This window comes from Nipponia nippon, unplaced genomic scaffold (genome assembly GCF_047370975.1).
Source record: "Nipponia nippon isolate SJK-2023a ecotype South Korea unplaced genomic scaffold, ASM4737097v1 scaffold_2, whole genome shotgun sequence".
NCBI classification, from domain to species: domain Eukaryota; kingdom Metazoa; phylum Chordata; class Aves; order Pelecaniformes; family Threskiornithidae; genus Nipponia; species Nipponia nippon.
This window is the reverse complement of record NW_028262336.1, coordinates 27,295,636-27,402,165: the sequence shown is the minus strand read 5'-3', so window position 1 is coordinate 27,402,165 and position 106,530 is coordinate 27,295,636. Positions and strand designations below refer to the sequence as shown.

General features: G+C 42.1%; 3 protein-coding genes across 34 annotated transcripts; 1 reads left to right on the top strand and 2 right to left on the bottom strand.

Annotated features, from left to right (window-relative positions):
• Positions 1 to 11,828: 11,828 nt before the first annotated feature.
• Positions 11,829 to 54,444, bottom strand: GABPA (GA binding protein transcription factor subunit alpha). Of its 17 annotated transcripts, none has more exons than XM_087759204.1 (14): positions 54,245 to 54,444; positions 51,790 to 51,912; positions 49,629 to 49,729; positions 47,857 to 48,001; positions 46,863 to 46,947; positions 41,333 to 41,578; positions 36,640 to 36,834; positions 35,775 to 35,831; positions 34,591 to 34,731; positions 33,034 to 33,226; positions 28,033 to 28,077; positions 23,412 to 23,457; positions 22,481 to 22,552; positions 11,829 to 13,780 (listed from the first exon to the last, which is right to left on the bottom strand). In XM_087759204.1, exons 3-14 carry the CDS (start codon positions 49,703 to 49,705, stop codon positions 13,544 to 13,546), a joined length of 1,539 nt encoding a protein of 512 aa, XP_087615330.1. In that variant the 5' UTR covers positions 49,706 to 49,729; positions 51,790 to 51,912; positions 54,245 to 54,444; the 3' UTR covers positions 11,829 to 13,543. The 17 variants fall into 17 exon arrangements, 16 of the variants coding, with proteins under 16 accessions (XP_087615330.1, XP_087615327.1, XP_087615325.1 ...); XM_087759201.1 differs by having other exon boundaries at positions 51,740 to 51,912; positions 54,245 to 54,443; XM_087759199.1 differs by lacking the exon at positions 51,790 to 51,912 and having other exon boundaries at positions 54,245 to 54,443.
• Positions 54,445 to 54,457: 13 nt separating this feature from the next.
• Positions 54,458 to 59,138, top strand: ATP5PF (ATP synthase peripheral stalk subunit F6). Of its 8 annotated transcripts, none has more exons than XM_087759231.1 (4): positions 54,458 to 54,583; positions 55,320 to 55,508; positions 56,752 to 56,876; positions 59,015 to 59,138. In XM_087759231.1, the coding sequence occupies exons 2-4, from the start codon at positions 55,339 to 55,341 to the stop codon at positions 59,041 to 59,043; spliced, it is 324 nt and encodes a 107-aa protein (XP_087615357.1). In that variant the 5' UTR covers positions 54,458 to 54,583; positions 55,320 to 55,338; the 3' UTR covers positions 59,044 to 59,138. The 8 variants fall into 8 exon arrangements, with proteins under 8 accessions (XP_087615357.1, XP_087615352.1, XP_087615350.1 ...); XM_087759226.1 differs by lacking the exon at positions 54,458 to 54,583 and adding an exon at positions 54,590 to 54,754; XM_087759224.1 differs by lacking the exon at positions 54,458 to 54,583 and adding an exon at positions 54,590 to 54,811.
• Positions 59,139 to 60,155: 1,017 nt separating this feature from the next.
• Positions 60,156 to 98,011, bottom strand: JAM2 (junctional adhesion molecule 2). Of its 9 annotated transcripts, none has more exons than XM_087759222.1 (12): positions 97,869 to 97,985; positions 79,130 to 79,242; positions 78,503 to 78,602; positions 74,620 to 74,685; positions 70,055 to 70,168; positions 68,677 to 68,829; positions 66,656 to 66,861; positions 65,090 to 65,192; positions 63,294 to 63,401; positions 62,461 to 62,476; positions 61,500 to 61,533; positions 60,156 to 60,332 (listed from the first exon to the last, which is right to left on the bottom strand). In XM_087759222.1, the coding sequence occupies exons 5-12, from the start codon at positions 70,128 to 70,130 to the stop codon at positions 60,300 to 60,302; spliced, it is 729 nt and encodes a 242-aa protein (XP_087615348.1). In that variant the 5' UTR covers positions 70,131 to 70,168; positions 74,620 to 74,685; positions 78,503 to 78,602; positions 79,130 to 79,242; positions 97,869 to 97,985; the 3' UTR covers positions 60,156 to 60,299. The 9 variants fall into 9 exon arrangements, 8 of the variants coding, with proteins under 8 accessions (XP_087615348.1, XP_087615342.1, XP_087615345.1 ...); XM_087759216.1 differs by lacking the exon at positions 78,503 to 78,602 and adding an exon at positions 96,652 to 97,441 and having other exon boundaries at positions 97,869 to 97,950; XM_087759219.1 differs by lacking the exon at positions 78,503 to 78,602.
• Between the last annotated feature and the right edge of the window lie 8,519 nt (positions 98,012 to 106,530).

Sequence of the window (106,530 nt, the reverse complement as noted above, 5' to 3'; positions counted from 1 at the left end):
GCCTGGCAAACAATTACAGATTTTTTTACCCTTTGGACTGCCCTGAGTTTGCCTATGATAAATACTTTCCCCATCTAACAAGCATACGGGGCCAACCTTTGAATTTACCAGATAGATACACCACCAAAAAGCAAAAGCTGTATTAGGTCTTCTTACTGCTATCCCAGCCACGTGAGTCCAGGCCATGCAGTCTGTCGATGCTTTAATGCTTTACACTATGCATTATAGGCAGTGGAGAGACAGGCAGTGGAGTCAAGCAAATGACTCATCTCAACCCAAAATTTACACATATGGCCACAGGAATCACATGCTAAACTAGATCACCATTGACTGAAATGAGAGAGGAGACAGCTAGCATGGTAGGATGTTACAGGGTTGTAGTTGTTACAAACACCTCTCATGGCAGTACCAATGACAAAAATCCCATCAGGGAACAGTAACCTTGGCCTGAATTGGAGACAATTATCTCTCTGGACTCTGGGTTCCTCCTGCTTCCTTTTATCTGTCTACAGCGTAGGCATCCACTTCTCAGTGGCGTCTCCATTGACCGTCATGGGTCTCAGGGACCCACTCTGTAAGTCCTACCCACAGCTACATGACAGAGATTTAAAATGAGGCAGGACAAAGTGGAGTAATTAAGGATGCTAACCGAAGGGGTCACTAGCTCTACAACGAGGACTCTGGTTCAAAACTGGAAGCAAGAGAACCAAATTAGAGTGAAGTAGCTAGCAAAAACAGAGGCTGTGTAAAACAATGATAAATGTATTATGCATTCCTTAGTTGGTCAAAAAGGAACCCCACTAGGTAAACTTACTGACAGGGCAGTCCAGTTCCAGGGTAGAAAGAAGCAGGAATTCCTACAGGCACCAGTTTAAGGCTTTTGCTCAAAACACCCGGACAGTGAGGACATTTTTTTAAAGCTTTTGATGACTGCCTCAGAAAGCTTCACTCGACAATAAGTGTTTATTGATGCAAAGCTGCAACATTTTCCTCTTTTCCATTCTGACTGTAAGACACCACCTTCACCTCGATGCCTACAAACAATTAATTAGACAGCTGGTGTGTGGATGCTGCTTATCGCACCAGAGGAGAAACGGTAGCACACAAGGTTAGGGGCGCGAGTTAAGAGGCCAGCTGTCCTACGCTCGCTCTGTGGGCGAGGAGACAGAGCTGCTGGGGTGAGTCAGGGAAGGAAGACTCGAATAGGCCCCCCTGCTCGTTCAGGGCTGGGTGCCGCAGAGGAGATTAGCTCTGAAACTTTCCCAGGCAGGCAGAGTCTCTGTGCCAGCTATCTGCAGGCACGGTGCATCACAGGCTCTGGCTCGCTCAGAAATAACTCAGTGGTAACTAAATAGCAGCTGCATTTTAGAAATGCAGAAAGAGAAGTGCCGGCTTTTGCAGACTAGGTGCGAAGTGGTGTGAAGGTATAAAATGTTAAGGCAGGAGGAAGGTGCAATCAAAACAAAACCTGAGGGTTCAAGCTGACTATCAGCGTCCTGCTGGAAGTGCCAGGAAAGGTCTTCCTCCTTCCCAGGGAACCCTGATTGTAGGGTTGTAGGGAGAAACAGAAGTGGAGAAGAAACTACTGAGATTGACTTGCAGCTCCCAAGACATCCCTGCTAGCTGATGATCCACAACAATTTTGCCTTATAATACAAAATGATTTTGCCTACTGGTACTGGTCCTTGAATGAGCCACAAGCAAACCCCACACCCAACAGTGTGATGCACAGGTGGGGAGAGGGATGGGGAGAAGTTCTTGTTTCATTTGAGCAGATCAAAACACAGCTGGAAAATAAAGTCTGTCTAAAACATCCACATTCTGCTGCCCAGTTCATTAGAGGAAGAGTTTCAGACTAATGTACCCTTACTCAACATTAATATGGAACTAAACCAGAAATAGTCACATGTGACAACTTATGGAAACCTCTATAAGGAGACAGACAAAAAAAAAAAAAAAGTGGTAATATGCACAACTTAAGATATCATCATTTCAGGTTCCTATTTTTAACCTCCTAAAAAATGCATTTACACATCCCACACATTGGCTACATAATCTCTTCCTAATACTAACAAGCCAACAACCTTCCCCATCATATGGAATATAAAGAGCTCATCAACCGCTTGGAAAAAGCAAAGAAAGCACCATTTGGAGAGGCCGTGGGGTGGGGGGGTGTGACCCAAGGTTTACAAAGTCGTGATGCTGGATCCAGAACCATTATCCACCACTCGTGCACAGCCAGAGTTTGAGGGCACCTGCTGAACCTCATGGGCCATCAGTCCCAGACAGGGAAAAGCAAGTGCATCTTTACACTGCAGGCAGTCAGCTTGCACTCACCGCCTCAGGAGCGTGGGGGGACAGACAGGATCATCAGGTCCAAAAAGGGGCTAGAAAAATTCATCAACGACATGTCCATAAATAAATACCAAAGGGACTGGCTGAGGTTGTATCCCCTACCAGACCAAATACAGTGTCTGGGAACGTGGGGAGAGCAAGGAGGAAGGACTGCCACTGGTAGCTGGGCTCACATGCTCACCTCAAATGGCATCTCCTGCTGGCACTGTCAGAGTTAAGATGCTGGGCGGCCGAAATGGCCCATTAATCTGATTCAGGAGGGCATTTGTCATGTTACAAATAACCTTCAGGGGAAAGGAAAAAAAAAAAAAAGCTCTTCCATGTGACTGCAGAAAGTGAGAGAGGCATAGAGAGCATTTACACTCCTGGGAGCTTCGGCAGAGCTGGCCACCTCAGGAGCTGCTTAATTACACTGTTAAGCCCATTGCCCCGCAGGGCTCTCTGCAGCCAGCTAGCACTGGAGAAGCACTGGGGGTGATATTTCAGATGGACTGACAGCAGAGATCATTGGCAGAGTCATTTTGCTGCTCTTTTCTCCTGCTCTATGTGCATTAGAAAATTAATATGAAAATTCAAATGATGGCAGATCTGGAGTAGGAGGGGGTACTGAAACAGAATACCACCACCACAGTGCTGACATGGAATAAACTCTGACCAGGGAGAGGTTAGGGGATGCATGGTCAGTGTTCCCTTCAGTGATCAAATCTAAAGCAAGCGGTGCGGAGAGTGAGGGAAGTACAGGAGCATACCTAACACTGCCACAGGGGTGCAATGCCTCGGACATTGCTGAGCTAATGGTTTGCTTTTTCCCTCTATGCAGATCCAGTCCATGCCACGCTGTCTCGGTCCGTCGCTGCAGCAGACAAGATGTGTATCATCGGGGACAGTGATACAGAGCCGGGGAGGAGGACGGGTGAGCTGCCACGGCCTGGATCACCTGGCCACCACACGGTGGCAAGGAGGGCTGATCTCTATCAGCGCTGAGGTGGATGGGTGCAAGGTGGAGATCTCTGGGAGGGTGCAAGCAAGCTTACATCACGCAGTAGCACTGAAGGTTGGAGGCCAGCTGCTGAACACAGCCATTGCAGATGGGTTTTGTGATGCTACAGTTTAGACCAGAGATTAACAAACCTGTCTTATAGAATCATCAAGGTTGGAAAAGACCCTTAAGATCATCGAGTCCAACCGTTAACCTATCACTGCCAAGTCCATCACTAAACCATGTCCTCAAGCACCACGTCTACCCGTCTTTTAAATACATCCAGGGATGGAGACTCAACCACTTCCCTGGGCAGCCTGTTCCAGTGCCTGACTACCCTTTCAGTGAAGAAGTTTTTCCTAATATCCAACCTAAACTTCCCCTGGCACAGCTTGAGGCCGTTTCCTCTCGTCCTATCGCTTGCTACTTGGGAAAAGAGACCGACCCCCACCTCGCTACAACCTCCTTTCAGGTAGTTGTAGAGAGCAATAAGGTCTCCCCTCAGCCTCCTCTTCTCCAAGCTAAACAACCCCAGCTCCCTCAGCCGCTCCTCGTAAGACTTGTGCTCCAGACCCTTCACCAACTTCATTGCCCTTCTCTGGACACGCTCCAGCACCTCGATGTCCTTCTTGTAGTGAGGGGCCCAAAACTGAACACAGTGCTCAAGGCGCGGCCTCACCAGTGCTGAGTACAGGGGGACGATCACCTTCCTGGTCCTGCTGGCCACACTATTCCTGATACAAGCCAGGATGCCATTGGCCCTCTTGGCCACCTGGGCACACTGCTGGCTCATGTTCAGGTGGCTGTCAACCAACACCCACAGCTCCTTTTCTGCCAGGCAGCTTTCCAGCCACTCCTCCCCAAGCCTGTAGCGTTGCATGGGGTTGTTGTGACTGAAGTGCGGGACCCGGCACTGAGCCTTGTTGAACCTCATACAGTTGGCCCCGGCCCAACGATCCAGCCTGTCCAGGTCCCTCTGTAGGGCCTTCCGACCCTCCAGCAGATCAACACTTCCACCCAACTTGGTGTCATCTGCAAACTTACTGAGGGTGCACTCAATGCCCTCATCCAGATCATCAGTGAAGATATTGAACAGGACTGGCTCCAACACTGAGCCCTGGGGAACACCACTCGTGACCAGCCACCAACTGGATTTGACTCCATTCACCACCACTCTCTGGGCTCGGCCATCCAGCTAGTTTTTAATCCAGTGCAGAGTGCACTTATCCAAGCCATGAGCAGCCAGCTTCTCCAGGAGAATGCTGTGGGAGACAGTGTCAAAGGCCTTACTAAAGTCCAAGTAGACAACATCCACAGCTTTCCTCTCATCCACTAAATGGCTCACCTTGTCATAGGAGACCAGGTTAGTGAAGCAGGACCTCCCTTTCATAAACCCATGCTGGCTGAGCCTGATCCCCCGGTTGTCCCACACGTGCCGCGTAATGGCGCTCAAGATGATCTGCCTTCAAGATGATCTTTCTTCAAGTAGCCATTAGGGATGTGGCAGGTTAGACCTTGTTTCTTTGCTTGCACCCCTCTTGTTGAGCACCTACCTGTGCGATGTGGCCACCTGTACTGTCACTTTTGACTCATACCTGTGTTTGTGTGTGGACTTGCTCTCTCCCTACCAACAAGTGCTTTCTCACACTAAAGGGCCTTTGAACATGGGGTTACTGTTTTTACACCATCATTAAGTTACTGTGGCATTCAAATCCCAGTTAGGCCCCCCCGTGCTCTAATAGGATTTGTAGTCAACAGGACTAAGGCAGCTTTCCAAAAAGAACATGAAGAAGATAACTTGCTCTTTTTGACAGCCACAGGTCTTTTTGCTGGTGCTACCTAAAGTGAGTGGGATGCTACACCTGCAGTTACCAGGCAACAGCCAGGAGTTATCTTCTCTTTTTGGGCTTTAGCCAGTGGAGTTGTCAGCTGAGGCTTTTTGGCTCTGAGAGGAAATGGGGAGGCTGGAAGGCTCAGGGAAGGAGGAGCAGGCTCAAGAAGCCTGCAGATGATTAATTCCTCACTAGCCTCTCAGATTTCACTCCCTTTCTTGTCTCCAGAAGAAGACATGAAGTGGTCCATTGTTAAGGATGCTGGAGCTGTGGGCTCAGACACCACTGTGTTAGTCAGAGGTGGGCATCAAAACTGGCTTGTTGGACTCTCTGAAATATCTTTCTCTCTCTCTCTCTCTGGGGAAAAAAAAAGTTAATACTTGATCATTACTGAGAAACTCACTTTGAAATCCTGTAACCAAATCCTATAACTTAACACAGTAAATTTTCTCTGAGCTCTCCTGGGAGGAAGGAGGCAGAGGCTAAGCTGGACTGTTCTCCCTTCTCCTTTGTCCTGCACTTTCTCCTCACCTCCCTCTGCCCTGGGCGCCACCGCCATGCAGCCAGCACCCACTTCTCCCCTGCTTACAGGGAGAGCCTGACCTCCCCGGGGGTTTAATTTATTTCTTTTGTGGCTTTTATGATGCTGATATAAAACCCTGGGAAAAAGTGACAGCTATCGTTAGTGTAATGCTGGAATGAAGTGATGAAGTGTGTGCAAAAAAGAAAAAAAAAAAGGGGCAAGGAAAGAAACAAAAAAGCCAACTTAGCCTTACACTCTGTCTCCAGAGACTGCTTGCCTTGCCTGGAACAGACCGTGCTGTAAGGATACGCATCAGGGAACTTACCACAATGTCGGTGCTGTACAGTCTCTCTACTTCAAACTAGGATCCAGTCACTCCTTTTGCCCAGCCCCTGGAGGTGTGAACTTCTCCAGCGTGCAGGCGGCCGCCTGTGCAGTTACAGCTCCATCTCACAGGGAGCCAGAGTCCCTGCTGCGATTGCCTAGGAGAGGCAGGCGACATTTGTGCATGCCTTTTCTCTCAGCACCTTTCATAACACTCCCTTAAGAATTGCTGTATCAGCACTTCACAGTGTGTTATAAAAACCCTCCACATCTGGGGCAGGGAGGGAGGAGGCGGGTGACAGAGTATCATGTCCTGTGTGGAGAGGTGAAGCTCTACCATTACTGCTCATACAAGGACCATGGTTTGCTACGACTAGTTAAAAACATCATGGTAGCTCCCACGCTTTTTTGAAAGAAGATCCTCCAGAGCAGCCTGTAGCCTTGCAGGCTCTGCCTCAGGCTGCCCCATGGTTGCCTTAAAGCCAGCCTCTGTGGGCACAGCTCACCCGAACTCACAGCCCCGGACAGCTGGGTCTGCAGGCTCTCGTGGCCTCTGGCACTTGCAGCTTTGCTGCACCCAAGACCATGACAGCTGGCTTGGAGTAGAAAAGGCAGGCTGCTCGGTGTGGAGGGCACTTGCTGGGCTGCCCTTAACAGAAAGTACTGGCACAGTAAATTAGTCTGCATGCATTATGCAGTAAGGGGAGATCTGGGGTCAGGTGAACATTACTGTCTCTGTTGTAGCTGGCAGGCTAGGTGCCTGGGTGCACTAGCAACGTCCAGGCAGCATCACGCCATCTGAGCTACCCTTACAGGGAGCCTACAGGAACCTCTGCCTTCAAAAAAAAGGTCAAGGGGAATTTCCTTTCCACAAGGCAAGAGTGTTTTCCCTCTCTTGAGTCTTCTCTGCAGGACCACCCATGGCAGGCAGGGTGGCTGGTGGTGTACCTGCCATCCTGTTACTCTAATCTGTAAGGGGATAGCACAGTACCCTCAAGCAAATAGACCCCTTTAACATGGTGTGGTTTTAGTTTTTAAAAAATGGAACTGAGTAGCAATAAGCTCAGGCTGTTGTCCCAGGAGCAGCAGGTAATTCTCTGACTAAAGAAAGGCAGCACGTCAAGGAAAATGTGTGGGCTGCAATGCATGATAGCTTTCACTGATCAGCATCATTTTCATCAGCATCAGGATGACTCACTATGAGATGGTGTGAGGACAGACCTGTGGAGGGCTAATAAATCTGTTAGGCAAGCAGGGAGCACTTCAAAGTGGAGTTCTCACTGAACTGCTTAAGAGAGACAACATACCTCCACGGATTGCTTGCAAAAAACCAGAGACACAGAGGAGCGACAAGAAGCAGCTGTGAGCCCTCCCAGGCAGCCACAGCATGGGGAGACCAGGCAGGGAATAGCAATTTACGGGCTGGGTGAAAAGGAGCAGTGACCCTCCTGTTCTTTAAAGGCCTGCATGTGCTCCTTCCTGGCAAGTGGTTGCCAGCAGTGCTGCCAGACTGGTTCACTCTCCAAAGAACTGACAGGTCCACCAAAAAAGAAAAAAAGGAGAAGGAATGTGGTGGACCTTGGCTGGCTGTCAGACACCCACCCAGCTGCTCTCTAATTCCCCTCCTCAAGAGGACGGGGGAGAAAATAAGACAGAAAAACTTGTGGGACATGGTAAAAACAGGGAGATCACTTACCATCATGGGCAAACATTAAATTTAATTTATTGCCAATTAAAATACAGTTGGATGGTGAGAAACAAAGACAAAAATTAAAACACCTTCCCCTTACCCCTCTTTCTTCCCAGGCTCAACTTCATTCCTTCAAACCCAACTCTTCTGCCTTCTCCCTGCACCCTGATGGGGGGTTATGGTCACGTTGTAACAGTTCCTCTCTGCTGCTCCTTTCTCTGCACACTCTTCCTCTGCTCCAGTGTGAGCTCTCCATGTACTGCAGCCCTTCAGGAAATATCCACCTACTCCACCATGGGGTCCTCCATGATTGCAGTGTGCATAACTGCTCCATCTTGGTCTCTCCAGGGAATCCCTTCTCAGGCACCTGGAGCATCTTCTACCCTGCCTCCTCCTCTCACCTCACTGCTCGCAGGACTGCCCAGCTCCCTGGGCACAGCAGACACCCCCCTCCCCACCAAGGGATGCACCCTGGACTCACTGGGAAAATGGCCCCTGCATGGTGGCACGGGCAGTGGTTTTCCTTGTTTTATGTTGCACATCCCAATTTCACCCCCATCTCTGGGATATTTCCCTGTGCAATACTCCCTCCTTTGTCTTGGCAGTGTCTCCTGGGGCAGTGAAAACATTTCAAAGATCAGCTTCCAGTCAACTGGGACCTCTCCAGATTCCCAAGAGCATTGAAAAATCATTGAGAGAGGCCTTGCTATGACATCAGCCAGCTCTTTAAGCACCCTCAGATGAATCCCATCAGGCCCCATTGACTTATAGGGATCCAGCTGGAGCAGCAAATCCTGTACAAGTTCGGAGTTGGTTGGGAGTTTGTCGTTCTCACAGTCATGATTCTCTAGCCCACCATCACCGGCGTTGAAGACCGAGGTGAAGAAAGCATTAAATGTCTCTGCTTTGTCTACATCCCTGTTTGTGAGGTGACTATGCTCATCAAGGAACAGGCCAATGTTATTTCTGGCCTGCCTTTTGCTATTTACATATTTTAAAAAAGCCCTTTTTATTGTCCTTCACAGTACTGGCCAGCTTCAGCTCTAGTTGAGCTTTGGCCACGCGTATTTCCTCCCTACAGTGGTGAACAACCACTCTGTAATCCTCTCATGTTGCCTGCCCTTGCTTCCACTGGTCATACATTTTCTTTTTTCATCTTAGTTCTAGAAGATCCCTAGTCAGCCAAGCCAGCCTTCTACCTTGCCTGCTTGACTTCCGACATTTTGGAATTGCCTGCTCCTGTGCTCTTAGGAGGTGGTATTTAAAAAGTGACCAGCACTGATGGACCCCAGCACCTTCAAAAGCTTTTTCCCGGGGGATCTTACTAACTAGTTCCCTGAGCAGCCTGAAGTCAGCTCCCCTCATATCCAGAGTTGAGTTCTTGCTGGCATTTTTCCTTCTGTTACCATAGATTTCAAACTTGACTGCTTCGTGGTCACTGTGGCCAAGGCAGCCACCAATCGCCACTTCACCCACGAGACCCTCTCTGTTACTAAGCAGCAAATTGAGGAAGACACCTTTCCTGGTTGGTTCTCTTAGTACTTGTACCAAGAAGTTATCAACCGGGTGGTTTAGGAATCTTCTGGACATGATTGTACTAGCTGTGTGGTATTCCCAGTTGACATCTGGCAAGTTGAAGTCCCCCATAAGGACAAGGGCAGATGACTTGGAAGCATCCCTTAGTTCCTTAAAGAATAACTCATCTATGTCATCATCCTGGCTGGGTGGCCTGTAGTAGACTCCCACAACGACATCCGCTTTATTTGTCCATTCCTTAATCCTTACCCAGAGGGTCTCAACTGTGCCATGGGCAACTGCTAGCTCCGTGCATTCCAGCCCCTCCACTACATACAATGCCACACCCCTGCCTCGCCTGCCCTGCCTGTCCCTCCTGAAGAGCCTGTAGCCATCCATCATAGCACACCAGTCACAGGACTCATCCCACCAGGTTTCGCTTATGCCTATGATGTCATATCTCTGGGACCAGGCCAAGGCATCTAGCTCCTCTTGCTTGTTCCTCAGGCTGTGTGCATTTGTAAAAACACTTCAAGTGTGGTTCATTGTGCCCATTACCTCGTGGAGCAGTCTGAGGAATCTCACTAGCACGCAGCTCCTCGAACTTTGGCATGCCATCCCATTGCTCATCGCTGACTATCCTGGTATTGTCCCTTTCCCCCTTCCAATCTAGTTTAAAGCTCCATCAATCAGCCCTGCTAGCTCCTGAGCAAAAACCCTTTTCCCCTTCTAAGAAGGGTGCATCCCACCGGATGTCAGTAGACCTAGGGATGAACAGATCATCCCATGATCTAAAAACCCGAAGTTCCGCCAATGACACCAGCCTCGGAGCCATGTGTTGATCAGCTGGGTCTGCCTGCTCCATTCAATGTTCTTCCCTGCTACCGGACAGATCAAAGAAAAGACCATCTAAACACCTGATCCTTCAACTAACCACCCCAAGGCTCTGAAATCCCTTTTGATTGACTTAGGACTTCTCTTGGTTATCTCTTCGCTGCCAACATGAAGAACTAAGAGCGGGTAGCAGTCTGAGGACCTCACCAGACTGGGGAGCTTTCTAGTGACATCTCTTATCCTTGCCCTGTGGATTGGGTCTGGTTGGCATATGGGACCCTCCGTTCCCCTCAGAAGGGAGTCACCTATAACAACTACCCTTCTTTTGCTCTTGACATGGTGGTTGTGATGTGGGGGGAGGCTGCCTGGACGACCCCTCCATCCCAGAAGGACCTGCCTCCATATCATCGCTTGCCTGCCCATCCAAGCCCAGGGCCTCATACCTGTTGCGCAGGGGCATCTGGGAAGGTGAGGCAGGCTGAGAGCAGACTCACCTGCCACCCCGAGCAGTAACCTGCTTCCCTTCATGCCCGTCTCCTGGCTCTCCCCCTCCTGCCCGGTGGGGCGAGGGCAGGCGGCCCTTTGCCTCCCGTGCTGCGGCCGGCTGGTGCGTCTGCCTCGGGGATGGCAGAGCGCCATTCCACCAGCCAGCCTCCGTCTCTGGCTCCCTGATACGTCTCACCTCCTCGCGAAGCTCCGTCACCAGGCTGAGCAGCTCCTTTACCTGGGCACATCTCCCGCAGGTGAGCTCACTGCTGCCGCCAGACGCTGACCTGGAACCGGGCACTCCCTGCAGCCCGGGACCCGGCCGGCTGCGCGTCCTCCAAGGCGCTGTTCGGGCGGCCGCGGCCGCTCTTGCAGCTGGAGGGGCTGCGAGGGACCCTGAGAGCGCAGCTTTCTGCCGGGCGGACACCACGGCTCCCGCCGTTCCCAGCTCCTTACAGGCGGGCTGCAGCCCCCGCTTGCAGCGGCAGCGCCCTGCCTGCGCCCGCCGCCGCGGCCCGGCCCGCCCCGCCCCGCCGCGCTGCCGGGGGCCCTTTAAATCTCCCGCGGTTGCTCCTGGCAACGCCTCCGCCGCGTCACCCCGCTGGCGAGAGCGGCCGGCGGCCTCTCCTCAGGGCGGCGGTTCCCCGGCTCCCCGGCGCCGCCCGCTCTGCCCGTTCAGACCGCGTACGCGCTGAGAGCCCCGCAGAGGAGCCCGGCAGGCCCGGCCGTCGGCGCAGGCGGAGCCGCGAGCCGCTGCAGCCCAGGTCCCACGGAGCGGTGCTGCTGCCGGCACCGGGCCTTCCCGCTCCTCCTCGGCGCCGCCACGTTCGGCTGCGGCCGCGCTTCGAACTGCCTCTGCGCCCCGCATCGGCGGCGGCCTTCCCACCCTGGCTGCCGCAGCGTGGGCTGAGGCACAGGAGAGGTGGGCCCAAGGGAGCTCCCCCCCTCCGGCGACGACTCAGGTGGCTGGGAGATGCCTTTTTCCCCGTTGAGAGGTTTTTCAGGCGAAATATTTCCATTTTTGGAGAACAAAAGAAAGTCTGGCCCGCAGAGATGTCAGTGGGAGAGACAGAGAACGCCAAACCCATGTGTTTTCTTCAGAGAATAAAATTTTTGTTAGCGAAAACCTAAATCTGAAGGAGAGCTCTGCCAGCATTGATGCTGACATGGAAAAGTTTCTTCTTTCCTTTTTGGTCACGTCCTTTTGTCCTCTAACTCAGAAAAATGGGGGACAGGATGTCTCTTGCTCTATAAAGGCCTGAATAAATTCAACCAGACAGATGTATAATGAGGTTTATTTAACGGACCCTTTTACACTTCAGATGTTTCCACAGACAAGCATGCGTGTGGAATCCATCTGTTTCGCAGGGAGCCCATAATACCCACTTGAATTTAAAATACACACTTAAGAAAAAATTGCACTGCATCTTAATAACTGCAGGGGACTTTGGAGGTCATGAACACGGGGAGACAAGTGGATGTATTAGCATCAGGCATTAATTCCCTTTTGTAAGGTCTAGCAGCACATGGCAGTCCTTGACCTGTCACAGTGCAGCGTTGATTTTCCGATCTTGAGTGGGCCTTTTCCGACCAAAAATCAGCAATTGTAACAAACCGTATTGCAGTTTCATTAATCAAACAAACACCCACTGGAGACTGCTATTTTCACTAACAGCTCGCTAATACCTTTGGTCAAATCCCACGCATAGTGCCAGCAGGGGTTTAAATGATAATTCAAAGTTCAAGGCAAGGCTCGTTTGTGCGCCATCAGGGTCACCCGAGTAGCTGCCAAATTTCCTCAGAGAGAGGAAAAGAGAGAAAAGAAATAGCCAGCATAAGCCAAGTCATCTGTGAATTGCTTTGGTGAGAGATTCCTGATGGCACCCCTTTGTTTACAAAACCACTGATTTTCTTTCCTCGATGCTGGTAACGAAAGCTAGACATGAAAAAGCACTCCTGACATCTTCCATATGTCCACGTGCCTTCCAGTGCGTCTGGGAGATACATGCGAACAATTCCTTATGGCAGGACACAGCTTTTGCAGAGATCCCAGTCATGAAAGCAGCCCAAGGGCATCCACGTCACCCAGATGCAGGGTCCCTCCTTGGGCCGAGGGTCGCTTCATCCATTTGTCTCGGCACTGGCTGAAAACCTACTCTGTTTGCAGCCTGCAGAAATGTTCCCCGGCCACACGTTTCCAGGCTGCTGCCTGACAGCATTGCAGGGCTCTCTTATTTCAGTTGCAGGAAATGCTTTCAGGAGCAATCTCTCTGGCAACCTGTATTTATCGTCCATGATTTACACAGTCTTTTCAGCATTATCCAGTCAATGTTCAATTAATCTTGGTTACAAACCTTTATATCTAAACCATTTGTATCTTTCTTTTCAATAATATAAACAAATTTCATAGCAGGTATCTCAGCGTAGTAAGTATTACACGGACAGCTCGTGTGTGTAAAAGAATATTTCATTATGCCTTTAGTTTCTTTATACTCTCCAGGCAAAAGATGAAGGGATCAGGCTATACCAATGTCCTTTAAGAGGTATCAGGAGCAAAGACTTTGCTGGGCAGCCCCTTCTCAGGCATATGGTAGCAGATTGCTAAGACAAAATATTTGGGTTTCCCTTTCTAGCATATGCAGGCAATGGTCTTGGAAGGCTCAGAAAGGCTTGGGGGGGGGGCTTACTGACTTTCATCCATGCATCGAACTTGTCGGAAAGAATAGACTTGTAGGAAAACAGGATAACCTTGACTGGATATTGCCTCCTATTTTAGGGTTGAGTATGCTAGTGATACATACCTGCACGTCACCACATGCAAAAATCTGCCTGAACCCAAAAGATATCAGCAGGATCTGTTAGCTCCCCGTGACTATGAGGCCAGCGTTTCACACCTCTTTGCTGCCGTAGTGGCTGCCTCTACCCAGTCAGAGTTGAAGCGGAACAAGCTTCCCTTTGACGCAAGCAGCCCGAACCTACAGACGTTGTGAGAACTTGCCTGAGTATCAGTTTTTCTGCACCATGCTGCCTTCACGCATGGCCTCAGTCTGTTGATGTTGCTTGACATTGGAGCCTGGAGTAGACTGCTGACACCAGCCGAACAGAAAGCAGCGGTGTAAGTAACGCACGCAGTCATCTATTTCAGTTTGTTGGCCTTGCTTGTCTCGAGCGAGAGGATTCTTGAAAATCCATGATGTGCTGTCTTGGGGTTCAGCGTGATTGCAGGCACCGGTAGGAAGCCTCTGAAAATGAAAAATATCATAGTTTTAACAGAAAAGAAGACTAATATGGTGGTTGAAGGAAGGGGGGGGACCTTCTAGCTCCTTAAACCATAATGGTTACAAAATGTGAGACTCCCGTGTCTCTAAATTACTGCTTACTGAGGCACTTCAGTGAATCAATCTCTGCAAATAGCTATCCCATTTTAACTTCTCTCTAGGCATCCACTAACCCAGCCTCCGGCTCCAACTCTGAATGCGAGAAGTGGCTGCCACTGGCTACTGAATTATAGGCTCTGGCATCATCACAGTGACATTTCATAACAACAAAAATTAGCCTGGGCTTAAAATGGAAAAAAAAAAAAAAAAAAGGAGAAAGCATCTGAGGGGAGAAGGATGTTTTTTCCTTCCAGTCGCTGTACATGCGGCAGCATGGCACTCTGTAAGACAACGTGAGCAGGACTCAGTGCCAACACACTGAGACGAGCCGCCTACCACTTCTCATGAAACCAGAGGTGAGAAGGATCCCCTCCAATTGTCTAGCAACATCACTAGGCCAGTTACTGGAGCCCAAGTGTAATTTTAGCAGCTGCCGGCATTCGGGAGATGTGGGCAGTTGTATATCGCGCATGCTAATGACACATAGCGGTGTTAGCTGATCCTTCATGTGTCTCTACAAATTGCAGTTCCAGTAAACTGATAAAGGAAAGCTTTAGGGATCAGGGCTAAGAGGGGAGAGTGCCTCACAGCACCAGCCCTGTGCTAGCTCTCAGGGGCTGCTCCCAAAGACATTGCTGCCGTGGCAAAGCCAAGCTGAGCAGGGCCTGGCCCTTGTCACATGCAGGTATACGTTTCTATCCCCATGCAGTCTTCTCCACTGAGTCCATACAACAGCTCACGGGGACACATCATTAACAGGATTGCAGAACTGATCCAGCTGAAAAATAACCCCAACAAAACATACTGTGAGGGTTATTTTAAATAATTTATCTGTTCTATGCAAATATTAGGTATACGTAGTCATATATTATGTCATATATAATTGCTATATATGTTTTCATACATGTAAATTTATATTTTTTTACTATATCTGCCCAAACATCAAAACTTGTCATTTTTAACCTGGATGAGTTTATTGCTGTGGCTTACCTTCATGCGAAGAATAGCATTTTTATCAAAATACTATTTCACAAAGCGTCCACCATGCCCTGTTGCTACCTCTGATTGGCCTCTTGTACCGCTTTCCAGCGGGGACTGTAGGTCGGATCCTGTTGCCTCATGAGCCTGGCTACAGGCTGTAGCCAGGACACATCGCTGATTTAGCACAGCAAGCATAAAATCCAGGTGGTGACAGCGACGGCCACCCAAACGATTACCCGTTTGAAGCAGCGCTCTCCTCGGTCGCTTGTGATGGGGAGAAACAAGGCAGGGGGATGCTCCCCATGAAAGCCAGAGGCACCCGTGCTTCTGCTCACCTCCGCGGCTGCGGGCCGGCTGGCTGCTTGCAAAAGGGCAGAGCAGGGAGCCGGCAGCGGTTCCGCCTCAGCCCCCACCTCCCCAAAAAGGCTGCTGGAGGCTGAAGGGCTGCGCCCGCGCACTTTGCAAGGGCTTCGCCTCGCTCAGGAGAAGAGGTTCAGCCAGCGGAGCGGCTGGCCACCAGGCCAGGGCCTCTCTTCTGCTCTGCGAGCGGCAGCCCTAGAGTAACCCCCCTGCTTCCCATGCCTCGGCGCTAAACCACCAAGTTGTGCGATGGCGTAACGGAAATGATTTTTTAATAAAAAAGGCCCTGCTTTTGAAGCCAGAGGTAAAAAAATCATAAATCTTTAGAAACAGCTCATTAGGAAGCTGGAATTAAGCACAAGTGAGTAGGAATTTTAAAGATGACATTCTAATTTTTTAATTCAAATTATTGATACTGCAATCTTCTGTTAATTTCCCTATAATTTGTACATGCACATAAGAGAACATATACCCACCATCCATCTTGTCAGGCACATACACCCAGGATTTTACCAGCAAGAGACTGAGAGAACAACCCAAGGTTAGCAGAGAGAAAGTTGCAGCCACACTCCCTGTCACAGGGAAATCTGAGTGCCTCTCCAGCAAATACATGGGAGCAGAGTTTTGTAACACAGCAGGCACATAGACCCTATGGCCTCACAGCTTTTTTTTTTTCCTCTGCGTTACTTCAGTTGAAGTGCTTCAAGCACACCATTGAAAATGTCAGAGAAAAATCAATATCATCGCGAGGAGAGTGTTGTTGATGCACCACCGTATCATATGTGAAGAGAGGGACTCCGTCTGCAGTGGTTTTGCTGGTATGAATGCTACCGCCTGACACTTTCCCCCTGGGGAGGAGAGAAGCGTTGGGATTTTAATCTTACTTCAGCTAACCATCCTCACTGTAATTCAGCTCAAAGCTCAGAAACCATGACAAACCATCTCTGGGGTGCGTCATAGCAGACAACCAAAGTGCTTGTTTAGAAAGGACGGGAGTCATTTTCATATACTTGGAAAAAGCCTGGGTTGAAAATAACCATTTTCAGCTGATTCATTGCATCCACTACCTGCTGCCCCGGAAGACATGTCTGGCCTGCAGTGAGGAAGGCAAAAGCTGTTTGCCCACAGCCAGCAGCTGCAGGTGGTGGGGAGGAGGAGGAGGAGGGACGTGCATCCCCCCCGGGGAGGTGCAACCCAACCAGGCAGCTTCAGAAAGGCGAAGGTGCAGCAGCAGCAAATGGGAAGCTCTCTGCTGGACTTTGTGACAAAATGCTCTGAAGCAGCATTAAAAAAAAAAATCCAATACAGACAAGTGAGTGGTTCATGCTCTTCAGTGCAGTCGTGCCAGGCTCCCTGCAAATTCAGAGCGGGGGCCCTGAGAGTGCTTTGTCACCGTGGTCCCCGCCTCCTTGGTGCTTTGTAGACACCCAGCTAAGTCATTAACCAACACAAACCTCTTTCTCACAGGAAAAAAAAAAAGAGGCTGTCTTCAACAGGGAACTTTGCCATGTGTCATGGTCTTATTTTGGCAACATAAGAGGGAGTTTTGACAACAATTATAGAAGATTAATTTTTTTCCCTCTTTTTCAACATCCTGCTACTTGCCATTACTTGGTAATCTTGTGTTACGTTACACGTCTCACTTGCTAAGCTTACCCATTTTTAGTTACTTCCTTGCTTTTGACTTTATCAATCTTTTTCACTTGCTTTCCAGGTTTTTTTATGCTCCTTTCTGCATTTACACATTATCATCTTAGATTTTTCCAGTCTTTGTTCTGATGTGAAATACAACCAAGTTACATGCAAAGCCTTGGAGCATATTCACTATTACCTCTTTTCTGGATTTAATATTCTCCACACCCTTGACAGTATCATTCACGTGTTTCTTGGCTGGCACTGGTGTACTTGGGATACGAATGCCTGATGACTCTACTGAGATCTGGACAAGAAGAAACTTCCCCTGCCGAGCTGCCAAATACCCGTAGCAATCACAGGCCGCCTCTCCTATTTCCTGCAGAGAGGCCACGGGCTACCAACCAGGCTGCCGGGCGATGGCCTCCACCCAGCCCCAGCCCCGCAGCGGTGGAGGCCAGGCTGCAGCAGAGGCCTCTGCCGCATGGCACCGCGAGCCAGGGGGCCAGCGAGGGCAGAGCCCCAAGGGCAGCAGGTGGCCGTGGTCAGTGGTCCCGTCATCACGCCGTTTCTGCTGGCCAAGCTGCAGCAGCAGCCGAGCCGGTGCCCACGCTGAGCCTTCAGCTCCGCCATATGTGTTAATACATCTCCTTCCTACGCCCCCAGGATGAGTGTCCTCTCTGTTCAGGAGCATCATTAGATTTTATAGAGAGTGCTGCTTTTCTGTCTGGTGTGCTTGAATTCATTGCCAGAGTGACATCAGCTGGGAAAAGCTGGTACTGGAGCAGAACTTCATTTTAAAGAAGTTTCTTTCCACCCAAAAGCAAGTTCCCCCCACGCTGCACAGAAGAACACCTCAGTTCTTCTGAAATCCAAAAATCCCAGGCAAATTATAACTTTCCATAATCTGAAAGCAACCAATGACCCCCCTCTTCAAGAGCATTACCCAGATTAATACCAAATGAAGTTGTACTTTAATTATTCATTTTAACTGTAAATTCTTCATACATGAAATGAGCAAGAGAAAACCAGAGCACGACAGTGCAGCCAGCCTCGTCGAAGGACAGAGTTGAGCGCATTGGGGTTTTCTCTTTCAGTCACGGAGGAATGAAGCTGCAGCATCAGCTCCCATGGGGGCTGGAGGTGGCAATTATCATACTGAAGGGCTGGCTGCTTGATAGGATTTTTTTTTTTCAGTCCTTCTGGTGGTAGTAATTGTATTTTAACGTTATATTAAGACTACAGGCTTCTCATTAAAAGGCAAGGCAGTTGCAACACAATGCTAAGTGATTCAACACATGTTTATAATAATTTCTGCTTCTGGCAACACATATTACTACGCAAGAACCTAATGTGTTTCATATAGTCTGGGCATAAATCAGGCCTATATTTCTTTCTGAAAGATATCAACAATTGCTGTAAAATAAAGTACCTTGGACAATTCTGGCATACACAGATGAACAGGAAATATATCAAGATTTTTTCTTTGGCAAGAAAGCAGGCATACTTTATTTCTGCATATGTGATAGGTGAAGTTGGAGAAATCCTTCTCAAAGAGGAAGATAGGTAAAGAAATCCTCAGAGACTCAGATCAGCATTGAAAAAAGGTTTCTTTTTCTTGGGGCAGGAGACTAATGTTTACGGAATTTTTTCAGCCAAAAATCACCATAGGTGCAGCTGAGCTCGTCTTTTGGGAAAAGAAGCTGTATGAGCTCTTACTCAGTAACACCTATGATGTTTGCTACTCTCAAATCTATTACTGATTTGCTGAACCACCTCAACCTTGACAGCAGGGCTTCTGATTAGGATTTTGTTTAGTGACCAAAGGTTTGTAGTTCCAGCAAGTGACAGGCATTTTTCATTGCCTAAGGTAAGCCTTGCAAAGGGAAATTGCCCCTTTTTCCTATAGAAAACTGATTGCCCTGAAGGTCACAGGAAAACATACTTTCTAGACACAAGCTAATTTAAGAGACAATGGAAATATTCCGTGAAAACCAGTTTGCACACAGCACGCCTTTTGGGAGAGGGGAAAAAGCTGAGCTTCCCTGGAGAACATCACTCCTGGACTTGTTTTGGCACCAATGCCCTTTGGTAAAAAGACAGGTGCTGAGCTAGCACGCTCCCTGTCAGGAAAAAGGAGTATTTTTGCCTTTAGTTCTTCCATTTCATTGAAGAGCTTCCAAGGTGATATAAGGAAAGGGAAGGAGCAAAGCACTTATTGGAGTAAATAGCTGCAGTAATTCCAAAATGACTTATGAAAGTCAGATTGAGTTGGTATGAAGCTTGTGAATTTCGCTGCAGCGAACAGCATCTGGCCAAACGTTAATTTTGCTGCTGGTTGAAAGGAAATTGTGATCAGTAGCTCAAGCAGTGGAAAAGTGTAGAGCGTTACATCATGCTTCTCTGTAGCAAGAGGACCTCTACAGTCACAATACACCCCTAAGCGACTGCAGTCTGTGGAGGAGTCCAAGCTGGAGCAGGGGCAAGGGGAGGAGTTCATTGCAATGTTAAACCCTATGGTGTGGCCCAAAGGGGCCAGGGTTGGAGATTGTAATGGAGATCGTAATGTAACCTTTAAATCATTGTAACCCGGGATTTGAGTTGCATGTTATGGGAATTACTATATCAGGAACCATCTGGACCAATGGAGGAGAACGGTGCAGCAGTGACCTGACCTGAGCTGGCTTTGGTGCCCAGTAACTCCACGCAACACACCACCTCTCCTGTCCTCAGGAACCACCATCACAGATGGAGCCCAAAGTCATGGGCTAAATGAACTCAGTGGGCATTTTGTGGGGTGGTGGCTAATGAGGATGTATGGGATAGTGTGGGACCTGAGCATGACATAAATGGTATGAAATAAGGGGTGGAGAGTGTGTTGGTTTTGGCTGGGGTAGAGGTCATTTTCTTCACAGTAGCTAGTATGGGGCTACGTTTTGGATTTGTGCTGGACACAGCGTTGATAATACAGGGATGGTTTAGTTACTGCTGAGCAGAGCTTACACAGAGTCAAGGCCTTTTCTCCTTCTCACCCCACCCCACCAGCGAGCAGGCTGGGGGTGCAAAAGAAGTTGGGAGGGGACGCAGCTGGGACAGCTGACCCCAACTGACCAAAGGGCTATTCCACACCACATGACATCATGCTCAGCATGTAAAGCTGGGGGAAGAAGAAGGAAGGGGGGACGTTTGGAGTGATGGCATTTGTCTTCCCAAGTAACCGTTACGCGTGACGGAGCCCTGCTTTTCTGGAGATGGCTGAACACCTGCCTGCCGATGGGAAGTAGTGAATGAATTCCTTGCTTTGCTTTGCTTGCATGCATGGCTTTTGCTTTACCTATTAAACTGTCTTTATCTCAACCCATGACTTTTCTCACCTTTACTGTTCTGATTCTCCCCCCCCATCCCACCGGGGTGGAGTGAGTGAGCGGCTGTGTGGTGCTCAGTTGCCGGCTGGGGTTAAACCATGACACATTGTAATATAACAGTCTGTTGGAAGCTGTCTGCTCCCCAGGATCACCGTTCACCAGACATATCTGTTAGCCAATACTGAAAATAATTCTGCACAGGATGCCCAAAGTTTCATCAGAGCAGGTTTTTCAAAACCCTTCACTGAAACCCAGATAACGAGAGAAGAAACGTTTCTAGGTGTACACTGTTGAAAATGAAAGAGGAAAAACTGTGTTTATCTGCTTACTCTTCCTGGCCCAAGGGGATAATCAGTGTCGGTTGCTTTGGTCAGCAGCTAGCAAGGATATAATCAAGAACTACCCTAATACCATCTGGTTTAGTTACAGAGGCTCTCTGAGATATGGAGCCAACAGGAGAGAGTCCCTTGGCGTACAGTACTGGGCTGCTCCCAGCCAGCAAGCAGCAGCGACGGCTCTCGCTGTGTTTTTCTCAGAGCTGCTTTGGCCGAGTCAGGCGTTTCTTTGCTTCCCTGTATTTTTGTTTTTCAGTGATGGCTCTGTTTCCCTCCCCTCTGGCTTGCCTGCACCTTCAGCCAACATCAATGCTCTACCTGCATTTATATTCAGTCTATTAAAGAACATGTCCAGCCTCACAGTCGACATTTCTGAGCAGCTTTGCACCTCTAAGAAAGAAGTTTTTATTTCTTCCCTCAGTTTGTTCTCTTCAGCCAGGTCTGTCTTAAAAAGAAAAAAATAAAAGCACTCCTCTGTTTCAGCTTTGTCTACCAGACAGTGAAGTCCAAAGGGCCCAATACTCTCTGGCCCAGCAAAGCTAAGGGAACACCCCCCTCCCCAGCACTTCTCTGTGAGGACATGTTCAGTCCCTCAACGCAAGCCAGTTGTACTCCAGTCCCTTCGATTCCCCTGGCAGAGGGCCCAGGCCAAGGCCGTCTGTCCTCTTTGTACCTTCCAGCCTGGTCTAGCTCACCTTCTAGTCCAGGGAAAAACTCCTCTCTGTTGCTAGCTGTCTTGTTTTATAAGCTTTTTACAACTGTTTTCAGAAATTAATATTGCTGTTTTCAGTTTAGTGTCATAAATCAGCTATCGGTATGGTACTGCGCTCTAGCTGGTTACTGGCCATCCTCGAAGAACTGTCCTCCTTTTGACAGACTATTTCAGGAGCAACGATGAAACTAATGAAAACCTGTTGAAACCTGTTTTCCAAAATAAGAGAGTCCTTTCCATCCCAACACACGCGTGCCCATCAATTGCAGCTCTCTTCTGTTTTTTCCTGCGTCTCCAGCTGAACAAAATTCAGCAAGTGGCCAGTCCACAAAAGCATACTGTTGATTGCAAAAAGGCTGAATTATGCTTTATTTCCCTACCCAGGCACACCAATTTGAGCATGATCGCACTTTCTCAGCCCTTCAGTTTCACAGAACTCCTGAACATTTGTTGCTTGTAACTCCTTATATGTAACTGGCCCATGGGCTGAAAAGTTGGTAGAGCAGGAAAGATAGACACAACTCTTCTCCGTAAAAAACCCTCTACACTAGAAGTACTCCTCAGCTGATTTTTTTTTTTTTCCTCTTCATTCTCATAGAGCTCACTTTAGGCCTGGTGAATTATTCCTGAGGACAAGTTCAAGCTCCTGTTACAGCTTCTGGTTCCTTGTTGGGTACAGTTCAGGTCATCTTATTAATTTATGGTTGTTAGCCAAACTGCTACCCCATCAGTTCTGCCTCCCTCAGCTCTTTTTGGTGGACGAGAGCCAGTAGAGATTCCAGTTACACAGTGAGTTTTGCATCCTCACCAACTGTCTCTAAGCTCTCTTCACCGATCTCAGTTGGGAAATCAAAGTCCTGAGGCGGGTATTAGGGATTCCTGCATGGGGCAGTTTCTGTGAAGCCCAACACGCTGGCGTGCCTTAGGAGGCAGGGAGCATGCTTTGTTTGGGCAATAATGCCGCTTTGAGTTTCTGGACTAAAACATTGCTTTAATGGGGAAAAAAAAAATAATCTCTTTTCTGTCCTAACCCTGAAGCTTAAAGAACTGCACCCTGCGGGTGTCTTTCCCCCTAGTTAATCTCATTAAATCTCCTCTTGCATTCTCACTCTTCCAGACTCATTTTTTCCATGCACGCTGTTTGCAGCTTTCACTCTTACAAGATTTTTTTTAAACTTACCAGTTTCTCATTGTCTTCTGCAGCTGAAGCTTTTTGCAAACCCAGTTCCCATGAAGCAGTTCCTGCAGAGTCCTTGAAAATGAGAATATTGGAAAAAGCTTAGCTTACTGGGGTGAAGGGGGAAATGGCTAACTAACATTTTTTCATCCCAAAATACCTTTCCCTAAGTGGGAGGAATTTCAAATAAACAACAAATCTTCTAATTTCTGAGAAACAGTTTATTTAGTGTCATCCATGCTTGCTTCAATTATAATCGATAATTTATATATATTACATATTCTATTACAATAGATATAATTTATATAATTTATATAATTTGCTTTTTGTCTACTGAGATGGGGGTATTCTACTTTGATTGGTGAATTCTGGCACATAGCCCACATAGGACTAGAAATACAGCTCCTAAATGCTAATTTCTTCCATTTAGGTTACAAGGCAGGTTGTAAAGGTAAGAAAAAAAATGTGTCTTCAGATATCAGATCTTGTTACGGACAATGGATATTGTAATACGAAAGACTCCCAGCTCATTTAGATCATTAGTAGCAAATACCTGAAGCAATTCAACGGACAAAATCAAATTTTGCCCCAAGTTTTCACACTCACCAAAGCTGTGCTAAAATAAACAAGCACCGTTCCTGCTGTTTCTGAACAATCATTTCAATGCCAGCAACCTGAGAAGGACTATAAAGAACAAACTGAAATTTGATTACTATCTGCTGTCCAGCAGTTGTTTTATAAGTCAAGAACTGTTGGGCAATTAAAAACCAGCGCACTGCAAGTAGTTTCAGCTTTCTAGTAATGAGACAACTATTTGCGGGAGGATTTCAGCTGTTTCTGACACAGTTATCTCTTCTTTTAAACTGCCTTTATTTTTATTAAGTAACTGCGTAAGTAAGTAAGTTGCTTACAACTATGACCGATGACTGATTACCTTTGGATTCTTTCTTTCCCACCGTAGCCAGTCCCGGTGACACCACCTGCAAAAAGACCCAAGTTGGACGTTGTGTGTCACGAACCACAAACGCAACAACCGATTCGCCCGGTTCTTCAGGCAAATGAGAACTGTTTCGTGGGTTACAGATACCTCTTCTGATACCACTGCCATTAGCACCATTTAATTTCGGTTTCCAGACCAGTTCCACAAGTAAAGAACAATTTGAAATAAAGGCAGACACTCAATATTTGTTTCTCCCTCCTCAGCATTTTTTAACATTAGTTTCGAACTATTAATGGCTAGGATGTCAATACTCTAAAATTACAAGATGATAAAATTTCAGTTTGGTGCCTGATCAGATGCTGTGGGCTCTAATCCTGAAATGATGATGCAAAATGTAATTCAGTCACAATATGTCTAATGTATTGGGTCCCACATTACGATTCTCAAAACCAGTCAATCATTCCTCTCCTTTAATTATTAAGTAATCTGTTTAGCATCATCCATATTAAGAATTACTTTTCCAAAAGAAAAAACTTATATAGTATATATCAACCCAAATATATTGTAGAAGTCCTGATATAGCTATATCAAAACCGCAACCTTTAAGAATATGTACGATCTTGAAAAACAAACCCCACCAGTCTAGTCAGTAAAAATATTCCCTGTAGACCTGTGCAAATGCATCTCATATCATGCTGCTTTAAAAAAAAAAAAAAAAAAAAAGAAAAATTCCCATAAACCTATGTCAATGGACCTCATATCATCCTTCTTTCACTGTGAGGCAATGGAGCCCCACGTCAGCTTATTTTGCCCAAGACTGATAACTGCAAACTGTAAGTTTGTAATTCCTTATATTGTTCCAATAAAAATTTCAGTCTGAGAATGGGAATCCCAAAACAAACTCACTGGCATAAAGGTACTAATAACTATAAACACAAAGAAAAGGTCCTCAATTAGTAAGATACTGAACACCTGTAAGTGTACTTTAAAAGAAGGCCAACAAATTACTGAAATGTTCTGAAAAATTATTTTCAGTCCATTACATGCTGTTGCTGCTGAGCTAAACATAAACATTTTGAAAACAAGTGATCTGGTAGGTTTAAAGATGACAAAATATTTCAGTCTTGAATTTGGCAGTCCAGATGGAGGAGCTCAGAGGTATAGTGAGAATATTTCTATCGAGACATGATTTAAAAATAAGATAATAACAGTATAATCAGAATTTTATCTTCTTTTTAACAAGGACAGTACTAACAATTGAGTTAGCGGGTCACATGAAGTAAGCGGGGCTATTGCAAGAATGAAACGATGTCCAAAGATTACACATCAACATGAACCTTTCCAATTTAAATACTCCTAAAGGCATAAAACTATTTTACAGGGCTCCATTTTGTCCTACTGTTAGGTTTCCTTCATTATTTTTATCAAAGCACTGTTTTGAGACTTACAATTAAGATGTTAAGAAAGCTGTTACAGTAATGAAGGACACCGAGTTCCAGATTAAAAGTAGAAACACGTAGCCAAGTATTGAACCAAAGAGGATGCATCTTCAGAAAAATAAGACAGTCTGCCTTCTTCCTGTAATGAGCTTGTGATCTTAAGAGGAATGAGAATAAAGTGCATGTATTCATCTTTAAACCGGCTGCACCTGAATGACATTGCAATTGAATTCCTGAAAAATTAAGAAGTCAACAGGCATTAGCTGTATAACATTTTTATTTTACTATATTGACATTTTATGCACAAATATTTTATCAAGAGTAAAAATAGAAAATAATTGTTTCATGTAAAATTACCAAAAAAAATGCAAAACACAAAAGAAATACATAATTATTAGCAGAGTATAAGTGTCTTTATTTAAAGAGTAAAAAGTATGCAAAAAACCTTCCGTTTTACAAAAAATTGGGAATATTCTTTCTATGTTCTCCTTCTGGCAGCAACAGAACAACCTTTGACAATATATTCTACATCTTTTATTTTATTGAAGACATCAAGTTAGTCACAGATTTCTCCCCTCAGCTACAGCAAATGTGACAGTAATTTTATACTGTTTGAAAGATTCCTTCTTTACTAATTAGAACACAGCGGAAAAGCAGATGATCCCACAACAAAGAACCCAAAGGACTACCATACCTACTGAAAAGCTGCAAAATAATCATCGGAGGTATTTACAAAGAAAGTGTGATATCAGATCTCCCCTAGAGGGCTTATCATGTAACAAGAACATTCAGGGGGATCAAGTATTGAAACCACGTTTTGATTTTGCTGTTAGTTTATCCTCCCACAGCCCAGTGTGATCTAGAAAGCCGGTATTTTAAGCTTCTCTTCTTTTTATACTGTATTTTAACTAAAAAGGCCTCTCATGAACTCTGCTAAATAAAACTAGTGACTTGTATTGGACTTCTGTTTAGTAATGGCGCAGTGCATAGTTGCTGCCACTGAACTATCAGCTTCATCTTATCTTTAGCAAGCAAACCTGCATCTATTTGCACAAGTCACCTCAAACACTTGCCAACGGCTGGAACCAGACTACTGTAACACTAATAAATGGATTGATGGTCGACCTCTCGTGACAGATGCATTTACATATTTTGCTCAGGGCTTCAGATTTTTAAAAAAAAAAAACAATAAAAACAGCATGCTGAGTAGATGGAGTGCTTTAAGAGCTCAAGAATGAAAATGATATTAAGAGTTACTGAAAGAACATGTCAAAAAAAAATTTATAATCGCGGTGATGTTGAAAAAAGTAGGCTAGAACCACACGCAAGATTTCTAGTTAAGCAAAAACTATCTGCAGATGAACATCCAGCTATAAACAAAAAGCTTTGTCCTCAATGCATCTTTAAAATAAAGAGGAGTCTTCTGTGTTCTTTGCCCTCTGCCTGCGAGTAAGGCCACTCCTTTTCAGATCAAGAGCAACAGTCCAGTGCTCTCGCTACTCAGTATAAGTACATTTTATGTTTAGAACCTCACTGCACAAGCACTTTTGATTTAAGGTTTAAGAGTAGCTCGATCCCTCACAGAATAAAAGGTTTTCCCTTATACACTTGCATTTTAATTGTGAAGTGTTACCAGAGGGGGTTTCACCTGTAAAAATTTGGAAAATATGCATGGTGACATAATATTTATACTGTTTAATAACATGAAGGGGCAAAAGCAAACCCAAAATTGCACCATTTTCAGCCATCAAAAGAAACAGTCTAATAGGCATCAGTACAGAAGCTCAAAAGTTGCAGCCTACTTTTTACTGCAAGTATAAGTTTGCATGAAGCACTCTCCATAGCTCAGAATTCAGGATACATTCCAGCTACTTCTATTCATCATCCAGACTTCAAATTGCACCCAGCTCTGGAGCATGCATTTGGCTTATGAAGCTTCAAAAACATCCCTTGAAGTTCAAAAAGAAATTAATTTTAAATAAAAAATACATCTTTGTATTTTAATATATGTCAGACTGTACAATAATTTGGAAATCAAACTTCAGTTCTCTGTAAAACTATTTTCAACTTGCATTTTGTTTCTAAACAGGGACTACTGACTGTGATTAACTTAAGTCTTCAGTTACTAAGGTTGACTACCGTGCAGGTATAAGCACCTGGCAGAACAGAGCATTAAAAACCCCCACCAAAACAAACTACTCTTTGGGTGAGGGCTATTTTTTCCAAGTTTTCAAATGACCTGATGGGGGGTGGTAGTGGGGGAAGAAGTTTGTCTTCGCTTTTTGCTAAGTGGCTAGCGTTAACAATGTCTTTCGAAACAGGTAAGTACTTGCCCTCATATATGCATATTATCTACATGTTACAATGAAATACTCATAATTGGCTTTTCACCTAAGCCAGAGCTAAACCTGGATCTCCTTCTTCAGCACTGATCTTCAGTTCAGTCTAGTCTTAGTTTCCTTTGCTTATAAACACAGAAGCTATTTTAAGAACCTGATACTTTGTAATGTTTAATGTGTCTTTCGGCTCTGCTTGATTAAATGAGGATAATGAACATATTTAACTTTGAAAGCATCAAATGCCATTTGGTAGTTCAGCAGAGAACAAAAGACTGGAAAGGACTGAGTTCAGACAACTGATCAGCCTGCTTGCTGTAGGTACTTCATTTTTGTTAAAAGCCTTGCAAAAATTACTTTGTACGGCTCTGGACACAGAGCGCTGACCAGTTCAACCCTTCTCACCAATTTCAGATTGCATACCATAGAGGCCCTGACGCAAAGCTGCAGAAGTTGTGGTGATCCCTTAACTTATATTGAAATATATGCTGTTAAAAGATCCAAATTTATGCGAGTCCCAGTTCTTTATAGAAAATCATGCTCTATATTGTACTGTCAAGAAACAAAAGAAGTTTCCAATTCTGATAAAGGTAAGAGCAGCAACTGCTCTGGTTATATAGGAGAGGCCTCAGGCTCCCACTTTCAGGTCCTAGTGCTTAATTATCTTTCTCTGTTTGCAGGGATGCTGTAGCGAGCGCCACTGCTGTAACTGGCTGTGCAATGCCATGGAGCTGCATCTTGGCTAGTTTCTTCTGCTCACATTCTGTAACCAACCGATTCAACTCTGCTGCACTGTATCCAATGAGAGTTTTCAAGTCGCAGACAAATTTGTACACAAACCTCTTGCCTTGCACTTTGCAGATCATGTCTCCATCATAGTAATACCTGTAAAAAGAAAAAAAAAAAAAAAAGAAAAAAAAGAAAAAAGTCAATGTAAATTTTCAGCATCTGTAATTTCTATATGCATCGGTTATTTACTTAAGGTCACTTGGAGGCCAAAATATGAACCTTTTTCTCATCAAGATTCTCATATAATTGCACATACCAAGATACCTTTTAAGCATTTTCTTGTATGAGAAAAGGGAAGAGGATTGAAAATTGTCCCTGCACCTTGATACATTAAGGAGAAACAAAACATAGTAATTATTTTTAGGCAGTTGGAAGCAGCAGTTCAGAAATTAAAGTCTTGGAGCAGTTTAGAAACAGCCTGGGGTGGGGGTGGGGGGGCAGGGAATAAGTTTTATATAGTGCTTTGCCTTAAAAAGAAAATGTTGTCTCCCCCCTCATTATTGTCCTTTGCTTTCTTTACTCTTGTCTCTGCTTTTCTGAGGAAAAAAATCATGTTGGAAACATCGTGAAAATTAGCATTGTAGTTTCTACGATACTAAAGCAGCCATTCTCTCCCTATTGTTTTCAAAGATGGAAGTAAAACTATAAAAGCATTTTTTGTTTGTTTTTGGTTTTTTTTTTTAAATAGTTCACGTGCTAGTAAAACTACATCCTTTGCCTTTACTTACGACTAAAAGTGACTTCTCTAACTATGAATACTTTTTACATTGTGTCACAAAAGAATTATCAGACTGGGCAGAAATGCAGTAAAGATAACAAAGTCTATACGACCCACTGTATTCCAGAGACCATCGTAGAACTTTAGATGATAAAATAAAACAAAAGTTAGACTTTTACAGTTTTGCTGCTGACCTTGTCTCACTGCAGCCATTAATAGAACGCATGTCACATTTCTCATTAAGAAAACCTAAGTGGCTGGGACATAACTTGGACTTGATGAGCTTAAAAAGCTTGAAAAACATCAAAACCAAAACCAACCAACCAAATAAACAAAGAATCACACAATTTCATTTCCTCAAAACCGTCATCCAAATGTAGTACAAATGAGCCCAGATTTCATGACTGTCTATAAGTCAATCCTTTTTGTGACATGCTTGTAAAGCAAAGATGATTCTCATTCACCAGAAAAACTAAGTCAATTAAAAGACTAATTTCTGTCTCCCAACTCTAGTGGAAAAGAGGTAAGTTAGTAAGAATCCAACCAAATTTCTTTAGACACCTCAAATTCTGAAAAAAAGCCTTTTAATTTCTTACTTTTGAGGGACAGGGTCTAAGCAACAGGACCAAAGCATGACAGGATGAGAGCTAGGCTATGTAGAAAAAATGCTGGCAAGCCTGCTGGTTACTGATATCATGCAAGAAGCCAGAGGTCTGTTATGGAGTACAAGAATGGTCAAAATAGCTTGCTATTGCTCTGTGGGTAAAGAAAGTTTGGTCCGTTTGCCAAAGCTCTCCTTCACCTTTCTCCTGAATGACATATAGTTATAGAAAAGCTTCCTCTTCAGTCCTTCTCCTCACTCCACCCCCCAAGCTAACACCTGTGCCTTCCTCAACTCCTCTCTGCTTTCTTCTCCACATCATCATGCTTGTTCTTAACTGCTACTCCACTGCTACTCAGCACTTCTCCACGCCAGCCTTATCCTCCAAAGCATCTTCTTGGCACCAGCTGAAGGATCTGTTGTTGTATGGTGTCCATCACATTCAGCCTCCTAGTGAGGCAATGAGGGTCAGTTATAATAGGTTAGATGAACCCTGTAGCCTGGAGGGTGAGATGGTAATTTATGTTCAGCTTTGAAGTACAGTCTTGCAGTACTGGGCAAAATTGGGGATGGATGAGAGATATCCTGGTGTATCCCTCGCATGTGAAATACAGTATAGTTTGGAGTGTGGGAACACTGGGCAGGCATTCATGTTGAATGTGACAGGATACTGGACATAGAGAAATTGGGGAACTGGGAGCTCTGCTCACCTGGGTCAATACGAAGCACCTGCAGAAAGCCAGAGTTTGTAAAATGTGGCCATGTCATATGTCAAGTGCCACTGGCCAAAATTTTTTTTTTTTAAGTTATTTAACTCTGTACAAGCATTTACTTTAATTGTACAATCCTGTATGATAATGCCTGTCTCAAAATAATGCTGTAGAAAAATGCTTTACAAAGCTGAATAAATTTCTTCAAATGATTTAGTCCACATTACTGATATGATCAGAAAGGAAAAGGACCACGAGAAATTAGTCCGCATTTATGCAAAGGCCCGACACCATGCAAGATTCCCAAATCTCATGCTAGAAACACTCAAGTTAAAATTGATGCAATGTGGCAAGAGGATTTTTTCAATATTAGGTTGAACGCATTTCTGGTTACAGCATTTGCTTATTCAAAAAATATAGAAAACTAAAAATAAATACCCATGCAAGTTTACAAAGCCTTAGTTACTGGAACGTTCCTAGTCACATGAAAACTTCGTTTCAGAATAACACAGGAGATTAATTATTTTTCTTCAAGTCTCACTTTCCTACTGGATAACTAAACAGATGTTGATTTTAGAAAATTTACCAAGGTGTATGTAACAAAAAAAGCTGCTCTTCTGTTTTTCACCCGGCTCTAGTTTCTATACTGCCTGGTTTTCCTACAGCTAGGCAGAAGACCTAGCACATTTCTCAATAATATCAACATCGTTTTCTGTATTAACCAACAACTGACACACTAATTTCAGTACATTAGTAAACAAAACATATCAAGATTTAATAAAACTTCAGCTTGGCAACAGTCTTTTTCATGGGGGTAGCAAGAGGCATTAAATATCCCTTCAGACATTCAAGTGTTAGAAAACATGTCAATATTGATGCAGCTGCCAAAATGGCAACATTTTGAGGAATGCGATTTCTGTAATTCTGTGACTAAAATATAAATGCAAAACTTCTCTAATAGCGATTCATCCAAATTACTATGCAGACATCTGTTTAACGTCCCAGTGATAAGAACATTATTCTGAAGTTCTTCAGCTGCCTTTGAGATCTTCTGCGGAGTTTGTTGACAAAACCCAAAAACCATTAGCATCATTTACATAATTTTCATATTGCAGAAAGTTTTCACATATACCTTCCATACACAAACGCAGAGGTTCACAAAAACAGGTTGGAAATATGGGAATGGTATTGCAACAACACAGGCTGGGGAGCAGCTCTGCTGGAAAGGCCTTGCTTTGGGCAGGAGATTAGACCAGAGACCTCCTGAGGCCCTTCCCACCCAAGGGATTCTGTGATCCTACCAAAAAAGCAACGTTCTAATTTAGTATATAAATAATGCAAGAACAGCCATACAAGACCAGACTAAAGATCTATCTAGAACAGGATATAGACTTCAACAGACCAAAAGAGAATGCCTAAGAAAAAGCATGGAAGTAGAGTAAGCATGTGTCGATGCTCTTCCTTGCTTTCAGTGCTCTGGGGCTCAGAAACATCTAGAAGTTGTATCTTTCCACACTTAATATCATCCAAATATTTCTTTTTCACTGATTTGTCCACTTTCCTCTCAAACTCATAAAATAATTCTGGCGTCCACAATACCGTGCCTAAATAAGTTACAAGAGAAACGAAAGGGTATAGTTAAGCTGTGTATCTGGTGTCTGCCAGTTTCTTCTGATGCCTCCTGTTCATGTAAACAAGATATTGAGCAATCATTCTTTACTGACTCTATGCCATTCATGGTCTTCTAGACTTCGATTTCCCCCAGTGAAAGTACTCATTCAGCATTATGCATATTGATGTTATTTAAATCCTCCCTAAAAGACTAAAAAAAGCCAGAATATGGTAACTTTACCATCACTTCTCATAGCAGTATTTTTAAATAGAAGTTGATTTTTTAAAAAAAAATGCTAGATTAGTTTACTTCCTTTTAAGAAAAATAATGTAGCCAAAAGTGGAAATGCTGAAAAGTAAATCTTAGATCTCAGACTTCAACTAATATGCAAACTCACGCATATAAAAAGAGTTCCTAAATCTGCTTAAACAACTTGCAGGGTTAGGTAATAAATACCTTTCTTGAAAACTAATCAAGAGAAATAGATTTAACCATATCAGAATAAGAAATCAGCAGTTCAATCTTAATGATTGAGAATGTGGATGAATCTTCAAATGATTCCAGAGGCCAAAATAATCAGGGAAAGAAAGACTAAAATTCAGGTACTTGCATTCTTCCCCCTCCTCAAGTACATCACCTACAGTGATTCAATAATACAAGTCCCTTTTAACAATGTCAAACTACAAAATCAGGATGGAATGAAGACAGCCCGAAACGCTTCCGTTTCTTGAGTGATAAAAGTTCACTATGTTGGAATCACAACTGTTGAAACTTACCTGTCAACTGTATTTTTCAATTTAACATCCCTACCATAAGAACAATCAAATGGATCAATGAATATTTGAACTTAGAAAAAGTTTTGCTACATACAAAAAAAATTGTTACATATAGAAAACTACTAATGATTATGTAACTACAGGAAAGTATCTGCTTTATACCATAAGAGCAAGAGGAACACGAACAAGTAAACTGTAAAAATATAAAAATAAGTCAGTAATTCACAGTATTCACATATTTCTGTATCTTTTGCCAATAATCAGTATTGTCTGGCACACTACTGAAAGCATAAATGCTGAAGATAACATCTGGAAGAAATATATTTCCGAAAGTAAGCGACCTAAATTAACCATCGTGTCAGTGTTCAATAATTTTGAAAAAAGAAAAATATATTTTCAGGAAATTATTGTACTAGCTTCTTTTAAAAGAAAAAAAAAAGAAAAAAAAAAAGAAAAAACCCCAACAAATATTTTGCTCCTAAGACTAGTACGATCTGATGGGAAGGAGTAGCTTCAGAGGATCTGTTTATTCCTTTATTAAAAAAGCCGCAAGTCTTGCATTATGATAGTTAAAAATAAAGTAGCCACAGGGAAGCACATCACTTCATACCTGATCAGCTCCTAAAGTTTCTTACCTCAAAGCCCGACTAAGCTTCTCATAGTTCATCGTGGGTTTGTTTTTGCGCTGTCCCCATTTTTGCGCAACCAGTTCAGGTTGATTCAATTTAAACTCTCCTTCATCACCAACCCAAGAAATACAGTCCCGAGCATCTTTGTCCGTGAGAAGTTCTAATAAAAACTGCCACAACTGGATCTGGCCATTGTTTCCTGTGGAAATAGGAATAACAAGATCCATTTCAATTAGTCCTTTTTATGTTCCCCTCATAGCTAAAAATTTTCAACCAACATATTAAAGCAGACCAACATAGAATATGTGATGGAAGGAAAATTTGCACTTAATTTCTTCTAATTATTCTTTTGTAAACATTTTCCTGCAAAGTCATCGGTATTAATCTATTAAAAAAGAAACTGACGAACACAGAAAAAACACAATCAAGATCTCTCATAGATCTGTCCCTAGAACTTAGGGAAAAAAAAAAAAATACATAACACTACCCATAGTCATTTAGACACATATCTATCCCTAAAATAGAACAGATTTAGCAAGAGCTGCTTATTCTTCTTCAGGTATGCACACACGCACACATACATAATAGAAGTTGTTTTTTTAAAAAACAGTTTAATCTCCAATTTTCAACATGAAATATTAGAAATACAAAAAGACCTCCCAAACTTCAGCTTACAACAGTGTAACATCTTTCAAGTCCAATCATTAAGATTTTTTTTTAACTCAAGTACCTGCAGTTAAATTCCCACATTCTCAATGAGATACAGATAGCAGACCTAATGTCTAAAGGGAGAAACACAGAGTATTCCCCACCAATGTCAGCCAATAAAATCTTGGCCTAAGAATCCTGAATGACATCATAATAGACTTCTATGGAGAGTTTAAAACAAATAAAAATTCGAGGGGAAGGAGAGGAAAGGATTTAACAAAAAAATTCACAACAGTGGAGAGAATCAAAGAAAAAATGACAGCAAGAAAATATAAGATAAAGAAATTAGGATGAGTTATTAATAATCAAAGAGTACGTACGAATAACAGTAATTCCAAAAATAAACTGCAGATTTAGAGTGCAGTTTTCCAGAAGGTACATTCATTTAACAAAACAAGAAATCTGAAACTTGCTAAATTCTAAAGTCACCACATTGCAGGGAGGAGGAGGAGGGGTACAAGTAGAGCAAGTAGTAGCTAGGCTAGGATTCTACAACATACAGTTTATTTTCTACCCTTTCTGCAAACGGAAAGAGGAAAGAAGTCAACAGCTTGAATAAATGCTATGCAGTGGTTTGAGAGCACAGACTGTTAAGTGATAGGAAGAGAAACAATTTCCTGCATTTACCGCAGGACTCAAAAGCTGTAGCACCACATTAACATAGTGCCTGTGTGAGCTAACCAACCTGCCAGGTCTGCATGGGCTTGTGATATATTTTGTAGCTACAGTTCGCTTCATACCACATGGACTTCTATGGACTTCACATTTAGAGTGACAAAGAGGTGTTCTACAAAACTGTAATTCAAATTAATGAGTGTTTACTGCATTTGCATTTAAAAATCATGGAGACAATACCTGTTCTGTTCCCAGGGGAACTTCTGTCTTCCCCAGAGATCCTTGGAGCTCTCTGTACTTTAGCTGCCTTTGCACTGCTGTTTATTACTTTAATGGTGGTTGGGGTAGCAGGCTGTACAGATGCTGGAATAATCTGCACAGCTGTAAAGCAGAGAACGTTGCAGAACATCAATTATAAATTGCTGGCACAGAAATAGGCATATATCATTTATTACCTGTATTATCGCAACATCTAGGAGCTAATTTTTTTCATTTGCTAAAAAGACACACTGCATAAGTCACAATGCTACAAATAATTTAAAGACTTTTTACCTCTTACAGTGGAAATTGTGGTTTTAGACTCATAATAGAGATGCCACGTTACAGTTAAAACATCAGCTTCAGTTTACTATGTGGATTACATGTTTCCATAAAAAAAACCCTCTCATGCCTTTTTTTTCATCTTTATGCTGTTCCCATATGATCTACCCTAATGCACTTTTCTCTGTAGTCACTGTACAACCCTGCATACCTGCTATTCAAACAGCAATTAAATACCCTTCTATTGCAATGGTTAAGAGGACGCAAATGCCCCATTCTAGGTTGTTTTAACTAGACACAAACCCAGGATGTAACACACTGTCTACCTATTTAACATATAAGCTGCTTACAAGTCTTCTGGAAATGGATTCATTTTAATAATTCATGACACGGCTTCAGCTGGAAGAATGAGTTTCAAATAACCAGAAAGTTACTTCAACGTATTTTTTCTAGTATTGCTTTCCAAGCAAGTCCTCTCTTCCACACTCCCTTTCAGTTTTTGGATACGCTTTCTTTTGAAATCGTAACATTTTAATATATCTATTCATTAATGCAATACATAACCTAAAAAACCAAAACAACTCAAGATCTCAACTATGTATCCTAGACAGCTTATTTCAAGAGAGCGGAAAACCCACCATCCAAAATAAAGGTTAGAAACTTTCATAGTTCAGGTCATACACGACCTTTCAGCCAAGAACAAAACATTGAGAAACCCAACATTCTGCTTTGAAGTTTAAAGTATGCCCTCCTCCCCTCACCAAGGAAAACTACTCTCTCGATTGATTTTCTAGATGTTGTACTATTATAGCGCTGAACCGAAGCAGAGTGCTAAACTTGCACACAGTTAATTGTGTGAATTAACTGCTGGCAGAAGCACTTACGCTGATCAATAGTAACAGTTGCTATTTCTCCAGAGTGTTCCTGGCTAGCCAACACATCTGCAAATTAGAAAAAAAAAAAAAATAGTCAGTTTTTATTCAACCCACAAATTTCAAGTCACCTGAAGATCAAAAACTTTCATATTGCATAGAGGAAAAAAGCCAAAATTTGGTATCAGTTTGCAAGACACATGCATAGCTCATGGTCTTATAAGTAGAGACATTTAATGTCTGTCATTCAATTTTTAGAAGTAAGGATGTACAGGGTGAATTTCAAGGTATCTTATGCATTCTCCATGCCCTAAAACCTTTAGCTACATCATGTAAACAAAGATGGAAATAGTTTTTAGTCTGCCAAGTTACATCCAAGCACGGTAAATGTGAAATGCACATATAAATTATTGTATTATACACATACAGTGCATCACTTATCAGTCGTGTGGTGTACAATCTAAGGATTTCACTGCCTACGCTTAATAATCTTCATTTCTGTATGACACAGAGATGTACATTAAATAACTCACAATCAATATTTAATTATAAAACTGTCAAATTCAGGAGATGCACAAACTAAAAATCTTTATTAAAACAAAGGAGGAATCATCAGTCACTACTTCCTCCCTATTAGTTATGAAGTTTGATGAAAGGCAGGCAAACAGCGTTTAGTATGCAGACATGTTTCATAACTGCAGACATTCTCACTAATACCTCCTGTTATCTCGTATTGATGCCCTCATTTTTACTGCCAATATTAAATAGAGGAAAAACAACTGCTCGCAATTGTTTCATCTTTAAAGAAGGGGAAAAAAAAAAAAAAAAGGAGAAGGAGGGAATAAGTAAAATCAGTTACAGAAAAAATCTCCCATACACTTTCGAAGAAGCTCCAAATGGCTCCAGAGGATTTCTCCCCGCGGGACGCGCTGGAAGAAGTCTTCTTGACTGAGGCTGCAGAGCTCCCGCCCGGGAATGCTGAGCGCATTGAGCTCAATGTCAGTCATGCTGAACTCCTTCATCACCCACACCACCCAGTGGAGCACCTGGTCTGTCGACCACTGCACCGGGTCTGGGAAAAGAGAGACAAAACTGCAAATCATCCCATTATATACTGCAAGGTTCCTCCTCACTGAGGGTACAGAGCTAGTCCTCACTGTAACTGACAACAAGAATGAAATACAAGGGGCTACTAATCCATAGCATTCAAATAAGCGTAACCCAGAGTTCATTTTTTGGTGACCTTTTCTGAAGGCCTTTTAAAAAACTTTATTTAGGGGGTTCTTGTTATCTAATTATTGATTTATTTTTTAAAGAGGGCCTGCTTCTAGGCCAGTCTATGCTGCTATTCAGTTAAAGTCCAGTGATGGTATGTTTTCAATTATATAATAACTTCCATACAAGAAAATACTTAACATCAATAAGTATAGTTATCGTGACCAAATCTGACTGGATGGAAAGTTGACTCCTCTTAAAATGCTGATGGAGTGGTGTTGCTTGGTGGAGAGATGAAAGGGCAAAAAAGGGATTTTCTTTAGCAAAAACTTTTACATCAGAACTACGCCTGACACTTCTCAAACACAGAAAATAATTATTTTTCTTTTTCCATAGGTCTTTAGTTTCAAAAAAGAGTAGTCTCTCTCACACCAGGATGCTCTTCCTCAAATATGTTGATCAGCACGTGATTATGATGAAATATTACATTCTAAACTCATTCACATTATCCCAGTTTCTAAACTATTTAAAATCACCCTCATACTGGGTTTGGCTAGGATGGAGTTAATTTTCTTTATAGCAGCCCTTATGGCTCTGTGTTTTAGGTTGGTGACCAAAGCAGTGCTGGTAACACACTGATGTTTTAGCTACTGCTGAGCAGTGCTTGCAGAGTCAAGGTGTGACTGACTGAAGCCCGAGGGGTGGAACGTGACTCCCCTACAATGGAAGAGGGCTCAGAGGAGATGGGCAAGGATGAAGTGTCCATGCAGCTCAGAGAATAATGCAAAGAAGCTGACTTTATCTCAACAAAAAGGAGACAGAGGGTGGCTTTTGTTTTAGAAAAACAACTATCAACAGCTGAGTGGATCAACTGGTGGCATAAAAGTCTCCCTGAGTCAGCCAGACCAGCATGTGGGGAGTGAATATATTGCTCAGCCCAACACAGAGTACACAAACTAGACAACTAGCAAAAGAATTCTGAAGAGAGCAACGGGCTTGGCCTGGGTTCAACCCATGTATTCCTTCCCAGCAACTGGGGACACCCAGCATCATGATGGTGAGCATAATATAGAGACCGGTAATGGGAATCACGCTGGTATTGTGATTGAACAGTGTATTGCAATTACTGTATTTTTCTAAGTGTAACTTCCCTTTGTATTGTGTTTTTAGTATAATTTGTATCACTCTGCTAAATCAGAAATCCCATGTAACATCAGCCATCTTCAAGTAAATTTGATATTAACCATTACACCCTCCACGCATGGAATATCTAAAAGAACCTGGTCAGACAGTATTGGACTCCGACACAAGGCCTTCTCTGTTTCTCACTCGGCCACCCCAGCGAGTAGGCTGGGGGCACGCAAGAAACTTGGAGGGGATGCAGCCAGGAAAGCTTATTAAATTGTCTTTATCTAGACCCATGATTTTTTCTTTCTAACTCGCTTTGGCCCTTTTGATTCTTTCCCCCACACCTCTGGAGGGGAAGTGAGCAAGTGACTGGGTAGAGGCTCACCTGCCAGCTGGGATCAACCCACCACATAGGTGGGCTAATGAAAATGAACTATATATATATAAAAAAATATAAAACAGTAAGTGTAATACACCGCATCTAGAAAGACCTCATTAAATAAACCATTAAAACAAGATTTGATACAATAGGACCCAATGTATGCCTGCATTTGAATCGAACAAGCCACAGCATCAAGTTTTGGGATGCCTGTTTGACATTTCAACAGAACACAACATGCACATCTTTTAAATGCCAGTGCCAAACACACAAAAGTATAGGCAACTCACACAGTAGAGGAACATATAGAAATGGTAATAAATAATCAACTGAAGATATGTGCAATACATGATTTGTTGATTCAAGACATTTTAACATAAAAAGTCTGTTGTTTCAAGCAGTATCAGTGTGAATAAGCTAAAAAGAGGATGGGTAAATCTAAGTATCATCTTCAAAACTTTGTTAATGTTGTATGAAATACATTAAAACATATCAATGCGTACAAACTGGAAACAGACACTGAAGCAGGGATATTTACTTTCCCTGTTTCAAGGGCAAAAACAGGAGCAGAACAATTACACATTTTTAAATTATGATACCCCAAACAGATGTCACCTTGACAAGCTTTTATTTTAAGAATTAAAGAAAGCAAAGCTTTCTAAGTCTATAAACATTATCTAGGAGCCACAAATTCCATTTTGCTTCATAAAGGACAGTAACATTGCATCATTTTTCACTGATGCTACCAAAAACCATGCAACATAACTCTTTGGGAAAAGCCACACCAAAAGGGTTTTGGTCTTCAAAACGTTATCAGCAGTCAATTTTCATCAAAAAGCTGGTAATTTGTTCTCATTGAGAGAATATAATCTGCAAGGTAACATGAATCATTGCTTTCTCTAACCAGTTCCATGGTTTCCAAGCTTTCTGCTGCTCCCTTTTCTGGCTTTATTTCTCATACAATATCTGCCTTCTTCCTAGGGACCTTTGCAATGGTACAAAATTTTTGGATTCTGTTAGCAGAAATACCTTTAACAGCTGAGAATTTGTAATCTCTAGTAAAACTCACCAAAACATAACACATAGGGAAAGCCACAACATTTTAAAGACCTGCTAAAAGCTAATTTCCCATTTGCAGCAAAACAGAGAAACCTGTAAGGATGAAGATACTGAACCACTACATTTCTGGATGATGATTATTAACTGACTGGACTTGACTTTTAATATCAACATACCCTGCCTTTTGAAAAGATTCAAAGAATAATTTCAGATGCATAATTTCAGAGAACTTCACAGAACCAAGCCTCACAACTCTTTGAAGGAAACTGGCCTCTTTTTCTATTTTTTAAGAGGTATATTTATAAATGTTGGGGGGGGGGGAAAGGCTTTTTTTGGGGACTACATAAGAACCTTAAGAACATTCTTTATTCTCAGAAAGTTACAACAGCATCCTAACATAGAACTTCATGGTGCCTTATTTCAACCCAAGTCACTGCAACATCAACTCAGATAACATTTTAAATGTTATTATTTCTAGGGAGGCAGTTTAGAACATTTTTCTGATATCAAGAGAACATTATTATTCTTAATACAGAGATCTCTGCCATAATGAACCAGTATGATTTTCCTGGAAAATCTGCACTCCCATGACACAAAAGACATTAAACCTTAAAAGTCACAGTTGTGGGTTATAGGGTTTTCTTAAAGCAGCAACATTATTAAAGTTTATTAACAACATTATTCAACATAACAACAACATGGTTTTAAGTAATTTTTTTCTTATATTAATGGGAGAGCATGCTCAAAAATATCAGTCTGCTCCTGATAACGCCTCACTTTTTTTTTTTTTTCAAATACGTTGCGTCAAATCCCTGATTATCAACAGACATAGCATGATGAAAACTATTTTGGAAGTGCTTGCCAATGAGAACAACAAAAAGGCATGAAAAAGCCATTGCTTTAGTTATCAAAAATACACTCAAAATATTGGCAAGCTACATGTCCTGCAAAGACCTGTGACTTCAACTGGAATTCTTAAACACTTCCAAATATCCCACTTGCCAAATATATTCCAGGTCTACTTAGATACTACAGCTTCATGTGCTGATTATGCCTTGACAGTACGTTTCTGCAAGTCACAACAAGCAACTCAGTTGGATAATCTCCTGAACATGATGTAGGTCTAAAACCCACAGTTTCAGTTGAATCCCAAGCAGGCATTCAGAGATGATGCTTCTAAGCTAACATTAAATTAGCAGCCTGCTAAGTAACAACATTAATTCAAAAGAGATGACGACCTACCAGAATACTTATATTCAGGTCTGAATCATCTTTTTCCAGTATGTTAAAGTCAAGTATGGCTTTCTATGCAAAATCTGATTTAACACCATACTTGGCACCCTACAACCCATGAACAATTTGTTTCAGTATCTTTAGAGGCAACCCCCACCAAGTACTGAGTCTAGTTCAAATTCAGACACACATGAAAAAGAGCTTTACCACGAACATACACATTTTTAAGAAGGGGAGGAAAAAGAGAACTGCTTTCTAAAAACTGCAATGACACGAAGGTTATGGAGCAAAAAGCACTATTTTAATAAAACTCTTACAAGCATTGATTCTACTTCTCTTTAGCCTTTTCTTATGCAGATATTTGCATTGTACTTACCCATACCATGAGAAGCCTTCTCTGAGGTATTGGAGCACTTTAATTATATAACCAAAATGAATTATCATTTATGAAAAAACACCAATCGAACAAAAGAAACACCAAACGAACAAAAGAACCCAGCCCCTACCTGAACACACACGCGCGCACACACACACACACAGAGTGATATGTTCTTACCATAGGGTATTCCAAGGCGCTCCTGCTCCTTTCGGTAGCCTTCCAACGCTGCAGCCCATCGCGTCACTTGTTCAGAGGTTTCATCTGAAATTGTTGTAATATGTTTTGTTCCATCCAAGGTTATCACTTGAGCTTCCTCAACAAGGTGAGCTTCAGCCTCTGCATGATGAGCATCTGGATCAATCACTACCTCCACAGTCTCCACAGGCTTCACGATTTCAAGGATGTTTAACTTGGGCTCTATCCCTAGGTATAGAAAGAATGCACACAAAACTTAAAAGACAGCAATGCAAATATGACAAAAACATTGCTTTAAAGCTTTCTGATTAATAGGTGTTAGCATACTTAGGAAAGAAGCATGACACAAAAGCATCATCAAATTTCTGCAAGTGTCCTAAATTAGAACGACATATTCTATTATACAGTATATACTTTAATAAGGCAAATACAAAGCTGTCCCTCTTTCCTCCCCCAGTATTACAGCTTCTTGTTCTATTTAGGTGATCCATTTCACATATCTTGAACAGAATGTTCAGCATATGGGCATAAAGAACGAGTACTTTGGTCCATAAGAAATATACTGAACCAAAGAAAAAGAAAGCAAACCCCAGAAAAACAGAACAAGCATCCACCTCTTTCCCCCAACCAAGAGGCATTTCTTTCAGCTTTTACAGTGTTTCCCTGATATCTCTGCAGTCTACACACAGGAGTTAACATTTTCTTTCGGTACCCTGCAAGAGGCAGTGTGTTCAACAGCAAGTTAAAAGAAAACTAGAAAATTCTTCGTGTTTTAAGCTTCATCAGCTATTTTGGTTTTATGTCTGTCATTTAAGATATTACAACACGGAGTTGGAAGATATGTCTGTATCTATTCTGCAGCAATAAAGAACACATTCACTAATGCTACTCCGTCATCTTCTGAGAAGGTATTTTGTCCAACTGGTGCCTCACCAAATTTCTGACATCGTATAGAAGATGGTTCTTGTTATTATAATATGCTAAACAGAAAGAAATGCTTTCAGTTTTTGTGACATATAAATTCCATTATAATAACAACTAACAACCACACTTCTTTAAGACATTTTTATCAAACATATTTGCACATAAAAAAAAAAAAATCTGTAAAATTCCCTTTTATTATGACTTGGAAAACCTTGACTAGTGTTAGGCAGTTGAAAGTAGGATGCACAGAACATCACATGGCCAGAATAACTTCAGTATCTTGTGCCATAAGATATTACCTTGAGTCCCTCCTGTCTAATCTATGTTACAGCTTATTGTGAGATGGTAGGTTCTGTAGGTGACGGTCTTAAAAGCTAAAACCACAAGCCATTCACAGTTTATAAGGGAAAACAAATGGAGTACTTACCTGTAGTACAAGTAAGAACAAACCAAGTCTTTTTCAGACAAGTATTCCTCTAGACTTTAAAAGGAATTCAGCTTGAGAAAAATATTAGAAAGGGAACACTATAAAGACTGTAAGTACAACATGCAGCAATACGAAATTAAGGAAGTAACAATACATGTAAACAACCAGTAAGTGGTTGATTAGATGAAGAAGCAAACATGAAGAAAAAGCAAATAAGTCCCTTACTTAGGAGAGTAAGTGTTTTAGCTAGGCCATCTAAGATTAACATGTACAGAACAGGCTTGTTTTAAAGTCAGATAGAAATGGGTAAGGGAAAACACTAAGGGTTAAGATTCTATTTCTGATCTTCAAAAAAGAAAGTAAAGAAAAAAGCTTCTAGAGAGGATCAGTTCACTATTGCTCAACAAAATAATTCACGATCTGTCAAATAATGACATGTCAGAAGAACTGTGAATCTACTGCTTTATCCATAGTGCAAACATGGAGATCAAAGCGATGAGTCTCTGTAGAGGAATCAGCTTATAAGTAAAAATGTTGTGAAGTAACAGTCTGCCACCTGACCTACTGCAACGTTAGATCAATATTAATTCACTGGGTTTGTCTGCATCTCTTCTCACATCTCTCCTTTTACCTACTGCATAAGAAAACAGATGTCCAGTCTTCCTTGGACAGCACGTAAGTTGTGGAACACAATGTGACAACGTCACACACCCCAGAAGTATAAACTGGTACAAAAAGTACAAAAATTCAAGGATATTAGCTATTGGGACATGTCCAGATGTTGCCAGTATAAGCTCCTTTACTGCTAATTGTCTGAAGCCAGAGAATATACTAGGGTTAAGACTGACCTACAGGCTGACCTGTTGGTTGTTTTTTTTTTTTTTTCCTTGAAATGTCAAGTATTAACCACAGCCAGAGACAGGGCATTAGTCAAACTGCACCTTTAATCTAAATCAATATGTTTCATTACACTTACGAATTGTTCCTTTACACACTAAAAATAGTTATTGCAAAAAACTGTTTAGAAACCACAGTCAAACGACGAGTTACACACTTAAAACAGGACTCAGACTTCAGCTACCTAAATCCAAAGAACCTTTTGTGCTTAACCACCACTTAGTCCAAAATCCGTGTAAGTATCTATATAGCACAGCTACATACACATGCTCAGAAATTCTCAAAGCAGCTAGACACTAACCTCTTATATCAGTCAAGCATTTAAAAGTAGGTGGAACAGCATCTGTTTGGGAAAATGCTAATCTTGCAGGTGTGTTTTGGGTGTGCGTAACAGACAGAACTGAGCTCAACACAAACAGCAGCCACAGACACTTTCATTCACAAACACAGCCTTGACTCCTTTAAGTTTGTGTACGCAGTATGTGAATGACTTGAATGGCAGGTTAACTGGACTATCTGTTTGTATACTTCGCAAACAAGAAATAGAAAGCAAAACTACATTGTCCACCTCCATAATATAGGTCTCTCTCCTCCTATTGCTCAAATCCGACTGTCAAGAGATTGCTGCTCTCATACTAGTATCTCTGTCTCCAACAGTTCATCTTCCATTCAAGCTTGCCTCTACTCCGTTGATTAAGGAAGTAGAAAAAGCAAGAAAACATTCCTTCAGGTGACAGACTGCCAGCCAGATCTTCCACCCCTGAAGTTTTCCCAAAAAAGATTTCAACCTATGCCACACACCCAGCACTGGAATTTACAACCTGAAAAGTTTATCTTCCCTCCACCCCTACCCGTTTCTTTTTTTTTTTTTTTTAAAAAAAAAAAAAAGGCAAGCAACTAAAGATAGGGTCAGAATCCATTGTATCATACCTCAAGAAAAATAAACTCATTGCTCAACCTTAACAGCTTAAGGATGGCAAAACGTTAACCTGATATTATCTATAGTCAGACAGGCAGGAGAAAGCCTTGATCAGATGTAACTTGTGTCTGGATTAAAAAAAAACAAAACCAAAACCAACAAAATACCACCAAAATATTTGCTATGGAGGTCTTCAAAATTAAAGCTTTTTTCCAATTCTTTGACATATGATGCAACGCAGTTACTCAGATCTCCATAGACTTGCGAGAGGCTTAGTTCAGAGCAGTACAGAACCGGGCTGCACTCAAAATTACTGTTCTCACAATGGCAGGAAAACATATACATCTCCATTCTTCAAACCAGGAGAAAGGAGTTAAGGCAAGGTGGAGTGACAGAATCATCTTTCTAGTAAAAAGAATAAACAGGACTGATATTTTATCTGTTGTAACTTATATTAAGATATCTTTGTATGAAATGCTATAAAAGAACTACAATGGACTATATTTCAGCTGGTGTTTACTCCTTTGAATTTCAGATGGCTAATCAAAATTTGATAGAACACTTGAACTGACATAACAGCTTTTCTCTTAAGAAATAAGGGAGTCCAATCCATCACAAGGATTAGCATCACTGATTACCGCTAGCTATATTCTATATATTATACAATTCTATGTATTATACACCCTGGGAAAAAATAAAAATAAGTAAATTAAGAATCTTTCAATACCTCTTCCATACAAGAAAAATATGTGGATGGCATAAGAAACTGTTTTTTCCCTCTGGCTCAAAGGGAAACTACAGTCAGAGTAACAAGTCCATTTCCGTGTTAGTGATCCAAATATCTTCCTTTTATTATTTATATCCATGCTGTTTGTTTTCTGATATTCTGTCCTGCCATATTTTACTTGTCTTCAACAGACAGATTTCTTATGAGTTGCTTAAGTGTCAAGTATCATGGTCTGAAAAACAACACTGAGGATCGTTCCGAACTTATACAAAAGTACTTAATACTCAGGTGTTTCTTTTAAGGGCGGGGGGGTGGGGAAAGGGGAAGGCAGCTCCTTGTGCTATATGGTCATGCACCTCAGTTTTACATTACTGAAGAAAAAAAAAACCACAGGAAGAAAACAGAAGATAATAGTGAAGATACTTATCACTTGCATCCTTTTGAAAATGGAAGTCTGAGCACTGCATACTACAAGTTAGGGGGCATGAATTAAGACCAGTTATTCTAGTTCCCTGAAGGATATTTCTACCCTATTTTTAAAACCAGAAAGGTAGTTCAATCCCCATTACATACAGGGAGCTGAGGATTCAACCTAGCACTAGTCACCTGATACTCAGCATTAAATGCAAATCATCAGTCTCAACACTGTTAATACAAAACAGAAAGGCTTTCTTCTGTGTAATCTACACTGAAGCCACAAGAAAACAAAACGTGCTCCCCAAATTTTGCTAATCTGCTTTGTTGACATAACTCAAAACTGATAATCAAAGATACCCTACTCCAGTAGAAACGTGTTGTCACTGTTTGAAAATATGGCAACAAACATCTGTAGCTGTGCCTAGAGCCCAACACGAACATTGTCTTCAGTGAGTGGTGGCAGTCCTTCCACTCAAGACATATGGAGGGGGCGAAGGAGAACAACAGGACAAAAAGCAAAACAATGAAGCTACTAATTCCTGAGGACTCAACAAGGGGAAATCCTGTCATACCTGATACTGCAAGCAAATAAAAACTATGCATCAACAAATCCCTACCCACCTGGTTAATGCTCCTCTGTCACAATGGTTTACTCTGACTTCTCATCCGAAGAAAACAGACAATAGATAGTGATCCCAGCCTTTCATACCAATTTTCAGTTAGCTACATATACTCTCATAATCTAATTGTTCGCAGAGCATACAAGCTCACTCACCTCACAAAGATGAAATTGTCACCGATTTAGACAAAAATCTTTTGTCTGCTTAGATACTTGGTCTGGCATGAGTAACTACTCACCCTTAATGAATTAAACCTCATACTGTAACTGTCACTATTTGACTGAGATTTGTTTGGGGTTTGGTTTTGTTGTGGTTTTTTTTGTTGTTGTTGTTCATTTTTTTTACTTAGAAATTGATATGAAATTACTATAAAAAACATGTCAAATAGCATCAATCCGTGACATTTATTTTAATTACTACTACTTATAACCACAGTACACAATGAAAGAGACATTCTTAAGCTATGTGACCATTCAGTGTTTTCTCAATTTTACAGCTAGAAACACTAGGGGATTAGGTTTGCTCACAAGCACTCCTACAATATTAATTTGTCTGTACAACAGACAAACATATCTGCTTACCTTGCCTAGATATTACTTGCACACTGAGTTGCACTGTTCCATCTGTTTTTACTCCTTGATCAAAAAGGCTTCGATCTGGGTCCAGCTTGATAAAAGAAAAAAAAAAAAATTAAAAATATGTATTAGTCTCACAGTTATAAGAAACTTATTCTCCTTTAAACTTCAGAAACACTTAGTGTCTGCAGCAAATTTTCTGAAGAAGCGTGGAAATGTTTTTAGTACTACGTAGACAGAGTACATGACACAAAGAATTTGATCGGAATTTGAAACTCGCCACCCTGTCCCGTTTAAGGTAGTTTCACTTACAGGGACATTTTTTAACCTAAAAAAAGCAATGCAATACCTGGAAGTACCTTCAATTTGTGAAAAGTATCTACAGTTCCTTTTCTCAGTTTTTAACACCTTCATAAAAATTCTTGTCTTTAAAGCAGTATTCTCCCTGTTGTTTCTGGAGAAGCCACAGATGTCTGATTATAACTACAAATAAAACATGCACCCAAAACACAATGCGAAACAGTTACACTGTCTAACATGTGGTGATGCCCATAAAAATAGTGTGTGTGTGTGTGTGTGTGTAATTTCTTGAGTAATATTTTGCTACCTATGCATCTGAATAGTATAAATACCTACTCGCTTTATTCAGATTCAAAACAAGATTAGTCACAGAAGTTCAGGCAGCAACAAATGATGCAGGCTACCTCAAGAGAAGATAGTATTGTTGTTGCCCTCATTTTTCTTTCACTTGCAAGGTAGTAAATTTTTGCTTTCTTACCCTCACCCCAGGAACCCTGAAATATTTTTATTTTATTCACACTGCATTAGTGTGTAAATATTAAATAGTCTGATGATAATGAACCGGACATAAAATTAAACTCTTAATTGTAATTAACATACCAAATGAAGCATGAATTCCACGAACAATGGAAGAAAGGGACAAAGTATGTAAAACGCTTCTCCATTAAGAGGTTAAATCTTTCATAGCCTTTCAATTTACCTGGATATCTTGCAGGCAAATTTCATGTGCATCCAAGGAACACTGCAGTCTGGGTTCCAGCAACTTCTTAAGATTTCCAATTGGTTCATTGATGTCAATAGCTTGACTCACAAATTCTGCTGTGGTGTAGGTTTGCTCAACGATGCTTAAATACCAAATTAATACAACAAATCATTACCTACATGTTAACACAGTAGGTATAGGAAAACTTAAAAAAATTAGAAGTAAACTACGTAAAAGGTAATACTGACTCTGAAATCTTAATACCACACAGAAGAACTCTTAGCTTGAGTAGAAAGTGAATAACTAAATCTGGTCCCATTGATTTTACGGTTGTGTAACTCTTCTTTTACCCTGTCACCATTAAAAAGCTAGGTTAAATACCAAGATTATTTTCAGATCACTGTTTTCAAGAGATTAAGTCATGATTAGTATATTATACATTATTAACTTGCACGTAGAGTAAACTAATTCTATTAGCCTTGCCTAGACTGTATTTAAAAGACATTCCAGTTAAAAACAAACACAGAAATTTAACAGACAGGGAAAAAAGAAGGAAAAAACATCCACTCTCATACAGAGTAATTGTCCATGTCTTTTCACCAGTCAGCACAAGGATAAGCTTAACGCTTACAAGAGAGAACCAGAAGGAACTACAGTAACATGGAGCCTTGAAGGAAACATTAGTCACGTATCATGGTTGTCCTGCACTAAAACGATGACAGTATTGGCGTAGGCATTCATAAACATCAATGTCATGGGACTCGTGTCTTAACAATGACCTTAGACAGTTGGTCTCTCTGCATTTACACAGAAGGAAATCACAAAGTATACAGACATAGTCGGTTTGTAAGCAGCAAAGATATACAAGGAGCTCAGAATAAAAAGAAATTAATAAGTGGTTTTTAATCAGTTCTCCAAAACAGGTACTTAAGGAGCAGGTCACCTACCAGCCTCAGCTATTTCTATCCAACACATTAACTGCCTCTCTGTGCTTTCAAAAGCAGTTGTAAAAATTAGGAGGGAAGCATTAGGAAGAAAAAAACAGGTTGAGGTAATTAAGTCAAAGGATATCAGACTTTGGTATTTGCAGTTTCAATGGCCCTAACAACAATATAGTCAATAGATACAGAACATCATTTCTGCTCTGTTAAAAACAAATGACCCTGTATAACTGTTAAGCAACGGACTGAAGAAACTGAAAAGTTCATCTCAATTACAGAAGGATACACTGAAGCTGAAAGGTTTGCAGCATGTACACATAGACATATTCCTACAGACATGAAAGTAGGGGAAGACAACTACTAAGAACATAGCAAGAGATAAACAAAACAGTTTCGGATTTAAGCGATTAAGACTGAAGAACATGATAGCACTATACTGGTTTCCTATAGCAGCTACAGCTCCACCTCAAGAAAACCACCATTTAATTAGATAAGAAACAGAAAAACTGAAGAGACCACAAGCAAAACTAAGAACTTCTTATCCAGCAAGAAAGCTGAAAAACTGTGGAAACAATCAACAGCAGGATTACAGAGATCATACTGAGCCAGTTAGTTCTGCCACTTTAAAGCTACTTCTTTCGCCTAGCTAGAAAATACTTGTGCTTATTTCATAACCATGGCCATCTCTGAATCATTACACAATACCCAATAATAAATCTGAATAACCAAACTTAGTGTGTGCAGCCACAAATCTGAAACCAATTAAAGAAAGCAAATAAATAAATGAATTGCAGCCTAAGGACCCCAAAAAGCAAAGACAGTACATACCTTTCTTCAGTGCATTCCTGTTTCTCAGTTCCATCAATTTCTATTTCTATCAGCTCCTCTGCCTCTCTCTTAGTCATGGCTACAATGCCTTAAGAACAGAGCTATGAACAGAAAAGAATTTTTTTTGTAAGTCACAGACCAACAAAACTATACGATGGGTTGTGTCATATCGAACTTTTTTAAACCAAATACCAGGATAGCTTTTTAAAGACAAGAATTCATATAAAAAATAAAGCCAAATGCTAATACAGATTTCACAGAATAGATCATAGAATCATAGAATGCTTTGGGATGGAAGGCACCTTTAAAGGTCATCTAGTCCATCCCCCCTGCAATTGGCAGGGACATCTACAACTACATCAGGTTGCTCAGAGCCCCATCCAGCCTGGCCTTGAATGTTTCCAAGGATGGGACATCTACCACCTCTCTGGGCAACCTGTTCCAGTGTTTCACTACCTTCATTGTAAAAAATTTCTTCCTTATATCCAGTCTGAATCTACCCTCTTTTAGTTTAAAACCATTACCCCTTGTCCTATCGCAACAGGCCCTGCTAAAAAGTCTGTCCCCATCTTTCTTATAAGCCCCCTTTAAGTACTAGAGGGCTGCAATAAGGTTTCCGCGCAGCCTTTTCTTCTCCAGGCTGAACAACCCCAGCTCTTTCAGCCTTTCCTCATAAGAGAGGTGCTCCACCCTCTGATCATTTTTGTGGCCCTCCTCTGGACCCGCTCCAACAGGTCCATGTCCTTCTTGTACTGAGGACCCCAGAGCTGGATGCAACACTCCAGGTGGGGTCTCACCAGAGCAGAGTAGAGGGACAGAATCACCTCCCCCAACCTGCTGGCCAGGCTTCTTTTGATGCAGCCCAGGATACAGTTGGCCGTCTGGGCTGCGAGAGCACGTTGCCGGCTCATGTCCAGCTTTTCGTCTGTCAGTACCCCAAGTCCTTCTCGGCAGGGCTGCACACAATCCTTTCATCCCCCAGCCTGTACTGATACCGGGTATTACCCCAACCCAATGATGACAATACCTGTTTCTCAAACAAATGCTCTAGGGGCAAATCCAGGACTATAAATGGATATTAGCACAGAGCCCAAAGCCTGATTTTCTTGGAGGCATCCAAATTTACTGAATGTTTTTTTTGTTATGGGCCAGCTACAGCTTTTAGTGGCTCGTTGCAAAGAACTTCTGAAAATTCTTTGAAAAAGTTATGCGCATTTTGCCGTCTAGATTCAGCTACATACTACCTTCCTAGCAAGGCTGAAAAGCTATACAAAATGCTATACAAAATAGGAAGCCAGACAGAAGATCCATGATTTTCTCATAGGTAAATAAACTCAACAATAAAGTGTTTATTGACCGTCCCATCTTGCCACCCATCCCTCTCATGGGTGATCACTTGATGATACATGCATAATAAATGCACCTTATTAAGTCCCAAACTAATGCAGTATGTTAGCAATTAAAAGGAAAGCTATTCTGTGACGATACTCTCATTGACGCTGCAGATTTTCACGCCCTGTAGAACACCGGCATCTCTTGGAACTTAAGGGGGAAAGAAAGAATGACAGCCTTTGGTCTGTAAAGACATAGTTTGTATAATATTATCATGCTTCGCTAACCATCCCGTACATCGTAAGTATGAAATACATATAATAAAGAACTGGGCCAAACTATATTAACAGTTTACAATAAATAACACCACCAACTCATAGGAAAAGTAGTAGGAAGTAGCAGTACAGAGGAAAAAAATCACAGTAGAAAAAGCAAATGATACTACTATTTAAATATCCACAATAGAAGAGATTAGCAAGGTTTCCGTCCTGGAATCATTCTTTCCCAGGGACTACTCTATCCCAAACCCAACTGTTAGCAAGAGAATTTATTAAAGGCAAGTTAATAAGGGAACTTATTAAACTTTAGAACTTCTGAAAGGGAATACTAACCAACTAATTTGTACAGTTATTACAGAAAAGGTTTAAAGAAATTCAAACTACTCATCTTATTATCTCCTTCAAAAACTATTATGTAAAATTAGTTTTGAAGAAATCAAGTGCTGCATGTGATATCAATCTGTAAGAAGCTACCAGGGCTGGACAGGAAGTCAACAGCACCTCATTAATACCTCACCACCAGAAGCAAAACCAGAATCTGTTCTGCTCACAGATCTGGCTCCATGAAAATCTGTGGTAGCATCCACTGAACAGAATCCTGGGAGTCCCATTTCTGCATCACTTTATCTTGTATATCACCTTCATGATAAACGAGGAAGAATGAAACACCGCTTCTGAAGAATGAAGACAAGCTTAATTAAATATCTGAAAGAACTGATACCTGCATGGTTACAGCTGATCTGGCTGACTGTTAAAACATTTTTTGAAATTAAGGTTTGAGCAAAGTCCCTTACTGAAAACTCCCAAAGAAGCTAAGTGGTACCATAAAACGGGGAAATTCTTTCCTATGTTAGCAATCAGATTAAAAACCCAAAACAACAAGAATAAGTTATCATTTTTTTTGTGAGGAAGGGAGTTTACCAGTAAGGTCACAAAAGGGGTTAGGCTAAGATTTCTTTTCCTTGACGTATTTGTAAGTTATTTATTGAGAAAACTGCACAGACCTACAGAAAGAACTTACCATCTTGTATGATTTCTGGCAGAAAATATTCAATATTGGTAAATGCAAGGTGATGCACAGTGAGTAAATATTATAACAGCACAGTAACTGTATAGAATGAGGTTAGACGTTTTGAAGTCCTTATGGATTGGACTCCAAATTGGCAGCTGGACTAGTAACTATTCACTCACTCTTCAAAGGTGGTTTGTGGTTGCATCTTGCAGGCTCTACTACATTTCTGGTTGCCCTGGGGAGGTAGGAAAGGGGAACACAGGCACAGACAGCAGGTACAGAAAGAGGAAGAAAGACGGTTCCATTGAGCACAGATGCAAGCAAGGGAGATGACCGGTGGAAAGAGGTAGAATAACATTATGAAAACATGTAAAGTCATTAACAGTTCAGAGAAACCTAATGGGGAAAATTATTCACTCTTTCCTATGCTAGAATAGAGAGACTCCTGATGATACAAACATTTCCCACCAAGTCTAGCAAAATTTGTTGCTACAGGATGATGCAGAGATGGAAAGCATACATAGGTTCAGATGGGACTAAGCTTCCTGAGCCTTCCCTGAAGGATGCTGAGAAACAAGAGAACTCAAACAGCCTGGTTTGCTAGGAGGGTCAGTGTGGTAAGAATACCACAACAGCAGCATTTGTTTGGAGGAACATATAAAACTGTGCTTGATTTGTGGAAGTTACAGCCTACTAATTTTTGTTTGTTTTTATTTTTCCTTCAACCTAAAAAGCCCTAAGACTTACCTGTTATCCAAGGACTCTAACCATAATGCCTGACACAGACCTTCACTAACGTAAGAGAAGGCACCTGTTAACAGAGCCTTTTTTTCCCTGCACAACAGCCCAGTGCAACGCCAGTATCTTTCACAGTTTGGCATTTGCAGGCAGAGGAGAAACCCCATTGTTCTGTTCAGATCTATCTTTTCCTTTCCCTGGAACACAAGGAAGTAAGCAAGTAACAAGCCCATCATGATAGGGGCACAAACTCTACTACTAAAATTAGCATTTGTTATCCTACCAGGCAGTTGTGAAGTGGGGGCAACTACTGGAGCCCATATGCATCATCAAGTAATACTGAAGCCCAATCACTGGCGATATTTGTGCTCCCGAGATGCTCTGGTGGGTTCAGTTGTTCGTGGCACATTTGGTACCACCCATCCCTCTTATGATTCAAACTGGTAAATACCAACACAGACAACCTATCAACAACAGATCAGCTTTTGCAAGTTATCAGCCAGTTGGGATGCAAGAAAAAGGCAGTGGGCCACTAAATGGGGTGGAGTCATGCCAGATTTCAAGTGTTTTTCTTCCTTATCAACAGTCAGAAGTTAGAAAATAAATCCGAACTGGGAGCAGTGGTTGTGCAGCACGTACCTGGCCGGACGCCAGGAAGCAAGCGATGGAAGATGCCAAATACCCTCTTACGCTTTCATCTAAAATGAGTTTTTACAGGCGGAGATAAGTTCTGACGCCCCGGAGAGGACTCACGGAGCTCGGTCCGGGCTGCCTGACTCGCCCCCGGCCGCGACCGCGGGACCTGCGGCGGGAGGCCTTCACCCTCCTCCCGCCTCCGCCGCGCCAGCTCCGCCGCGGTGCCCGAGGGGCCCTTCCCCGCGCCCCGTCGCAGCCGGTGGCCGCCAGCTCCATCTCCCGCTGGCGGCGGGCGGCGACCTGAGCCGGAGGCGCCGAGGCCCCTCGGGACGGGGCGCCCCAGCCCGCTCCTCCGGCCGCGGGGCCGCCGCCACACGGGCCCTCCCGCGGGCGGGCAGGCGGCGCCGCAGCCGGGCCGGCGCAGCCCCGCGGCCGGGCGAGGCCGCTCCTCCCCGCAGGCCCCGGTTCTCCCCCCGCCACCCCGCCCGCTCCCCCCCCTCCTCCTCCCCGCGGCGCCTCGTCGTTGTTTGAACCCGAAACGGAAATGAGACTCGCGGCGCCGGGGAGAAACGGAAACAAAACACGGGCCGGGCCGACAGGCCAGGCCGCGCTGCGCTCACCCGCTGCCGCCGCCGCCCGCCGCCGCCCCGGCCCCGAGCGGAGCGGCCGCACGACACCTCCCGCCGGCCGCGGCCCTCGCAGCTCCAGCGGGTCCCGCCGCCGCCGCCGCCGCCCTGAGGAGGCTGTCGCGCGCTCGGGATTGGGCAGCGCGGCCCAGCGCGGGCCCGGGCGGGGAGGGCGCGCCGAGACCGCCACCCCCCGCGCAGGGGCGGGAACTACAGCTCCCGGCGGCCCCCGCGCGCCGCCAATCCGCGGGCGGGGGGCGGGGCCGGCGGCGCCTCTCACGCCCAACCCTTTCCCCTCACCCGGAAGCGCCTCGCCTACTTCCGGCAGTAACGGTTGGTGGGGGGGGGGGTTTCCGCGCTCCCTCTCCACCCCCTCCACTTGGCCGCTGAGCGGGGCCGTGCGGTGGGGCGGGCGCTGCCGCCCCGGGGGACCCGTGTGCGCGGCCGCGAGGCTCAGCGCTGTGGCGGCACCGGGCCGCAGGGACGGGACGGGGCGGCTTCCCGGTGTGCATTGCGCGGGGGGCGGGGCGGGCCCGGGTCGGCGGCGGCGGCTCTCCCAAGGTGACTGGAGCTGGGCCGGGGTGGCCCCGCGGCGGCGGTGGGTGCCGGCGAGGCGGCTCCTCCTCCGTCGGTTTGTGCTTGGGGCATCCGGCCCCGGGGGCTAACGGAGCCTCCTGGCCCCGCCGCCTGCGGGGGGTTCCCGGGGCGGGTGAGATGAAGGCAGAGGCGGGGGGGCCGGCGGTCGATGGTGCTGCTGGTTTTGACTGGGTTAAAATTGTAACTTTAAACCAGGCAAAACCTGAAATCCCCGTTTGTCTCGGTGGTGGGGCGAGCAAAGTCGGTCGCGGCGCGCAGTCGAAGGGGACGTGCGGCAGCCTACTCGGTGGCGCGGTGCCCTTTGGGTTCAGCGGCTGCTTGAGCTCTCACCCCAGATCGCATGCTGGTGTAAATATTCTTGCTGGTTTAAAGCTCATCTCTGAACTAAAGTTTTTTCTTTATACATTTACATTCCGGAAAAAGTCCAACTAATTCTGCGTTTCTGTTTTGCCTTTCTTTTTTTTTTTTTTAGCTGAAACATTAGTGTCATCATGATTCTGCATCAGATTCTGCGACTTTCTTCCATTTTTCGCTCTGCTGTTTCCATTCACTTGCGCAGAAACATAGGGCTTTCTGCTATTGTCTTTAATAAGACAAAAGAGCTCGATCCAGTTCAGAAGCTCTTCGTGGACAAGATCAGAGAATACAATACAAAGAGCAAGTAAGTAAAGGAAATTATTTTAAAGCTGATGGCAAAAGGGGGAAAAATGTTGGTTTTGACAAATGCTAAAATATGCTAGCTTTGTAGGTTGGTCTCTAAATACTTAAGGTATGCTTTCCTGCCACACTTCTTGATAGTGTCACAAGTGAGAAGGCTTGTTCTGGCATACTTGACAGAAAATGTCCATTTTTTCCCCTTTTAAAAAAAAAAAAGTAAAGCTGATATTATTCTTCTTGGGGAGTTAAGGCACTTAATTAAGTTTTTTTGCACACTATGTGAACATACTAATATGTTAATTTTTACTCATCTATGTGCTCTCTAAATAAGGAGGGGGAAAAAAAAAAACGCCCTTTTTTTTGTTTGGGGAAAATAGCTATTCTTCAGTCTTGTTTCCAGAAGCTGAATGGAAATAGCCTCCAAAAGCAATTGAGAATTAATAGAACTGTGAGGCCGATTCATTAAACATCTTAAGTTAATAAGCAGTTCATTCAAATGGAATCTTTGATTCTAGTAGTGTTTGAATGAACTACTTAACAGGAAACTAAAACTATAGTAATTCTGTGTAATTTATTTTTGGGAAGGCAACAAGCCACTTCGTAGTTCTACTGGAGGAAGATGTGTGTTTCCGCACCTACAAACTAGCCTGTGTAGGCAGGTATATTTTTGGTGGCTTTACCAATCATAAGTGATATTTGTGTTGGTACAACATCGGTAATCTAAAGAGTTACTATTTTAATTATTTTATATTTGTATCCCAAGAAATTTCTGTCTGAATCTATATGAATGCAAGGTGCCCTGTCTCTTGGGGTTTTTTGCTTGTTTAGTGTTCAAAACATGTTCTCTTCACAAGAACAGTTAAGGTTTGCTAACCAAGATCGCTAACTCAGAAATAGCAGAGGTACAAATCACAATTTTGTTAGGAATCACACCTGGAACAAGTGAAACTAAGAGCCCTGGAAGCCTGGATACTCAGTGTAGTTTCATGTCTCAAAAGGCCACCTCCATAGCTTGGATTTTCATCATTGATAGCAGAAAGCCTGTACTTTACCCTGAGAACCTTGTTTATGTGTAAGGTAAGTAGGCCCTAAGGGGTGTCATATCTTGACTTTTGGAAGTATTTTAAATGGTTTACTTTAGTTGGTTGTCAAAAAGGTTTTTAATTCGTCAGTGGCCATGAAAATGTAGGACTTCCGCATGAAATTTCAGAACTGAACTGTTAATAAGAACTTCTGATGTTTTTTAGGCAAGCTGGAGGGCCTGTGGATGCCGGCCCTGAGTTTCAGAAGGACATGAATGAATCCCTTGCTAGACTTCAGCGGGCGTATGGTGAGGGAGACCTAACCAAGTTTCCAGAATTTAAATTTGAGGGTGAGTTAACAAACTTACTGAATTTCTAATTGCAAGTAAGAACATGTTCAGTGAGCAGTTTTCTTAATTAATTCCCATTTAGTTTTTATTTGGACCATTAAATTCATGTAAGATGCCTTCAGTGAATCTCCTTTCGCACAGTTCACATCTGATTCCATCTGACTCCTTTTATTGATTATTTGCCTTTTTCAGTAGAGATGTGGACTTATTTATACTGTTGCTTAACAAAACTTCCAGTCAGATCAGGCTGTCTTAATTACCCTTCACAGATCCTAAACAAATAGCCCAAATAGAAATAGCGCAGGGCCTGTTGTTATATTTTTTTCTCATCCTCCCAAAGAGGTCAGCAGACTATAATTTGAAAATGAGTTGTCTATGTCATCCAAACTGCAATTTGTAAATTTTGTAAACTCATCTGGGAAGTTGGTGATTTCAGAAAATGAACACAGAACTTAACTTTGTTACTTATTACTTTGTGACTAAATTATATAAAACTTTTTTCTTCAGTTATTTGGATATGACCTCTGTTTAACTGCTCTTAGTTTGTGTTAGCATGTTTCCATATTACTCAGATTGATTACGACAAGAAGAATGCTTGTGACAACTGGTTTATCAAGAACGCAAAGAAACTGCACAGTCTGTCTGCCTTAGGACATAAAGGCAACTTAATTTTTTTACAGACAGGCTCATTCCTATAGTTCTTTGTTTCTTTTGCTTGCATATGTAAGTACAGCTCAACGTCTTCATTGCTTACTTGCAGTTTTAGCTAACGTCAGGTTTTGTGAGGGGTAAGCTGTCTTTCTCATAAGCAGCTGGTAGCTGGGATTCAGCGATCTTTTGAACGTGCCAGTGTATTTGGTTTATGCAGCAAGGTTTTGGTAGCTGGGCTGCAGGGGTGGCCTCTGTTGGGAGAGGCCGGGGGCGTCCACACATCAGGCAGAGCCAGTTCCATCTGGCTCCAAAATGGACGCACTGCAGGACACAGCTGAGCCAGCCAGCGATGCTGGTGGTGCCTCTGTGACAACATATATAAAAAAGGGTGAAAAACGCTGTCTCTGTTGTCAGCCCTCCTGTGGAGGGAGGGAGAGACGGAGCGAGGGAGTGTGAGGCTTGGTGGGCGTGTGGCAGCCAGCCAAGGTCAAGCAACCATAGTCAGTGACTTGTAATCCTGATCAGAAAAACTGGAAATTCTAATTTAGACTAGAAACACACCTAAAAATGTTTTGGGTTTTGGTGGTATTTCAGTTGGATTAAGGAAGAATTTAGTGTCAGATTGTTACTGGTGCAAATTAAACAGATCACCTGTAACGTAGGATCTGTGGCGTTTCTCTTTTTTTCCCCAGTTTTAGGGATGTGGTTTCTTTATATTCAGTTTTATTTCTATGTAGTATGTGAAACAATACATATTAAAGTTTAGGATTTTTTCATAATGAAGCAAAATTTGTGAGACCATGTTTTTTTTACCACTGTTGCCTGTCCTTAATCTAATTTCAACAAGTTTTCAAGACTAAGTGGCTAGATACTTGATTTTTTGTCTTAGTGAAGATTATGATAAGCTGAGCCTTACCTCTCAGACTCTGTAGCAAGGAGAACAGGCGTTAACAGCCCACCTGTCAAAAGCTCTAACCCTTCTGAGTTTGTACCTTTGACATCAAGAACTCCTTCCTCAGTGTTTGTATGTGGAGAGCACTTTTGCTGCGTGGAGTTGAAATTGTGCGCTCCATTCTGTTAATCAGCTATAAGATACTAATCAAGAGGAGAGAAGAGCTTGGTTACTTGTTCTTATATCAGAGCTGTGTTGGAAATACTAGTGTCATGTCCAGTAATGTTCTGGTTGACTGCTAAAAGCTGTTTTGGCAGAATGTTACTAAGGTGCGTGTCTGTCTTAAACCTTATGCATAATTCCTCCAAGGTAGAAAAGACCTGTCTCCAGCGTAGTTTATTCTTTAGTGCTGCCCACCTCCAATCAAGCCTTGATAAGAAGTAAGTGATGGTGTAGACTGCAATGTACAAGAGCTTGCTTTAGCTTGCCAACTTAATCTTTACTTTTCTTTGAATAACAGATGAATTGTGGTGTTTGAGGCTGGAACAAAAAGAGACTAATATGATTTTTTTTCTCTCTCCCCTTCCTCCTTTAGAGCCCAACTTTGAGGAGACTCCAAAGTGATCTCTGTAGGTTGTGCAGCAAACAGCAGTGTACATCAATGGAGTTGCTGAACATGGCACCAGTTGTAACTTAATAAATGCAGTGTTTCAGTTTGATTTCAGAAGTGTGAATAACTTCTTCATGGTGAGCACAGTTAGCTGTGATCGTCAGTTCTTTAAGTGACTGAGGCATCTGAGTAGTGTTTCTAATGATGTTAGCTGCAAAATTCCTTTGCCAAGCTACATTTTGGTGCTGAGAAGTTATAACACTGATAATGATACACCAAGAAGGAACTATGTGTTTTTCTGGGTTTGTTACATCCAAAAAGCTGCTGCAGAAAAAAAACCCACAAACCCTAAATCTGTAGCAAAGCCCTATGGTAGTGATGGACCTGCACAGCCAAAAGCATAGGCACAAATACACTAATTTTACACTGCATCAATGAACACACAAATGATGAAGTGTTATTCTTACAGAAGCAACTGAAACCTGTCAATGAGGTGGTGAGATTTAAATTTCAGTAACTGAACTATTGACACGAACACTTCAGGTTCTGAGGAATTATTTATTTGTGACATTTCAACAGTTAGGGTCCAGATACCACAGCTTGAGTTGTACTGGCGTGATTTTTCTTCAGAGTGAAATTACATAGACAGTCTACAGAGAGAGAGAGTTCCTTCTGGGAGAGAAGCTGTAGGCATTTTATATTATACAATAAAACACTGCTTGAGCCTCAATTACAGGAAGCTTTATTCTGTCAGGATAGTGAGTTTACGTCTGCATGACTACTTATGCACTTACTTACAGATGGCTTTGGCAATGTCAAGGTACTAACACGTCAGAATTGCAGGAGAGTTTGAGCCCTTGACAGTGGTAGAGACATAAGTAGTAGAAATAGTGGTTGAATAACTTTTCAGAAGTTATTAAACTTAAAGGTTTAATAACTTTAATAACTTTTCAAAGTTATTTGAATAGATTGTTCCAAGCTGTAAGAGTGAATCCTGTATTGCTGCAGGTATACATGGACAAAATGAGAAGTCTTCACACAAGTTGACTTACATATTCAATTTAGTTCTATCTTTAAGTTAAGTTTTTTTGGGTTTTGTTTTTTTAAAAAAGCAGTCACAGACAGGTTGACTAGATCTAAACACGGGCAGTTTCTATTTTCAGCATGTAGTACGTGGAAACGGTATTTACAGAGTAGAGGTCAAAAGATCCCTTTGATACTTTTGTATAACAAGTAGTCATTTGATGTCCCTCACAGAGGCTGAAATCTTCTAAATAACAAAGGACTTGGTATGCTTGAAATCCTAAATGAAGCAAAGAAAGTTACATAAGTAGTAGTTCAAAGATTTTAACCAGATTAACATTTAGTGTACATTTTGAAGAAACTAAGGGATGGAGATTGAAAAGAAGCAGGTCTGAAGCACTGCTGGTTAACTTTTTACTCTTTTCTGGAAAAGGGAGGTCTGCAGCACTGCTACACAGAATAGAAGTAACAACCTATTAAAACGTACAAGTATCAATCAGCTCTGGTGAGCATCCGATTCATGAGTGCATTAATATTGATCAACAGATACCACAGCTTTTCAAAGTTTGCTCCTTCCCACTCAGAGCAACCAGGTAGCTGGCCTCACTCAGTTTCTTATATACATACTAGGTGAAGGAATAAGCTTATGCTATTTAGTATGTTGTTTTGGTTAAAGAAATGGGTGGCGTTCAGCGAGCTTTTAAGGCTACTAATGTAGCCTTAAACTATAGATAGTGAAATTAAGTTGCTCCTAGTTGAAGCTTTCGCTGGAGCTCCATTCTTTCTGCACTGATCTGAAAAGCTGGAGCAATGTACGTGCAGTTAAAACCCTTGAGCCCTCTCAATGAGGAAGGGGGGAAAAAAGTAGTAAGTTTAGCTTCTATACTTAGTCAAGCCTTTTGACCCACATTAATCTCCGAGGAGTTAAGGCCCAGTCTTTCTCTCACTGCTGCCTTGGACTGTGCCTGAGTTAGTTTCCTTGGTTAACTGATACATACAAGCAAGGCAGAGTGGAAGTCTTCACAAAAAATGGCATCATTAAGTGGACAGTATAGAGATGATATTCCCAAATAGTGCAAAGGTGTTACCTCTCTACTTTATCTGATAGAGGGAAAATAATCACAAAAATGGGAAAGAAAAAGACTGAAAGAAGCTAATAGAACAGGGAAACGTAGGAAGAAGAAGGTAAGACAACCAGGTAAAAACCTGGTTAGTGTGGTAAAGATGGCAAAGTATGGAGCAAGGTGCTGTAGGTGTATGGCACTTGAGACTGAGTAATAGGAGGCTGTAAATGCAAACAGAGAGAAGGTGTCTCCAGGTGTTGATGGCATGGATGGTTTGGCAGGTATGGGGGGGGGGATGTATGTGTGCAAAAACACCACAGATCTAAGGAATTTTGAAGACATCTAAAACTTTTTAAACACACTACTGAATGCAAAATGCTTGCCTTCTCACTCGTAGATTGATAGTTGGTCTTCTTTCTGTTAACAGAACAGGAAAGGAACATAGGTTAAATAGTGACTTTTCTGGTGTTTTAACCCTTTGAGAACCTTATTTATGAATGCATTTTTCCAGATTTCCAGCAATCCTTAGGGTTTTCCCTTCTTAGAAAAAAGTAACAATAACAAATCCATCAAATACTTGTAGATAGTGGTCATTATCGCATGAGCCCCTGTCAAATTGCCTTCCCTAGCTTGTCTTTTCAAGTCTTCCAGTTATGCTTTTTGTCTAGTTCGTAGCCAATATAAATCTCAGAGTATTTTAAAGTAATATTTGTATTTCTCTTTAGTACATTATTCTTTTTTTTTTTTTACCTGCTATTACCTAGAAGTGCTAAGACAAACTTTTAAAAGAAAAAAAAAATTGGAGGCTAGCCTCCAATGAAGCACACAATTTTAGCCTTGTGTGGGAGCACTAAAATAGCTTGAGGAATTCTGACTTGCTACTAAGAAATGTAAGTGCATGAAATAAATCCATATCAAAGGAGTAGACCAGACATACTTAGAAAGTTTCCACCAGTCATATTTTTGCAAAACATTTCCTGAAATAATCTGTAGACAGGAATATGAGGACAGTTCAATTTGGTTCTGATCGTCTTTTGTCTAGTTTGAAGAGGAGACAAATGCATGCATGTAGCTGAGTTAGGAGTGTAAACCATAACTATGTAAAAAGACACATCTCTGCCCATTTATCACAGTAATAATGCTTAATTCATTTTCTGACCAGCACACTGGTTCTAATAAGGGAACCAGCTGGTGTGTAGGATCAGGTTTATTTCAGCGTTCAAAAAAGCCACTGTGCAAGAACCATGGGAGAAAGGCCTTAAACGATCATCACAGTTACTAAACTATCAGAAATATAAATGAAGTTTGCAGGGATTTGTGTACTACTTGTATCAAGGTACTTACTGGGAAGAGCTTTCCTCTGAAAAAGAAAAAAAAAAAAAAGAATTAGCACAAGAACAGTTTCCTTAGCTGATTTAAAGTTCTTTGAAATAGTTATTCATAGCTCATTCAGCTCTTCAGTTTCTAGAAGGAGTTTCTGAACAGAAACGTCTCTTTTTGGTGCAGTGAGTTTAAATGGAAAGAGGTAAGGTTGCTTTCAAAGGTAAATGAACTTCCAAGTGAACATGGACTCTAACAGCAGCTCCGTTAGCCTGTTGCTTTCAGGCAGGGGACCTTCTCAGACCCCGGCATTTGGCATCCCTTCTTGCTGTGCTGAGCTCTACAGGCACTAGTGAAACCGCTACAGAGAGGCTTGCTTGGTCTCGAGCTTTTTGCAGCAATCCTTAAAAGCAAACTTTCTTCACCTGCACTTTCACCACGACCCAGAAGAGGGAGCCAGTAATTTAGTTTCCCCTTCAGAACTCAGCCGCTCAGACCTTTTAGACTGAAAGTGAACTTGCACGGCTTGTTTTATGTTGCCTTTCTTTGCCATTCCTTCTCAAAACTAGAGCGGAGAGGCTCCAGGAACCAGGGTTCGGCTCGTTGCCTTCCCTAGGTTGCTGTTTGGTAGCCTTATGCAACTGCACAAACATCTCCGTGTCATTCTTGAAGTATCTTTTGCAGTGGAAGTTGTCAGAATAAAAATGTCTGCACCAAAAAGTTGCTGTTGTAATGCTCTTTAGCCTTAGTACCATGGAGTTAGAGCCTTCACGAAAAGGAGGACATGTTACAGTTACAGAAGTACAGACATTTTTTTTTTTTTTGACATGAGGAAGGAGTGATTTTATTTTACTTACTTGTAAAGTAGCCTTTTTTTTGGGCATAAAATACTCCAAGGCCACACAATGCCATTACCAGAGCCACAAATACTACAGCAGCGATGATACCGCTTACGTTAAGGTCATCTGTAATTATAAAACATAAGTCCAATGTTTTAAGTTGTAAAAATTGGCTGGATTTTTTTCCCTAATTACTACAGGCACCTTTTGTATGTATAGGTGGTCTTTGGCCCAAGCTGCGGAAGTTACTTGGTAACACTTAGATGTAGCTAAGCAATCCAACAGCACTGCTGTATCACAGCCACACTAACAGGAGTGCTTGATACACTTCAACTGCTTAGTTCAGGTCAAAAGCAAGGAAAGAATAAGAGGGGTTGAGGGATACATACTCCTCATTATACCTACCCCCAATAAGTATTATTCAAGTCATATGTCTCTAAGGGAAAATATCTTGAAATCTTTAAAAGTCTTAAAACAAGTGTTTTCATATAGTTAGTTTGCCTAAAATAACCGAAACAGCTGATGGCAATGTCAGGTCCCAGTCCTGAAGAACTCTTCAGGTGAGTTATTTAAAATTCAATGCTTTTTTATTTTTAAACAGCAAGGCTTTTAAAATTCAACACAATAAAGGCCAATGAATATTTTAGCCCATATGTCTAAGGTTAAAGTCTAGACTGGGGTACTGAAACATCTGGCCATTTTTATTTTGAAGGTGATGACCCATGCCCATTTCCTGATATAATCACTAAGAGCTTCAGACAATCATCCATTTTAGGAAAAACAAAAACATCAACAAGCAGAAATATTTTCATGGTTTTTGTTATATGTCCAATGACTTCTTTGGATCCTGACTTTAAGCACACATTAATATATGGCTGGGAATTTTACCCCCAAACGTATCAAATTTTGTGCATTGGTTGACAGCAATTTAGGACTTTGGTGAATATTTCCACAACAGAGGGATTCTATCTTGGTAGCTTGTGGAACGCTTGCTCAGAATCAACCAGGAATGCATTAAAAGCCACGATACAGTGATTTTCAGCTAAGGTCTAAGAAAGCACCAGACAATTGCTTTACGGAATACTTGGACATGAACTTCTGTGCAGTATTTGTTAGGATTTGTTACCATCTGCTTTCCTATCACATCTGCAAGAGCTAGTTTTATATTTTGCGAAAACATTCATACATTTTGGGTTATTATAGACTCTGCCCCTCCAACCTTTGCTAAATTCTTTATTAGCTAACCGATGTTACACTTCACCTATGCTGTGCAAGTGGAAAAGAAACAGGCAGCAGGATTTTTTTTTTTTTTTTAAGATACACTGACTTGTTCACTGTTCCTCTGGCAGGTATAAATGGGTCATTCAGTTAAATTTCTGATCTGTTACATTAAGATCTCACATGAATGCATCTCAAAAGGGAGGCTTTTCATACAGAAAATAACCCCATAGACTGCCACAGTATCCTGTACACTTTCCACAAAAGCATTCTGAAATATTAAGGCTCTACTGCTCTTCTGTGAAGATCGGTGTTTAGCAACCTAAAGGCTGGCTACCGCAATAATTTTAAGGTACTAAACTCGCTGCTTTTCTGTGAAATGCAGTGAGTTATGTTTGTGCTGTAAGAAAGGAATGCCTTAAGTAGCCACAGCAACTACATATAAGGAACTCATATTATTATTATTCCTCCCCCAAAATGCCATCATCAAACAAAACGATATAATTCAGTCTGGTCTTAGCTTCTCAGTTGCATCATGCAATAAAATTATTCCTATTGCAAGACTGTTTTCCGCCCTGATTTTCTTTGACACATACCAACTTGCATTCGCTTCACTGAGCATTTCTGAGATAATCCAATCCCATTGGAGGCTTCACAGAAATACTCTCCAGTGTCATTCTTTGTAACTGTGTTAAATAGCTGTTAAGACAGAGCCCAAAACCATTATCAGAATGGAAAAAAAAAAATCAGAATTTCCTGCAGGATAGAAATTTTGACATGTCAACAGGGGTTGTTTGTTTGTTTGTTTGTTTGTTTAAACAAGAAAAACCCGAAAGTAAGTGAGAAATTCTGGTCCAGTTCGACCTCATAATTCAGCTCCCTCATCACATTCCCTGGTCCTTAACTTCAGCTTCTGGTCTAAGATAGTCTTTTAGATGGACATTTTAACTAGATGGAGTGTATCTGCAAGGAGATTCTTTTTCAGTGGATCAGTATTTTCTAATAAAAGACATTTTCTTAGACATGCTCTAATTTCAGAATCCCTGAAATCAGAACATTTTGTTCATTTTACCAAAAAAACAACAACAAAATAAAAAAAAAATCATGTGCTACAAAAAGTATTTCCCACTGACAGTTTGTGGGTCCCCCCCCCCCCCCCAAAATGGCACTTTCTCTCTTCTTCCAATGGAGAAATGCTAAACTACACTGTTTATCAAATACTATTACTGTAAAAATGGGAATGAGGAAGCAAGAGGTGGACAGAAACTGACCTCATGTCAATTCCAGTGTTTCTCTGTATTTATTTTTTAATCATTAGACTTCTTAACTTTTTTCCCCCTTTAATATATCCCATACTTTAAAACTAAGATTTTCGGAAGTGATTAGTAATTTTGAGTAGTCCACCTAATTTCCAGTGTGCTGAAAGATCCACAGCACCTCTGAATGCTTAGTCACATTTCAGTTTCCACGTCTGATCACGCACAAGAGTAGGGTGTTCCTAGAACAACTCTTCTGAAAAATCTCAGCTGACAATGCATCATAAGTAGTATGTATCAATTTTTTTAGAAGAATCAGCTAATGGGGGAGGGATGAGAAAGAGATGGCCAGTTCTGAGGGGGAAAAAACCACCACAAAACAAACTACAACTAAACCAAAACCCCACTAAGCTTATTTACAGCCCCGACTCATTTCCACTGACTTCACAAGTACTGAACTGGAACTTGTAAATGCCACTGGATTGCACAGATTCTGGACTGCCCTTAGTGCTGCACTCCCACTGAAGCGTGTGAAGTTGGTATTTCAGATTTTAAGGCACTATCAGATATAACTCTGTTGACATACGGAGAGATCATTCTCACCTGGCACTAGTTAGCTAACCGACAAGGTGAAATTTGTAATGTATTTTCTAGTTTCTACTCATTTATCATTACTGCAGCCTTGCAACTCACCCAATTTGTCTGTATCACCCAACGTCTATGGCTTGTCATTGGTCTGAGCCAGAAACCACCTTCTACATTTGTTAGCAGATATTTCAGCGTGACATTGATCTCTGGCAAAGACCTTGTGCATTTTTGGATTAAGACCCCTGTGCATCATTGTACTAAACAGTAAATTTGGTCTTCCTGATAGCTGGTTATGACAGAGTTGGTTATTACACTTACCAGAGTGCCAGACTTTTTATTCATGGTGTAAGTTATGTTTGCTGCTCTAGCACTGCCTGTTCCTTTCTTTTCCAGTAAGGCAACACCGTTCTTGTACCACTGGTACTCAGACGGAGGAGATCCCTCAGTCTCCTTACAGCTCAGTTCCACTACTGTTCCCGTCATTGCGGAGCTGGGTACCTCACATACCGGAGTGGTCGGAGCAACTGGACAATGAAATTGCACTTGTTACACAGTCTTATCAGTATTGTCTATATGACAACAGTTTGACAGTCACTGGTGAGAAGGTGAGCACTTGTGTACATGCTTAGAAACTACCACATTAATGTAACGAGGTGCTGGAGGAGGGGTAGAAAGCAGAGTCCTGCTACTGGAGAGCACAGTAAAATTTGTGAGTTGCTAAAAATGCAAGAAAGAGGCTTGCTCCCTGCCTTCCCCACCATATGCTGTGTCATCCTGTCTCCAATCTATACACTCTCATCCAACCCCAGAGTTTGTTTCACCTTGTTTCTTGTATGGGGCGTCTTGCTCACAGACAGAGGAAGAATAACTCAGGGAATCCGTAATCCAGCAGTTCCCCCCTTTCCTGCCCCAGTATTTAAAAACAGAAGTGAGGGAGAGGAAGAAGATTTTTTTTTTGTATTAAGAGAAGTCAACTGTTTTTTGAAAAATGATTGTCAGAAAGAATTACCAAGACTGGCCATCATCACAGCCATTGTGTACATCGCAGGTTGAGGACCAAAAACAATTGGCTACCAAATTTCAGTTTAAATTAAAAACAAACATTCCCACACACAGATGCAGGAGAACTGATCGTTCCTTCTGCCATAAAGATGAATGTCTCTTTTCTGATTTTTATTATGTGAACAGAAAAAGAACTTTTTTTTTTTTCTTTTTGTAACTTGAAGCTATGTAGAAGAAAACTAAGGGTGAAGAGGCATGCATGGAACATTAAAAGCACAAGTGACACCTTAAAAAGTATTCATAGTTTTTTCTTGGCTTATTTTAAAATAAAAAGCAAAAATAAAGAAAACCAAGTGAAATACTAACTAATTCACATTAACTTTCAAAAAGGTTTGTGAGCAACACACACACTTTCTCCTTTGGGCTCTAAGATTTCAACTTCAAATTAAGAAGCCACATTTAAAAGAGGTAAGCTGTTGAGAAAGTGGAAGAAAGAAGAAGTAAGTGGGGTTACCTCATTGTTGGAGCTAATCAGAAGTTCATTAATTTATCATCCTTTATGAAGAATTTTGAGACTTCATTTATGATTTTAAAATATCAATTATTTTTCTATAGGAAAAAACAATACAGAAACTACAAAAGCAAATATTTTCTTTTCTCCCTATATGGAGAAAAGAAGAAAACTACCAACCTCTACCACTCATCCACTGGGAAAAATACCAGGAACAATGTAAGAAGAATATGCTCAGTATTCACTTTTCCATACTTTCCCCAACTGGGAAAGAAAACAAGAAACCACAAAGAACCGCCCCCCAAGCCAACACCACCTCTCCTGTAAATAAAGTCCACAGATTGCTAGCTTGCTCGCTGGCATTGCACAGACACTGCAGCAGTTTCCCCTTCCAAAAACAGGAGGAGACTGTAGCATATTGGAATGAACTGCTCCTTAGGAATATTTGATAAGCGTTGACAGATGCTGACTTTCCAGTGCCAAACACCATGATCAGCTTACCCAGATTCTCAGCCACTGAGTGACTTCAGTTTTAGTACAAATGGAAGTTTCACCATCACATAAATCAGCGTACTCGCTAAGTTCTGAGAACTGAAACCCACATTTTATCAATAAAAAGTTATACTCCTTTCTAATGCAAGTGTGCATTTTGCAAAGCTCTGTTCTTAAGTATGTTGTAGAATGTGCACATGCACATGTGTTTATAAACCCAGCCCAAAGAAGACACAAAAACCCAGCAGCCACACACCATATTGACAACCCTACCTTCAACACCCTTTGCCATCATTCAATTTCTTTACAGAAGCCCAAGTAATAAAGTTTATACCCAATACTGTGAGAGTAATAGTAGCCTCTCCCAGGCGTTGCCCCTCTTCACTCTTTGCACTGATTTCACAGCGGTAGGTCCCAGAATCCTTTCTAGTCACGTTTCTAATACGGATTCCTGTATTCAGCATCTCTGCTCGGCCTCGAAGATCACCTTTAAGGGAGAAGAGACGGAGAGGTTTCTGCTCTTTGCTTATAGCAAATGCCACGTCTCATTGGTTTGTTCTGAAATCACATACAATGTATGAATTATTGCTCATTTGTTCAGTGTTAGTTATCTATCACCAAGGAGCGATATGTAATCCCCCTCCCAAGACAGTAAGAGCCTTCCACAACTTGTCCGTTTAGTCAAAAAAACCCCCTCAGTTCAAAAAACCTATATCTGTCATACATTTTCTAGTTGGAAGATGGAATGCTTTTTTTTTTTTCCAGATATTTCAAGAAAGTATGTACAGCAGCAGTCAGGTGACAAAAAAGACATCATTTTCCACTAGAGGGATGGCAATGACTAACTTAATTATCTTACAGAAAGAATTGTAAGCGAAACCATGGCAAAGTATTTGACATTTTAACTTGGCAAGAAAAACTTGATAGATTTAGCAAAGATATTGCCATCAGACTTCTTACAATGAGGTTTTTTTCATTCTACAGCTTGTTATGAAATTAAAGCTACATGCACACACGGAACCATGAGTTCCAGTGTTTGTCTAAATTAAATATACGCAGAAAAATACAAATTCATCAACAAGACCAGCACATCTTGCAAGCTCTACAAACTAACAAAATCGCTGTGCTTTTACTTCACTTCTCAACCTTCATGTATTGTGTACAAGGTACCAGAGACCCATATTTTCTTCGACACATAAAGCTGAGGAAAGTCCTTTTCAGAACATATAAACAGAAATTTCACTTCTGAAAAGAATACAAATAATTTAAAATATACAGCTGAGTTTATATTTTATGTATGTAAAAATTGCTGCATTATTCATATCTAAGCCTCCAGCTCTACAAGAGGCTTCAGAAACCTCTTTGTGGGATAGGAGTGCAGAGCTTGCAGTAGTTTTTGGGAGTTTATATCTGAATGTAATTTCATTTTTTAAAAATGTCAAGGAATGTACAGTGCCATTTTTCTTAGTCTTGAGTTTTACTATACCTAGCTTCATTAAAAAGGTAACTAATCATTGACAATTTTATTAAGAAATGCTCTCCCCCCCACCCCAGGGGAAGAATTCTTTTCCTCAAAAGGACAGCTGTTCAGTATGGACAGTCAAGAACATTCTCTTCCAGTCATTTTCCTAACGTTATTCCTCAAGAAAGAGTTGATATCTGTGCTAGAGAATGACATGTTAAACCACCAGTCTAAGTTTGTAGTACTGTACCTGTAAATTCACCACTGTAGTAGACAAATGAGACTCCTTGAGACTGGATTTTCTTCCATTCTATTCTTAAGCTCATCCCTTTTGAAAATTTGTGCTTGCAACTAAGAATAGCCTCTATGGGAAAAAAAAAAAAAAGAATGCAAAAGGGAAAATTAGAGACTTTAGCACTGTGTTTGGCACACATTCAGGCTCCACGAAAATAATATTTCACCTTCAAAAGAACTTGAGCAGTCAGCAAGGGCCAGATCTACTTCTCAAAGTGATGCCATCAGACCTTCTCCAGATTTACACAAACACCATGGGGAAACAGAAACTAGTAATTTTCCCGGAGTTCAGTGGCCTTTGGATCAAACTTCAGATGTTGGGGACTAGATATTCCCATGTTGGATGGGCACAGATTCTGTATTACTACCCTCATTTTAGGTCTAAATACTTTCATCAGTGAGCAGACCACCATTAAAAAAGGACTCTGACCCTGTTACCAGCAATATTTTGTGAATTACCATTCTGAATTTAGTATCAGTAGTTTAACTGTTTAAATATATAACTTAATGCAGATGGAAAACATATTAGTAAGATGGTTAAATATTCTCCTAAGTAACTTATGTATTTAGTTACAATTTCAGATTGGTTATTGTAAGGGTATGTGAAAGGTGAGAGTCTGCTTCATTAAGGTTTCCCAGTCAAGGACCTTTTCAAGGCAAAAGAGGCAATAAATAAAGGGGGCAGCAACAAACAAGAACAGAGACACAAACATGACAGACAGGGACTACCAGAGATGATGACAAAGACCACCAGTCTCCAAACAAACAGATGGGACTGTGGTGTGGGCAGCTGGAGCAACTGAGGGTCTGTGCATCAGTAATTGGAGGGGCCATAGATGTTGGGAGTGTGTGTTGGTGAGTCTCAAAGCACTTGTGCCTGGAGTGGTAGCTATCAGGGCAGAGAGGGGTGGCTTGAGTAAACATAGGGCCAGCAACTGGGGTCACAGTGGGGGTGTAGGCACCCCTGGGCTTGTGGTACTGACTTCTGGAAGTGAAGGTGTGTGGGGTATGTGCAGTGTTTTTATCTTCCCTAAACCTGGTGTGCCTGGAGGTGCATGTGCAATTCACTAGCAAACCTCAAGCTGGCTGAGCTGGTAAGTAGGGCAGGGGTAGCAGGTGGGCAGAGGGGCTGTGCTGGTGCTCAGGGGATCCAAGAACGTGCATGTGCTTGTGAATCTAGAGAGTGTTGTGTGAGGGCTTTCACCACTGAACTTGCATCTCCACCAGCCAGAGAGGAGGAAGGAGGCTCAGCTGTCGATACTTAATGCTTCATGTGAGCCCAGGCAGTGTTATATGTGGGTGCTGTTGAAGGCAGCACCTAGCCTGTGGCAGTCCGTGTAGCTGGCAGTGCCAGTGTTGTAAGTGTGTGGATGTGTGGATGTGCACACAGATGCATGCATCCCTGGGACACATGCGCAGCCTTGCTACTGGTTGAACCTGCAAACGGGAAAGCAGCAGCTGTATCCATCGGCCTGGGACAAAGACTCCCAGGTCTCCAGGCGCATTGGGCTGGACTCCAGTGGCTGGGCAGGAGGAAACCCCAGGCCCCCAGAGCTGCTGGCGGCAGAGGCTGCTCATATCACCCCTTGGCAGTTACCTCTTATTTTTCTTAAGTTCTCAAGAAAAGGAGGTTCATACAATCGTTCACCTTTCTGTCTGTCCACTCAAGTTTCCCTGACTTATGTATAGTGGGCATCACCAACCAAATTTCACAGAGAGGCTGAGATTTCAAGAGTTACTGATTATTGCTAAAGTTGCCATAACTGGCTAGGAAACAAACCAAAATTAGTGCTCCTACTGAGGAACAGGTCATACTGGAAGCTCAACTGTTCTTTTTTTCCTCCATCACAGCAGGGCATCAACATATGCCATCATTAATACGTACCTTGCATCATAGTAATTGTGGCCTATGGTCAAGCCTATAGGTATTATGGGAGAACTAAAGAGGGAGAGAAGACATGGCAAACTGTATAGGTGAGTTAGTGGGACAAACTCAGTGTTTCAGTAGTTCCATTCTCCATGGAACAGCATGCTGAAATATATACTTTTTTTACCCGGTAAATAACTCTTATATCAAGATATTAATAAGAATTTTTGGGAGACAACATCAGAGGAAAGAATCCAACCACACATCTGACTGGCTCCAAATCTATTACTAAAGTAAAATTTAGTATCTCCCATAAACTTCCGTAAAAGAAACAAATACAATATTGATCTTGCCACCTTTAGGCTGCTCATCTTCCAATATAGGCCAGAGTATCAAGGATCAAAAGCCTTTATAGCTTTGGCAATGCCTGTCTAGCTTTCAGGAGACAAGCATCCACTGCTCAAACATACAGTCAATCTGCGTTAACCAGCACCCTTGTTTCCAGGCTCAGCAAGCAAGGCTGAAGGGCAATTAAGAGCTACCGACAGATCTACTCGCTCACCCTTTAAAGTCTGATTTCCCAGGTCTGTTCTGTAGAGAAACAAAAAAGCTTCCAAGGGGTCAGACTGGTAGCCTTGGTGATCTCTCACAGGGGAAAAAATGTCCAGACTTGAAAGAAAAATTGAGGCGGGAGGGCATTCTTTGCCAGAATCACGTTACACACGCACTGGCTGCTTCGAAAAACATGCTGTGTACTCAGGAAGCCCGAGGTTCCTGACTTCAGGTTGAGTGGATGGGTGGAGGCTTCCTGCATCTTAAGATTTGCTAAAGTTTCCTTTCCATTTTGTTTTTGTATCCTTCTAACAAAGAAAAACCATCATTCAAGCTCAGCTTGCTTTTGCTACTGACCTTGTGACAGTTGGCTGGTCTCATGAGCTGGCCTATATTAGTTGACATAAAGACAGCTCAGCTGAAGCATTCTCAGCTGCACAAGTCACCTCCATCTTGAATGAGCTGCCACTTTCTTGCATGCCACAGTTTTTTGTTTCAGAAAAAGCTAGCACTGATGCCCTCCCACTAATCTTATTCAGAGAAAGGGAACAGAATGGAAGAAAGGGAGCGCACGCAGAACAGAGACAACATAATAAAACCCTTCTTAGTTATAGTTCCCCTCTCCCGCTTTTTCGTATAGTAACAGAGTCAGTGAGAGGTATTTTCCAGAACAGGTCTACTGGACTTGCATTAGGTAGGCCCACAGGATGCTGTGCATCAGCACAGGCTCTGCCAGGCCTGGAAGAACCTTCCAGGATCTTGGAGAGGTCCGGACAATGTTTAATTTGCATTTACATCTGGTCTGGAGGCTATCATTTGGTTATGGAATCATAGAATATCTCAAGTTGGAAGGGACCCATAAGGATCATCGAGTCCAACTTCCTACTCCTTGCAGGACTACCTAAAACTAAACCATATGACTAAGAACGTTGTCCAGACACTCCTTGATCTCTGAGAGGCGTGGTGCTGTGCCCACTTCCCTGAGGAGCTTGTTCCAGTGACCGACCACCCTCCTCTACAGTAACAGAAGTTGCAGGAAGAAAGAAAAAATGCATTTCAGATCAGCTGCATTCAGTTGAATGGCTATATCTATCAGCCCCTGCCATTCCCTTAGTGCTGCTACTCAAAAAGAACTCAGCATGGCATCTGAGATATGTTAAACTGATCTCACTCTATCATACAAATAACAGAAGAACAAAACACAAGCCATATATCATATAAAAAGAAAGAACCTAATCAAGCTTTAATATTACCTGAAGAGCTTCTTCTCCTTTTGCCTGTCCTGAGCTCTAAATGTATTAAGTTTTTCTTCCCCAAAAGTTAAAAGAATACTTGACAGGAGCCCAGCTGACAGCTTTAGAGACCTCCAAAATATTTTATTATTACCTCAAAGAGATGAATAAAGCCTCAAGCTCAGCAAACAGTTCTTTCAATTCCCAAATTCCCATCTCTCTCCATTCCAACTGAATGCAAAAACCAACCAACCAAAAAATCCCACAAAACCCACAAACCTCACATACAAACTACTAGGATCCCTTTCTCATCCACCCAGCAAACATCAGGTTTTCTTCCCTGCCTCCTTAACTTCTCTAGCACATTATTGGAAGTCATTTATTGTTTTACATATGACATATACATATATAAATATGTAAATAGCCATTATAGTTACTGACAATTAAAAACAGCCATTAAATTATAGTTACTGATAATTAGCTGACTTACAGTTGTTCTCGCTCTAGTCCCTCACTTCTCTGTCTTGTCAGATAACGAATGCTTCTCCTTTATATCACTTTCCATCATTTTGGGTGGAAGGAAACCAGGCAGAAGTTACAGAGTGAGCTACCAGGACTGACAAACAAGTCATTGAATCACAGAATAGGTGAGGTTGAAAAGGACCTCTGGGGAGTGTCTAGTCCAACCCCACACCAAGTAAGAGAAAATAGGGGCAAGACCAAGATTACACAAAGAGTCAATAGAGAGAGTAAGAGCAGGACCCCTCAGGAAAGAGGAAAACAATCTTAACAGCTGCACAGCTTCTGTATACATAGTTTGCATGCATTGTGTATATATTAAAAATAATCATAGCAATGCCCATACTGTACCCTTAAACTCCTCTGCTTTTACGTTTTTGTTATCTGTCTCAATGGAAATTCCAGACACTTTATGATCTGCAAGAGGACAGAAAAAAAAAAAAAGACAATTTAGCAATAAACACTTGTAATTTCATATGTGCTTCAGCAGCTACAAGCAATATTTTTGAGACCTCCTTACACTGGACAGATTAGATATTGTGTACTAGAGAGAGCACAGGACTAAGAGCTAGACCAGGGCTGGCCATGTGGATGGCCTTGAACAATTCATCCCTTCCTCTCCATGCCCTGGCACCTGTAAAAAATAGTAATATTTCTCTTTTACAATAGGATGATAATATTTACATGTGAGAAGTCCTATATAAACAGTAGGCGTAGTTTTATACTGCGGTAATGTCTCAGTTTGTTTCTAATTGGGGAGACATATTAATCCATAAGTGTGTTTTCCACTGTATTCCTATTACAAGGCAGGCATGTTTACTGAAGAATACCATGTACAGCTTCTACAGGGTAAAAAAAAATGTGCAGTAATTGGCAGTTACCTCAAATTCTTGTTGAAATGAGAAGGAAAACATTAGTCTACGTTTCTATAGTTTTATATCAAAGAGAGAAGAAACGCCCATACATTCTTGGCTATCTCTTGTATCGGGAATACTGAAATTCCAGAGAGAACAAGAGAAATAACCACTAGCCCTACATCGACCCCCACCCAGCTACCTCCCCCCGCACTGAACCTCACTATACATCCTCTCTTAAGAGCTGCTCTCTTCCCAGGAACGGACTCCACTGTGTTCTCTCACAATTCAGAAGCATTCCTGCAAGGCCCAAGAGTCGGTCACAGTTATTCTGATTACTCCATGGCTACAAGTCTACCAAGCACTTAAGAACAGCTAAATACAGTTCTTCACACAGGTTTACATTAACTTTTTTTTTTTTTTTCCCAAAAGCATCTCAAGTTCCCTTGGGTTTAGGACCAGTTTTGAAGACAGCATGGACACTCCTAATGCAGTCTATTTCCTCTATCTGCATCAGCCAACTGAACAATTGCTACAGAGGGTATGAAGAAGAACTGAGCCCCTCTCCCCATCACCAGTATTTAGAACCATGGCTTAAGAGCATAATGTTCTTTTGACTGATAAAAACTAGTCTTGCTTTACTCCCTTTAGTCTAATCTTGCTATTTACCTCTCTCACACACACAGACCTTTGTTTATCCTCAAAGGATTAATTTCCTTTTCCCCCGCCTAATGAGGGAAGAGTTGCAACCTAGCAGATGGATATCCAGCCTTGATCTGAAGACACAAACAGATCAAGAACCTTTTGCTTATTGTTTTCTTTTGACAGTTGATTACTTCTGTTGAAGCATGTGCCTCATTTCTCACTTGAGCGAGTCCATTTGGGCTTTCAGCTATGGATACTCACAGCTCTGAGTCAGCATACTGTTTTCTTTGTATGAAGGTACCATCATGGAATCATAGAATGGTTTGGGCTGGAAGGGACCTTTAAAGGTCATCTAGTCCAACCACCCCTGCAATGAGCAGCAACATCTACAACTACATGAGGTTGCTCAGAGCCCCATCCAGCCTGGCCTTGAATGCTTCCAGGGATGGGGCACCTACCACCTCTCTAGGCAACCTGTTCCAGTGTTTCACTACCTTCATTGTAAAAAATTTCTTCCTTATATCCAGTCTGAATCTACTCTCTTTTAGTTTAAAACCATTGCCCCTTGTCCTATGGCTACTGGCCCTGCTAAAAAGTCTGTCCCCATCCTTCTTATAAGTCCCCTTTAAGTACTGAAAGGCTGCAATAAGGTGTCCCCAGAGCTTTCTCTTCTCCAGGCTGAACAACCCCAGCTCTTTCAGCCTTTCCTCATGAGAGGTGTTCCATCCCTCTGATCATTTTTGTGGCCCTCCTCTGGACCCACTCCAACAGGTCCATGTCTTTCCTGTACTGAGGACTCCAGAGCTAGACACAGTACTCCAGGTGGAATCCCACCAGAGTGCAGTAGAGGGGCAAAAATCACCTCCCTCAACCTGCTGGCCATGCTTCTTTTGATGCGGTCAAGGATACAGTTGGCTTTCTGGGCTGTGAGTGCACATTGTTGGCTCACACCCAGCTTTTCATGCACCAGAATCCCCCAAGTCCTTCTCCACAGGGCTGCCCTCAATCCCTTCATTCCCCAGGCTGTATTGATACTGAGGGGGTTGCCCCAACCCAGGTGCAGGACCCTGCACTTGGCCTTGTTGAACCTCATGACATTCACATGGGCCCACTTATCAAGCTTGTCCAGGTCCCTCTGGATGGCATCCCATCCCTCAGGTGCATCAACTGCACCACTCAGCTTGGTGTTGCCTGCAAACTTGCTGAGGGTGCACTCGATTCCACTATCTATGTCATTGATGAAGACATTAAACAGTACTGGTCCAGTATACATCATGGTTTTCTTCTCAATTAAAAATCATTATTTATTGTTCAAGTCTGGCACTACAGAGGGAATTCTCCATCCAAACTGTTCCTACGGCCCTTTCCCTCTATAATTTTCTAGGTTTTTTCAGCATCCTTTAAAAATACAGACTGCGGTTCTGTCAGTATCTATAACCATTGCCTCTGAGAGTCATGGAGCAACAGTCAGAATAGGTATTTGAGTCCCCAGCACTATAGGAAAAGTTCAGTTGCTCATTCACTGTATCCTGTTGGGTTGACCTTGGCCAGCTGCCAGACACCCACCCAGCCGCTCTCTCATTTCCCCTCCTCAACATGACAAGGGAGAAAATAAAATTAAAAAGCTCCTGGGCCAAGAGAAAGACAGGGACATCACTTAACAATTACCACAACAGGCAAAACAGACTCAACTTAGGGAAAAATAATTAAATTTATTGCCAATTAAAAATAATGTAAATGCAGGTGTTGTGGGGAATGAGGGTTGTGGTCAGTCCATAATAGCTCCCCTCTGTCGCTCCTTCCTCCACACACTTTTCCCCTGCTCCAGTGTGAGCTCCTCTCCATGGGCTACAGTTACTGTCAGGAGCCTGCTCCTACATGGATCCTCCATGCACTTCAGCTTCCTTCAGAGTATATCCACTTGCTCCAGTGTGGGACCCTCCACAGGCTGCAGTGTGGATATCTGCTCCAGCGTGGTCCTCCATGGGCTGCAGGGCAATAATAGCTGCTCCACTGTGGTTTCTCCATGGGCTGCAGGATATCCTCCTCCTCCTCCTCCCCCCGGCTTGGGGCTCGCAGGGCTGTTTCTCACACTTTTCCCCTCACCGCTGGGCAGCGTTTTGCCCTTCCTTACCCAGGCTTTCCCCAAGGCACCGCCATGGTGGCTGTGGGGCTCAGCTGTGCCCTGCGGTGGGGCCGTTGGAGCCGGCTGGAACCGGCTGTGTCCAGCACGGGGCAGCCCCGGCCTCTCCTCACAGAGGCCACCCTGCAGCCCCCTGCCAGCGCCTGGGAACCTGCACCCCGTACCCCTGCATTACTCTTCAGAGTTGCTTTCTAGATATCTCACCATCCCCTTCCAAATGTATGTCCAACATTTCTTGTTTCTAAGAGAATACAGCTTCACACCTGGCAACAGACTGAATTTTTGTATGTGCACATTACCAAAAGATCCAAATTTGTGTGCAACTACCCTGTCCTTAATATGTTTTAATTTTATTGTCACCTTTGTGTTACCCTAAAATAGTTACAGCAGAAGTTTATAATATGAAAATAAATAAGAAGTGAAGAAGACAATTCCAGCAATGACATTTACATACCCTTAGAATACTGAAATAGCAAAAAATATTTGCATTACAAATAGCACTTGGAAATTTTTTCCACCCCATCAAGAAAGGAAACTTTCCTGTTGGACTTTAAAAAAAGAAATTAGAAAAACAAAATGAGCCCTCACGCACCCTGTTGAGAAGGGAACTGCTTCTCCAGCACCTCCCAAAGTAACTGTTACTTCTGCATGTCCACACAGAGCCCATCTCCTTGTTTTTGTCCAAGCTTGGTCTAGAATAAAGCCTGAAGTCATTAAGTCATATTCCTTTTAACCTATTAAGCCCTATTTAGATTTATGGAAACAAAATTAGCTTTCAACTTTTACCCAAACCATGTTGTTTCTAGAACAATAACCGCCCGCTCCCCTAATCGTATATGCCAATAGATAACAAATCATGTTTATCTATTGAAATAACATCTTCCTTCATGTGTTCATGATGGGGAGGATCATTTTGTTCCGAGGCTCTGACAGCAGCTAACACTTGCTAACGCTTAGGTAGGAATCTCTTCTAGGACTCCAGTGTGTGGGTAAAGCCGTTTATAAATTATTGGCACATCAACCTTCTCTGGATGCAAAACAGCTCAAATACATGCAATTCACCACTGTATTACAGTCACTGTTTCAGGGACTTGGAAATTTCTCTCCTCTTTAAAACAGATATCACACAGCACGCTGTCATGGTCTAAGTATTCATAAGCTAGAAGCCACAATAAGAAAACATGTTTTATGACTTTTGGGGCAGGACCATGGTACTTACTTCTCACTATGGAGGTTATAATTACTTGGCATACTTTGTATTGGGAGCTTGCAATTGCACAAAGTCTCCATATCTCCCCTTGCATCCAGGGATTTACAGAATACATGAAGATCCTATTGCAATGCAATAAGTACAAAATGGGTCAGAAGAAAGAAAGAAGTTCAACATACACACAGCCCTCCTCCTCACACACACAAACCACATATATACATGACCCTCTTCAAGAAGCAGTAGAGTCCAAAGAGTAACTTAATTTGGTCAGCTATCTTTGCACCCCCTTAAAACCATTATGTATTCTGACATAGCAGAAAGACAACAGAGCTCTTTAAAGCCAGAGCATCTCTTCCTTAAAATATCATTTTAGAAATGCCTTTGCCAATTATTCAGAACCCAAGATTTAAGCTTTGGATTTTAATTCACCATGTAAAGAGCAATAGTGAAAAGATGACATATTACTGTACTAGTAAACTTTTTGTTCATCAAACACTTTTATACAGACTGAAAAAACCCTACTCTTACGTGTCAGTAGCTTCATTTGTTTAGAATTAAACCCCAAAAATACACACTTTCCATTTGATAATCACTCACACAGCTGTAAGCTGATACTACTAGCTGGAGGAATCATTAAGGAAAAGCATATTAGTCAAACCAAATCAAAGGAAACAGTGTGCCTGGAGGAAATTACATGAGAACAGAATCAAAACAAAGTTATAAGTACAAGAAAAAAAAGCAGTCTTGTGGTATTTGTTTTGCCAAGTTCTAAATAGCAGGTGGTCTAGAGCAAAGCTTAACAAAGGATTTCAGAGGATACTGTAAGTTTAGGAAGTCCGATGTCCCAAGAATAAAGTGATAATGAAGCCAGTTCTCTTACTGAAATCCCTGAAAGAGAATAGGAAACCAGACATCTGTTTGGTGTTAGCATCCTTCTGACATATGATCACCTCAGGATAAACCATCAGCAACATGCTTAGATGCTGATGCAGGACTTGTCAGCTATGTTAACTACCTGCCACAAGGTACTCAAATGATACCTAGAGTTTTGCCATAGTCACACCATTTAAACACTCACATCTGTTTTGGCTCTCCTGTTGCCATATTTCTGCCTAAGAGAAGTAGTCCATAGATTACGTAGTCCATAAATGGGGAAAGGGGAGGAGAAGCTATCTACCATTGCACAAAATTTGTTCTGAATCACATTTTAAAAAAAAAAAAAAAAAAAGACTAGCTCCCATTCTTCTTAGTAGTCTAAGATGTGGTTGCTACAACTGAAATGCTACCAAGCCTGCTCACGGTGGCACTGCCAGGCTAGACTACGTTAACTCTGACAGTTAACAACAGGCAGCCAGGGCTCAGACCCATCACTCTTCCCAGCGACGTTGCTGTCAGTGGTCAGCGTTTAAGCAGCCTTTGCCTTCCGTCACTTCTGCTTGCTGAATGCTAACCTCCAGCAAACACGCTGGAGAGACATCAGGAGTATTCACAGCCTCTGCAGGAGTCTCCTGTGTTGGCCGGAGTCCTTAACCGATCTCCAAAATCGGCAATTTAGGCACCAAAACATAGCCTGAAATAACTGGAGTAAACCCAGCCTCATTAAGTAAACATAACATAAACATGGCATTAAGACTTCAAATTTTGGAAAAGGGCTAGAAGAAATTATCCCACATCACGGGGGGAAAAAAGAGGAAAAAGATCAACTTCAGTCTTTCTGTTATCTTGAGTCACAAAATTTCTTGAATCTTAAAGAATAACAACAGAACAGGATTTACTGTGGGCAGAGTTTATCCACTTCACAAAAAACCAACCCTGCCTATCTTCACCCACAGAAAACAAATAATGGAGCAGTCTGAAGGGGGGGGGGGTGTGTGTGAAGGCTGGGAATAATAAACCCATCTAAGCCCAGATGCGGAGAGTGAGTTTGTATTTCAATAGGCATGGTGTGACTGCATAAAGGATGGTAACCTAAGAGAGAAGGCACATTTTCTGGCTGACCAGCTAAAGGGGTCTAAAACACAAAAGGAACTTAAAGAGCTTCTCAGCCACCCCTTCCCTTATGTGGTAGCTGTCAGCAGCACTTCTGTTGTGTTTTGGAAACTGCTAGACTTAAACATATCAAGTTTTAGCTGTTCAGACCCGGGAGCTGCTGCAACTCTCTGAGACCTGGCGGTAACACATACAGCTCTTGCAAGTAGCTTAACATGCTGTGAAATACGTGGCAAGATTTTCAACACTCTTACTGGCTAATTAGGACCTAGACCTTGCAGATGTTTTTAATCAAGGAAGAAAACCTAGGGATCCTACACTATGTACACATGTGCTATCCCAACATTAGTGACAAATGAAAGTAGTTTTTCTAGCAGCTTGAAGAAACTGCTTTTAACAAACAAGTTAAGTTTTTAGTCCTTACAACTCTAAGGAAAACTGTTCCTCGATAGGAGCAGATGCAGTGCTGGCTTCCTGGCACTACAAAGAAGTTGTTCCAGTGTATCTGTGCTGGTAGTGTTGCAAGCATCAGGAAAAAAATACAGCTATTTATTTTCACTCCTTAGTACTAGAAATGCAGTATCTTGATCTTGACTCTTGGGAATGACAGAGATACAGCAGAAGAGGCAGGCTTTTAGATACTCAGAAGGTTCAAAGAATAGGGGGATGCAGGGAACAAAAGCTCACTGGCAGAGTAGCACAGCTACTATGTTCTATGTTGTAGGCAGTGCCTTTTCCATAAGGAAAATGCCTTTCCATTTTTTTTTTTTTATTAAAAACCTCATGAAAAGCCTTGTAATGAACCACAATCTGTGTGCATAGATACCTGCTAGCTTTCCCTCCCCACCTTTTATACAAGCCCTCTCCTAACAACTTTTTTATTCATGGAGAAATGGACTAGGTTTTTGGAGCAAGGGAAGAGTGGGGGCAGTGGGAGTAGGAGGAAGAAAATAGTTAAATCCAATATTTGGTTTGGCTTCTCTTTTGGAAGAGCAGCTATTACAAAATTAAAATTCCATCTCTACAGCTGAGTATCTGACGCACACAAAATTGACTTTCTCCCCACCCCCAGTGAAACCAAAAAAATTTCCCCAAAACCCAAAGGCATTTTCCCCCCTTCTAGCCCAGGCTCAGAGCCATGCACAATGGAGAAATCCTCCACTCTGTCTGCTCTCCTGAGCAGAGCTGTACATTTGAAGCTGATAACAAGGCCAGCAACCAGATGGTAGGTCGGTTATATATCTAACACACACATTAAGTGTCTTGCTGGGAAGTCAGCAGATACTCTCTTCACCTTCTTTAATTAAAAGATCTCAAATTAAGAGCAAAAGCAGTCAAATAAAAAAAAAAATCCACAGATACGCAAGTAAGACAAAGCAGTCACGTTTTAAGGTACCCCGCCTGCAGGACCTCTATTGCAAAGTAAGGTGTCACCTTAAAGTGTACTTTAGGGTAGTTCCTCCAAACACAAGAACCTGACAAGTAGGATGTTGTTTCAGAAAAAACAAACCAACCAACCAACCACAAAAGCCCCCAAACAAACAAAACCAACCAAAACTTTGGCTAAAGTGACAGAGTTTCAGTGGCCAAGCTGCTCAAGTTCAATAGTTTTTCTTGGATTTGCTACTTATTACATATCCAGAAGTCTAGGAGCCTAATAGAAAAAGGCACTGTTTTATTTAGATGTAGCATAAAAATAAAAACAATCCTTCACACTCATCTGTTACAGAAAGTAGGTTTTAATCAGCTTCAGTAACTCTGCCTTTGTAATAGAAGTCACATGAGAAACAGAATGCAGAACTGCATTTTCATCCAGCCAGGAGTTATTTAAACAGGGGAAGAGAAGCTTTGCCAGAAAGTGACTAAGAGCAGGATTTCTACCTGTATGAAAAGCTAGTACTGGATGATGTGAGGAGCTCTCAGTCTCACAGGGCTAAGAAGTTCTTGTGTTAAATGCCTCAACTACAGAGCAGCCTAGCAAAGAGGTTTTCATTTATAACGCCAACCTAAGAATGCGTTAATCCTCGTCTTTGTGTGTACTGTTTAGTGCAGTCTGGAAGGCTAGCACACCAGCTGATGGTGCCTTTAGTCTTAACTGTCAAGGTAAGAAAAAAAAAATAATCTTGAAAGTAAAAGTAATGAGAGACTGAAGTTTTCAGAGCCAATTATCTAAAGTTATTGGTAGTAGTCCTAAGAGTTTAAAATCATGTTAATAATTCATTTCAAAGCAGAGCCCCAAGGACAGCTGGCCCTAGAAACACAAAACTGGAAGTGCTTGTAGAGGAGAAAGTAGGGAATAGAAATCAAGTGGCACGGGACAAGAAAGGAAGAGATTATTTAGGTCAGCCTTTCTGAAGAAACTGAACACCAAAGCACAACAGACAAATTCCAGACAAACTGAACCACCTCTTAAGTGCTTTCAGCAGTCCCAACACTGAAAGATTACTGCATGAGATGGTGTGGGAAATTCTGGGGAAAAAAGTTCATAATTATTTTATATAATTAGTAATCATAATGTAAAGTTCAATTCCTTTCAAAGTTTTTTTTTTTTGCCTCCTCTTTTTCTACTCACACAGAAGAGAGGAACAGTTTGAATTCACAGCTTGCAAAGGCTCAACGTTTGTTCCAACAGAGAGACCATCCAGAAAGCACATGCTATTAAACAAGTAAATATTTATAGCTCACACTTTTACAAGACTCAAAACTCTGCTACTCTTCTTGTCTCCATGGCAATTCAGAGGGAGCTTCTGAAAACGGGGGATGGGGTTTTAAACTAGTCAGGCTCTCACAAAAAAGCCTATTTTCCAGCCCTCTCCCAGTCCTGCTCAACAGTGGTTTCCACAGCAACTCAGCAGCGGCTCAAAGACAGCTTGTAAATGCAGTGCAAGCCTATAGCTGCTTCAGCTGTTGCTTATTTTAAGATGCATCAGGGTGCTGGCAACTTCTGGCTAGTACCATCATGTTTCAAAAGACCATGAGAATAGGCTATGGGAGTAGAAGCCCCTTGCCACTGCTGTCCCGCCCACCTCATATCACACACAATAGCAGTGATCTGAAGAAACAGATTTCCAGTTGCATTACGAGGTGTAACAATTCAGCAAAACACTTGCCTGTGCAAATACCTAGAGAAATTATCATAGAATGATTATTAAATTTACAAAACAAAGCTAGGTACCCAGTGCAAACTGGCATGTTCCTCTGAAGTCAATAGTACTAGACTGATTTACATCAACTATAAAATCAGCCCTGAAACACAGGAGAGTTGGGAAAATAGAAGAAACAAACAATCCCCCCCAAAACCCGCACAACCATTCTGGTCCTCAATTTGAGATAAAGATCTCTGAAATCTCCTACAACGTTTAAGTGACTTCTGCTGGAATTGCCAAGCAATTTGAAAAGGATAAACACTTTTGAGAAGTCGCGTCATTTATATATGTACAAATACACACATTATTATCTAAAAAAGCCTGAAAACAAATCTAGTTTGCTTTCCAACTGTGCCAACCAGCATTAGTTACAATTCCAGTAAACGCCATACAAAACTGGAGTCCCTGCTCATTCAGAACCAGTGAAGTCATCCAAGCTCCCTCACTGTGGGATCATATTTCCAGATGCTAGGAAGAACATCAAGATGCTACAATTTTAAATTGTTGCAAGTAAATACATTGTTATAGTAAAGCAATGTCTCTCCCCATAGTTAGTCTTACTCATTTAAGCTGGAACCAAATTTCCCATGCATCCTCAGTCGTTTCTCAAGTTTATAGCAGTTTTTCCCCAGTAGGTCCTCCCAACCCCTTTTTGATTAATCTAAGCATTTCTACAAAGCACTTTCACTGCAGAGGATGAGTGTGTGTGAGTACGTATTAAGTTCTGGCTTCTAAAGGTATAGGAGTAGCTAACTAACCAGAACCGTGCATTGTAAACAGATCCTAAGTAGCAGGTAGGATAGCTAATTTGACCAACTACACCCAAATGTCTCATTTTCAGCAAAGCCAAGTCATCGTTTTCACCTTATGTCCCCCATTGAAAGGGATGATATATCTGAAATACATTACTTAAAGAAAAAAAATTGTTCTCTCCGAAGCAAATATTGACCTAGAATATACTTCTATATAAATATGCAATGGATGTAACAATAACTCCTTGTCGTTAGTTTTTAAAAAGGGCTTTACACAGGCTTTCTCACATTCAATTTTTGCTGACTTTGGGACATACCATGACTTCATTCTAGCTAGCATGTCCATTTAAAAAAAAAAAAAAGTCAGAGTCTTTCCAAAAACAGTAGGATGCTCTTTAAATACAAATACTCAGCAAGAGCCTTGTGCAATGCTTTGTGAATTTGGGATTTCTAAGGTGATGTTTCCAATAACTGGGGGGGGTTGTTTTCACGTGAGCAAATTTCACTCGAACCATGAATTTTAGGACTGCATCCTAACAGTGATAAACATCACTGAACCTGGCTTTTTAACTTTTTTCCTCCAGACTACTGACCAGATTCTTTGCTAATATGAGCTGGGAACATGATGACCACTTCTCTCCTGGCCAAAAGAATTTGGTAAACCCTTCCTAATAATCCAAATGCAATTGCCAAATTAGCTCATCCCATTTTCATTCACACATGATCTCTAACACTGCCAAGTTTGCTCAATAGTCTCTTCTTGCCAGAAGCAGCTAACAGTCATATTTGATGACTATTACTTTCAATCAACATCGTAGTTTACAGTACGAATGCATATCTTTAGCCTTAATTCTACAGGCTTTTAATATATAGTTTAGTTCTTTAACATCAAATTTTATAGAGGCACCTTCTGGCACATTTGAACAAGACTGAAGCCACTCCTTCAATTCAGTTAAGGCTGATACATATCAAGAGGAGCTAGAACAAACAGAAGATGTTTTGTACACTTAAAGGAGAAGGGTGATTAGAAGAAATCCTCCGGAAGGTAGAGCTAGGAACAATAGGTCACAGTATAATAGGTGCCAAGTTTTCTTTAAAGGGGATGAAGAGAGTAAAAAAAGAAAAAAAAACAAACCACAAAAAACCCACACACAAACAAACCAAAAAAACCGACTACAGTCTTCATCACATTAAAAGCTACACAAGCAAAACAACATATGGGTATTCAGATTAGAAAACATTAGAAGAACAACAATGGAAAGTTACACAGGAAACAGGAATAAACATAATAGGGTAACTCTGTGCTTTATTTATTTTTAAAATCAAGCATAAATGTTAACTTGGTGATCATCACAGCTTCTCAACAGAAGAGATGTGTTAGGAGCCACATCCTCCAGAATGTTTGGGTAAGGTTCGCCAATGAAACACTTGGCTGCTGTGTGTCAGAAGAAGGGAAATCTCAGTATGTGAGCTAACATTCACAATTCACCGGTTTGCTGCTTCATGTAATAGGATTTGATGATCTCATCTGCAGGTACTTAAACTAAGAAAGTACCAGCTGTTTCACTCTCACAAAAATGAAACAAAAAAGATGTCAGCAATTCTGTAATGCTGTAAAACTACATCAAAAAAATAATCCAGGAGACAGAATTTGTATGGAAGACAAATAATCTTGTCAGAATTAGTCAATCCAGTCACAGTTCAGAGACAGAAACAGTACCAGGAACATGTAGAGCTGGGAAATTTTTTTTTAAAGCCATTAGATTTTTTTTATTTTTTTATTTTTTTATTTTTTTAGAATAAGCCATATCTGATTAAGGATTCAGCCCCCTGGGTCACTACCTTCTCGAGCACAACTTGGTGCTTAAAAGTCTGGCAGTTGAAATGGCTATATCCGGAATACTCTACAACACACATAAGATACAATATCATCAAAAACTGCATGTTACCTTTCTAGAACACTTGTTAGAGTCAATAGATAACACATTTCATGAAACCATGACTCCCAGATAGGCATATACGCTGCTTTAGATTACTCTTTTGCCATCTGCTTTGCCTACTTCTGCCGATATTTCCTTTATAACCAACTGCTCATGAGATATTGATGCTCTAGAAACTTGTGTGACACTATTATTACTTAAACTGAAGCTTCCTTTAGAAATAAGACTAAATAATACCACTTTGAAGGTGCTTGTGCTCCTTCAACTCAGGTCAACTAATTTCGGTTTAAGGATCTCTTTTTAAAAAAGATGACTGAAGAACAGGCCAAGGACTATGCTGGCAAGCAGATCATACAGGCAGACGCACATCAGCATAAGCGCTGTGATCACATGGAACCCAAACACAAAATAAGGTCTTTAGAGTTCAGCTCTAAATTCACAGAACAATATGTTTTAGTAAGAAGAGGATCTGGGCACATTTACATATTTATTCCCACTGTTATTGCAGGGCTGAGCTTCTTGCAATGTGCCTGGATGGTACAGAGCTAGCACAAGCAGAGCTATGAGTGGTCAAGAAATCAAGATGGGGAACCAGATGGCTTGTTGAATAATAGATTGCTACCAGCTTTCTCTTCTAGAAGAGGAACTCATCACCGACTTAAGTTCAACAGTTCTCCTGAAAGCACCTTTGTAAAATAAGCCCATAAGCTTTTATGGTTTACGTTTACAAGTACCAGGTATTGTTTTAGGATGGGTTCCTTACAAGAAAAAAATAATTACTCTTTCACAGGAAAGAGTATCCACTTCAGAGTTCACAGATATGCAACTCTTCATAGCCAAGTCTACACATATTTTCTACTTAAACAGTCTGATTTCTTAACTAAGCCCCTTGCCACATTTAGCCATAGGAGCTTCCTAGGATACTATCTGTCCACCCAGCACACGTTCCCCATCCCAAGGCAGAGGCAGCTAAAGAACAATTGATAATCTAAAATAATCATATTCCATACCACATTTTTACATACAAGATTTCAGCAGGGCTCCATAAAGTTATAAGGGATCCGAATGCAGCATATAGGTGCAGGATTGCAGCCTTAACAGCAACATGATGCAGTAGACAATTTTTCTAGTTTTCAGCTGATTAGTCCCACCCCAAAACTGAAGGTGTTTAAGTTACTAATATATCTATATTGGACATAGTATTTTAAATAGTATGCCTGTAAACAGGGTTACTAGGGCCCAAGTCAACTTCTTTATGTACATATTGGACGCACAAGCTACACTGTTAGTTCAATTGATATTCTCTCTAGTTATGACTTATCCCTCTCCTTCTCTTTGTATTCATGTAATGTGAGCTAATTCAGCTTCAAAAGAAGGGCAAATTCCTCCTTACCCCCTCCCAATATTTTGTTCACTGCTTGTAACATTAATTTCTGCTGGAATCCACAGGTACAGCATCGCTTCAGTAACAAACAACAGCTCTGTTCCTTGCCCATCCTGTTCTACCTCCAAGCTGCTCTTTTGCTTTGGGGGCTGGGGGGACACTGATGTATACAATCAATTGCTAAAGATACCAATAAGATCCAAGTTCAACTTTGCCCCCCCCACACCCCCAATTAGATAAAGTTAAAACCAGTTGTGTTCAGAGTTTATAAAATGCTAGGCTGATCCTAAATACTGACTTATTCCCAGCTTTCCAAAGTGAAGCATAAAATTATCTTTTGGGTTTAGTAGATTTTGTTATATAGATATGCTATTCTTTTAGGTTTAATTATTTTACTAGAAGACACAGTATCTGTCTTAAAGTTTTATGACATTTTCATAAGAAAATGTAAGTTTTCTACGACTTTTCTGTTAGACTGAAGACTAGCTTAAAAAGGTAAGAAAAAAAACTTCTGCGCTGCTGTGATGTTCCATAGCAGACATTAAGTTTGCTTTAACTCAAGATAAGTGTTCTGCACCTGGAAGTCTGTACATATAAGAACTGGCCATCCCACTCCTCTTTCTGTTTACATAGCTTTCAAAAAGCTTCGAATAGACTTTAAGTAAGTTTAAATGCTTATGAAGCATCACTTCATTCTTCTCTCACAAAAATCAGTGCATTCTCCCCACAGCTATTTACGTTAGAAAGCTACTGCACTCTGGCAACTAGGCAAAGCATTTGTAGCACCGTTTTCCCTTCCTTCTCCCTGCTAAAAAAGGGGGCTAAGAATTTGAACACAGTTGGAAAGCAAACAGCATCTGTGTGTGGACTGTTACAGTCTTGAGGGCTCAGCTAGAGATACAACTGGAACATGAATGAAATAAGAAACAGATAGAGCGTGCACTGACAGGGGAAAAGTAGAGCCGAAAACAATTTTTTAGTTAGTTTCTCTACATATGGTGCTGATTCCCTGTTGTTAAACAGCTTCCCCAGAAGACTTTTATCCCCTAGAACATTATTTATTGAAAGGCTCTGAAGATGAGTGCTATAAGTACATGAACTTCTGGAAGTACCCCTGAGCCATCATTTCAACAACACTTAAATTGAACACGTAGAAAGAAAAGAATCACATTTACTTTTTATGCCTAATACATTTCAGAAGACTTCTGTATCACTTGATTCAAAACAGCGCTAGTTGATGTCCAGGATGTAGGCCTTATTTTGGGGGGGGGAAGCAATTGACTGACTTACAAATAGAATGATGTGAAGGCCTCTTAGACTGTATGGCAAGTAGCAAAACCACACACTAATGCAGCCCAAAGGGTCACTTCTTGATGTCTAAGCATGCTTGTACTATGGACACATCTGCTTACTTCTCTCTACCTCCTCTCCCAGGCACCAACTTTGACGTTACAAGTGAATCTGGAGTGTCTGAATTTGTTTGCTTTACTAGTCACTCCAATGCTACAACAGCATCATCTTAAAAACCTTATGAGCCCTTACTACTACTTGGCTGTCGCGACCTTCCTTGTCTTTTACATTTTCAGATGCTGTATTGCTCTATTCCAATATTGATTTTCCTTTCAGGAGCCTCTCAAATGATTATGACATTCTTGCGTATCAGTGAATCACATTACACCAGGGAGGACCATTACGTTGGTGAACAGAAGGCAACAGCAGCATTCATTGCAAGATACAAAGAATACTCAAATACTGACTAAAAAGAAAATATTTACCTTTCACATAAAAATATTTACTGACATTTAAATGGAAAGCTACTAAGTCTTCTCAGAGGATAAAGACCTTTTCTACAGAAACTCTTCCAGCGTCTAAGCATTGCTATTAATGATCTTTTCATTGGACTTTATGTGGACATTAGAGGAGAAAGAAAGAAAGAAAGGAAAAAAAAAGAAGACACACCCCTTCCCCACTTTCCAAGGGGAACCCTGTAATACATGTTTGTTCTTTAAAGAAAAGCAGGGGAGATGAACAGAGACACAAAAAACCTCCAACAAACCAACAACACACAAAAAAAGAACTCAACCCAGCAACAACACACAAAAAAAAGAACTCAACACAGCAACATTTATTACATATTTTTGTTTCTGAACAATGCTAAGCAGACACCAGTGATGTCTTCCTTTGATATTCTACTACTTCAGTTTTAGAGATAATTGTCCTCTATTTAATTATTCCTACAGTTAAGAGTTGCAAACATCTGAAACAAGCTGGAGTTGTTTGTACACAGTATAAGTCACAGATTAGTTATGATCTTCTAAGTCTCAAGCAATGAAATATATGCATTTATCTGTTGGAAGTGACTAAAATTTATACCCTTTCCAAATCTTGACATATAACAACATCTTAATTGGCAAAATACCATGTTAAAATTTGTTTAACTCAGCAGCAGCATTTAGAGTCTCCAGTCATGTCACATTTATTACAGAAAGCATATATTTCTGTTCAGAATTAACTAAGAGTTAACTTAATTAACACACAGACCTTTCATATAGCATGGGTCAGCTAAGTGTTTTGTTTTCAGCAGGGTCTGACTTTCCCCCAATCTACGTTTAAAAAGTGTTCAGGCTCTCAAGTAAGCTCAACACCTTAACACCAGTCAATCAGACCCAGCAAAGCTCTGTAGCATGAAAACAGCAGCTCAGAATGCCCCAGCCGACGCCACTGAGCAACACCTCAAGCCAGAGCTGCAGGGGCTCCCAGCCAGCAGCCCTGCACGGGTCTTGGCACACCAAAGCCCATACTTCTCATCCCCAGCCACTGTGCCCTCTCAGATTTTTCTGTATTTAGACAGGGAAGCAGCCTCCTCAAATACAGATGTATAGCCCTTCATTATTAAATACATAGGACAGCTTGTTTGAATCCCAGTTTCAGCAGTGCTCACCACCACCAGTTTGAATGGTGTCAAAGCTGCAAAGCCCTGTCACACTCCCTGAAATCCCAGTCAAGCTGGCACAAGGGTACATAAAACAAGAGCCACAAAAACCAAGCCAGGAGTTTAAGAGAGAATTTCTCACCTTTGTGGTTGACTAGCTTAAAGACTGGAGGAGGGGTAGAAAATCAGTTTAGGTGGCCCAACAGTCAAAAGGCAAAGCACCAATATTTACTTTTTAAGACCATTTTATAGAAACAGAAAGGCTACTGGAGCACAAAAGCTAGCCATAACATGCACCTAAACACACCTACGCATTCTACAGATATCATTCCAGATGATGCGTTTTTACTCATTTTTGCCAGCACAGCTACTAGAAGGCTTCAGTTATGAACCAGGGCCTCCTGGAGATAAGTACTGTCTATACGTTCAAGTGGTAAACTACTGTCTAACTCACCTAATATGTATTCAAACTCCAGGTTTCTGCATATCATTTCCTCATATGTTTACAAGTATGCCAAGCACAAACACTGCTCCAACTCTAACCCAGCTCTAGCCAACATACACAAGTCTTTAGCATACCACCCCCAAGAATTTTTCCCAATTCATACTGGGCACTTTCTGCAGGCTGAGATACAATACATAATAATTTTTGTTTCTTTATTGTATTAATTTGAGCAAAAGTCACTTCTCAAGAATGCACATTCCATCATTACCTCCAAGTACTACGCTAGCAGTTTGTGAACAGCAAATATAGCCCCTATTGTTAACGTTATCTGGTCCCAAAACAACGCTATAATACATCACTTTCCATACAGGTAATATGTTTTGTTTCCCTTTGAGTCTGATCCAGTGGTTTGGACAGGCTTGAGAGCGTGTTCAACTTTTAAGAAGTTAATCCAAATAAAAGCTATGTAAATATATCTATTGAAACTTCATACCTGTAGGGTCAGTTCTTTCCAGCTCAAGTCTGACCATTTCTTACTTTTTTAAACAGCCAGGATCAAGTTGTAGCTATTTCAATGCAAGTTGGAACTTACCATCTCTTACTAAAAACTGCTAAGTTTTGAATGTGTAAAAAGCATTCAAAAAGGCTTATTACCAGATTTTTCTATTGTGTCTTCCCCTGCAAATAATCTGAGAGAAACTGAATGCCTGCTTTAATTCCTATTAACCAGGAGAGGTTACAGACTTACTCATGGTTCAACAACTACTGCTGTTGCATTTATTGCTGTTGTTCAGAAATGGCTATTTTCCCCTTCTTCCTTCTCCAAAAGCTCCTTCACCTCCCAGTGTATATTAGAAACTGACAAGTGAACAGGACCAGATGTTCAGCTGCCAAGCTCACCTTCTGCCTCGTTTAAGAAATTTTATATAAGCACTTGAGTGCTCAATGATATACTGTGAGCATAGAGGTGACATAACCCATTGGAGCCCTCCAGAAAAAAGTGGCTTTGGAAATACAGGTGAGCACAAGCACTGGCAATCATCCAAATGCTTCTCCAGCCTCATTTGCTGTCTCATTCTTTGAAATACATATTAATTTCCCTGAAAAACCCAGCATTTAGATGAAGGAAGCGAATAATTTGTCTCGATTACAAGACACCATAATATTTGCTTTAAGCTTCCTGTGGTGGAATTACAGCACAACCACATAGAAGGCTTTGGAGGAAGACACGACCTGCTTTTTTGCAGAAATGTTTTGTTAAAACTGATAGTTCTTTGAAAAGTACTCCGGATGGGAAAAGACATGCCAGAAAGTAATACTGTAACAAAGCTAGCTTTACCAAATTGGGGGTGGGGAGGTGAGCTACCTGGAATTGCTTCCTGGTAAATGAATTGCCTTTCAGCTTCCACATAAGATTTCCCTCAGTTTCCATTAAAGTGCTCACCCCATTATAAATTAGCCACTAAACTAGAAAGTAAGAACTTGTAAACCAACTATTTGCCCATATATATGCAATAGTGCCACAAAGTTATCACAGTAGAGGAAAAAAAAAAACAAAACAACCACCCAAACAAGAAAAAACAGCAATGAGATAGTTCATTGTATACATCCACAGGGACACTGTTTTAAGCATTTCTTTTTTTTTTTTTTAATATCATTGTATAACTTCAAGGGAACCCTAATTTAGGCATTCCATATGGCCCAGGCAAATAGTCTGCAATGACAACCTTGTGCTTCAATTGTTTTGATATACAAGATATTTATATTGCAATGACATTTCTGGCTGCGCGAACATTTCTTAGTAATCTTCCTTTACATAAGCATTTACACCGGAGTCACCTCTAGTATCGCTAAGAGAAAGTATGACACTAAGCCTTACTTTGAGAACAAAATGTGTTTCTAAAAGAGATCGCCAGCTGCAGAGAACCAGTGATAAACAGACTGTCTGCAGAAGCGCTCCAACAGAAAGATGACATTTTGAGCATTGATGGACTCTAAGTAGACCATACCATAGGTAAACTTTTAAATTCCAATTTCAGAACTAAATTACTAGTTGTTCCTGCCCCTCCAAAAGCACTGGCTTCCCAAACCTACACACCCCCCAACAAGGGAAGCTTGCTTACTGCTGTTGCAGAAGATTCACATTCATGTCACTGTACATCTTCAGTGAAGAAATATCACTATTATTTACTCATGTGAAATTAGGAGAAAATGGGATTTTTTTTTTTTTTTTTAATATCAGTTGTACAAGATTCTCCCATAGGTAAGAAGAGGACTTTTCTCTCATGACCACCAGCAATTCAGAAGAAGCTAAAGCACTTGGGGCACCCTTTGAGGAAGGGTAAAAGCCTTCTCCAGCATTTTTAGCTCACTGCTTTAAAAACAAGTCTGCACACACCCCCAATAACATTTGGGGTTAGTCAGTGGACACGGACAAGTTTGGTAGCTCTAGGTCATGAAAGATGATCCCACTTGTTTTAAGTCAGCCAGCTAAAGAGAAAAGGTGAAGTCAAAGTTCAACTACTTGCGAGTTCTTATCTAATCATTTGTGATCTCATCAGCCAGTTTCTGCAGCAGAACCTGGCAGCTACCATGTTGCTGCCAAAACAGTCTGCAGTAGGAAATATAGGTATAATACAGGAAACAATCACAAAAATATCTTTGTGTAATTCAGTTAAATAGCCAATGAGAAGACCTCGTCCAGGCTCAATTAGATCTGCTAATCACAGTGGTAGTTTTAACTCTCATTATTAATGCCAGATGCCCTATGGTATTCACAATTACGAGAAATACATGTCCTATGACATGAACAAAGAACTATTGCAACATTAAAGCTGAGAAAACAGGACCTCAGAGGCCAAGCAACAGCAAAAGCAAGCCCTCCACTTCCATACATCCACCTTAAACAGAAGAAAACAAGAGGAATTGTGATTGTCGTGACATGACATTTCCAGGTACGTTTCCTCTCTCCTGTAAGCAGTGAGGGAAGACAGTCGCGCTCAATTTTTTCTTTTGCACATCCCATAGCAGGCTGCGGGGCCAGTAACCTGACTTAAGGATACCGCAGGGCCAGCCAGGGACCTGGAGAGATTGAGGAGAGACACAAAGCCCTTACCACAAAACAGCACTGCTTCTGGCTGAGGCCTCTCAGAAAGAGAGCCACTTACAAGTAGCATGCCTAAGTTTAAGGGAAATAGCGTGACTTGCTCAAATGCAGCAAAGGCCATGATTTCTGAGGGATATGCCAATAACTCACAGCCAAAATTTCTTCTGAGCCCTGAGGATCTGACCAAGAGGGTGAAATTGTGAAGGTTATAACACAAGCTAGAAAGAGGAGCATGTCTCCCTTTTAAAGACAGGAAGGTCTTCCAACCAAGACCTCCATTTTTATCCGTTTTAGAAGCATTTGGGTATCTTGTGCAGTGTCACCACAGTGATAAATGAAAAAAGGTAGCCTGAACATTAGAAACAAGCATTGCTTTTCTGTAGTTAATTTTCATTTGTTTGTTTATATTTAAGAAGCTTACTGTCATCTCACAGCCTATGTTATGGTATCTAAGAGTCTGTGCAGGTTTGTAGGCTACTAGCAGTCTATAGCAAAGAAATACTACTTCTCAATTAAAACAGCAAGAGAAGGAACCTTCCTTTGATGTCACTTCCCCCCACTCCCTCTCCAAAAAAATAGGTAGTCTGCTTTACAGCATTATATTGTACAGATAGAAGCGTGCAGTCTTACAAACTCAAGAAATACCACCTCACCTGAACACGGACGCTGATTTAGAAATCAGAGTAGAGTCCCTACCAAGTTAATGCAGCAAACAAAGAAGGTTCAAGAGAAGACTGGGGGTTGACAATATTCTCAATTTTGAGTACATCACATATCATCAGGAAAGCATAGTTTAAAGACTTCCACTGTCAATTCCTACAGCCAATGCAGTTACGCTTTATGATTTCTTGTTGGGGGCGAGGGGGGAAAACACAAAAGGCTTTTTTGGTCTAGAACCTCTGTATCTTGCTGAAAGATTCCTGAGCACTAAGGAGTGTTTGTTTTAACGCCAAAAACAAACAAACAAAAGCTCACCTTATTTATTGCTCAAACTACCCCAGTGAGCTCAATCAAATGTTTATGTAAGACTACTATTTATTGCCTCTGCATTGTCCTCACACAGAGGCATTGTACTAGATTTGCTTCCAGCATCAACAGCTTAATTTCTAACGTACATTAACGCAAGGAAAAACAAAAATAAAATATCACACCTAGAATCTTCAGAAAGAGGCCAGTTCATCAGTATGTGCTATCTCCTGCAGAGTAGCCATGATGATTAATAACAATCATTTCTGTACATTTTCTGTCTTGCCAACAGAGCTCGCAGGTCTTACTCTGTGGCACCTTTTAAAACTTCCCAGATAACATCAGTTTCAGGAGCTCCTGCTGACAGAATATGATTGGAGACCTCCAGCTCCCTTACTTTCCCCTAAATGAAAGGTAAAAGAGAAGCTTTAACTCAGAGAGACCACTATTTCTGCAGGTCATTAGTATTTCTTAGTAGATTCTCACTGAAAAGCAAACCAAACCTCATCTACCTCAGCACTGTTCTTGGCTATGCTGACTTCCTTTGGCCAACTTATAGAACTCTTAATTTCTGCAGCTAACCTACCAAGTTCTCTAGACCTACTCCACAGTATAACGTTCACACGCTTCAGGTATCAACCACTACTTTCTTTTCCTCATTAGTTTCTGCCCATTCCCCACTATCTCCATGGCACAGTGCGCCCCAGTCCCACATAGGAGACCGCTCAGCCCATACATCCGACTTGGACGCCGGTATTACTCAGTCTTATTGTTAATGTGAACATGCTCAGTAGCAGCAGACTCCTGATTGCCTGGATTTCTGCCTGGATTTCCTCTGGCTCACACAAACAATCAGCGTTTGCACACCCACCTACAGTCACTTTCTCCATGTGACGACTTCTTATCAGCACCTTGCTGGTAAACCTTCTCCCCACCTGGCGTTTCTTGAGAATTGGGACAGGAAGAAGAAAAAAAATGCATGTCTGAGAACAACATAGGCACCAGACTTCGATCCACTGTACTGCTTCCAAACCACCCTCTATAATTTCCTCACTGGTCAAAGCCAGCACTGCCAACAGACACAACTAACCAGAAAGCTGAGCAGCCTGAGGATTGAGAACCCGTCCCAGGTGGTCACTTCATTACAAGACTGTGCTACATAACTCTTTTCAAAACATTTACTTCCATGTACAGCCTCTTTCCCTAAAATACCAGCAAGAAGGCACAAGAAGCATACAACAGGAGCACAGTAAGACGTGACCTGAAAGCAACAGCCTTAGCACACGACTGGCTCTATTAACACTGTATGTTAATTCACTGCTGCTTCACAGGTATGTGGCCCCACGATCTGTTTTTTCTTATTTGCATGGGCTTTCTGGGTGGCGCAGCTTTTGCCAATTTATTTTAACATCTCCTCCACCCCCCCCCCCCTTTGTTTTTAATGAGTTAGACAATAGGACCACAAAAACATCGGAAACTTAAGTCTGTTCTGGAGCTGCAGCATCCAGCGCTGCCAACAGAAAACACGCTCCCGTCACTTGCTCATTCATCTTGCAAAGGCCATCAGAAAAGCAAACTACGCAGCCTGCATCCTAAAGTTTGCATCACTGCAGAAAGCCACTGGCTTGCGCTGAAACAGGCCCGGGTTAAACAGGTTACATCTGTGCGAAAACAAGAGACACATGGAAGTAATCAGCGCGCACTCCCCCGGCTGCAGCGAAGGACGCGTCCGCTTCTATTCCGCCGTTGGAGAGGCGGCTTGGCCCCTCTCGCTCCGGGGGCGAGGGAGGGGAAACGCCGTCCCGCCGCGGCCCCCCTCGCCCTGCCCGCAGGCTCCCCGGGCCGGGCGGCGGCGCCGCGGGGGTGGGCGCGGCTCTCGGCGGGGCGCGGCCGGGCCGGGCCGGGGAAGGGGCCGGGCCCTCCCCCCGTCAACGCGCACACAGAGACTTGGGGGGCCCCGTCCCCCCCGCGGCCGGGGAGCCCAGCGCCGTAGCGGGGCGCGGAGCCCAGCGGCCGGGGCGCTCCCGGAGGGAGCGGTACGCGACAGCCCCCACGCCCGCTCCGCGGGGAAGGGACGCGGCCACTTACAGCTCAGGACCCCCAAGTAACCGAGGAGCAGCAGGCGGAGGCTGCGGCTCGCCATCTTCCCGGCAACGGCCGCTCCCCACCGGCGGCAGCGGTTAATAACCGCCGGGCGACGCCGGCGGGGCGTGAGGCGCGGCCGGGGGGGGGCGGCCCGGCCCGGCCGCGCCTCGGCCCGGGGTAACGGGGCGGCGCCTGGCGGGCCGGGGGCGCCCGGGAAGGCGGCCGTGGAGCAGGTGCGGCAGCCGGGACGGAACGCCCGCGCCCGCGGGGCTCTGCCCCCGCGCCGGCGAAGCCAGCCCGCCGCCGCCACCCCGAAAGTTTTAAGGCGTCGGAGGAGGCTGCACCGAGCGCGGGGAGCGGCGGCGGGCTGCGGGGCTGTGCGCCGGCCTGGGGCGCCCCGGGGCGGGGAGCCGCGGCGGGCAGCAGCTCCGCGCCGAGCGGCAGCTCCGCGCCAGCCCCGGGCGCATCGCTCGCCGCCTGCGCCTCCTTCTCCTCCTCCTCGCCGTGGGGCCAGCGCGATGCCCCCGCGCATCCCGGGGCTGCGTTGCACTGTGCTGTACTCAGCAGCTCTTCCCTCCGATTTATTTATTTTTAAACGCTGAGGTCCTCGTAAGCCCAAGGACATTTGTTGCAACAGAATAAACTTTCATTACGAAAAGCTTAAACTTCTCAAAGACGACCATAGTCCCTGACGGTACTTTTCCCGAAGTCAAACCCACCCGGGGTGGAAGTAGGAATAACAGGGTGAAATCACGAAACAAAAATTCAGATGTTGCGGAATAACAGAGAGCAACGCGGCGGTGAGGCGCGGTTTTAAGTTGCAGACTTCCAAGGAAGTGAGGGTGACTGCCTGTGCCCGCCGCGGGGCGCACCCCTAAACCAGCAGAAGATGGACTGCACGGTGACCTTCGAAGCCTTTTGTATTAATAGTTTGTACCGGCCTAGGAGATTCTTGATTAAATATACAGGAGGTGTAATGGCCCTTTAAATTTATGAATCCGGGAAAATTACTCGTTGTGACAGCTACTAGTGCATCTGAGTAGTTTCTAATGACATCTTAAAAATACATTACCACTGATGTAATACGGTTCTGTAACGAGAAAATTATCTTAAGCATTTCTTTGGTAATCAGAACAGCAATGTTGGCTATATTTTGTTAGACTGTAGCAAAATGAGAAAAGATTGTTTATAAATAAAATCTCCAGCAGCTATTTCAATGGAGACCAATGAAGCAGCATGCCACGATGCTCTTCATATCAAGATCTTCTTAGCTTATTTTTCACATGCAAAAATGTATATAGAATACAAGTAATACTTCTGCAAAAAATGTGCATATATATATGTCCAGTATACATTACCAGTATAATGGTGACATGCATTTAATAAAATCAAAACTATTCCATAGGCGACAGAGAAAGTTCTTTGTTTTGTGTGGCCCAACACATCGTAACTTTAAGCATATACAAAGTTTCATTGATTTCAGTAGGACTGCTTTACTGTTTAAAGCCACACGGTGATAGACGCAGTGTTGACATGAAATTTAAATACGTGGGAGGAGCCTGGTGGAAAGGGTGTATGGGTGGGGAATATTGAGACAGGGCAGGACAGGATTAAATTAAGGGATAGCTCATAGGATGACTACTAAAGCTGACGTAATGACAATGAATCGATGACGGGAATGAAGAGATGAATCTTGAGGAGAAGGTATCCCATTAGACGATGGGATGAAGTTTAGGCTAGTACAGTAGTCTTTCCACCGCAGTAAACATTCAGTTCTAATTGCCCAAATACATAGACTCACATATAGGATTTAATTTTGATTTCATTAACATGACTTACACCACAGTAAACCCACTTAAATGCCTAGGGCCTCTATAAGCATGCGGTCAAATTCCTTTTCTTTTCTGTTCACTGTTTTGTTTCTCTTCCGAGTGAAGCAAACACGCAGTGTACAGGGCTGCCTCCCCAGCATTTCTCTGGCTTTTTCTAGTACAGTTTCACAGTTTCTTTACATTCCTCTCTTTTATTTCAGCGACAACTAGATCACAGTTTCTCTGCTTGCTTTATACAATTGCAGGAAACACCAGCAACTAAACGAGAGTATTCTGAATGTGTTTACAGAATTTTTGGAAAACTGGTTGTAATGCATATCGTTCCTTTCATGTATATACTTTTTCTGTATGTACTTTGCTGAACAATGGTATTCTTAAAAATACTCTAAGTACTTTGTTAGAAGAGTACAAGACTGCTATCCATATTTTTAATCTTTTTAAGTTAAATGTAGTAAAAATATTTTCATTAAGCAGCACATAGAGCCCAACATGGAAGAATTTGTTTGAGATACTCAGTTTAACAGTTATTCTTGGAGCGCTTTCCATAGAGACTCCATTTTAGAATAATAAAAATAGTCTATAATTAACATCTGCACACAGAATGCTGATCAAGAATAGCTCTCTGATTTTGTAATAACTATTCTACTCAAGTTCTTTGTCTAGAAAAGCCTTTAAGAATTGCTTGGAAGTGCAACATGATTTCAAGACGTGGCTGCTTCTTAATGATCTCAATAATTCATAAACCAAAAGGTTACCCTCATTTCATTAGATGATATTTTAGATAAATCTACATTCTTACATTGCAATGGAATTCTTCCTCCTTTTAATTAAACTTTCCATTGCAAATGCAGAGTTCTGATGATAATCTGCTCTAACAATACAAGTTTACCTCTTTTAATATGGTACCATCACTCTGTTAAAGAGCTCTGTGTGAAAATATTTTTGAAAAATAATTTGCAAAAATTCTGTGAAACAGTATAAGCCAAAACTCTGACTCTTCGCTTTGGAAACATTTCATTTTTCTTAGCTACAGGATGATAAAAATGAATGCAGATAAATTAATCTACATTAAGAAAATACTCATTTCAGTGATTTCTCCACTCAAAATAGGTTTTATTTTGCAGGGGGAACAAAACCAAATCACCCTAGATTTAGTTTTCTGTGCCTTGCATGCTGATTTCTAGAATAACTTTGAGGTATAATAATAAAAAAAATCAGTACCACAAATTAGAACTGCTAAATGTGGCTACAAAGGTGCTGCAACGTAAATACTCGAACACACTACAGATAGGTAAGAGAGGAAGATGATTATGATTCCTCTTCTCAAAAACATGGGTAGGACAGGTGGAAAAGTAGTGCGCTACAAGAACAGAACCGGCTGTTTAATTAACACTTAGGAGAGTAAGATGTTAATTCCTATGTAATCACTCATCTGTCATGGCTTACACATGCCAAACTAGCAGACAGTCATGGGAGAGCTAACGAATGTTCATCCTTGCACCGCCATTTAAAAAAAAAAGTTTAATGAAAGGCAATGCTTCCCTATTATATCCCATTCAGGCATAAACGTGACATATCTCAAGTTTACTCGTTGAATTTAAGCAGATCAACTAGTGTAACCCTAGTTTCATGTAAGCAAATACATATTTTTTACTGTGTTGATGAGCAGGTAGTATGGATGTGTGATGATCTGTGAGTAGCTCATCTCTTGTTTGTGGAGTGAAAGCATCGAAGATTACAGTTCTGCACCACTTTTCCCTTTTCTTCCTGTGCTTTCCCAAGTTCAGTGTCCTTTAAACTTTTTAGTGTCTCTTAGCTAGTCTATAATAGCAGGTAGCCCAGCAAGGTCACTGTGCCCGGTTATGATGAGAGGAGCAGGGTGGAAGATTTAGGATCTGGAGCCACTGAGGGAGAAAGTAGAAGACAGGAAAAAAGCACTCCTATGCATAAGTACACCTATATTTTTATTTATATGGAGAGTTGGAGGGCTGATTGTTATTGGAATTTACATTGTTTAGGCTTTGATCAAGAAGACATGTTTGAATATTTTTCCATATTTAAAGAAGTAACAGATTTTTTCATATTTCTAAAAGAGGAATGTTGCATTTGAGGTGGTCAGAGATGCCATTTGAGACTCGGTGCCACAGCCTGTGGGTTAAATCTCTGTACAGATCTTTTTTCCAAGCACACCAAATTGTTGTCACACATGTTTGTTCTAATAAGTGCTGAAGAAAGGAGCACATAGCTGTAGAGCAACAGTTCTGGTGTGATTCTGGGCACGGCAATGGGACAAGTCCATGGGAATCTATTTTGTAAAACTGCTAAACCAGATTCCATTAATTAACTAGCTTAATCACCAAAATACGTATTTCATGCTCTTTGTCACATACTTTGCTTCTGAAACTCATTGATTGATGTGTTATGTGTTTTTCGTTGCGCCCAGACTACCAGCCTGCAGTACATTGAACCTGTCAGCTTGAAAGCCTTGTTCTTTAGTCTGAAGAATTATCAGCAGCCATGTGTACGTGTGTGGAGAGGTTGATATCTACAATTTAAGTGATAATTTTTTTATTTTGCAATTTTAACTGTCACCACACCTAACTTTTTATAATGTTCTCGGGTATTGCTTTAATGGCTATCCACTCCTTTAGTTACAGTAGGCCTTGTCTCCTTTCTACTTCTGTGGCATCTTGTTACTTTGTTTTGCTTCATGTTAATTGCTTTAACTCCTGTCTGGAAAAAAAATCTGATTTAGCTAGCAGATTCTCTGCTTGTTTAGTACTTTGAAACAGAAAACTGTGAGCAAGTATACTTTTGAGAAAAGAAGCAAAAAATAACTTGGGTATTCTTTTTTTCCATGAAGCTGTTGTTGATGGCTGTTTAAAAACAGAGCATGCCATAGATTAGTTGTCTTGCTATAACGAAAAGGATTGGAGCGCTGTGATAGAACACTGCATCTCTATTAGGCTGTTAAAATATTTCATATCTAATGTGTCAGCCAAACTTGAACCAGGAAATCCAGAAAATGTGAGGGCAGAACAAGATAACAGTAATACAAGTTACTTGTTCTCAGTAGATTTTTTCTGTGAATACCCCTCCTCTATTTTCTGGAATATCTTCTATAATTTTATCTTTGACTTGTAAAGTACAGTATTAATGCCATTTTTTTCAATTGAATTTGCAAGATTATTGGCGCTGAGCAGGCAGCTCAGTAGCAATCAAAGGTACATTTCTAAAAAAGATCCACCAAATTGGATGGCGTTGTAGGATGTTTCCTGATTCAACCTAAGCAATAGTGGACAACGTGTTAGCCACGATGCTGATGGTGGTAGATTCAGAATTATTTCACCACAGCGTGCACAGTGTGCACAGGAATGTGTATATGAAACTGCACTTTAAGCCAGGCCACTGAAATAATGTGAATAAAACATAATCTTTCAGCAATAGTGATCCTGCAATTTGTACCACTTCAGTGATCTCGTGTTCAGCGCCTCGTACAGCGCTGCCGCAGTTGTCTACCTAGAGGGTAAGCAGTGAGAAATGGATGAGAATGGCAGGGGGAGGGGCAGGAGTTTTTAAGCCAGTTTTGCTTTTGAGGCAATCTTGCTTCCCTGAGAGCCGTAAACTGTCACGGTTTGTCACTTACCCATAACGGTTGCGTCACATACTCTGGCATAAGAACACTTAATGGGGTTACTGTTGCCTCGTAGGGCAACCTCCCATTTTCTTCTGTACGTTATAAAATAATATCCACAGTTTGCCTGAAAGTCAAAGGGCTTTATGAAGTCTGATGCCTTGTAATTATTCTTGAACCGTTTTTCGCTTTTGTTACCTTTTTGTCTCTTCTTGGTAGCACAAACATGCTTCGTGTTGTGACACACTAAAAGCTGCTGGACTTCAGCCAAACCCTTCCCAGAATACTTCTCAGTTGGAAGGCTTTTGTCTTTTGGCATTGAGGGATTGATAGGTGAAGGATTGCGCCGAGCCTTTACATCCCCCCCAGAGGTTGCTGACAGGGCCATGTTTGGCAGCTGAGAGTGACCCCCAGCTGGCCCTCGGCTCAGTCCATGGGGTTTGAGTGGACCCAGGCATTTTTACCCTCTCACAGAAGCCTCAAGTAAATATACTGTAGTAAACAGAGAAATGATATTACAGTTGTGAGCCAGCTGTGTCAGCATGAATCAAAAATGACCTTGAAGACTGAACTTTTTAATTAACCCCAAATCTATGCCACTGTTGTTCCTCTTTTCTGCTTTTGTCCAGGGGCTGTAGAGATGCCAGCTGAACCCTGGGTGATATTTCCAGCAGCTTTGGATGTCTTTTGATTTCCACTGGGGGGCAAAGCTTTGCACTGTCACTCTGTTGGACAGGGATTACCAAAAGGCAGAGGGCTACGACTGTGCTCCTCCTGCAGTCTTCAGCATGTTACGAGTCCCAGATGGTTTTTATCTGCGTTGTGCTTCCAGAGTGACATCAAACAAGTGGAAGGAGGGACCAGATATTCTGCCACATTTTTCTGAAGATTAAGCTGAATAAAAAGTTGCAAATACTTGTACAAAAGAAGATTTAGAGATTAGAAAGTGGCAATTTAAAACAGAGAGAGAGACATATAATAGCGTGCAGTATCAAATAGGATTTTACTCTTGTTGTTCAAGACTTCCTCAGAGTGATAGAATAGGGTTTGTTTCTCTTTCATTCTCCAAACGTTTTGAATTTATCTCCTCATAGAGTAAAAATGTTCTTTTTATACCCTACATTGTGAATTTTTTTTTTTTACTGTTTAAACCAAAACAATTATGTGATGTGATCATTGGCTGCATATGATTCCTCAAGCCATAGAATAAGAAGTTAATAGAAGAAGTGGTGTAGTTGAGCTATAGTGATATAAATAATAATAGCATCTTTGTGTTTTCTCAGGATCTTTCACCTCAAGGCTATAAACTGTTTTACACACACAAGTATGTAGCCTACAATAAGCCTGGTGCACTAAAAAACAACTTGTATTTAACTCGTTTTAAAAAATGAGGAAGCAGGATGATTGACCTGCTGAAATTCTTAATCTATCAAATAGTGTAAGGAAGGGCACAAATAGCTACTGAACTCGCACACCTGGTTTTCTGGATGAGAGCCCGGGTGAGCAGGGAAGCCAGTGCCAGGTACCGAACCAGGAGGAGCCAGCTGTCCTGCTGCTCTCCACAGTGGAAAATTCTGTGTCTGTTGCTGGCCCTTGCCAGTATTAACACTTTTTTTTTTTTTTGATGCTGACTTTAATTACATCTTTTAGCTCTTAATGGCACTAATTCAGTGTAACTGTTTGACATTGGCATTCTTGATGGCTGTTGTTATACCTTTGCCAGTTGGGGATTAGGCTGAAGACCACCATCAGCTAAATTGTAAAGCATTGAAACAAATTATGAGTAATTTCACAAATTTTAACAAATTTTAATGCAAGCCATGGTTCTCCTACCTGGGCAGGAGCTAGTTTGTGCTCGGCTTCAATCTTTTGGGGAGGAAGGGCGGTAGGGAGGTCAGTGATGGCGAAGGGGAGCTGGCGTTGAGGAGCTGCGGTTACAGGGGCCTGCCCACGGCCCTGCCGCAGCAGGGAGCCGGGCACCAAAGACCCTTTCCACCAGCCACCGGGCTGTTAATATTAATGCTGTAACCCCAGTACTGCACATCTGTGATCCCTGCTACGAGCTGGCTGAATATATACCTTAAGGCCATCCAAAAGCTGCTGGTTTCGGGGATGACCTTACTGCCCAGCGAAATGAGGCCTGTTCAGGCAAAGGAAGGGCAGAGGGGCTAGGCGTTACACCCACAGCGTACCGGAGTGTATTGGGTCTGCGTGGCAAGGTTTTGGCAGCGGGAGGGGGCTACAGAGGTGGCTTCTGTGAGAAGCTGCTAGAAGCTTCCCCTGTGTCCGATAGAGCCAATGCCAGCCGGCTCCAAGACAGACCCACCGCTGGCCAAGGCTGAGCCCATCAGTGATGGTGGTAGCCCCTCTGTGATAACATATTTAAGAAGGGGAAAAAAAAAAACCCTGTGCAACAGCAGCCGGAGAGAAGAGTAAGAATATGTGAGAGGAACAGCCCTGCAGACACCAAGGACAGTGAAGAAGGAGGGGGAGGAGGTGCTCCAGGAGCTGGCGCCGGGATTCCCCTGCAGCCTGTGCTGAAGACCATGGTGAGGCAGGCTGTCCCCCTGCAGCCCATGGAGGACCCCACACCAGAGCAGGTGGATGCCTGAAGGAGGCTGTGACCCTGTGGGAAGCCTGTGCTGGAGCAGGCTCCTGGCAGGACCTGTGGACCCATGGAGAGGAGCCCACGCTGGAGCAGGTTTGCTGGCAGGACTTGTGCGTGACCCTGTGGGGGACCCACGCTGGAGCAGTCTGTTCCTGAAGGACTGCACCCCACGGAAGGGACCCACGCTGGAGCAGTTCATGAAGGACTGCAGCCCAATGGAAGGACTCACGTTGGAGAAGCCAATGGAGGACTGACTGCCATGGGAGGGATACCGTGCTGGAGCAGGGGTAGAGTGTGAGGAGTCCTCCCCCTGAGGAGGAAGGAGCGGTGGAGACAACGTGTGATGAACTGACCGCAACCCCCATTCCCCATCCCCCTGCGCCACTGGCAGGGGAGAAGGCAGAGAATTTGGGAGTGAAGTTGAGCCCAGGAGGAAGGGAGGGGTTGGGGGAAGGTGTTTTAAGATTTGGTTTTTATTTTCTCATTACCTTACTCTGGTTTGATTGGTAATAAATTAAACTAATTTCCTCAAGTCCAACCTGTTTTTCCCATGATGGTAACTGGTGAATGATCTCTCCCTGCCTTTAACTC

What these genes read in the sequence shown, in the direction of transcription:
- GABPA (XM_087759204.1), bottom strand. Translation starts at nt 49,705, where the DNA reads ATGACTAAGAGAGAGGCAGAGGAGCTGATAGAAATAGAAATTGATGGA. An exon ending in GCAAGTAATATCTAGGCAAG is followed by an intron (nt 41,579 to 46,862) that starts GTAAGCAGATAT and finishes TTCTATACCTAG; the next exon opens with GGATAGAGCCCAAGTTAAAC. An exon ending in TTCCCCTGGGAACAGAACAG is followed by an intron (nt 33,227 to 34,590) that starts GTATTGTCTCCA and finishes CTATTTCCACAG; the next exon opens with GAAACAATGGCCAGATCCAG.
- JAM2 (XM_087759216.1), bottom strand. Translation starts at nt 96,776, where the DNA reads ATGTTGTTCTCAGACATGCATTTTTTTTCTTCTTCCTGTCCCAATTCT. An exon ending in AAAAGCAGAGGAGTTTAAGG is followed by an intron (nt 70,169 to 74,619) that starts GTACAGTATGGG and finishes TTTTTCCCATAG; the next exon opens with AGGCTATTCTTAGTTGCAAG. An exon ending in ATAAAAAGTCTGGCACTCTG is followed by an intron (nt 65,193 to 66,655) that starts GTAAGTGTAATA and finishes CTGTCTTAACAG; the next exon opens with CTATTTAACACAGTTACAAA.
- ATP5PF (XM_087759231.1), top strand. Translation starts at nt 55,339, where the DNA reads ATGATTCTGCATCAGATTCTGCGACTTTCTTCCATTTTTCGCTCTGCT. An exon ending in GAATACAATACAAAGAGCAA is followed by an intron (nt 55,509 to 56,751) that starts GTAAGTAAAGGA and finishes GATGTTTTTTAG; the next exon opens with GCAAGCTGGAGGGCCTGTGG. An exon ending in TCCAGAATTTAAATTTGAGG is followed by an intron (nt 56,877 to 59,014) that starts GTGAGTTAACAA and finishes TTCCTCCTTTAG; the next exon opens with AGCCCAACTTTGAGGAGACT.